Source organism: Pezoporus occidentalis, unplaced genomic scaffold (genome assembly GCF_034315485.1).
Source record: "Pezoporus occidentalis ecotype Australia unplaced genomic scaffold, CSIRO_AGI_Poc_V1 ctg13, whole genome shotgun sequence".
Lineage (NCBI taxonomy): Eukaryota > Metazoa > Chordata > Aves > Psittaciformes > Psittacidae > Pezoporus > Pezoporus occidentalis.
Genome location: NW_026913103.1, coordinates 5,637,385 through 5,781,563, shown reverse-complemented (window position 1 = coordinate 5,781,563; position 144,179 = coordinate 5,637,385). Strand labels below are relative to the sequence as shown.

General features: G+C 38.2%; 1 protein-coding gene across 3 annotated transcripts; it reads right to left on the bottom strand.

Moving 5' to 3' along the window:
• Window positions 1-45,832: 45,832 nt before the first annotated feature.
• Window positions 45,833-126,332, bottom strand: MEI4 (meiotic double-stranded break formation protein 4). 3 transcript variants are annotated; one of them, XM_062608236.1, is made up of 5 exons: window positions 125,885-126,332; window positions 116,712-116,960; window positions 104,389-104,948; window positions 87,440-87,571; window positions 45,833-47,260 (listed from the first exon to the last, which is right to left on the bottom strand). In XM_062608236.1, exons 1-5 carry the CDS (start codon window positions 125,928-125,930, stop codon window positions 47,009-47,011), a joined length of 1,239 nt encoding a protein of 412 aa, XP_062464220.1. In that variant the 5' UTR covers window positions 125,931-126,332; the 3' UTR covers window positions 45,833-47,008. The 3 variants fall into 3 exon arrangements, with proteins under 3 accessions (XP_062464220.1, XP_062464221.1, XP_062464222.1); XM_062608237.1 differs by having other exon boundaries at window positions 87,479-87,571; XM_062608238.1 differs by lacking the exon at window positions 87,440-87,571.
• Window positions 126,333-144,179: the final 17,847 nt, after the last annotated feature.

Here is a 144,179-nt window from a genome sequence, read left to right as displayed (position 1 = left end):
AAATATGTTGCTGAGGATGCAACTTGCATATGAAAATTGACACTTCAGTTGTGAGACAGAACTGGAAAATGGGAGATTAATTCAGTAATGGTCATGAACTTTCATCTTATTAAGCTGTTATTAAAAATACTGTTATTAAATTTTATGTAAATCATTATTAATTGTATCCAGCACTGAAAATACTGTTATGCAAATACTATCAAAATGACAATGATCACAGGAAAGACAAAATGATAGCTTTTCTGGCAATAGTTGCACTGGAAAAGGGGAACTTCAAAACCTTTTGGTGAGTAGAAAGTTCTTAAATCTGAGGGGGAAAGTCAGCTCTGGAAAAAAACAAAAGTGTTTTGATTCAGCAACTTGTAAAAGGCAATTTGCACTTGGTCTGACTCACATATTAAGTAAATAGACTATTAACTCAAACCCCAATTGCTTTTCAAAGTCTAATTTTTGAAAGAACTAACACTTCCAGAAATAAATTAAAATGCACTTTTAGAAATATGCAAGTTAAAAATGCCATTACCTTTAATATTTTAGGCCATGGCACCCTTGTTCCCTTATTTTTACCAAGATCCTTGCTTGAAGGTCCAGAGGAAAAGTTTATCCATATTGCTGGGACATTATTTTAGCCTTAATTCATAAATGCAGTTATGCACATGCTCAATTCTCATTTAAATCAATGGGGACTGAGTGCTTGGGTTTGGGGGTAGATCTATATGCACCTCCTTTCCTGAGTCACTCTCAGCATTTAATAGTGAAAGAACCCTAGAAGTAACTATTACATATTTTAGAAGAAATAGATAAAACTGGCTACAGCTGTATAACCACTTCTTCTTTTTCTCTGAAGATTTGGGGTGATTAGAGTTAGCAGTAGCTGAAACAGGTGTAAAACATTTGAGAGGGAGAGAGGGTTGCTCCTGTTCCTCATTGTTTGGTATGTGATACAAACAGGTGATGGAGGAACTGCTGCAGTAACATGCTTTATGAGATATTAGACATTGAGGACTGCAGGGCTGCGCAGTGCTATGCTGCAGCACCTGCAGGGCCTCTGCATCCATCTGGGTGGGAATCAACTACCAAACAAATACTGTCCCCAGAAAACAAACACTATCCTGAAATACTACACTACTCCTTCACTTAATACATCAAGAGGCAAAAACAATAAGGCATGACAAAGTGCAGCACTTTATGGAAAGCTGCAGTAGGAGGAGATACTGACAGTCAAGGTTAGGAAAGTAGAAGGAAAACTTATGAAGACACTTCACATATTCATTGAAGCTGGAAGGCTGAGGCTGCTCTACTTGCAGCTCTTGTCAAAGCTTACACCAACTGCAATGAGCTCAGAACTGGAGTTGAAGGCCTCAATGGAGGAGAGCTCTCAGTCAAATTGGTAAGTGTTTTGTTGACGAGGGCTAGGCTGAAGGATGTGCTCAATGTGCAGGTGCCATTGCTCATAGAAACTGAATTGAAAATGCACGTTCCACAAGGACTGCAGTGCAAAGTTTCAAATTTGCTTTCTGACAGCGGTTCTGCTGGTAGAACCTTCCTGCACATGATTTGCAAAAAGGCAAACAAGAAGCGGTGTGATGGTGACAGGAACAACAGTGCATCATTTAAATAAATGCATAAAGCTACTTATAATCTGCTGTGCCTGCAATCCCAATCAAGAGATATTCAATGGAATACTGGCATCATATGGCAAGATGAAAACTCTATAACTTGACACATCCGTTTTTATTCTTGGACTGATACAGAAGATGCTGGAAGGCAAGAAAGTAATCCTTGTCCTCAGTTTATAAGCAGCCTTTGATCATGAGAAACAGACAGTTAGAAAAGGTCCCAGCTGGTCATAAGAGACCTAGAAGAAAAATTGATGTAACTATACCTTAGAAGCACAAAAAGCACATGGAGCACACTTAGCGTATGTAAGACTGTTTCAGATTCCTTACCTTCTGTATGACACAAATTGACCCAAAGGTACAAAGGAGGACATGAGCCTTTAAGGTGCTTAATGTGCACAGACAACAAGAGTAAGCAGTGCCTGCCTCCTTAGAAACAAAACATTTAAATTAGGGCTTCTAAATAGTCAATTCTCAGTAGACATTGGCTAAAATCCAGGAAGGGTTCAGGGAGCTGCAGCCATGGGAACATCCCTATTTCTGTTTGAATACGTACATCACTGTGCTGCAGTCAGCCACCCTGCTGTCTCCTGTTTTCTCTTCCCTCTCTTGCACACACACATACAGAATGAATCTTGCTCTCAGCACCGGTCCAGCTTCACAAGAAGTGCTCTCACCCAAGAGCTGGTGCTGCTCAGGACATTAAGCCATGCTCCTCGAAAGAAGGGAACTGTCTAAAATGGAGAAAGTCAAATCAAATGGGGTCAGACCTTTTCCATGGTTAATTAGTTATACAAAATACTGGCATCACACTACACTTATTACAGCACCATGTATGAGAAGTCTGAAAAGAACTCTTGTAATACAAATATAAGATTAAGGGGCAATTTTTTTCCTCCCCATTTGCAATATGAAGCTTTTCCAAGTAAGTACCAGGATTACTGAGATCCTTGAAGAAATTACTTTCAAGAAAGCAGCTGCCATTAGAAGAAATCTAATCGGATAGTGCCTTAACTTGGAAGATACTTGATGCTTTTCTACACCTTAAGGGCAGCACAAGTGTTCTAAATTCATAATTTTGTACCCATTAATTTATATTAGATCAAAGTCAGCTAGTAATATGCCCTTTGGTGCTATGTAATCATTTCTGTATCTTTCTGCTATTAGATATGATGCGATACATATAAAAAATACATTACATACCCTATTGATGCCATAAACCTGGTGAATCCTGATAAGAAGTACTATTGTTTCTTTTTTTTTTGTCTTGGAAAGAATGAAAAGCTTTTTCATATTCTTTTCTTGAAGGAACACATTTACTTCAAACCTTGAAAATATCTAACGGTTCAGAAAGAAATACATTCACTTCTGGCTACCTTCTTTAGATCTGTGATGAGGTGATAAGGCAGAGACATGCAAGCAAATCTATTATTTGATTGCAATTAAGTCAGCATTAATTTTTTAGCACTCTCTTATAGCGAGGGTACAGCTTCAACCTTCACAACATGATGACAGTAAGGCAGTGATATAAACTCCCAGCAACTTATCTTTCAAGGATTACCTATGAAAAACTAAGCTGAGACACAAGATTTGTATATAGTTCCATATTTCATCTCTTCGCCTTCAAATTTGGGTTGAGCACATTTCTATTATTTCTACAACTAAGCACATCTTCACTGTAATCTCCAAAGAGCAAGCATGCCAAATTACACAGTACTACCTGGCAGTGCTGCTGAGCTAGAGATACATGAATAATAAATGTGCAGACTAGAGCTGCCAAAGAGATATGGACTTCCTAGTTGTCACCATGTTATCAGTCTCCTACATGACAAATACAAATTGACCTCAAAAAAGCATGTCCTAGTACCCCTTATGAGATGGGAGTATTTTTCATTCTGCATTCTGTGACCTAATGAGCAAAATTTGAGTCATCTGAATATAGTTAAAGCAGACATTGTTCTGTAGGGGCTTTTTCTTACATTCCTGGGAAAAGGTATCATCATAGTGTCCAATAGTGTCTGACCTCTTCCAAAGAAAAGGTTTTTGAGTTTTGCTTTTTAATGTAAAGACTTCCAGTTTCATGGAAAGGTTTTAAAAGCCTCAAATGAAAGAAAACCCATGTGTGAAACTTCAGAATTGAACTGCTCTGAGGAGGACCGCTGCCTGCAGTTACTCTTTTGAATCAATCTAGTCTCATCTGAGAAGATGCCAAGGAAAAAGAAATGTGAAATGTGCTTTAGCTGTTTGGGCCACATTTAAAAGTGATCCACATGGCTGGGGGGCTAGGTACAATAAAAAAGTGGTAAGGGTGGCTATGAAACACAGTTCAGAAGGATACATCTTCAACAACCTCAAGCACCTTCAAAAGAAGATATGAAAGACAGGAAATCAGATTAGATGCTTATTTTTGTCTTATTCTAGGTGTTTACAAGGCTGACTGAATAAGCGTGTCTCGGGTACTTCCGCAGTTGGTTCAGGTTTGCTCCAGCTGCTGTTATCACCAGCACTCTAATTACAGGGATGTTCCTTTAGCTCCAACTCAGCAAAAACCAAAATGAAGTGTAGTCTAAGATACATTTCTGTAACTGCAGTTGCTCATGTTTTGCTTCAGTGAAATAACAGTGTGCTTCAGCTGCTGCGAGCTGTAAGATCCCTTCACCACAATAAGCTTCTGATTAGGTGGTCATGCATGATTGGCAAGGGTAAAGTCTGAAATACTGGACAGGGAAAGCAGAGCAGACACTTCTTTGGGAGGTGCATTTGTGTCACTTTGCGTTAATAGTTATAACCTGAGTATTTACACACCTAGTTCATGTCTCCAGCTTTTGTAAAACCTTTCATCTAAGTACTATTCACTTTCCAGCCTAACTCATACTCCTTCTCCTCGGGAAGGCTGAATGAGGACAAGGACACTGTAGGACAACTACTTGATTTACTTATGGCAGTGTCCTCAAAGACATCATTTGAGAAACAGCCTAGTTCTTTATGTGCCTGAAGTATTTTTTGTCCCTGGTTTTTGGGCAATTTGGAGATGGGCCAAAGACTTGCAGCGATTCTGCTGTAAGGTGGGACAGCAGTGTGGGCTGCTATCGGTAGAGGAGCTTCTTGCTGCTACTAACACACTCATTTGTAATAGAAGATGTCCTTGCCAGTGGCTAAACCATACAGCATTGTATGCTGGAAGCAAAGACAAGCCGAAAAAACTTGCATAGAAGAAAAACAAGAAAGAAAAATGAAAGTATTCCTAGCGGGGGATTAAAATTGTTTTTCTTCCAAACACCAACAGAATAAGACAAATGTATCTTTTTGGTAGAGCTAGGTCAGAAGACAATTTGGACACTTCCCCGTGCTCAGCCTGCAGAACTCTGGGCCGAGTTAACCAGGGCTTCAGCCAGCGGCTGCAGGAGGTAGGGATGGAGTAAAGAAGTGGAAAAGGCGGCATGTCTGCTACAAAGCCAACAAAGGCCAAGAGGCAGACATGCTTTTCAGACATTAAACCCTCTAGTGAAACTTTGCTGGTAAGTTTTCCCATTTCCCACGAGGCTGAACTTCTGGGGAATGTAACCAGAATGCAAACTTGCACACAGCTCAGCTACAGAGAATTTTTTATCCGTTCCAGCTATAGCAGAAACATTTCAAAACACACCCACAAGGAAATGCCCTGAGCGGCAAGAACTGAGGCTGCCATTCAAAAAATTTCCCACAGCCCACTCTGCTGCGTATCTTCATGGAACGGGGTAAAAACACCACAGGAGCTGCTAAGGACAGAGTATTAGGAAAGACAAAGACCTTCACAAGAATATAGAGCAGATGGATGGACTTTTTAAAAGAGTCTTCCTCTATCACTGCTGAGAAATACTGCAATTTAAAAATCTCTGCTCTCTCCCTGCTGAAGGTTTTACATTTTTTTCCTACAGAATAAATAAATCTCACTGATTTTCTGCAGTTACTTGTTCATTTGTTTTTTTTTTTTCAGTAGGTTAAGGGGATCTCCCAGCTTTACTTTTCCCTGTCACATCTGTCTGACATCATCTGAGAACAGGAGTCTGTGAGGTCCAACACCTCTGTTTTGGACTGCAGCTGCAACAGACACATACAGTCATCTCTGTTCCTGCATTGCTTTGGTTATAATGCACACCAGGTATCCAAGGCTGGTCTGGACATTTGCATTGCTGTCCTGAAAAGGAAATTATTGTCATAAATAGTTTCATTGAAGACAAAAGGAGTGGCAGAGGTTCACTGGTGAAAAAATGCTAGGAGGGATATTTTGAATCCTGACAGCTCTCAGCTAGATAGAAAACTGCCAGCTCCTTCTGGGCAAATTAAAAAAATCATCGTAAAATGTTTCACATTAGAAGGGACCCTCAGAGGCATATAGTGTAACCCCCAGTTGAAAGCAAGCCTAACTTCAGTGTTAGATCAGGTTCTTCAAGACCTTGGTTGTTTGGAAAATTATAGGGGATGGAGGCTCAGTATCCCTAAGCAATGTGCTCCTGTTTTTAGTTAACGTCTCTGTGATTTTTTTTTTTTTCCTAATATTTAGTTGGAACTTGGCTATATTTTGTCCTTTCCTTGTGAATCTCTGAACCAGGAAGGACTAGATTGCCAGGCCCTTTTCTGCAGAGCTGGTCTGCAACAGACTAGTTCCCAGCCTGTACTTTTTCATGTGGTTGTTTGGTCCCAAGAGGAGGACATTGCTTTTGTCTTTGCTGAGCATCATGTTATCATTGGTCAGTTCCTTCTTCTTGTTCAGATCCCTCTGAATCATAGTTTTGTCCTTCAGCACATGGAACTCTGAGCTGCATATTCTGGTGCCATGCATCAAACAGATGAGGATGTACTCCTTGCTGTTGTCCAGGTCAATAGTAAAGAAGTTTAAGAGTGTAACTTCTAGGATTGATCCTTAAAGAATACTACTCCTATCAGCTATCCATTAATATTCTATCCCTTGACCACTATTCTTTCATACCAGTAGTCCAAGAAGTTTTTCACACAACTTGTAATCCACATGTCCAGTCCACATATTCTCAGTTTGGCTGCAAAGAAGCTATGGGAGACTACCAAAGTCTTGCTAAAGTACAATAAAATGACATTCACTGCTCTCTCCTCATCCACTATACTGGTCATTTCATGACTTATGGCAATAATGCTGGTTACATATAAATTGTCCTTGGTACATTTGATCCGACTGCTCCCAACTGTCCTGTCTTTCACTCACCTGGAAAGAACTTTCGGAAGGATTTGCTCTATAATATTCCCATGGACATTATGGACATTCCCATGAGGCTAAATGTTCTGTGGCTCCTTGGACTCAGACTTTCCATCTTTGAAAACAAACATTTGCCTTTTTCAAGGCACTGGGGACATCTTCTGATTACCATGATAGAAAGAGGTCTCTTGATGGCTGCTCCATCAGCCCCCATGGAGGCATCCCAATTGGTTGTCTTCTCTTGTCTAAGAGAAGTGATCTGGCTAAAAGTGCTGTTGCCACACTCATTACAGTTTACCCTGACTCCATTGAACTTTCATAGTAGTGTCCAGGATCTGATACAGAACTTTGCAAAATCTGTCACTATAGGAACAAGAAACATCCTGACTGGAATGTTAGATGCCGAACTGACAATTTATGCATTCAGAATAAGCTCAAGTATTAACATCGACTACTCCTGAAGAAATCTGAATCTCAGTCTTTAGTCTGTTGGTTTCCTGTCATGTGTCATAAATAACAAATTTAGGAAACCTAGCTTGTAGAAGTGGGACACAAATGACAATGAGACTTGTTTTAGAGACAAACAGCAAACACACAAGCTGGAAATGTAGGTCAGAAAGCATTTTGTGCTGAGCAAGGAACATGCGCTGGTGAAAAATAAACAAAAAGCCAAGTATCAGTAAAGAGCTACCAACTTGGAAAAAAATAGTTTGCTTCTACCTAGCCAGGCTGAATGCAAACATAAAGTGGAAAATCAGTACTGGCTGTACTTTAAGCCTTTCTTTCTTAACATATTTAATCTCTTCATTATATTTACAATTTTTTTCCAGGAAGCACACAGTAATTCTGAAGAAAATAGCAAGCAAAGTAAAGAAAAAAGCATTCTTATTTATTTTGTCAAGTGAAACTGAAACTTTGTCCAATATGCCATCTGAGAGGTTTTCAGGGCAGTGACGCTAATGTGAACTATAGTGGGAAATTTGTTTGAGCTATGCAGTCTCTGCACCTAATTTCCACTTTTGATGTTGTTTTGTTTTGTGCTTGGTTTTGTTTTGTTTGTATTTCCCTATTTAAAAAATAAGTGATTCATCTGGAGACTGATTTAACATTGTCATAGGTGATAGCTGAAGACCTAATTAGTAAAACATCTGCTTTCCTCATTACACACAGCAAGGGTTCATTTTCTTTGGGGGACTGTTGGAAGGGTTATGGAGGACTGCACCTCTTGTCAGCCATGGGAAATTCTCCCCTTTGCAATGGGGTTTTCCAAATACACTACAGTCTTGCAGGTCAAGAAAAGGCCTTCCCATTCCTGCACACAAGCCAATAAGACTGGTCCCAACACTTACAAGCTTTCTGAGAGCAAGCTTGGGAAGAGGTTGTCTTAGCAGAGCAGCCTGATGCACAAAGACACACACCCTCTGTTCAGGCACGGTGCCTGATAGGCAGCTATGAGGCACTGAAGAGCAATTTCAGACCTTCTGTTCCATGTTAGCCGAAGAACTTTCCTCAGTAACACAAGCCGATTCATGTGCTTGACCCTTACAGTCATCCAGATTTCCTTTTCTTTTTTAGCAGGATTATGTCAGCACAGTCCAAGTAAGTGAGTTCTTAATTTTTTCCTAGAACAGAAGAGGAATTCAGCCATTGTGGAGACAATAACTCATAAGTTAGAGAAGACAATGAACTTGATGGGAAGGAAGCCCAAATGAAAACAGCACTCAGTTCAGCCTTGTGAAAAGACAAATATGCCATTGAACTAAGATGATCTAAGGTTAACACATGCCAGTCTTCTGCCTCTGATGGGAACTGCATATTTACAGGTCTGACTTAAGTCTAGAGTGTCTGTCAAACATGGGTGCAACAAACATAGCAGGTACTGAATGACCAAGTCACAGAGCAGAGAGCTCAAAACACGTTGGTCACCTCAGGACATTGATGTCATGTACAAAAGGGCATTCAGTACTTTTTCCTGTCTTTTATGCTTTGCCACAGAATAATGAAGGTTACTTTATAACATAGCACCCTAAATAGCTCTGGATCTGATTAAATGCTTGAATACTGTCTCACCTGTTAATTTATCTCAGGGTTACCCATGGCTTTATATGTTTCAAATCAACAAGGATTATGTCTTAAATAACCTTTAAGGAGATGAGTGAGCAATGCAGCACTTAACTCAATGATGTACATAGATGTCCCAGAAAAGAGTTTTGTTCCTTATTAACCTAGCAAAATCAGGACAGGATTTCAACGTATGCAGGAGTGAGCTCGGTAAACCAGAAGAGGAACACTGATTATCCGACAGCATTTTATTATGAGGAACACAGTGATATCTAACATTACTCCAGTGACTTCAAGAAAGGACACAGAAACTCAACATCACAACAGCAAAGGTATCCCTTCTCCTTTTGCCCTTACCGTCCGGCATTTTTGCTCTGTACAGGGCCCTTCATGCCAAAGCAACCATAGAGGCCAGTCATGAAAATCTGGTGAAAGAAAAGGGACAAAGACCAAAGACAATTCTTGACTGGGTCCACACAGGATAAGGAAAAATTTCCAGAGAAATGGAAAGGAAGGAGGGGTTACAAGGATCTTTCCCAGTCTTGTAGCCTTTGCAGTGCCAGCACAGGGTATCTGAAAGTGTCACTCAGGTAACGAAAGAGTGTTGCAAGATCCATCAACTAATAATCAATCATCACAGTTCCTTCCCTTCTAAATAGCTTAGCTGTGGCTGTTTAAAAAAATCAAATAATTCTAAGGAGGAAATAAGCCAGACTAATTACTATGCTTTTATTACACTATATGTACTGTTCCAAAATATTCTGGGACTTCTCTTGTGCTCCCATGATGTTCGTGCTGCACAGCTTTACAAGAGAGTTGCAGGCAAGCAGCTATTTTAATACAATACTGTAGTGAGAGGACAAGGGGTAACGGGTTAAAACTTAAACAGGGGAAGTTTAGATTGGATATAAGGAGGAAATTCTTTCCTGTTAGGGTGGTGAGGCACTGGAATGGGTTGCCCAGGGAGGTTGTGAATGCTCCATCCCTGGCAGTGTTCAAGGCCAGGTTGGACAAGGCCTTGGGTGATATGGTTTAGTGTGAGGTGTCCCTGCCCACAGCAGGGGGGCTGGAACTAGATGATCTTAAGGTCCTTTCCAACCCTAACTATTCTGATTCTATGATTCTATGATTCTATAATACAATAATACACAAAAGAATTACGTCTTTTATAATAGTTACACGGGATCATAGTCACAAGTCCTGCTTTCTGGAAGGAAGAAAAAAATCAAATTAAAAAAAATCCACAGGAATCATAGAATCATAGAATAGTTAGGGTTGGAAAGGATCATCTAGTTTCAACCCCCCTGCCATGGACAGGGAACATGACTGTCAAGAAAAATATATGGGAAGGGAAGACCCTTACTATAGGAAAGAAGATGAAGGCAAGGCAGTTTTGAAGGTTGTGAAAGCACAAAGGAACTATTGGATGCCTCTGTCCATAGCAGCCAGACAAGAAGTAATGGCTTAATGTGCATCCGTAATGATTGGAGTCTAGTACTAGGATAAACTTTCAATTGCTAAGGAGAGTGAACCATTGTGGCAGATAACCTGCTGCTCCATCTCTGGGTGGCTTTAAGAGCAGAAATTAGAAAGGACTTCCTTTGGGCAATGGAATAGGCTGGGTAACCTGCCCCTGCTGGCCTGCCCCATTCCAGACCGCTTTTTTTGTCATGTCGGAGATGCCCTAACTACCTGAAAGGATAAATTTCTCCTTAGGAATACAGAAATGGAACTACTCAAAGTAGAACATGAAAAAAGACCCCCAGAAGGAATGTTCTGAGAGCATCAGTCAAGTGTTTGCATCACGAATAAAAAATCTAAATTCTTTACCTAAACAATTGCCAGGTTTGAGGGGTTACTGCTTCAAGAGCCAGTATTTCTGAAAGCAGTGTAGGAGCATATGTGTCATAACTGTGACTTCATCCACCACTTCTGTGGTCAGCAGTATAGGCCTTAAGGAAGAATCCCAAATCATTTTTGTTGTCATTGTTAAAGATCAATCAGACACATTCAGTTTTCCAAATTTCAAAGGCTGTTTATACCCCATTTGCCCACAAAGCCACACTATTAGAAGGAGCATGAGAGGAAGAGCAGCCTGAATAAATGAGTGAACGGACAAAAATCTCGGGAGTGACAATTTAGGTGTGTTCACTGAGAAGTATGTGGGACTGCAAGACTTAAGATGGCCTGTCCTCTGTGCATGCATGCATGAATGCATACACATGAAGGTGAGGCCCGAGATGTGAAGGGAAGGGCCTTCCTCTAACAATTTCTTTTTTTATTGTGTGTTAATATAATAGCTAAGACACTTGGATAGCAGCCTGTGAGTGATTCATCTTGTTTCTGGTTATTGATAACTTCAAATATTTTGCTGCTATTTAACATAATATTTGCTAATAGTTAGTGCTCAGTTCTTGCTTTGTTTTCTGAGCATGGGCAACATCATATACCTCAGCTCCGCAGCATACCAGAGCAGTCAGCCTGATGCTTTTCACCCCTCTGGCCCCTTATGAGTAACCTGTCATGCAAACAATGATGATGCCAGAGGACTGATGATACAACGCAAAGGACTCCGGGGGGGCAGCCTGCATACCACAGACTCTCCAGACTGACTTTCAGCTCTGGCGAGACTACAGAGCCTGTAATGAAGAACAAGAAGCATATGGATAGAGACAGTCGGCAGGGAAGGTGTTAGTGTGGTGTTGGTACCTGCTGCACTAGCAAGCTGGTGCTTGAGTAGGGTCATCAGCGAGTGTGTAGGTAAAGATGATATAGAAGATACCAGGATTCTTTAAAGCTCTCCAACAAGGTTCTTAAAAAAAAATTATTACAGGAACCAATAGGGCTGAAGGAAAAGTCCTTTTATGGATTTTATGTTCCTATTGTTTTAGCTTCCTACAAACCCTTGAAAACATACCCCCTCAAATCTGCTGAGGTAGTGCATTTCTACTGAGAAACTACCTGATCTTATGACTTCATTAATTCAGTTGTAGCATTAATTCAGTTGTAGCAACCTCTGTCATATAGCTGCTTAGTAGACAAATGCTCATTAGGACTCAACCCTGCTGCTGTCACCCACAGTTTTAACAAGCCTTACTCACCACATTGGGATCTTTTGAGAGTATTTAGCTCTAGAGATAACCCTTTAATTACGACCTTCAAAAACTCCTTGCAGAAGCACAGTGGGAAACTGAAGCACACAAGTGTCTTGAGCTTCTTTGTCAGCCCCTGAACCTGTATAGTTATAGTAGCTTCAAATGAATGGTAGAAAAAGACCCTAATAATCCTCATAATTTTGAATGCTCAGCAATAGATTGTTCCACAGAGCTCTTTCTATGCCCAGCATGGTCGAATCCAGTCCTACAGTGGCCTTCCTATGCCAAGAGCTATAAGAGGAGCTTACAGCAAAGAGGATGTGTAATTTCCTATCTCCTCCCAGAAACTCAGCACTGTTCACAGGGAGTTGGTGAGAATAAGAGGTGCAGGATCAGCCCTAGATCTCAGGCTTAGTTTCCTTCATTCACAGTCTGCCCATTAACAACAGCAGTTCTCCCTTTCTCTCACTCACTCTTTCCTCAGGCATTCTCAAGCTTAGTATGATAGATGGTGGCAGCCAGGGCAGAGGCTGGGGCTAAGGAAGCCACAGGAGAGCACAGGGCAGAGCTGGTTTGAGGAGTGGGAGGACAAAAAGACATGTGAGGGTCTGTCAGCGCTGACACAGCAGTTGCAGAGGTGGATTCATCACAGAGCAAGAGGACTGATAAGTGATAGTTATCTAGTATGCACAAATCTGTGACAGTGGAAGAGCCTGAACACCAAACAAGGTGAAGTACTGCAATGAAAATTTTCAGCAGGAGAGAAACAAAGAGCTATGTGCAGAAGGAGCTATTCCGCTTTTCCGTACTTATCTGAGAAATAAACTTGTGGAGTCCACTTCTGTTCCAGCATAAGAGCTCTGGCAGCCTTCCATACTTGAAAATTGTTTGGCAGTATGACTAATATTGACTTGCTTCTGCCTTTCACAAGCAAATACATGCTATTTTCCACTTACTACTCTCTCTTCATTGCTCTTCTGAAACCTGTTTTCAACTAAAAATGTGTCATTTTTTTTCTTAGTGAAGAACACAAACAGGCAAGTTATTTCAGCAAAAAGAAACCTAAAAGAGTTATAATTCTGAGATACTCACAGTGAATCTTGCCACATCAGATTTTTACGAGAAGTGAATGTTTAGTTATCACAAGACCATTGCAATGTGCCAGAAACCTACCAACAAATAAATCTCACAAATAAACACAACCTGAGTTCCCATCCACACAGGCACAGATCCCTTATGAATAACAAAAACTAGGCAAGCATTTCAGGTGGAATCTTTTTTACCTAACTTAGATATTCCAATTAGTAGTTATGTAGCAATTTGTAAGTTATGCAAGTAGTTATGCCAGCAGCTCCATCCTTTGCAGTCATTAGAAAGAAACAAGTGAAAACACATGTAAAACACACTATACAAACGGCCCTTTAGAGGTGCTCATTACATCCAGAAAAAACAGGTTGACCAGAAAACTAAATGTTTTTGTCTCAAGCTACGAATCCCAGCCATAAAGGAGAAGACAAACACTGAGCAGTGCACTCTAATTACAGAGATCTTCTGCCTATTTGTTTGATGCTTGAGACTGCTCTTCATCTTTGTATTTGTGAGAGATGAGCTGCAAAGGGAAGGAGGTTTTAAAATCCTCCATGTTTCAGATCTTGGGGCATGTATGGGACTGCAGTGGAAATGAAGATTATTTGAGACAATCAGAGATCTGTTCTGGAGCTAGCAGCACTCACTGTTATAATTTTTGAGGTGAATGGCAAAATTGGCCCTTCCCCTTGCCTACAGCCTGATTCTAGTAGTACATCTTTGTCAAGACATTAAAAAGAATTGTCCCCTGCAGACAATAAATTTGTGCCAGAAGACAAGAAATCTCACTTATAAAGCTATCTTTATTAGGTAGAGAAAGCAAAGAACATCTGAAACTCAAAAAGCTCTGGTGTGGACATTGCTCATACCAAGAGATGGCAGTCACCACTCCAGGGCAGAACCACGGTTAGGCTGAGCCCCATCAGAAACACATAGGGGACTTATCTTATGGGTACAACTTCTGACACAGGAGACAAGACACTTTCTAAACTAGCTCATTCCTCTTCATCTTCAAAAAGGTCTGGGCAAGATGATAAGCAAGATATCCTCTGAAGTAAGCCAGCCTCTAAAGTCCAGGGGGTTACAGCTCCCTCCAGGCTGGTGAGGGCTGACACTTAGGAGCAAATGCTTCCACACACCAGATAGCCTTAGAGGGTCAAAATATTCTTCAGACTGAGCCTTGAATAAGCGTTTAACTATCCCACAGGGAGACACAGGCTGTCTTTTCCACTGTAACTTAAACACTGGTAAGCACTGACAATTTTGTGCATTTGCCTTTATGTGCAGAATCCACCGACAGGTAAACTGCATCCCATCCCCAGAATTTACAAAAGAAACTACACTCAATCCCAGGGATGCTTCTAGAAATACTAAACAATCTTCCAGTCATACAGCAGCTTCAGCAGTCACCATTAGAGTATTCGCTTCCCTGAGGTTTGCAGTTTCCTCCTGCCTCTCCCCATTCCCCGCTTGCCCTGGCCATTATTTCCCTCTAAAGAAGGGTGATAAGCAGTAACAAGATTAGTGCTGTTTGATTAAAGTGTAACTGTACAAAGGATCATTTCACTCCTCAGTGGGCTGTAATTTAGAAACAAAGCTAGTAGCACAGCTCGTATCAAAAAAACCCCAACAAAGAAAAAACAATGCTCAATGGACAGTGCTAACATATTCTTTTCATAGACTCTATTGCTATTAAGCATATTAATTCATTATGAAATTACCATTTAAAAGCTGAGCTTTTATACTGATCAAATTAAATTCAAATTAAATAAATTAGCCTAGGAAAAAGATACCACACCCATTTATACCCAGATTATTGGTGTGATTTTTACAGCATCTAAGATACAAAATTAGTAATGAAAAGATAAGAAAATTAAATTTTTAAAGCATCAAATTAAATCCTTAATCTTTACACACACACGACGTCATAAGAACAGATCTTGCTATTAAATTTTGAATTTGAATAAGCCTAGATGAGACCAGCAAGATGTTTACAATACCTGATTTAAAATGGGTGTTTTAACTGGTATTTGGAATAGACAAAAAAAAACACCTCTTAAAGGTTGAGATTAAGTTTTCATCAGAAGTTATATGCCTTGATTGTTTTGCTCTGTTTTGCAGAAATCACATTCTCTTTTAATCTCTTGCTTCCAATTTAAATTTCCAATTAAAAATATTGACCATTTCCAGATTGTTACTTACTTATTTTTTAACAAAAATTGAAGAGATACACTGGTTCCACTACAAAACCAGCAGGAAACGGATTTCCCTGGTTGCTATAGGCAACACTCACTTAGATCAGAAGACCAAAGAAAAACTATCCAAGATTTTGAAGAATACCAAACTGATGCAGTTCTACGCAACATACAAATTATACTGGCCATTTAACACAACTTTGCCTCTGACGCAGAAGCTCAGCCAACAAGACCAGCTGGATGTAAATGTAATGCAATTTCAGGAACTATCAGGCAATTTCTCTCCAGCCAAGAAGCCCATCACATATCCCACCTCAAGCTGTGCTTTTGAGATCCCCACGAAGAGAATTTAGCCTGGGGTGTATCTGCATCCAAAGGGCATGCAGATACCTGAAATTTAGCTGAATCCCAGCGGGGTTCAGCTGTTTTAATGACTAAAATGGGGCTGTTGAATCTGTCTGTAATGTACAGTGAAATGACTACAGTACCACACAGGTATGTTGAGTGCCACAATTACGAGCGAGCACTCACTTATGTTACTTCTCAAGAATAGAGAACAGTCATAAGCAAAGATGACAGAATATAATTTTTATCTGATAATGCTAAAGTGAAAGGACTTAAACGTGTTTTTAAAGCTGAAATGACTACTAAAAAGTTCATAGTGAAAAAAAATCTTAGTAATTCAATGTAGCTTTTTTTGGTACACTACATTTATCTATTCATTTATGTATTTATTTACATGGGTCCACATAGCAAAGCTTGGAAGATTTTAAGAACAGGTTAGAGAAATATTCATCATAAGGCATCTGCTGAGCTTGCACCAGTGGGGTCAGATGAATAATGGGGAATCCTTTCAATGCTACATCTATCTATGAATGTAGTTCAGAATTTGGCACATTGTAAGAAATCCTTCTAGCTCTTATAAAGGACACAGTAAGATGACTATAATCGATAAGACTATATTAAAGCAACTTAGGCCCAAATATTACAAGAGAATGAAACCAAGAAACATGGTCTATTAAAAAAAAAATAATAATAATGGGACTGACAGCACAGAGAGACACTGGAGTTAATAAAATGATTTTGTTTTTTCTTCCAGTAAGAGTGGAATGATTGAGATGATATAAATTCCATAAATATGTCAGAAAGCAGGAGGGGAAAAAATAAGAGTAAATAAATCCCAAAGATTTTCTAGTAAGCTATTAAAACCTTCATAATTTAAATGTACATAGCTTGTCATACTACATTTCTTTTCAGTTATGCTTTAATTCACATACAATTTAATTTGTGGATGCATTCCTCCAAGAAGGACTCAGACTACCTTAGTGCATTTCCTTCTGTCCCCACCAGATCTTCTCAACCTCATCTCTGGTCTTCAGGTCAAAAACCTGCATATATCAGTAGTATTTCTGATCATGTCTGTAATACAAGTTTCAATTAGATGAATTATGAATTAATCTTTAGGCAGCTTCTTTTTGTTCAGGAATGACAGCTTTGATTTTGGACATTAGATAACTGAACCCAAAATATCCATTTCTGATTTCTTTACAGGTTTTTAGATGTTTGCATTGTTACTGGAAGAAAAATGTACTTCTTCAAAATGACACAATAGCGATGTCTTTCAGCAGGGACACAATATGTCTGGCTAATCTTCTCCATGCCAAGATGGTTCAGAATCACAAGTCTTAGGTCATGATTTTTAGAATTTTAGTTAGAGCTTCTTGATGAACAACTTGAAAGCTGATACAGTATCCACTAATCTGGTGACAAACAAAATCAGTCTTTATGTTTAGATACAGCTAGAAATGATGCATCCTCTGTAAGATATTTTCAATGCCATGCAACTGTTGAGCACAATTTGCAACATAAAAACACCTCTACATTGCCATTTAATCCTCCTGTATGTGTCAAATTAGAAGTAGTATGCTTTAAAATAGTTCCGTAATAACCAGATGACAAGGAATTAATGAAAGAGTCTGACTGTTCCTTTTGATCAAGATCAGAATAAAACACCTTATCTGTAAATTTAGATAAGAAACCTAGGACCAGAATGAGTAACTGACAATCATTAATAAAATAGTAAATAGGCTAACCAAGCTGACAGAAAATGATTATGAGGGAGGCAAAGTGGAACCATGTCTCAGAGACAGTCCTTCACACAAACAATAGCTAATTTGATCAAGACGCTCTGGGATGCTCTCTGCCATGTGTCAGGCCAATTATCCTTACAACACCCTAACCATTACTTCATTCCTCTTCATGTCAGAACACTGAATACTTGCGTAAGCCTCGTGTTCTTCAGATCTTGTGAGATGATTTTTAGTCCCCAGAATCCTTTGTAGCCTGTATAAACTCTGTATGCAAGAAAGCTTTAGCAGTCCCGATAACACCAGGAACTGTAGTCTACCTGCTGCTATACAGTATATGTTCATCTTTTTCCTTACAGTCAGAACTATCTGCATTTTGTACCATAGCTCCTTCAATGAATTTGAATGACAAACCCTAGCAAATGATGGATGCGATTCAATATTACATTGATTGCTTCATTTGAAAGGATACTGAATTGGCTCCTCACCTGGTGCAAGTAACAGTACCATCTGGCCCATGGATAACAAGCCTGAGGATATAATGTATGAATCTCCACAACAGTGTAAACAAACAGTGCATGTGTGCATATAAAGTACACACAATTAACTTTTTAATGTTCTGTTTTCAATAAGCCACATTCTTTTTTATTGGGTCACTCCAGCTGAAAACCATAACAATGAGAAAGCACTTCTAACACTTTTGTATGTATCTATGACAAGGGCTGACATATAGTATTAAACACATTCCTTCCTAATATTTTATTTTCTTCCCTTTTCCCTCTTGGTAAAATACATGCTAGGTTACATGGAGATTGAAGGTAAAAATAAACCAACAAACTTATCTATATCTCTGCTGCCCTGAAGTTATCATGGAATCATAGAATAGTTTAGGTTGGAAGGGATCCTCTTCCAACTATGTCTCTTTTTTTATGAAATATTCTTTCATTCCTCTCAAAAGATTTTAACTGCTGATACTATTCCAGCCTGATTATAATGAGCTGTCTGAAAACGCTGACTTGTATGTTAAAGATTGAGCTGTCAGAGATACCGTATACCTGGTGCTTCATTGTTTTAATCAAGGAGGTGTTTACTCCATTTCAAAAGCAAAGACTTATGTCCCCCAAAACTATGCATTTTTAATTAAAATTATGCAACATTTATATGATTATTCACAACATGATTGTTCTAAATGTATCAAGCAAATTAGTCTTTTTGCCTTTGTTCATTTCTGCCATATAAACATTTATACTTATTAGCTGATCTACTTTATTTTTTTTTAGAGAAATGGCATTGTACAAAAAATAGAATCATTTTCGTCTATCAACCCATATCTGCTAATGTGAATTACCAATGGCAACTGATTATACTCAGCACAGGAAACATGGATTGTATTTCATTTACCTAGACTCCTTGTAGCAGCACAGCTGTGGCTGTTACATAGTCAGGTGCTGCTTTTTCTGTATCATCAGTATTAACACACAGAGTTGCTATTCCTCCTATACTATAATGCAATTTTTTTGACGTACACCATATGCCAATTAACTTCTCATAAATTACCTTGTTATCATCAATCTGTATTTAACATTCTGACTTAATCTTTTAATATTACACATTCCCAGTAAAGAGGGTTTGGGTTGGCAGAGCTCCTCTGCTGTGATTGCAGCTGGTGGGCCATGCAGAACAGTACTGCTCCCAGAAAAGGATGGCTGCCTTGGTTAACGTGATAGCCATTGAGGTGTCAGACAATGAATTTCCTCCTTCAGTTTTAAAAAGGTTTTAAAGGTGCCCCTCTGCCCTGTCTATTGTAACCTTTAAGTTGGTGGTTAAGATAATCTTATGAAGGACTATAGCCAGGAATATGGGGGCTAAGAAGAATATTCAACCCACAACTTTTTTGAATGTTCAACTTTTCAAATGTGCCCAAGAAGCAAGCTATACCACCAAATAGCTATCCTTTCAAAGAGAAGGCTAAGCCTTGCCCGGCTGTTAATGAATAATCACAGGCACATGCCCTGAAGAGATGGCACAGGGTAACCAGACCAGAGAGAAGGGCCTCTGCAGAGGCATTTGTAAGAATGCCTCTGTATGTAAGATGTTCTCAAACATCAAGGCAAGATTTCAGCACACAGCTTCGTTCCCAGCCTTCTTGATGACCAGCTTTAAACAACTCATTGCATTCCTTGCTTAGTGCTTTAGCCATTTGGATCTCATTCTGACATGCCAGACAGGCCTCACACAGTGACTATTACAATTGTGTACCTAACTGGCCTTTGGGTTCCTTTCTCAGGAACAAACCCCAAATGACAGCATTACAGTATCCCAATATAGTACATGAATATTTAAGTCAAGTCCTTTATTGGGTCTGCTCCTAATTTAGAGACATTTGGCTTAAAGGGAGCTAATTCTGCTTCTGGTATAATGCTATCAGCTTCCACAGAGAGCAGCTGTTCCATTTTATTCCAGTCATCTCCAAAATTTTCCTAAATAGCTAATTCCTAGATCTTTTTGCCATCTTATCTCAGATGCTGGTGAATGAGGAAACAGCTGTGATAGCTCTGTGCCTCTGCATTTAGTATCTACCCCAGACACACAGAGCAAAGACTCTTTAACATGCAAGGCAAAAGATAATACAAATTACTAGTGCTGCTAAGGCTTCAGAAAACTCTTTAATGACTAGTACGCTGGAGAGTGATGGCAAAGGGGCTGCAGAAATTAAGCATCATGGGGGAAAAAATGGGATTCCTGTTCTGTTCCAATTATTCTGCATGAAATCTCAAAGAGAAGATAAAGAAACCCTCAAACTCCACAATTAATCCACAGAGGGTTACCTACTATGACAAAATGTGGCCTGGTGTAGAACAGCTGTCATGTACCAGAGCCATCCATTCCCACTCCTTTAAAAAACTCCTTTAAAAATGCGAATACAGGTCTAAGACAGAGTTCAAGGTGTGAATCCCAAAGTAATGAAAAAGTCAGGAGGGCCTGTCTTTCAGCTGTTTATCTGCACCATTTCCTTTTCATTTGATTCAACAGTGCTCTCTTCCAAATCTAGATGACTCCACACCCCACCTGCCTCAGATTTAAAACTACATTCCACTTGCAGTGCATATAAGATGTAGCTATCTAAATCTAGGTGTGTTTTGAGTGGTGAGAACTTACAGAAACAATTGTGGATTCATTTTAACTTTTACAGACTGATTTATTCTGTTGTATCTTCTTCTCCCTAAGCTTTGCTTTTGTTTATGTATCTCGGATAAATTAGAGGGCTAGTCAACAACAGGGTATTATTATTTTCTTCAGAGCACCTTGATTAGGCTCTGAATCTCAGACTCTGCCTTTGTTCTTAGAGCACAATTATTAGGAAAGCCTTGAGAGGCTTTCACAGTTAACAAATGATTTTTCTTCATATAATTTTTATTATGAGAAAGCCTACCCCCACTCTTGAAATCTCACTACAGTTCTTTCCTGCACTGCCATTGTTTGCTTTAACTGTCTCCTTGAATACTTTCAGACTTGAAGTCCTTCCCGACTATTATTCATCCTCTCTTAAAGCCTTCACAGTAAGTATACCGCGTGGCAAGTGGCATATATTCTGCTATCCAGAAGCTGTACCTCATCAATCACTTTTCTTGGCTTTTGTGGTACTTTAAAAAGCAAAATAAAACTTCTTAAGGATCCCTGGTAGACTCCTGACCTCTGTTATACATTCTCCTCCATGCTTATTCTAAACCTCCAAAACTTGCCCTCCCCTTCATCTCCTCTGTTCGCACCACATTGTATATTCAGAAGACTTTCTCCCTGTCTGAACCTCTAGTTTGTATCAGAAACCTGCTTTACAATTTAGCTTTTGGCACTGAAGCAGATTTTGCCTTTGTCTCTCATAATGCAAGTCTCCTCTCACTAGCTCATTCTTGAAAGTTTCCACTGCTAATTCAGAAGTTGTTAAATTCCATCCTATTATTCTGCTCCTTGCTGTATCTAGACCTTTTCTGCTGGCATCGGACTCCTGTGCAGCACACAAATGTATGATGCTGTATGCATACAATACATCGCGTGTTGTAAAACACATCTATAACTAAAGGTGTACTTTTTTCTTATTGCTCAGATAATTTTGTCTCATTTTCTCTTCTTCACTAGCCAGAGTGAAGATGAGACAGTATATTACTCTCCTAGCATGAGGCAGTAAATCCTCCTGCCATAGCTACCAGAATGATGTGAATAAATCACCCTGCTGGAACAGGTGACATTCACACAGCAAACCTGTATAAATACTATATACTTCTACAGGGGGAAAAAAAAAAAAAAAAAGGCAGCAAAAGCAGCTACAGAGCCTTCAGTCTGGGAAAATGAATTTCTCTGCAGCAAGCCTTCAAGTTTACAGAAATGCAGGCACTGTTTACTTTATTAGACTTCCATGGTACACCACATTGTGTAGCCAGTATTACCGTAAAACTCACCAGAGAGCCAATGCAAAAGCCCTTCGGGTCCAATAGTTATTTCTTAATCCATTTCCCCCTTTATCAAGAGTTTTAGTGAGAATCTGGGGCATGCAATAAACATTTAGTTGCTCTTCTAGAGCACAGTGATTTTGTACCTTAAAAATCTGACAGTGAACTCTTAAACGTAACTAGGTGAGCACTTGTGCATGTATATTTCACTGTAATTTGCATGCATGCTTTATGATTGAATCTCAGAGTTTTCACTACCACACAGGACAATACTTCTGTTATTAAACTGTATTCTATGATTTAGAATCCAAAATATACAATTTATGTATTTATTGGCTTCTGTGCAGACATAACTAGAATAAAAAGCATAGCAGGAAACTGAGTTGTAAAATAATCCTGTTGGGAAAGTATTCCAGTTTTAAGATCTGTATTTTAGAAGGACAAAGAAATTTTTAAACACAAAATTGTTTATCCTGTGAGAAAGGAAAATTCTTTCTTTTTGGTGTCTCCTTTGATTTTGTTCTCAGGATAAAATAGGACTTTTGAGAGATAATTACTGACCACTAGCTCTGCTTGCATTTCTTTTTCACTATTGTGTCAAGTAGGGACAAAATGCCTCAGCTCAGAGAAATACTGGACTTATTTAAGCCACATACAATTGAACTGCCTCCTGTAACTAAATCATGAGCTTTGGAGGTGCTTTCAAGAACAGTCTGTTCAGATCCATTGCAAAAACTGCACTATCGTTAATTAGAAAAATCAACATCCCCTTTCTTGCTAGTACCATGCAGGTGCTCCACATGCAGATACTATGTAGGGCACCTGAATTCAAAGGGCAGGGGCAGACAAGCTCTTGCTGACTCAGCAGCAGGGGCTCATGACAAAGCTGGCAGGCTGAGCTGCCTGATGCCCTCCATTGCCAGAGGCAGCTCAGTTCAGTAGCAGGAGCAGCAGAAGGGTGTGCACGTAGTCCGTCAAATTAGCGTACAAAAGACCTCTTATTTCTCCACCATTAATAAACAGATGGTTTGTCACATCTTTTTCTTGGCTCAGAAGATGGTAACTAGCTGCAATGATTTGCTGTGGCTTATGGTGCTTGACAAGGTGTGGATGGTGAGTTTGCAGTCAGATGCAAGAGCTGCTGCCTCCTCAAGTTCGCTCTACACCACAGCTACCTCCATTTTTCTTGTCCTACAAATTTGCCGCAGCACTACCATCTTCTCTATCTCCAAAGTCATCCTGTCTCCTTAAGTTTTAAACAACAACTTCCATGGAGGCATTAATGGTAACAGAGAAACAGAAAAGGAAATACGTACTGCCACATGGCACCAAGTCACTGACAAACACAGACTTAGCTAAATGGTAGTATTTAAAATTTGGGAATACAGTCACTAGAAAACTAAGACTATTAAATTAGAGTTTCAATAATTGTGAATTCTTAAAGAATCCTACTAAAAATTTTGAAACAAAAACATAATGCTTATTTGCTTTCTGTGTAAGGCTGAACATGTTTTATCTTTGCCATTTTATATTAGATATCTTTCATCAAAAAGGCAAAATGATACAGTTGCCTATGAGGAGTGAGAAAGGGTAAATGAAATTAAATGAATAAATGAGTTTCCCTATTGAAAATCCCATAACTAATGGAAATAATGAAGTAAATGGATTTTTATTGTTATCTTTTCAATTACAGCACTCTGTTGTAATGTAACAGATACACAAAGGAATAACACTGAGATTCTGCATTGTACGGAAATGTTTGAGGTTTGGGTATTTTTGCTGGTTTTGTTTATTTTTAATACTTCCCCTTATTTCCATGGTATTCAACCTATTTACTCAACAGCAAGACAGTTTTCCAAGTGACGTGTACTAGGTACACATTTATTGTAAGAGTGAGTTAGTATTGTCATTAGTTGTGAATTCCTTCTGAAGTAATAAAACTTATTAAGCTACTCATCAAATAGAAGTCTGTCCACTTCTGAAATCCTGGGTTACTGCAGTTTATCACATCAGTCAAAATCTATGTGGCTCTTGCAGGGGACATGAATAAAAGCTTTGTCAATATTTTTGGTTTGCAATGTTCTCTAATGTTCACATTTACACAAAGTGCTAATTAAGGTGTTTGTGCTTTTCATCTCTTGTTTCAATGCATTCACCAACAGAATGACTTCCCTGTAAAACGCTAAAACCAGTTTGGCAACCATTCTAACGCACTTCATGTGTAACATTGTATAGAACAATTAGTAAAGCCTATTTGTTCTACAAAATGTTTTTACTGCAGAAAGAAGGCAAATTGGTTAAGCTTTCAAGATCTCTGCCATTAAAATTGCTCCTGTCAAAGTCTGCTAAATAAAAAATGTCAGTCTTTCAATACAAGTAAGTTTTGCTCCAGTAATGACAATGCATCCCAGGTGGCACATGCTGGAAATATTTGAACCAAAAATTACTCAAAGCTTTTGAAGATTACAATTTTCCCCAGGTTTACTGCATAAAAGATTAGGAAGCAAGATGATGTTGATAGGTGTATTTTTCTAAGATTAGGAAGAAAAAAAATTTTGAGAGAAAAACTTTTCTTACTTCAGACTGTATTTTCTGAACCTATTTCAATACTATCAAGAAAAAAAAAGCCTACTGCTTAGCTAGTGCAGGATCTGTTCTTCAGCAATGACAAGAATTTAGAAATGAACACATGGGTTGATTCCCACTGCTACATCAATAATCTTTAAAACTGACATTATATTCTATTTTTAAATGTAAATGTAAGTTTGGGGACCTAAAGAGAAAAATTTAGGTTATCCTTGTTTTGTGAATTTAACTGCATAAAGTTATTTCAAACCCATTATAGTAGGAGCAAATTTATGAAATTTAAATACAGTTTAAACCTCATAATCTATTGCAAGCTTCTCAAGCAATATTGAATGTTTATATAAAAATTATTCCAAATCCCTCAACTATCACACTAATAGAGAAACTTAATGCCTTCCAATGTCTCCAGGAAACACATAATTATTCCCTCTGAGTAAATAACCATACTTATTTTACAGAATACCCTGCATCAGAACAATCTTTCCATTCCCAGGGCATGACTTTTGGTCTCAGCCTACTGGAGATCTTCGTCTTCAGTCAGATGGGCATCTATGGTCTTTACTATTGCTAATTTTTTGTATTTTCTGAGGCTGCCAAGGAGTTGCAGTGTTGTTTCCCCTGTAGGCACATCCCACTAACTGCTAGTGAGAAAGGCAGGGTTGCCACTTCTTAACATTAATGATCACAGCTCTGCTTAAAATAAGTCATCATCAGATGATGTTGAGGAGGTCAAGATGTACTTCTCATTTCCTATTTCACACAGAATATGAAATATGTTGTTCATACATTTTTAATTGCATGCCCTCCTATAACAAGTTTACAACCCACCAAATATAGCACCTATTAAAATCCCAGTACTTTACATTGCCATATTTTTTCACAAATACATTGGAGCATGATTGAAATATTTAACAAAAAAATAACAGGGCTGAAAAAGACTATACAACTGATAGAAGAGTAAAGGATCAAAGCACACATTAAGATAAAGTTGTGATCTCTCACTCACACCAAAATGCTATTGCATGCATAATTTCATGAAAATCCTATTTAATTTTGCTGCATTTTTATGCATCCAGTAAATCTACCATGAAAATGCAATAAATCAGAACATTTTACCTGAATGTTTCCAATAAACTTGTCACATAGAGTCAGGTATAATATGCCTAGAGAACATCATGGAATTGTTTCAATGCTCGATTTTGTGTCAGGCCAGGTCTCCAGATTTATTTATTTTCTCAGAGGAAGAAATATATGTAGATCAGGGTTTCTCAAAAAGCATAAACAAGCAAATGTGCTTGCATAATAATAAGACAAATGTAGTTCATGTATTAATCAATTTGGGATCCCATGACATTTCTTTAAAGTAAAACCACATCTACTGACACTTGCCCTTTCCAAATTTGTACTGTTGCAAAATGGTAACTAGGAACAGCATTATCTTTTCTGAATCACAGACAGCAAAAGAAGCATAGCTATGTACAATCTAAATATGTTATCAACAGTTGGGTAGAAAAAATTATAGCAGGTTGGACTAAAAGGATAGAGGAGGATTTTCACTGAAGCTTGTTTTCTGGACCACACTTCTTTGGGCACTGGACTACATGACTAGGTTCCTTCCAACCCAAACTATTCTATGATTGTTTAAGAATATTAATATTTTCCAAAGATAATGGAAGATAATAATGAAATCACTGGACAACAGACATAAAGTTAGGAAGAATTGTCAAAACAGAAGAAAAATCACAGAGAAGAGGTATATTAAAGGAGTTTGTATCCATCGTGGGATAAATGAACCAGGAATTGGATGCTGTTGTGAAATAGCAAATGTATCAGGGAAAGTTTTGCTAATAGAATATAGAAGTACAAATTTCCAAGAAGAACCTGGTGAAACAACATTTGGAATCCTGTGTACATACTGGACCATGATGTTCCAGAAAGATGAACTCCAGCTACATAAGTGAAAACAAAGTCTCTTATGGTGACAGGATGAAAGAGAGCTGTCCCACAAGAGCTCAATGTCTATGCTATTCTAGGTTTATCTTAACATACATTAAAAAAAAATAAGGCACATTTTGCATATGGAGCAAAGAATAGTGATGCTAGTGGTCACTAGCTCTGCTGAGTGAATTGCTCTTGAATTAACCTCCTAGAAAGCCCCATTTCTGGCTCACAGAGAGCTCCTTGCTGAGTCACAGGGTGGCTCAGAGGCTTAGTATAATGTTTAGAATGGTTGAGCCCAGGACATTCATAGATGGTAGCTTGCATGCTGAATTTGGAGGATAGTCCAAATGTTGAGTATTTAACATCCACAGCTTCCTCAAGATACCCCACACATTACCCCATACCACTCTGGGGGCACTGGAAGATCCTGACTGACAGAGCACCATGCTCTCTCTGCTTTGTATGTAATCGTGGTGTACCTTCCTCTCAAAGCACATGACTCTCATTTGCTTCTCATTAGTGACTTTATAGTTCATTTTAGGGGGACAAAACTAGTCATTTAGAAAAATGGCTTAAGTAACTGAAGATATTTGCTAAGTTACTGACAATCTTGGAGTCGATGTAATTTGAAAGATCAATTCTCTGTGTGAAGATTATGATTAGAGGAAGAAGTGAATAACAATAACAATGACTGGGGCTAAATTACTGTAAATTGTTCAGCTAATTAAACAATGAATATATCAAATCAAAGACTGTGTGATTCAACCACTGAATCAACAATAATTTGCTTCTGAATTTTGAAACCATCAAGTCATTGAATTAATACAGAGAATAAATTGTGAGACTGACATAAAAAAATGTCTTAGAAAAAAAACTCAACAAACAAAAGAACCTCCAAGTCATGCATAGAGATAGTGCTGGAAGACATACTGCATCACTTTAGAAAACATAAAAGCCAAAAAACTATCCATACCAATGCCCTATTTGCCACTATGGCCTTGATTTAACAGCTGTAAAATCTGAATACCCACACTTAATGTAGCTCTTTGACTTAGAGAGTTCACCCAAAAGGGCAGTGAAATAAATTTTGCTAAATGAAGAGAAATAATGAAGTTAAAGTAGTTTCCCTTCATTCAAATCCTAAATCTCACTGTGGCTAGAATGAGTTTTTCCTCTTACTTCTTTTGCAGAAATTAACAGATGACTTAAACACAGAGGTAAAGTACTGAAAGATTAACAACTCCAGCAACATTTCTTTCATCTTAACTGAACTTAATCAGATAATAGCCTAAATTAAAACAAAAAAAAATAAATCAGAAAACCCAAACAAAACAACCAACCAAAAAAAAAACCAACAACCAACCCAAAACCCAAAACCCAGCCAAAACCAAAACTCCCCAAAAACCTGAATCATCAAACCATGAACAGAGGAGCAGTTCAAGACAAGTGGACGTTTAAGGTCTGAGGTCTTGTTTGAACTGTGTAGTTCTTGGTGGGAGTTGTTAGGTCAAATGGGAGGAAGACTTTGAGGCCAAGACTAGAGTAGAACCAGAAGAGGCAGAGAACACAGGAGCTGCAAGATCAAGCACAAGCCAAGGCCAAGAAAGTGGGAAAAGAATGCACTAGCTTAAAGCCCAAGACAAGAGAGGATTCAGAGGCTGAGATGAAGATTGACCAACTTTATACCAGTCTATATGCTACTGGGGAAGAGGCTGGGTCGAAAGAATAGAAATGAATGCTAGAACAGGGATATACTGTCTAAATCAGCATCAGACAGCTTCATACATGTGGGTAGTAAATTTTGTGAGCAATTCAGTGTGATTATTGCTCTGGGACTGGCACTGCAAAATATAACTTCACTTAGGCTGTCTTCTGCTAGTCTATCAAAATAGTTACTCCCTTGAATCAAACTCAAGAAATATGTTACTAGTGGAGCAGTCCATAGAGGTGTGCCTGTGGTCCCCACCTGAATGCACTAATACTCACTCAAGTGCAATTCAGTTTTTAATTTTAAAGTGTCTGTAAGCAAAAGCACGGAAGATCATATAAACATGAATGTGTGAAATAACCTTTCTGTTATACTTTTGAGTCATCACCTGTGGGCACACACACACTGGATGACTCAAACCTTGTCCCTGACATACATGGCTTGGAGTCTAACCAAAAGAACAGCAGAAAGTACAGGCACAAATTAGCTAGTGCTTTTGGCTACTGTCCTGGGTTCAGCAGTAGCAGTCATGTTTTTTTTTTCCCTTTGTGGTAGCTGGTGCAGTGCTGTGTTTTGACTTCCAGCCTGAGAACAGTGTTGGTGAAGTCGATATTTTCGGTTGTTGCTAAGTGATGTTTACCCTGACCAAGGACTTTGTGAGGCTCATGCTCTGCCAGGGAGGAGGGGAAGCTGGGAGGAAGCAGAGACGGGGCACCTGACCCAGGCTAGCCAGGGAGGTATTCCATACCACAGCACGTCATGCCTGGGGTGGGGGGTGACTGGGAGTTACGCGGAAGGACATGGGTTTCCGGGTGGAACTCGTTCTCTTGGCCGGTGGTATCGTATTCTCTTCCCTTGTTATTTTCCCTATCATTGTTGTAGTTGATAGTAGCGGTGGTGATTTGTGTTGTACATTGGTTGCTGGACTGTTCTTGTCTCAACCCGTGGGAGTCGCACTTTTTTTTTTTGATCCTCCTCCCCGTTCCTCCGGGAGTGGGGGAGAACCCCGGTGGGGGGGGGGAGGGGGGGAACGGACCTCGATTGCTGTCAGCTCGGTACCACTCACTGGGAGTGAGTGAACAAGTTACCTGACTGAGTTTAAACCACAACAGCTACACAAGGCACCAAGAGATTATAATGCCTGATAAACTGCACTTGAGTGGAGGCAGCAGCTTGGTATGTGTCAGTAATGGAAACACTACTGACATCTCCTGTATCATAACCAGCTATAGCTATCACTTGATGGAGACAGAGGTAAGGATAGTCTCCATTCTGGTAGTCTCATATGGGACCTTGATAACTCATTTACCCAGTTTAAGAGTCTCAAGTAGGAGATAATCGTACATTTAACTTTCCCAATCCCCAGCAGAACCAACTTTGAGGACTGTTTCATGTAGTGAAAAGCAATACTCCCTTGACAAAGAAAGGATTGAAGAATAAGTTCACGTGACATTTCTTGGTAAACCACAGGTAGACTAGTCCTCTGAGTTAGGTAAATCTCAGAAACTGCAGGGAACCCATATATTCTGTGTCTTACAGACAGAGCAGGAATGATAGAACTTAAATTTATTCTCAATTCCTGGTAATGCCATCAAAAATAGAAAGATACCTAAAAATGTTGACATTGCCAAGGGCTTGAAAAACAGTCTCTCACACTCCCTTGTGTCTTGAAAAAAAATCTCCAAAAGGGGGAAGGCTGTGAGACAGCAAAAGCACTCTATGGGGGTGCTAGCAAGAAAAAAAAACAACGATACAAATGCATTGAACTTTTGAACAGCCTATCAAGTAAACAGAGAAGCCTCTTTTTCCTTCCTTCACTTTCTCCCTAAAACATGGGTATGTCTTATATGAATAAGTGGTTTGGACAGTTATTTCTTTGTTCTAATTCAGTTTTTATCTGTTCTCACACCAGTGGGTTAAACAGAATGAATACTTCAAACTAATTTGGGCTTTTTTCTCTTTCATTTCAGCTGAAAGCTCAAGTTTCTGTCAGAGAGCAAAGCATTACTTAGTTCTGTTTGCACTTTAAATCAGTCCTTTTTGAGCAGTAGTTCAGTTAGAGGATGCTCCCTCCAACAACTCTTTTCCACTCTGCTTATTACATGCCAGTAACCCTGTAAACTTCAGTGTTACATATGAATAAAAAATTGAGAATCAGATACAATATTTAAATACACCTTTTATGTACTTGAAAGCTGCTATTAATGGCTTCCCTATATCTTCCATTCATTAGCCTGAACAAGTCTAATTTTCCAGTGTTCCCCCAAATGTTATGTCTAATCATGAAGAAGTTTAAAACACAAACAACCCTACTACCAATTATCTGCTATTGGTCTTTATTTTTTCTTGTGACCTTATCAGTATGAGGATGCGGAGAACAATAATTTCATATTTTGAAAGCTCACGCCTCTTATGAGCTAAATGTTTACCAACTCTGCAACAGTGTAGCATGATGCTTAGCTCATTTTTCTGAAAAAGTGCTGAAATGGCCAACGGACTCAGTTTTACTTGGCACGTGTGTTACTTTCTGTATACTTACACTTTTTAAACATTTTTTAAAAAAGGATTACTCTTGGATTGGGGTAGAATTACTCTGGCGTATATGCTTAATGTTATGCATACATTTGTATACTTTATTCGGGCAGTTCCCTGATACATCTGTCAAAACATTATTTCACTTAAGAAGTAAAATGTAATTTTCTTGTGACAGTTGATCATGTGAATGGTCCACTGTTCAGAAGGACCTAGACAGAATAGAATAATATGCTAACAAAGACTTCTTGAAATTCAGCAAGGGGAAAGACAGTGTGCCGCACCTGGGAAAGAAGGACTCCTTGCAGCAGTACAGGCTGGGGCTGCCTGGCAGATGAGCTGAACATGAGCCTTCAGTGGACCTGGCAGCAAGGAGCACCAACAGCATCCTGGGCTGTGTCAGCAGTAAGGATAGCTGATAAAGTGAAGGGACAATTCTCCTCTGATCTGTACTCATTAATCTGTATCAATGCTGCTGCAGCCCATAATGCACCCTCTTCTCCCCCTCCAAGTGCAAGAAAAACTGATAAAATGGAACTGTGCAGGCACCAAGGATGGTCAGGGCTGGAGCACCTGCCTTGTAGGGGGGGAGTTGAGCCTGGAGGAATGATAGCTTCAGGGGGACCTAACAGCATCCCGTAGTGCCTGCAGGACCGGCTATCGAGGCTCCAGAGACAGGCTCTTCACAGCGATACATGGAAAGAAGTGAGATAGCAAGGATGATTGGCAACAAAAGAGATTAAGAATGGGTAAGGAGAAATGTTTTCACCATGAGGCCAAGCAAACAGCAGAACATGCTGCCCAGAGATGTTATGCAGCCTCCATCCTTGGAATTTTTCAGAATGCAAATAGATAAACCACTGACCAACCTTCTAGTTGATGCTGCTTTGAACAGGAGGTTGGACTAGAACTTTTGGAGTCCTTTCCAACCTGAATTTGCCTACAGTTCCAAACCCCATACCTTTTGGAGATTGACTAAAACTCTGAGAAAACCAGGAGAATGTCACATCAGAATATTGAATACACAAGTTCAGCATGTACTACTTTTTTACTTAACTACAACCTAGTACATTTACTACTTATGCATTTAAAACTGTCAGCCAACTATATGGGCTTTAGTGGGATTTCTGAGCTTTTATTCTCATTCCAGGCAAGGCTAGAAAAAGAAAGGCTGAGCACACAAAAAAGCCCTGATCATAAAGAACTCCTTGGACATCTTATTTGTCCCTTAATCTGCCCTTTATTGCTTGCCAGTCACATTCATTTTTCTTTACGTTTAACAAACTCTACTTGCAAGGGCAAACAAGTTTTCTCCTAATGATGTTCTGATGGAAGAAACATAATTGCACACCATAAAATCTTAGTAGCTATTTTAATTGCTCCACAAATTATCTTTAAGTGCTCTGCATGATTTCTAGTAGCAAACCACCCCTCCCACACCCAACCCCCCCCCCCCCCCCCCCAGCACCTAATAGGCTGACTGGGATCTTTCAAGAAAACGTTTTTTTTTTAGAAAAAATATCCTCCTGAAAGACAAGCCTTTTTTTCAGGGAAGTTTTAATTAAAAAAAAATAAAATTGCTGGGAAAGGTTTTACATTTGTGTAGAAGTTTTAATCAGGTTTAAAATACCAGGTTAATTAGATCTTAATCACAGCAAGAATACCTGAGTTGTGAGACAGGCAATCTGTAAACTAAGCCGACAAGGTGACAGGAACAGGTTCAAGATACTGCCTTATCCAGATTGCAGATGAGCAAAAGGCTTGATTTGAGGTCTAGGTAAGAGATCTATCTTGATTGAAGCTTTGTCTTTTCTGCTGTGCTGGAAGTAACTTAATGTAAAAAAAAATCAGTAAATTAAAATTTTGTTTGCTGATGAGCCCTATCTTTAAATAATATTTAGGCAGCTGTGAGACAGTAAGTAAACATATATTTCTACACCCCTCATCACCTCAGCATTTTGTAACATCAGACTAAATGGCAACTCTGATGTAGAGCAGCATGATTTTCAGATGGAATACTGCTGAAAGTAGAAAACTGAGAAGATTAACATTTTAGAAAATGAAAGCAGTTTCTCTACAACAAAGCTTCACACTAATTAGGCTATAATTTATTGAGTAGGAAATAGAAATCAGTGAGGCATTAGGAAAAGCTTTTAGAAAGAGACAAACTTTGTAGCTGTTCCATCAGAGGACTATATTCTGATATAATTAGAGTTTCTTTATTTAAAGAGTTGTATACCAGTGGGTTCCAACTCATTAATGAATAACATTTTTTCCTATAGAATTAATTGTTGACACATCTAAACAACTTTGAGCTGTACTTAATGGAATCTGATCTGCTGAATGAAATCCTTAATTATTAGTACTTTATTGAGGCACTTGTACTCTAAAGCTTTTTTGAATACAAAGTACTGAAGCAATCCTGCTCTATATTTAAGTTGGATATAATTATTTTCTGAATGTGACAAGTGGATGTAAAAAACAACTACAGAGTTTAAGTTGGAACTACATACAAAGGATAAACAAAAACAGGCTGTAGGAAGTCTAGTAATTCAAGTCGGATATGCAAACTTTGCAATTACATGAAATTATGGCCATCAGATTGGTAGTAAGTACTACTCAAAAATCAAACTTAAAGACATTTTTTTGCTGTTCTGTGCCACAGACTTTACTTAGGAGACGACGATTTTAAACACCCCTCATGTTTCAAACTTAAGGCACCAAAAATGAATTGACAACACATTTCAAGCAGAACTGAACAACACTTCCTTATAAGATTTAAAATAAAGTAACAATTCAAATAATGGAATCTTCAGTTGCTATGGCATATTAATAACAAATTATGTTTGCATAACTTATGTACCAAATTATGGCATGTAAAAGAAATAAGCCTAAAATAAAAGTAAATATACAAGTAAAATATAAATAAAATAAATGTATAATATATATACTATATATATTTAAAAACAGAAAAAAACCAAACATATGAAAGTGAAATTTTGAGGTAAGATTCCAGTAGGAAAAGCAAGAGAAACTGCAAAGTTGCAGAAATTATATTTAATGCAAAGTGTTATCAGAATTTCATTACAACTCTGGATGATAGCAAATTTTGATATGTCAGCACTTTCACTCCATATTAATCTTACGCTTTACATATTTTCTTTGAAATTATTCACAAGTTAAGTTAGTGTGTTCATACTTTTTGTCTTTATAAGTTACAGTTTCTGTGCTAGAGGATCGTCTCTTCAATGGGTAGAAGTTAGTAACTGGGTACAGCTGGCTTCGATTTTTAGAAATTAAAAAGTAACTTTCAAAATCTGCTTGTAAACATATTTACAGTTTCTATTTCCTTCAGGATGATAAACACCAGAGTAGATGTAAGGATAAGATCAGCAATGCTATCAAAGATAAAGAGGTGCTGGATATGGAATCTGACTATATAACAGGACCCCTACCATTTCTCCAAGCCTGGCTTATTCTCCTCTGCCTTGGGGGCCTTATGCTGACTGCCATTTGAATTTCACCTTGGAAGTTTCCCCTAGGCTCATACTTGCTACAACTTGAGTAAATTAAAAACTGACGAAAGCAGCATTCACAAAATGTAATGATAAATGTTGGCAAATTGACTGCAGATGGATATCCTGATGTGTATTTCAGAAGAAGGTGTTAAGACCCACAACGTTTGACATTGTCTTAAGTGATCTGCACGTGTTAGCAACATGTAAACATATGCAGGGCATAAGGACAGAACTTACAAATCACAAAAAAGTCAAGGAAATCAACAGGAAAGATTAATCATGGGAAAAAAATAAAGCACTTTTTTTTTTAATTTTCTTTTTCACTTAATAGAAAAAAATAGAATTAATGCCTTCAGGAAGAAAATAATCTTTAATATACTTGAGGTTTCAGCCCAGGATGATCTCTTCCTGCCTCCAACTGCTGATTTGTGATCTAGCTCTCACATGCCATACTTTGGAACCACAGGCACTAGATGTACTTTTCAGGAACCCTTTTACTTTAAATTCCCTTTATTCTCCTTCCTGGGAGTTCAGACATTGTGGATTGTCACCTGCCTAAAGCTCTGCTCCCTTGCTTCCTCTAGGACTTTCCCTGACACCCCTTCCAGACCTTCTGAGAACCTCTGGTGACACTTCCTTCTGGGTAGGATCATTTAAAGCAAAGGGCACAAACATTATGATGGAATTTGTAAACACACACATAACTAGATGTTAGGGAACTGCCAACACATATACCCAAATAGGCATGTCTGTGCAAAAACTTATTTCAACCTCTGCATGACCTTAGGAACATAAGGATTTTGCCTGTACCACTGAATTAGGGAGTGTCGGGGCAGAGCAGTTAACTCACCTATTGCTGAAATGCCAGAACTGTCCTTGGTGGCACGCTTCTAGCACTTGTCATCTAGCATTTCCCCCTGTGGTTTCCTACAGCTCAGCTCAGGTGCTTGCACAGGCCAAGAACCATCCCTCAACAGCTGCTTTGGACATGGCAACTATGATTAGAAGACTATGAGAATTTAAGTTGGGTTGATGGACAGAGGAAGGCCCTGGGCACTGGTGCTGTGGCTAGTAGAGCTGCTGCCTTTGAATCTTGGGTCTCACAAGGGTGGCACACATCTTGCACACCTCAGAACCGGAATCACAGCAGGAAGCACAGCAGGCAAGGAGCCATCTAAAGCCAATATGCTTAGTAAGGTCCTGCTCAGTATTAATCAGTGGGAGAGCGAGAAGAAGGATGTGTCTTAAATACAAAATGGTAGGAAAGTATTTGGGAGCCACAGATTATATCTCTTCTGGAAATACCTGTCCAGAAGCCTTTCTTTGAAAGACTGAACAGGGATCACTGATTTTCCACACTTTTCACGCTTGGACGGATGACACCCCCCCCAGATACTGTGTGAGAAGAGAGAATGAATATCCTTACTACTGCCTCCTGGTGTCACTTCTCAAAACAAGGTATATCCCCAAATATATTTTGTGAGAAGCTGAACAGATCGTATTGGCTTAGGGTAATTCTTTGCACCTATGTGGTAAGTAGAGGTATCTACTACAAGAAGAAAATGAGGAAGAAGGGAGGAAGACAGAAAGGAGTTAAGTGCATGAGAGGAGTCAGTAAGGTTGCAGACATTCTTATTTTTTCCTAAATGTAGCTGAACTGACTGATAAGGTCTCTTCTCAAAATTACTTCCACATGCTCATGATTGCAGTTGCCCGGGATCATAATGCCCAACTGAACTGTTCTTGTTCACACCCAAAACCCGTCCCAGTTGACATGAGCTACCATGACCCATTTTAGCTGAAACACCTATTTCAGTGTGATCAGAGACCAGTTAGAAGAGGTTAGTCACTTCTTGTACTGAAAATAAAAGGATGCACGTCTGAATCTTAATGCATGAAAACTCCCAGTAGCATTAGTGGTCTTAAGTGCCTAATGTATCCAGCACAATGTATGTGGTTTTGTACAAGCAGCTGCAACATGCACAGGGAAGGCCGCAATCATACAAATCAGAACAAGGTACAGTCACAGCTAAAATTACTACTCTCCAAGCATTATAATGTTATCAGACAGTTATTATTAAATCAGCTCACAGGATATCAACACAAATAATGCTGCCTGGAAAGTCTGAATCACAGGGGACAGTCAGATAAATGAAAGCAAACGAAGAATCTAAGATCTGATCAGGGACACAGAATATTAAACGGATCTATTCCTGTTTATCAACACTTGGTAGCACATTACCAAGACAACATGTAAAACAATCTGTTGTTCATCAATCTCAAAATTAGTAAGATATTTGTTCACTTATAATTTCTAATCTTCCTTCAAAGTGCTGCTGACATAAATTGTCACTGTGCCAAAAAGTGGATTTGATGGTTAGCTTATGATAAGCACTTTTCTTCAAAATGTTTTTGAAAACAATCTATCCAGAAGACATGCAGAAAAAAAAGGGGGAAACTTCACAGGCTTCTTCACCAGTGCAACTTCCAATTAGAAGTTGCTTAGAACTCATGCCTCTGTTTTCTGGCCAATTCCTGCATTATGTGTGTGTACTGAAGTTAAAATAACTTAATAAACCAGAAACAGGAAAAAAGCCCCCACCCAAAGTTACCCTGATTAAGGAATGTAAAAAAAAATGTCTGCATGCTTACAGCAACCAAAATAAAGGTGAAATATCAACTTTATTTTTTTCAATATCACCGACATAAGAAAACCTTGGTAATGTTTTATTTTGAAGGTAATCACACAATTTCAGCACTTCACTCTTCTTGTTAATTGCTAAACAGGTGCAGGTAAGCTCACACTGTATGGTCTGCCTAACCAAAGCTCAAGACATGAGGGAAAGCGTTCATAGTAATGGCAAATGTGTCATCTGTGCAGTCTAGTCACAGAACACATAAAGCCTTTCAGCCATCAACACTTTCCCCTGTTAAAAATGTAAATCCTTGGTTTATTTCAAAATAACCATAAGGGCACTTTGTGCAGAACAGGATCATTAACTTCACAGTGAAATAACTTCACAGTGAAATTACTTAAATGTAACCTGCCTCTAGGACCCCCTTCAACTTTACTAGAATGAGTGAAAAAATTTGAAAGTGCCAAAACTAATCCCAGTGATAGACACGACTGATATATATTTCTTTGTCTTATTTGTTTCAATTATTGCCTTAAGTGATTTTCATACTACAGCATAAATTATTTTAAACAGATTTTCTTTCTCATTTGGAGAAAAAATATAGAAATGCCAAAGAGAATCCTAAAGTTCATAGCCAGTTTACTTCCTTGTTTTGGATGGCAGTTTTAGTTTGCATAATCATTAGGAGGAAAAAGTTGAGTACACTGCTCAAGAACATATATTAATATTACACAGAAACGCTTGCAGCATTACCTTAGTGCAACAAGGAATTTGGAGTGAAGTGGTATCCATGCGGAACAGGCTTCCTTTGTGCTTCTATTAGCTTCTAATATATGAGTAGACTTTAAAAGGATCAAATAGAACAACCTGTTTTCTGAATAGTGGAAAAAATAGCTGCACCAAAAACATACAAAAGAATCTATTCTCTTATATTCTAATGGTGGCAGACTAACATTTAAAATGTTGCCTAATTTCTTATAAATTCTCCCTTCTCAAAAGAGCCTTTTATACAAAACCAAAAAGCGAAAAACAAGGTCTCCTTTGAAACAGAGTTTTCTTGTTTGCTTTAAAAACTGATCATTAACAGGAAAAAAGAACACCGAATGGGATTTTAGCAATCTCCACTGCCCAGTTATATGAGGTTCATATTTTTTACAAGAACATATGAAAACCTGCAACTGGCTCTGTATTTAGGAAGCAGATCATGCTTAGTTTTTTTTAAGAAGACCTGCAGAGAGAACTGCCCTGCTAAGTGTTGGGGTGCTTGCCCTGGCAATGCAAACCAGGTAGGGCTGCAGACCCCAGAAGTGCACAGTGCTTAGGAGACTGCACTAGGTTGTAGGAAATTTTTTCCTGCTGCCTGTGCTAGCTCCAGCCTAATGGCAAGGAACTAACACGGCACAATTTGGTCATGCCCCTCGAACCCTTAAAAGGATGACTTACTGCTGAAAGCTTTTAGAAAATTCCACTGGAGTTCACAGTTTCTGATATATCTCATCAAGGTTTGTCTTTTTGCTTCTTTGTTATTTTCATCTGTCTTTCTTTTAATCTTGTATTGTGAAGTCAGGAGAGCCTCACTCTAAGGTCAGTGTGGAATTACCTTGGTCCTTAGAGCTGTTTTTATGGATAGCTGCTAAAATAAATAGAAAGATTAGCTGAAAGATGCTTTGCTATCTCTAAGGCCTGAAAAACTTTGATCTTGGTAGGACTCATTACCATGAGTAATGAGTACCAGTGAGGTATCAGTGAGACATCCTGATATCCCACAAATTCAGAGTCCTGAGAACAGGTACTGAGAATTGCCCCATTAAAAGAGTTAGCCCTCTTCCCCCCACCTTCCCCTGCCAACCCCCCCCCCCCCCAAAAAAAAAAAGACAAACAAACAAACCAAACCCAAAACCCATAACAAACAAAAAAAAAGTCAAAAGAGTTCAAAGGAGTCAGTCCCTAAGAAAAATAGTAAGCTACAAGATCAGTCTCTCATTCTTTCTTTTTCTAGTTCAAGATATATTTCCTCATCTCTGGTACTAAATACAAAGCCCAGAATACCCAATGGCCAAAAGTAACAAATTTCCAGAAGACGATGCAGTGAAGGGCTGTGAAGGTAGAGATGCCCCAGTATCTTACTCAGGTAACAAAAGGAGTAGTATGTAAATCTGTTCAAAGCCTTCTGTGGATGAAAACTTACCTTGTTAATTCAATATGTCGCAAAAATAGAAAATTAGGCTGACACAGTTTTTACTTCATTCAGCAGAAAAATGAAGTAAATGCTTCACTAAATCATTGAAGCTCATTTATGTTAGATGAAAACAGATTAGGCTCTGTATTTCCCTTGTAATAATACCTTTGCTTTCAATGTCTTATCTTCTTTCAGTACATAACAGTAATTTACAGGAGTTCCAAGTTGTTTCCTCTGGAGTTTTTCCTTCATAATATTCCTCTGGCTGTACAAACTTGGCTGAATGTATCAGAGAGTATACTTAGGAAATCTGTAGGTACCATCATGCCAGAGTAAGGAGAGAACAGTTACAGAGAATAATTTCAGTCTCTATAGGCTGGAAAGGAGGTCTTCAAAGAACATAACTAAATTCACTAACGATAATCACAAAAAGCTATGCTTTGACAGCAGAAACACCAGAAACAGCAGCTGACAGGAGGAGGCAAGAAATCACCACAGCTTCCTGGAGGAGTAAGTGCTAAAATCTGCAGTGTATAGTTTCTCATGTTGTGATGGAGAAAATGCTGATGAATGCACATGTGCTGCTTTTTATACCTCACATGCCTAAGAGTTGAATTCTGTGAGGTGCTGGGTTGGCATTCATCAAGTCAGGTGAATCTCTGGCAACTACACAAATAAGAAAAGAAAGAAGACTGCCCTTTTGAACAACCCCAAAGATCGTGTCTTAAAACTATTTCTGTTCACTGGAGGATTTTCCTGGCTGGCAGAGACTGAGTGAGTTACCTCAAACATGAACTCAAGCCTGGTAAGCAGGTGATTTGCAAACATTGCTCTTCTCAGGAATGAGTCTCTCTCTCTTCAGTACAACTATATTAATAGTGGACAAAAAGAATTTGCGATAAATTTGAAATCAGCAAGTTTGGAAGAAATTATATTGAAGGAATGGCTTAAAACAAGAATGAAAACTAATGTTGCTTGTTTAATTAAAAAAGAAGGTGCAGACTAAGTGATTTTACTTATAAGGAAAAAGAGAAAACTAGAAACGTAGCTAAGGTGGGCAAAAAATTTCTATAAGAGGAGGTGACTTAAAGAAGGTTTTAAGTGAAGCACACTATCTGGATGAAGTTGCAGAAACTCTATCTCAATCAAGGCAATTAAGAGCTGCAAAACAGAAAAAGACTCCTTCTGGCATGTTATGGATGAAAAAGCAACAAGCCAGGAAAGTTACAAGGATATAGCTGGGCAAGACTTATCTCAGCAGTAAACGGGAAGGTACATATATGAACAACTGCTCAAGCACTGAAGGAAAACCTATAAAACTTCATCCTTTGCTTTTCCTGATTTTGTGCTTAGCATTATGAATTAAAACTATTTACAAATTTGACCTTTTTTTCACTATTAAATTGACACAGGGTAAGATGCTAATGTTAACATAGTCCTTTGGTTATTATCTTGACTGTAGTTCTTAATTACTCTTTCAGCCTGATCACTGAAATCTGTGAAGGCACACTAAGGCAGAGAGTTTTTTAAGGGTTAGAACTGATTACGCTGGACTCAGGTTTGTGGCTGTGAGGGAGTGAGGTAACAATGCTTTAGCTTAAAAGCAATCTAATTTTGCCTGTGTCTTTTCCCTCTTGTCTCTGAAATGAAGGTTAAATGATTTTTTACAGTACCAGTATCTTTGCACAGTATCTCACTTTGTCACGCAGTCATGTGATATTCCCACCTAGCACCTCAGCACTGTCAAAGGCTCCTGCTCATCTGTACTTCCTTCTTCATCTTCTCCCCAGTCTATTTTTTGGGCTGAGCTGCTTTTCCCCTTGTCAGAGAGGATATGCTGAGGATAGCTAAAAGAACTGCTACTGTGCAAGAGCTACAAGAGGTTCTGCATGCAAATACCGTATTTTTAATGGCCTCACTCAGAAATTACTGCTATTTTACCTCACAGACAAGAAGCACTGCAGTGTTTCCTTGCAGTCAGTTTTGGAAAATGCCTTGCACTTCTGTGGTGTAAAGGAAGTTATGAGTACAGCTTTCCACCTCTGAGAAGTAAATGTTGTTTTGTTCTATTTAGCTGTCCCTGTAGGCTACACATGTACATGTGTTGCTGTCATGGTTTAAGTGCAGCCAGTAACCCAGAACTACGCAGCCGCTCACTCACTCCCCCCTCCCCTTTCCTTCCTTCACTCCCAGAGGGATGGGGAGGAGAATTGAAAGAATGTAACTCCCATGGGTTGAGATAAGAACAGTCCAGTAACTAAGGTATAACACAAACCACTGCTGCTATCACCAATAATAATAATGATAAGGGAAATAACAAGGGAAGAGAATACAACTGCTCACCACCTGCTGACCAATACCCAGCCTGACTCAAGCAGTGATCTAGCCCTTCCAGGTAACTGCCCCCAGTTTATATAGTGGACATGACGTGCTGTGGTATGGAATACCTCTTTGGTTAGTTTGGGTCAGGTGTCCTGTCTCCGCTTCCTCCTGGCTTCCCCTCCTCCCTGGCAGAGCATGAGGCTCACAAAGTCCTTGGTCAGAGTAAACATGACTTAGCAACAACTAAGAACATCGGTGTTATCAGCATTGTTCCCAGGCTGAAAGTCAAAACCACAGCACTGCACCAGCTACTAAGGAGAAAAATGACTGCTACTGCTGAACCCAGGACAGTTGTGGAACTAATAAAAAAGCAGAAGCTGTAAGGCACTTTTTTTGTTTGATAAAATAGTCATTCTGATTCCTCTGTTCCCATACCAGCAAGAGATCTATATTCCCTTGTCTAGATCAATAAAATATGAACATATATTAATCAACCCCAACGTATAGCTTTTTAAAACAGGCTAAGCTAAACTGAATTTCAGATGAAATGATTTTATACAAATCTGATGTTACTTCTGAAATTTCAAAGCTAGATCTCTTGGAAATGCAAAGATAAACTTAATTACATTACTGATGACTTTCAGATTGATTTACATCACAGCATATCACAGATGGTTTTAAATCAAATTAAAGATTTATGAAGGATGAAACTTTTAGTGACAGCAGACACAGGTAAGGCTGATGAAGTTGATGCCTTTATCTTCAATGACAAATTCTCCGAGGCCTTTCTGCTTAGTGCAAGTGTTCAAGGAAAGGAACTATTAGGAGCAGCTGAAGATCAAGTTAGGGTATTTCTGTGTGAGACTGATGGAATCAGGTGGTGTACATTCACAGGTGCTGAGACAATTTTTCAGTGTCCTCACAAACCAGGTTAAACAGGTGGCTAAAACCTGTCGATGGCTGAAGAGGTTAAAAACCAGTGGCTAAAATAATATTTGATAAGCTCAGTGTAGCGCTTAAGGTTGTACTTTACCTGGCTGCCTGTCACTAACGGACGAACAAATGTCACACACGGAGCTACCCTGGGACGTGTCCTGTTTAACATCTTTATCAGTGACCTGAAGAGGAGGTCATGGAGTGCACCCTTATCAAATCTACATATGACACCAAATTGGGAGCCCCAGTTGATGTGCTTGAGAGGAAACTACTGGCTGCAAGAATGGGTTGACAGGGACTCCTAAATTCAGGAAGAACAAGTGCAAAGTATTCAGCCTGTGAAGTCATGCAGCATGGGAATGGCTGGCTGGGAAGCAGCTCAGTGGGCAAAGCCCTTGGTGGCCCTGGTGGGCAGTGAGCTGAGCTCACAACTGCAGTGTCCGTGGCAGCAACAAGGGCTGACAGCATCCTGGGCTTTGTCAGCAGGAACACAGATCAAGGGGAAGGATTACCCCCCTCATCAGCACTTGTGTTTCTCCATCTAGGCTAGTACTGCCTATTTTGGGCATCAAGTAAAAAGATATTGATAAACTGAAGCATATTCAAAGTCCACTAAGATCACTGAGGGTGGAGCATTTGCACTATGAGGTAAGGTTAAGGGAGCTGGGCTTGTTCGGCCTGGGAGAGAGATAATTTCAGGGGGACCTAAAAGCACCCTCCAGTGCCTATAGGGAAGGTATCAAAAGGACAGATCCAGGCTCTGGGTGGTGCGAAGACTAAGGACACTAAGCATAAAATGAAACAGATGTTCAGACTGTATATAAGGATTATTTTTTTTTTTGTTTTTCACCATGAAGACAGTAAAGCAGGAGGAGAGATTACCCAGAGAAGTTGTGCAGTCTGTGTCCTTGAAGGTTTTCAGTATCTTACTGAATACTGAACCATCAACAGACAACTTGCTTTGACAGCACAGCTACCCTTGCTTCGAGCATGTGGTTGGACTGGAGATCCTGAGGTTCCCTCCAACCCTAATTCTCCTATGATCACATGATGGTCAGCTGAATGTTGCACCACAGTAAGCTATAAAGTGTACTCTGTCAACTAGCAATGCACAGATAACTGAAAGAAAAAAATAATTATTATTACAGAATTAAAGGTATAATTTAATTTCCACATTACCAACATTACCAAAACCCAGTAAATCACAGACTACCAAATGATTCCAAATTAAGTTTACAAAAATATCCTGACAAAGTTCACTTCAAAATCCCACTCACTGCTGTCATTAGTAGGCATGTAGAATTCTTTAGAAAGTAGAACAGTTAATGGAGCTGTACGAGAATAAAAATTTATTTTCCTTGTCTCACAATTTTTCTACTCTCATAAAGAGAGACACTACCATAAAATTCTTTCTAAAACAGACCAAGATGAGTAAAAAACACAGCCACCTCGAAGCTAAGAATGTGGCAGGGTTAAAAATTACAAAATCACAGACTGCTATTAGGCCATTAACTAATAAGCACTGCTAATTCAACCATACAAATACATAATTCAACATATGTTTGTGTGTATATATGTATAAAAAGTCTGAACAATTTGCCTTTGCAGAGCATTTACCCAAATTCTCAAGTCCATATATTTACAAAAAAAAAAAAGAAAAAAAAAAAGAAATCAGCCAGACAAAATAAATATCCTTGTACTGTTAATTCTAAAACTAAGGGTCACCCAGGTGAAACACTTCAGGGAGTGATGACAGGTCAGACCAAGTACTTTTTTTCATGTTTCCTAGTCTTCTGGCCTATGACAGGATACACTTTGCACATGGGACTTTGAGATTGTTCTTTTGAGACACTGAATAGTCTCCACTCAGCAAAGACCATAGGTACTTTCTCTGAATTTGACAGTCCCCTCTGGAGGCCAGATATGTAAAAGCTGGATGTAGACATACCTATTTAAAGTACTTTAAGACAGTTACAGCCCAAGCTGCAGAAAGGTTTCTTCAAACCAGGTCGCAAATCCTCACCGTAACAGCCAAGTCCAGGGACTCAGTCATTCTATTTTATTTCTAAACTAAAGATAGTGATGTTTACTCCAGTTACATCTATCAGTCACTGAACAAAACCAGAACTCGTCTGAAGAGCATGAACTTAAATTTAGGATTTCCTACTGTTACAAACAGGTAAGATATCACACGGGCGGGATTAAGTTCTCACTAAGATACCTAAATGCATGTTTGTGTCAGTGAGCTATGTTTGAATGCTCATGCTATCATCACTGCTTGATTCAGTTGTCTAGACAGACACATTTAGTGATAGTGCCACTAAAGATGCTCCAAAGCACCTACATAAAGAGAGAAAATGTGACACAAGACTTACGGAAGATCTGCAGGCCTTTGAAGTAGTAGCTGGAGACTGCTAGGGTACACTGTGTTTCATAACTTAAGACATTCCAACTACACAGAAGCATCTAAATGCACATATTGTGCATCTTTATCTTGAGGTGAGTTTCATCTTGGTGAAAAATCTCTCTAAGAAACATAAGACAGCAATCTGTCTAATTACTATTCTGGTTGCAAAGGTTATTGCTCCCGCAAAAGCTGAGGTATGCTCATTAATCTGGTTCAACCGCACTATTTAGTTTTGCACTGAAACAGGTAAGGAGAGCCCAGGTGACCAGTTAACAGCACTTTTACAGAGAGTCTAATGTGTGCCTAAATTGCTCCAACGCCATTACGAGGGAAATTCTCACTGTGTCCCAATACTGTCAAAGCTGCGTAACAAACTGTCTCAAATCCCTGTCAGAGTGAAAGTGCCATGTAGTTATTCCATCTCTGGACACAAACCCCCCTCTCTCTGTATGTTGTGAAAAAGATTTTGAAAAACATATCTCATCAGCTGTTACTTCAAGATTTATCAAGGATGTGTGTATTTCCCAAAATATCCATTGTTCTTTTAGCAGCATAGAGACCTCACTGGTGAGAAAATGCTACAACCTATAAAGAAGAAAATATGTGTCCCTTTGTGCCTGAGTTCCTTTACTAATTACCAAAATATTTATTGCCAACAGATGAGCAAATATGCAGTGGTGTGCAATCTAGTGCTGAAACTGTTCTTTAGAATAGGAATATTGAAACAATACATGTTTCGCTATTACATAGATTCCAGTATCCTCCTGTGTTTTGTGTCTTTACAAAACACTTTTGAATGAAGCTTTTTTAAAAAATTAAAATGAAAATGATTTTATCAATTAGATACCAGTTCCTTTTGTTTATTCCCTTCCTTGCTCTTTTTGGAATCATGCTTTCAGCGCTGTGGAGGGAGGTGGAAGAACTGATCCTCTACCTTAATGAAACAAACAAAGAAGTAAAGCAGTAACAAAAAGGGCACAGTAGCTCCTGAATGACTACCAAATTTACATACTTATTTATTTTCTTTGGCTTAACTTATCCAATTTTCTAATGTGACTATTCAGGAACACTTGTTTTGCAAATCAAACATTCCTGTTGAAAGAAAGTTTGCTAAAAGAAAGCATTAAACAAATGTTACATTAATATACCAAATACATTAATATACCAAATACAAAGCCTAAGAAACAGAACAGTGGCCCGTGTCTAAACAAGTGTAAGAATCACTCTTTAGGGAGCCAATACAAGATCAAAGTAAGTATTTTTTAAAAATATTAATATATTTTACATACATAGAAAACAAGGGTTTATTATCTGAAATAAATGCATTCAAATTAACAAGATTAATTATTTATAATATTTTTAAAAGCCACGTTTCAGAGACTTTTGCTGACACAAAAACTGAGCTGATGAAACAAATGCAAGGGAAAGGACAAGATCTAATACTAAAAATGTTTTCTCTTTACAGTGAATATGCACTACTAACAGACATAGAGCTAAAATTTTGTTTACCTATTAGACAAAAAATGCTGTTCATCATGAACAGTTACCCTCTAAATTTATCACAGATGCTGGATCAGTTAAGGTATTGTTGAACTCAGATTTTAAAGGCCTTCATGTTTAAGATGATTTTGTTTAAATATGTCACAGTTATTATGAGGAATATAATTTTATTACACAGAAATAAAAATATAAAAATCAGATGATACATGAATATACAAAGGGGATTTTGTCAATATTCATTAATTTTGAACAGAAAAGTTCAAAGTAATCATTAAAAGAGTTAAATTCATTCAGATTAAGATCTTTGAAATCATTAATCAACTCTGAGTGAATTAGGCCTATGCTGCCTATGTTTGTGCATACACAGGTAAAGCCAAACAGTACACAATCAATGTAAGAAAGCTGTAAAACTGAGCACCAGATTTTATTTTGCCCAGGCAAGGACTCTTTCGATTAAATTAGAAACTAAGTCTGCCCTATAAGAATTTTTGGTGATAAGTTACCAAGTTTAAAAATAAACATTTTTATTTCTGCCAACCAACTATTGTCTCTAAAGCACAGAGAAGCTATACAACTCTTAAAAGACAGGCATTATTTTCCTAACTTTGAAGCTCTATACACCCTTTAAGTCTTAACTTTAAAATTCATAGTGCTTATTTTAAACATCACTTGAAACAACTTCCTTTGTTGCCATCTTTACTTTGTATGCAAACAGCAACATATTGTTTTCCAATATGAGAAACTATTTATTCGAAGCAGCATCTGGATTATTACATTTTTTCTGTATTTAAAATTGGAAATAAATTGCATTATCTCTGAAACTGCTGAATAGCACAGCAGTTTAAAGTAAATGTTTTCCAATAATGACAATTTTCCTGTCTGGCTCAAAAATTTCCAATGCAATCCTGTAACAAATGCACTGTTAAAAAGTAGGCTGCTTGTTTTAATCAATTTGAATTTGAGCAGAGTTCAAAAGAACATTCACTCTCCATAAAAACAAAGAAAACAAAGGGAATTCATCTGAGAGACAAAGAATAATTTGATCAAGGTTCTCCAGAAATTTGATTTTTTCTTCTCCATCATAGTCTGTGCTTGAAACATTACTTTCTTCTGTCTCATTTTGAAGAAGCTGTTCCAGAATCATGCACAAAGGAAAAATATTCTCATACTGGGTAATATCATACATGGTCTGGATCTGGGAATAAAGAAAAAGCAATAATAAGCACAGCGTGAAAACATTTCTGCAGCCCAGTATTCAGATGGAAGTTTAAGAAATAGTGGTAAAATGTGTGGTATATAATCAGAACAGCTATATGCTTAGCATAATTACTTCTAAGATTTTTTTTCCTTTTTGTGATAAGAGCCAAACAATTATCTCTCCATCATATTACAAAATGAAAAGTCAACATAATCTCCTGTTCATGTTTCCTGCTCATGAGTCACAGAGGGTTTTCTCTGCCTAATTATCCAGAGGTTGTGACATACAGTAATGACCTACACCACCACCAAACACTTTGGTTTAGGCATATAATTATAATTGGTGGATTTTAGTGTTCTGAGTAAGAAGTATTTTTCTTTTTACTTTCAAATTCAAGTGACACCTCTAGAAAGCAAATAAAAAGTCCAAACTTTCACTCTCCACAGAAAATACACAAGCAAGTACTACATATCTGGGACAAAGAGTCATTTTGTCAAATAAGCTCACTGATCAAACCATAAAGTCATTAAAAGTCTTTATTTAATATAAATTTATCTGTCCTGCATTTGGAACTGCAGTTTCAAACTGAAGCTTTCAGAATATCTGCTGTAGATAAAAAATTAAACCATGGGGAGATGTCTGGAATGAAACTCCGTGTCCTCCTTAACAGCAAATCAACCAATAATATTCGATGACCTTGTTCTGAAAAGGCTGCAGTTACAGTAGACAGATTATCAGAACCAAAAGGTAAAATCTTAGCTGCTAGAAAATTAATTATATTTTAAAAAATGGACAAACAACCGTTTAGGCCTCTGGTACAAAGGCAGGTGGTTCTAGGCTTCAACATGGGTTGAAGTAGTTGACTTAGTATCCATTTTATCAACCTAAACTGCATCCTGCTAGACTTTCCAAAGTATGAAATTTGTTATATAATAGTTGTTTTCACAAATAATATAAGTAATTTTTTATTCCAGTGCAGAATCTAACAAAAAGAAGGAACTCAACGCTCCTCAGGTAAAGCTGCTACTATCTTCCTCTGCAGTAGATAGTGGCTCAGGGATTACTTACTTTGTCTTTCTGAGGAGGTCTTAAACACAAAATCTGTGTTGAAGCTCCCGAAGGAAATGTCTTTCAGGTAAACTCTCTCCTCAGGGACACCACTAGGACACAACAGCAAACCTACTGCAAAGCCTCTAAGTAGCAAAGTAATTCTGCTCAGTTTTCAAGACATCTTGAAAATCAGCTTAATCACTGAAAAATATTATCCCTAGCCTTGCATGCTCCAGTTCTCTCTTTCTAGAAGCTGGTAAGAATTTGCAGTTCAAAAGCTGCTGTCAAGAATTTGATATTGACACTCGTATCACAACAAACAGCAACAAATATAAAAGGAAAAATATTTTAAGTATTTTCATACTTTTGAAGTTCAATTAAATCAAATTGTGTAATTAGGGAAAACCTTCTTCTAAAGCAGAGGTAATAAGAGAGTCTGTTTCTCCAAACACCAAGCATCTGACTCTAGAAATCTATGTCTATACACTATTTTGACCGTTAACTAATACTAGTGAAATAAATGTATTTATTTGTCTTATTAGACTAAATTACAGCTTTCTAAGTCAAAAAAATAACTGGTATTAGCAATTTCCTGAATTTCCAGGGAACAGATGTTTCTCAAGGCCTACAAAGGCTGCTCTTGAGACTTTCAGTGTAAGAATCATCTGACCAAACACAGGCATCAACAGGCTGAGACAGTTCCTGATTCAGTCAACACAGGTAAGCAGAGAGTGGGATTCAGTTGCTTGAATGCCAGTATCTATTGCCATTTTGGATGTCCAATGGTATCCAAGGCATGTGCACAAGCAGAGCTTTACATCAGAGTCAGCAGCTCTAAGCTAGGAGTACCCGTTAGAAATCTGAGTTTTGGCAACCAAGTAGTTCTCAGGGACCTTCAGGATATAAATCATCCGCTTCTAAACTAGATCCTCTGATGCACCATGTCCTGAAACTCTTTACAGTGATAAAATATGATTGTACCCAGAAAAATTACTATTTAGAACCTTAAAATTGCAGTTCTATCCTTCTAGTTCCTGTAATTTGGATATTAGAAGTACACTACAAGCAAAATCCTTTGATTCTAAAGTGTTCGCCTTGTAAACTCACTTAGATCTTCCTTTCACGAGGAATCAATAGAAAGTATTTTAGAAAGGCAAATTATGTCACTTCACTTATCCCCATAACCTCAGGCTCTTCCAAGCAGTTAAGCAATTGTGTTACTTTCAGTGGGTCTTAAAAACTGCAACTAATTGTAACTTCATAAACTATCTAATTGATTGTGGATAATAGAAGCCACAAGCTAACTAATTATCTTTCCTCTGCAAATACTACTGCACTAAAGGAAAATTATTTTAGTCACACAGAACTGACTTTGCAGAGATAGGGTAAGAAAGGAGGAAGTATTTTCTGAGGTAATTGCTTTTCAGGGGACAAATGCACTTTGAAATACTGTTTTATAAAACCAGGAAAAAAAAACCAAACCAACAGTCTAGAACATTCCCAGGCTCAAGGCTTATTAACCTTAGCAACCCATTTAATATAATCTGAACAAAACATGTCTTCATCTCTTCTTTAGATGTTTTTTGTAGTACTAACTGACCCAATTATTACCAAAGCAAATTTATGCCACACAATTTGTAGAGGCAATACCTTTATTGTGACCTAAGGGGGGCAATCAGGTAACAGTCCTATTAATCTCATCAATGTGTGTAAGTGGGTAGTGACATATGTACATGTATATACGCACACAGCTAGTCCATCCAGAAAATTCAGAAGGTATATCCGCAAAGCAAACCTTATATATAGACGATAATTCCAAAACACCTAGCACCAACATTAAAGAACTTTATATCTAACCCCATTTTTCAGAAAGAATTTTAATTTAATCAGTATTTTTACTGATCAGATGGGTATGCAATATGGATTTTGGACATTTTTATTTTTTTTTTGAGATCAGTCCTTGCCAAATTTTCCTAAGTATTTGGAAACGTGGTTTTTAGCAGTAAGATGCATTTTGCACACACCTCAGTTTTTAATTTTTCTGAAATTGTACTCAATCCAAACAAACTTTAAAGTTACATAATTTAAAAAAAAATGGAATGATTACATAAGATTAAGCTTTACATAAGATGGAAACAATGGGTGCAAGGACCTCCTGGCTGGATTTGATGGTCTGCCATTCAGAATTCATATATTTATATCACCAAGTTCAGAATGTAGAAGCATCAAAGCTTTCGGCTGAAATTCATTCTCCAAGCTTTTCCTGCATTACAGAGTGACCACCTGGAATAGCACACCTACTTACTACATAATTTGAAAGCAGGGAAGAAGTTCTCTAACCTGTCTTCTTTACAATGGCATCATAAAACCATGTACTAATATGTTAAAGGAAACTGCTCAAAATGTAGGAAGCATTGACAGTCATAATGCTAAAAAGCCATCTGTGTTCTAAGCCCCTGAGCCTTTATTATACTTTCTCTTTGCAAAGCAACAGATCAGATGGTCCTGGATTAAATTCCAAGCTACTGCTGTGTTACTGGACTGATTTATTTATATAGAATATATTAGCAAAATTTTTGACAAAAACTAGGTATTTGAAGGCACAGAATAAATTGAAATAACCTTCACAGAATGGCTGATGTAATTTCTGAAGGTTATTCAATCAGATTCAGAAAAAATCCCAAGTGATATTCTAAGCTCAAAACCAGCACTTAGAATATTTTTGTTTTTTTGGCTTAGTGGCTCATGCACATTTATATAATTTATTCAAGTGCCCTCAATAACAGCAATATAAAAAAAACAACAGGAGAATAAATATTAGCTTTGAAGAAATTCTGTACAAGTCTTAAGCCATTTACCAGCCACGACTCATTTCTAGTGATGAAATCTGTTAGGGCTCGAATTTTCACATGCAGAAGACTGATGCTGCCTTCTGAGTATAGGCAAATAAGTTTTACTCCTTTTACATCTCAAAGGACCTACAGAACAAAGACAATACTTTACCAGTGCAAACAAAGATGATATGAAAAGAAGGAGAGTATGTTCACGGCAGCTAGTATTTGCTTCCATGCCACTATATAGGCTATGGACAAATCTTCAGCAACACCTGCATACTTTCTGGAATAAGCCAAAACCAGCTCTAGCTCAGGAAAACTTCTTTTTGGTTTAGAATGCAATGTTGAAATGCTGATTTTTTTTACAAAATTAAAACCATTAAAATTCATTGAGAAGCATCATTATGTCCGATTAAGGACAAAACCCTTTCCTCTTTCTCTATCCCTGTAATTTATTAATATCTGTTTAGGCGTTTTTAGTCCCATGAAGATAGTAAGTTTAAACATATATTGCAAAAAATAATTATACACAATATAATGCTATATAAAATACTGGCATACTAATACAAATTTTAATTCAACTGGAAAGATAAGTGTTTATACAGCTCTGCTGTTTAGAAAGGGATAAAATTGACACTTCTTGAAGATGGTTATTTTAGCAGAGAAATGTTCTGCCCAAATCTCTCCCTCCTATTCTAACACCTTTGTTTCTTAAAAATTTTTTCTTGCAACTTTTGTCACTTCCATTTCTTGGCAAACTTTTCCTATTCATCAGAGAAGTAACTTTTTGCTAGCAAGGTGTCTTTTCTATGTCCCATGAAATTCTATTTCAAACTTCACTGAAATACCAAGTGTTAACAATTGGTATTTCTATTCTTTTACATGCATATTTTTCACAGAAGCATAAAGGGTAGACTGAAATAAACAACAGGAACTGCTAAAGCCTAGTTAATATTTCCTCTCAACGGAAGAAGAGGCAGTAGGAACTGCAGTAGCACCAGCTGCTGTGATCACTTAGTTAAGGATGGAGGATAGAACAGAACCAAATCTGCCATTCAGCTATTTTCAGCAAAAATCCCCCTCAGCCTGTCCCCTCCTTAGGGAAAAATTATTTCTGTGCTCACTATACCTCCATATAGGAGGGATGCTTCTCTGAAATTATTTTCTGTATTTTACCACTACAATTGTCCTAAAAGGAACGTAATTATAAAAACAAGTCCCTTAATGAAGACATATTTGACATCATCACTTTTTAGGAAAAAAGTTTCTAAATCATCATAATGAAAAGTAAGAAAGAAGTGACTGGCTGGAAACATTATCAACAAGTGATAAGCATTTAGTAAATTTTTGTTTGCTAAGGTAATCCTGACAAACCTAAGCTTTCAGTAAAACCAACACTGTTTTACCTTACCCATCCCATCCAAGTAAGTGGTTAGTGGAAATACATTTCAAGAATGACTGAACTGTTTTCTCAAGTTGCAATACATTCTCACTTTATAAACAAAGAAGATTAATTCTCACACAGAATTCTGTTCTTGACCCTTTGTTTTTCCTTGGAGAAATCCCTATTTAGGCTACTCATTGTTGTGCTCAAGTCTAAAACACAAGACAAACATTTTTCAGAGTGTGGCATGTACGTTTGGGTAATAGGTATTTTACTTCAAAACAACAGAGCAAGTCTTTTAACTGGATGATCTACAAGCATGTAAGTAAGCTCTACATGGATCATTAAAATTTACAAAACCATCAACATCCATGGAATAAGAAAGCACACAGCAGGATAAAAGAAGTTATCTCTAATTGCTGTTCAGTTTTTAAATAACATGCTGATAAGCATCTCTAAAATATTTTAAGGCAGGCATGCATGAAAGACTTTACTAGAAATATTTGTTCTGATTTTAATAGTGTCATATTTGATTAAAAGGTAATTACCTTGCAAACTGCCACAACTGAGGATTCTGTTTTTAGTTGATTAGCATTTCTCTTTAATTGCTTTTTGTTTCATGATTTGAAATGTGTATTTCCCTAATATCCCCCACCAGTAATCATAATTGTCATTAACCATGGCAATATTCATCTGCCAAGCAAATTCAAACTGATTTATACCCTCTTACCATATCTAAAGCAAAATTCACATCACCTACAATTCCTTACTTAAATTTATACCCCCACCCCCAACTTTCAAAGTATTTTCATCTTTTATTCAATGAGCCACTAAGAAATCACATTTAGAGAAAGAACAATCAAAACACTGAAACCTTCTTGGGATAATGGAACTTTATAAATCTATTTTACTCCAATCTACAAGGCATAAATTTGACCTGTCACTTCTTTCATAGATGTCATTTTGAAAAAATTATTCTAGAATAAAAAAATGTCAATTCTTCACAAACTTCAGCAAACTGGGGGGGGGGTTCTTGGTTTGCTTTTTTTTTTCTAGAAAAGAATCTGAAATAGACTTTGTAAGTATCTATCATATCCAAAACAAATGGGCTACTTAAGCATACTTCTAATTAAAAAAGAACACACACAAAAAAAAAAGTTCTAGACCCGACAGTTGCATGCAAGTCACTATCAGGATGAAAAAAAAAACAATAAAAATAATTTAATGTAATTTCTCAGTTATGAACCCTTAAAGAAAGGTTTTTCTTTCAGCTTTTCTCCTGTCAGAGGAGGAGGGATTGCCTCTATTCCTGTAAACTCATAGCAAAATAGAACTGTGGGAAAGCGGAGGAAAGAGGCTGGTCAATTCAACTATAAAGCAAAAACCCCCTGGTTTTAGCTCCCTCTGATGTATACTTCCCTCTAAAAAGGAGCCTTAATACAATTTACATTGACTTTCAACTGCAGCGGGTCACAAAAAAACCTGACAACAGACTTTACTACATGTTTTGTTCTACCTCAGCTCCTACCCCATCTTGAAAGTCCTATTTCTCTATGAGTGTTCTGTTTAGCTTTCAGGGAGCCCAAGGATGGAAGACAGATGATTTTGATGTGGTTATGAATAAGATGCTAATTACAAATGGAAACTGAGATAATGACAATGACAAAGATGGAGAACTTAGCACATAAGCATCCAGATTTTATAACCAGAAGGTCAAGTGTCGTATCAAGTTATTCTAACATATCAGAAAAAAAAACAACCTAGAAAAGCAGAAAGAATACAAGCTGTCAACCCATCAGTGTCCCCATTTAGTAGCTACTTCCCATTAGAAAAGCATGAAGTAGGACAGAAAAGAGCTCTCGTATTCTTTCTTGTTCTCAACTGTTCTTAAAAGAGCTAAGGAAGCTCTCCCAGACAAGAAACCTTATGGTACTTTGATGGCAACTGATGCTTGAAAGGGCCTCCCTAGACAGAACTCTTCTGTTCACAGACTTGCCTGTCCTTCAAGATTTCCACTCAGTGCCCTAGGTTAGCCTTATACATATCATGCTTCTGCTTTTAGCAAAAAGGTGAGAGGTTACAAATCCCTAGCATCACTGTTTGAAGTGCAATTCTTTAACACAAGCAAGTGTAGGAATACCATATGCAATAACCATATAATTAATATAATAGATGTTTTTTCATAGACATAAGAAATTCTCATCCTACAGGAAATCTCAAAGTTACAGCAGTGCTAATAATCTAAGCAAGTCTTGAAAATAAACAAACATACAACATTTTTATAGGTAAAGAATGACACTAAGGTAATAAAATTAAGTTTTGAATAACAACAATAAAAAATTCTCAATTAAACTCATCAGAAAACAATGGATTGCTGAAAATACATAGCTGTATTAGTTCCAGAAGATTTACTGGTAGAAGTTTACATATCGTTAGAAAAGACACTGAAAATAAACACTAACAACTTTGCTTTAGTGGCTCTAACACAGAGAATCCTGACAGTAATGCAAGATACACACTTATTATTTCATAATACTTAGTAATTGTTCATAATTCATTCTTTTTTGAAAAGAAGCTTTTGAACATGCTTTTCATGTCATAAGACTTTTCTGTTTTTTTTCTAAAAGCATAATAACCTTGCCTCACATTCAGCTTGACTTAGGAAAATTGTCTTTTCAAATATTAGGGATGGAAAATATCAAATAAAACAAGTTGTCTCACACTTTCAAGTCATTATCTGATGCAGAAAAAAAGAGGAGCACCAAGAAAAACAAGACAAAACAAAACCCCTGACAAAAAGCAAGAGAAGAGATTCTAGGCACTGCCCTGTGTGAGGAAAAAGACAAACCTGGCTGGAACACAAACCTAAGATTTGTAAGAGAAAAAGTGACATCTCCTTTCTGAATCACTTCCATAGAATGGTTAGAGTTGGAAGGGACCTTAAAGATCTTCCAAAGTCTCTGTATACTTTTCATAAATAATAAAAAAAAAAAAAGACAATGCTAAAGTAGCCAGATTTCCTTCTAATTATGCAGTTATTTTTCTGTTTTCATAGTTAGAGGCTGGATATTGTATAACTGTTCAGGGATATATTCAACTAAATCAACCTCTGGTTTAGGAAGAAATGTTTTACTTATCTACTTTCTCTTGTTTTGGAAAAAAATCTTACAGTTTATTGTACAGAAAAAATCTTTAAGAAAATATTTGTATTTCATATAATGTATTCACAAACTAGTTGCCAAAAATGGATGAATAATTCCCTTAGATATTATCTTGAAACAAGACAACAAAATAATGATGCTTCAACGATCCTAGCATTTGCCTAAATCACCAGCTTTCCACTACAATTATGTCACCAAATCCCATAACCTCCCCTCAGTTTTCAAAGAATACCATCAGTCTTACAAATTTTAACTGGCAGACTCAAGAGGTGTGGTAGGATATTGTAATTTCATGAAAATTAGACAGGATACACAAGCAGTGCTACTTTCTTATTTAATGTATTTAAAACTGTGGAATATATATATGTAGAAAATAAATCTTGAATGGATTAATAGCATTTAGCAATATAAAACTGATGTTGGTTATTCAGCTTAAGTATGTGAGAAATTAGAGAAGCAAAAATATTTAACTGAAAATCATACAATATCTAAAGTATCATGAAATCATGAGTACACCAAAGTACATCTAAAAGTTTATCTACATGCTTAATTTTAGAAGTAATTACTCCTTTGACTAAAACATGACAAAACAGAAAATGGAACAGATTGCTTCCTACAATCTTTTTAGGCTTTACAGCAACTAAATAACTGTGAGCAAATATGGTTCCTCTTTCAAATTTTAGTTTTCAATTAATTTTCCATCATACTCTTGTGGAAAGCCTCAAACCGGTAGTTTTCCTGACATTTTCACAGTTTTAATACGTGCTTCTTTTTTCTTTTCAAATGCTACAGTAGTGTTAAAAGACAGGTTTTTAAGAGCTTTAGAGCAGCAGTTTAGAACTTGTGAGTGTCACAGTGAAACTGGTGCTGGAAAGCAGTGATATGCAGTTCAAGATTGGCCCTCTGAAACTCAGCATGCCAGGAGTAACTCTAAAGAAAGTTACATTTAGAAAGATCCTTTTGAAACGTGAAATTTTCTGCAGCTTGTGTGGAAATTGAGGCATCCTGACAGAACACAAGAAAGCAAAATAAACTTGAAGGGGGATTAAACTATAAATTGACTGTCAGAAACCAATTAGTTTTTCTTTCAATTTTTGAAGCAGAAAGGAATGTAGAAAAAAATACAGGAAGGATTATGTATAGGAAATGCTTAAAATTTAAAATTCTAAAAGTTATTGTATCATCTGAATCAGATCATGGAAGAATTACTGAAGAAAGATCTGTGGTCTGAGCATCATCATCAATATTGATATTATTACCGTATTATTAAGTTAAATACACTAGGTTATACCAAGCCAGCCCAAGTCCAAGGGCTTTCTACACTTTGATCTGGAATAGGTGGACTTCCATTCAGGGATTTTGGGGAAAGTTCTCTTGTTGTGTAAGTCACAGCTTGCACATGGCCGAACCTGTCATCTGTATTGTTCTGTAAATCAAAAATGTGTCAGCTGGCAATGGCGCAACTGGCCTTAACTAAACAAAAAGATGCTGGTGGGTTCAAAATTAAATGAAAATCTGGATGTATAGCACCACCATTTTCAGCAAGTACATACAGAGTCACGTAGAGCAGGCCTCATTCCTTGTCCTAACAGGATGCTATCAAGAAATGACAAACCTGGGAATACCAGGATTTGAAATGACCTAGAAGAAAGCTGAATAAAATTTAGAAATATTTATATATGGCAACAGAAGCATATGATTTTTCTCTCTTCCATATCATTTTTTTATGTGAAAGCTTCTCACAGTTCAGTAAGACTACCTAGAACTGACAAGAAGTGAGGTGGTACAGGCTCATTTACCCCTTTCTAGGATCTGTTTGAAGGTTATGTTCTGCAGTTGAAATGGCTGTCTAAGAGCTGATTACCCTAGCAAAAGTACAGATGATTTTATCACATGGGTGTGCTAAGCCAAAGACCTAAGAAGAATAAAGCTAAAAATTATCAGAAGTCTCCTAAAAGGAGAGATATAAAACAATTATGTTTGAAGCAGAACCATCGATTCCAGAAATAATTAGAAACAGAAGCCCAACTGGGGCTCAGAGTATGTTCAAAGTCAAAAAGATCTGAACAAAGCCCAGTGAAACAGCATCTGCATTGAGAAACCTAAAAGGTAGTGTTTTAGGCAAATGCCTGAGATGTTTGACAGACCTGTTACAGAATGCTGACATAAATGTACCTGTAGAGGCTCATATGCTACTCTGGTAATACCCAGTAAGCTGAAGTTTCCAGAAACAGATTTTAATTCATGTGAATACAGTGTGATAGCTGCATAAAAGAATGTCATAGTATCAAACAAACCCACCAGAGAATAACATAAACAGCAGCAGCACAACGATGTGTCAGTCTGATGCCACTGGAAACCAAGAACATACTTGCATCTGGTAGAAGTAAATTTTGTAGACTTCAAATCCACCTTCCAGCTAAGGGTGTGATATCCCCTAATGGCCTGAACCAGCCATAACATTAGGTGAATTATGTATGAAAAGCTCTCCTGTTATCCTTACCAGTTACAACCTGGCCTGCCATTCCTTTTCCTGTTGTATTCCCACCTCCATTCTTTTGGCTCTTCTTTATTTTTTCCCCTCCCCCATCTCAGGAAAACAGAAGGTAAGAAAAAATGTGGCACTGGCATGACCATGTTCTGAGCCATCAGCGGGGCCACGTGAATTTGAAATACACAGGAGGTATTTCAAATTGTACTTCATCGATCACCAGAAATTCTTCTGCTCTTAAGATCTCTGAATTCTGAATCTGTACAAAATACATTTTTTATTTAATTTGAACTTCCCACAGGAACATAGCCTTGGGGAAAATAAATAAATAAATAAATAAGCAAATAAATAAATAAATGAGCAGAAAATAAGCTGCCATAATTTAAACCTAGCTGACAGCTGAGCTCCACACAGCTGCTTGCTCACTTCCCCCGCATCAGGATGGGGGAGAGAATCAGAAGGGTAAAAGTGAGAAAACTCATGGGTTAAGATAAAGGCAGTTTAACAGGTAAATCAAAAGCCATGCACACAGGCAAACCAAAACAAGGAATTCATTCACCACTTCCCTCTTGCAGGCAGGTGTTCAGGCATCTCCAGGAAAGCAGGGCTCCATCATGTGTAATGGTTACTTGGCAAGACAAACACCATCACTCTGAACATCCTCCCCACCTCCTTCTTCTTCCCCAGCTTTATATGCTGAGGATGATGCCATATGGTCTGGAATATCCCTCTGGTCAGTCAGGGTCAGCCGTCCCAGCTGTGTTCCCTCCCAGCTTCACGTGCATCCCCAGCCTACACATTAGTAGGGTGAGAGGCAGAAAAGTCCTTGACTCCCTTTTAACCACTGCTCAGTAGCAACTGAAACAAACACCCCTGCATTATTGACACAGGTTTCCAGCACAAATCCAAAACACAGTCCATACTATCTATTAAGAAGAAAATTACCCCAGCTAAAACCAGCACATAAGAAAATCTACGAACTGAAGAAAAAAAGATACATATCTCTTCATGTTCCCTTCAAAACTATGGATGTTTTGAATTTAAAAATGAAATCAGAGTTTAAAAATGCAATTATTTCATTTACCTAAATAATTTCAGAGCTTAATACAGTTTCAAGAAAGTTACAGACAACAGTTCCTAATCATCACCACCATTAAGAGATCACGATCTTTTGTGTAAAACAACATCTGGCATTGCTCTAGCAGGATTACAGGTAACTGACATTCAGAACAGATTCTCAGAGATCATTCTGTTCTTTCTGCAAGTGCCATAATACTTGCCAATTATTAAATGAGCACACAGTAGGCGAAATGCAATTCTAATGTCAGATTTACTGTGCAATCAGAATGCAATGTTAGATATAGCATGGTATTTACTAAAAATTTGTCCTGATGAGATTAAAAAAATTCCAACACTTCAGAGGATTACTAGCCTTTCAAAAGGATAGCTACACTTCAGATTGAGGCAGATTTATTTTGTTTTTATTAAACGGTCTGGAACAAGAAATAAAGCATCTTCCTAAGTGTGGAGCAGATGTAGCAATTCAAATACCTGCTACTTCATTTTACACACAAAGCTATTTACAATCAACTCATTCTATTTAATGATTACTAGTAGGCAATATATACAAGAATGTAGCAATGCTTCTTTAAGTGCTATTAGTAACACAATAGCATTCCTCTTTTTTTCTTTACTACTTCATACAGATAAAATGCTGTCAATTTAACAAAATTTAACATAATTGCTTAATTTATTTAGGCAGGAATAAAACCACTGTGAAAGATATTAAAAGATCATATTAAGAAATCATACTAAATACACAGGTGACCTAGCTCTTCAAAATTATTTCAGATGACTGCAGGAATTACATTTACAAAAATGTGATAAAAAAGTCATTACAGATTGACTAATTAAAAGAAACAAAATCAAACCCCATTAAAATTAAGGTGCACTGATCATGTTTCTTATGCTGCAACCGACTCCTAGGAAATTTCTAGTTGTTGGAAGGTCTAGGCTACCTGGCATAGTAATTTTAACATTCCTGTTGAGTGAAAGACATCAGCTGCAACATAAAGAAAGCCTCCTATTGTAATGCTCCAACTTACATTACTAGAAGAAAGTCACTATCCTGAATATGAGCTTTTATACATTCCATTGCTATCACTGCTCTTGCAAAGAATATGTATGCCATAGTAGAGGGGAACACTTCTGGGATAATACAGCAATTTGCAAACTGTGAACAAATAAGAAATAGACTACTGCTACATTTTAATGGCTTTAAGGTAGCCATGTAACACATTCCTTGCAAGTTTTCCTGGTGACAGCAAATTAGCCAATAAGAAACTCATGCTGCAACTGTTTCTGCTACCAAACTTAACTCATGTAGATCAAATTCAGGTTCACCCATGCTATACCGGCATACAGCCATTCCTTCAGAAAAGTTTTTAAGCTTTCCAGTCTACAAACTCTTGAGAACGTCATTTTGTCACACATCCATCTCTCTTCCGTAATGCTGTGTATGTTATATTCCCTACTGGAGATGGGATTATCATCACGTAGAACTATGGTTCCTTTAATGTTCTTTTTAGTTCTCTGGCCAGTAATAATTGACAGACTCTGACTTCCTCAATCCTAAAGGCTTCTTCCACCTACTGTTTCCTCTGTGAGATCTCACTCTAGCATTCAGAACTGTACAAGGTCAGCCTTGGGCCATTACCACTCTGTATGTTGTCTCACCTTCCCATGAACCTTTACTGATAGCTATAATCTCTTTCCAAAATAAAATATGCCACATGATTTGTTCCAAACCCTTTTGCCCCAGGCGACACAGGGATTTAGCAACATGCAGGAAATCTGTTGTTTGTTTTTTCCCTTTCCCAACTCTTGAATGTCTGAGATTTGTATCAGAGGGAACTCAAATGCTTATGTACAGATGAGGGAACTTAGTACCTGGGTTCTAGACTGATTTTAATTCCACTCCTTTTTGGAAAAAAAAAAAAAAAGAAAAAAAGAAAAAAAAGAAAAAAAAGAAAAAGAAAAAAAAGGCAATAAGAACCTATGCGCTGCAGAGATTGCTTTCCTTTTACAGGAAGCTGCTCTTGTTTTCAGGATCAGAAGAAAACCTGTTTTGAAAGATCTTCATGAGCACCATCCTTGAAAAGGGACACAGTTAACAGTGGTTCAAGATGAAAGAAAGTAAGGAAAACTACACGGAGCAGCTTCTGGCTGTATACACATTTGTACTGCAACACAGAGTAAATGTTAAAGCAGGGGTTATAGTCAAAACTGAAACAAAAGAAAAGGTGATAAATTGCAGGAGGAATGTATCAGGCCTCTTGGGTATATCTACAGTGGGAGGGTAGCAATCTCAAACTTTCTCAAACTAGGCCCTCATCTGGGTGACACTAATGCCATTATTTCAGTGTATCCAACTCAGGCTGTACCTGTGGAATGGCCCAGAAGCATTGTTTCTCTAAGTATGAGCCACACAATGGGATTCTTCTGAAAAGTGATTGTCATTAAGCCAAGGGATCTTACTATGGTTTTAAAATATTCAGTAAAAAGAAAGATCTCACCCACTCTGTCATTAGAAAGAATGAAGTTACTGATAGGTAGATGATCATAGAGAAAGACATTTCTCTAGGTAAGCATAGAGACTCAAACTAGCAGGTGATCCTCAGGAAAACGGTACATCTTGCTTGACAGGTGTCCTGGTTTCAGTTGGGATAGAGTTATTTTTCTTCCTAGCAGCTGGCTTTGTTTTGAGAACAATGCTGTAACACACCCATGTTTTAGCTGTTGCTAAGTAGCGCTTACTCTGATCAAGCACTTTTCACTCTCATGCTTTGCCAGTGAGGAGAGGCACAAGAAGCTGGGAGGAAGCACAGACAGGGCACCTGACCCAAACTAGCCAAAGGGGTATTCTGTACCACAGCACGGTATGTCCAGTATATAAACTGGGGGCAGTTACCTGAAGGGCTCAAATTGCTGCTTGGGTCAGGCTGGGCATCAGTCAGTGGGTGCTGAGCTTGTGTTTACTGAGTTCTATTGCTTTTTCTTTGTTCCCCTGTTATTAATGGCATTATTACTTCTATTATTACTATATTTTACTTTTATTTATTAACACAGGTTTACATTCTTTCGATTTTCCTCCCCATCCCACCAGGGGGAGGAGAAAGATTGAGTGAGTGGCTGTATGGTACTGAGTTGCTGGCTGGGGTTAAACCATGACAACAGGGAGTATCAGCACAACCACTGCTGTGTCTAACAAACTCGTGAAGAATGGATAACCCTTGGGCGGAAAATTCTCTCTGAAGTCAGTACAAAAACACTGGTGAAGAAGGGCAGTTTATGCATAACTTTGCATTTGTATAGACAGCTTGATAATTAGCTGGAGAAGCTGATGATGCAAATAAGTGCAACTTCTTCCCAAATCCACTGTCATGCTCCTAAGGCTTATCTCTACACTTAACATTTACACTCATCAACTAGTTCTCATGCGGCCACGGAAGTAACAACAACCCCCCACCACCCAAACAAAATGAAAAGTCACCCAACCTATGTTGTTATTTATTTTTTTAAATCTATCTATTCATCACATAGCTTAAAAGTGGAGATATATTATTAATGACTTTGCCAGATATAAAATGGCTTTGTTAACAGAAATATTCTAGCCAACAAAGGATGCATTCTTCAAAAGGAAGTACAGGGATCATATGATCAAACTACAGTGAATGACTGGCTGAAATGCTTCAGGGATCAAAATGGGAAAAAAAGTGCAGGCTCATCCCAGCATACAGAATATGCTGAACTGTGAAATACTTCTCGTACGACTTTCACGCAGATGACATCTAGCTTTTCTAGAAACCACTCAAAATTACTAAAAGCAGTAATGGTACAGAGGTTTGTGAATTTCTTCTTAATGCTGGAAAAAGGTAGAAGAAACTGAAAACTCAGCTTTCTGCCTTCTTCACGCATCAACTGGAAAACACCATTGCTTGGGACAAACATCTTTCATCTCACAGCTCTATTTGAATACTAAATTCATACTGCCTGACTTAAGACACAGCCTTATTGTCAAACAAAAGTGCACAACAGCAAAATAGAAGAAATACATGTGACTATTAGTAGGGCTGTAATAACACCAAGAGTAGACGGTCAGTAGAATATTCTTCCTGAACCAGTACGCTTTCTTACCACATTTGTACCAGAAAAACAGCTGAACAAATCAGGTGGGTAACACTTAAAATATTTTATGGAAGTAATCCACATGCACTGTTACTAACAACAAGCACTATTTGAAGGTGAGAGACTACTGTAACAAGGAAATAATTATTCCACTCATATCTAGTCTTCCCATCCTTGCCACCATGTGCCCCATTCTCCTTCTGAAAAATTGATACAGCTTTGAAACATTCAGAACCACTGAGTGGGGTTTTTCGAGGAAACATCAAAGTTTTGGAATTCTTTAGCACATTTAAGACTACTTATATAAATTGCAGCATCTTTTAATGACATTTTCCGAGAAGATAAAGGTTAGAATCACAGTAAATCTACTCTTCTTACTCACCCTTTAGAACCCATTAGATGTGGATCATCAGAGAAGCACAAAGTATTGTATGTACTGCCTTAGTGAGAAACACAACTGCAGTGATATCAACAGTCCAAAGGGAAAAGGTAAAGCAGAAAAGAAAAACCATTACAGAGAATAAACTCATATGACAAGAATTTTCATGGAATATCATCCACACAGAAAAGTAGCTAGAAAGTTCCTGTGCAGGATCTGGAAATCAGAAAAGAAAATAGTTTAGATATTACCTTTGAACAAAGGTGTCTCTCAGATGCAAAGTTTTTTTTTACCTTCAAATTTCAATGCCATCTAGCTCTTGCATAATGAAAAGTAACAGAAAAAACCTCAGTTTATCTTCTTTATACCACACACTGGTTTATATGCTGTTTCCTCTTTAAATCACAACCTCTCGTTCTCTCAGAATAGATGACTGTACAAACCTTGCAAGTCTGTTGGTTTTATCCAAACCCTTTCTAGTCTGTTACACATTTTCTGAGAAGACATTACCACATGACCAAGTCTGCTACAACTTATCATCTGTATCTTCACCAGTTTGCCTCATAATCCTAATAATGCTTTAGAACAGTTGCTCTTCAAGGAAATAATAGATAAGAACCTATCTCCTGTACTCGGTAAATGACACCAAATTTAAAGAACTCACTCTTAAAGGTTAAAAATTTTATCATTACATTTATGAGTAAAAATTAAAATAACCCATCTTCAAAACTTAAATCTACAATAGCTAGCACCACCTTGCTACACTAACTGATGAAAAAGAATGACAAAATACTTAGAGCAATTTTTAATTTGCTCTTGCAGTGGGCAGCATGATTTATCTTAGGATTTAAAACTCTGCTTAATTGCATATTAAGAGATAGAAATATGTGCAACGAGACTTTATTAATACCACTGTCATATTTCATCCTGAAAACAATATACACTGGCTCACCTATAAAATGAACTCATAACAAAGGCATACTTTATGCAAAGTAGCACATTAATATTCTAAACAGACTGTAATTGCTATTCTGCTAGTTTTACAATATTGATGTTTGTAAGCAGTTTTGAACAGCAGTCGAGGACTTGTTCTTTCGTAATGCTTCCTCTGCATTTATATTAAAAGCCTTGGAGAAAACAGTCCCTGACTGGTGGGAATAATTTTGCAGGAACATAGGTACATTTTTTTTTAGGTTTGTGAAAGTGTAAAAGTATTTATTTGTTTTTTGTTTTTTTTAAAAAGTTAACTCATTCAAGTACAGTGATTACTCCAGTAGCTGCTGTATTCCCTAAAGGGACAATCGAGTTCTGAATTGCAGCATGATAGTAACACCATTAGAACATATTGACAGAGACGTTTAAAAGACTGACGCAAATTTGATAATCTCTTATGAGAACGAACTCCAAATGTTATTGGGGTGTGTAAGTAAATAAAAGGAAAAAGGAGTAAATGCAATACAAATATGAACGACCTCTAATAAAATTAGCATGACATAATGCTTAGGAATAGTTTTTATGTGAAACCATGAGAAAGCAAGACAGGAAAAATGTAATCATAGAATCACTAGGGTTGGAAAGGACCTTAAGATCGTCTAGTTCCAACCCCCCTGCCATGGGCAGGGACACCTTATGCTAAATCATATCATCCAAGGCCTTGTCCAACCTGGTCTTGAATGTATCTGACTAGAGCCATCCTGCGCTGGTAATCCTTCTATGCTGTCCACGTGTTGTGGAAAGTACACAAGTAAGTCCCAGACTGGTTTTGCTGTGCTTGTTAAGGAAATGTGAGTATTATGTAAGTGGTATTTCAAGTAGTATGGTAGAGAACTTAGCAGCTGCAAAGAACAGTGCAATCTGTTAGTCTACATCACTGATCAGAATGTATAAATCTCTCTCTTCCTAAGAAAGTAATTCTCTGTAAAAACATGGGACATTAGAAGCCCTCTTATGTACTGACTTAATTTAGAAGGACATACGCAAATCTCCTTCCCATTTCCAACTTGAAATGAAAGACTGAGGTGCCTCAACTAAGAAAATCACTTAGGGTTTGTAAACTCTAATACTACAGGCAAGTTGCATGGAAAACCAAAATTTAAGAAACACCCATTTCTGTAACTTCTTCTACTTAATAGAATAGCTGTCTCCACTTGTATCTACTCCTGACAAGCCTATTCTGAAATATTCATCTCTTTCCCAGCACTATACCAGGAGCTTACTGAAAGATTTCACACTGGGAACTAGTTACAAATGAAAGCACAGTTTTATTTTTTCAATTACGTGATCTAACAGTCTTAAGAGTCCACAGAATGTCTATTGTTTTTAAAAATCAAGAAACATACAAGACAAAAATATGAATATTTACTAAAAATAAGATGATAGCAGTTTAGCTTCTAAATGTAGTCAACTGAAACAAAGAAGTTCTGAAACTGGGAAAAGCGACAGCCTTAGAGCAAACTGCAGAGTGAAATAACAGGGAACAATTATTAAAAATGCAGAGTTGACAGAGCTGCAGAAAGACGTAAAAAAGGCAGCAAAAAACGGCTGACAGCAAACAGCTAAACGGACACGGAATGACTCATTAGCCCACTTTGAGATGTATACCCTAACTAGGAAATCACATCCACTGCTCAGTCTCAAATATTAGCCGCAAGCAGGCATACAAATTAAGAACCAGAAAAAATGGTAAGATGTTAAGAAATCAGTTATTTCATAATTTACACCTATACAGCCCTTGTTTATATATTGTTTGTAGCATTTCCTTAAGTTTGTGACAATCTATTTTGTGTGTGTATATCAGGCTGCAGGAGGCTGAAATTCTAAACACTCCACGAAACTGAACAAATAAAGCCCTCCTTTGCGGCTGCTTTGATTACTTAGAAATCAACTCTCAAACATTCTTCTTTGAAAGTTGAACTGCTGTTGTTCTCACATCTTATGACACAGTCCTACCTTTCCTAATTCCAAATTCATATCCATTCACTCGCATTTCTAGAGAGCCACTGCTCTTGAAAGAGCATGTAGAAACAAACTAAATAAAAAAGCTCTAATTTTCAGAACAAATAGTTTGACTTAAAATTTCTTACAGCAAACACAGACAAAGCCAGAGTAGTAATTCCAAATTTTTACTGATTGTGTATCTGAAAGTATTAAATCATGTATTATGATGTTTTTACACAGCCTTCAATCTTAAATCTATAAGGGATCATAAAGACCACACTGCTTGATCTGAAAATTGAAGGGGAAAAAAATCACAACTTTTTTCCCAGAAAATTAATTTAAAATTATCTTTCAGAAAGATATATAGTTTTATCTTAAAGATGATAAAACTATAGAAGTCACTATTTTTCCTTGTAAGCTGTCAGTATGTCAGCTGAATTTTCCATGTATCAACATTGCAAATGAGGACATATGTTGATGCAAAAGTGAACCCATTAAAACAAAAAGTGAAAGCACTGATAAAACATTAAATACTCTATACATAGGGAATAGAAATGAAGGCAATTAATGCCACTGAAGGCAGGGTGAACATTTATAATGCAAGTAACTGATAAGAAAAGTTAAAAAGATCACAGAACATCAATAAATTGTAAAGTAAAAAAAAAGAAAAAAACACAACATACAAACCAAAACAAGAAGTAAGAAATTGAAAGTGTATTAGGAATATAAGTAAAACCACAGATAAAGCCAATGATACCCTACTAAATATTGGTAGGAAAATGAAAAGGAGTTATGCAAGAAAACCGCAAACAAATAGTCAAGAGTGGTTTCTCCTCCAAATCTGAAATGGAAGAAAAGGCATTTCTGTTCCATATGATATTGTGGACAGAACTGAAGAAGTGGGGATATGAAACATCATCTGCAACAGCCTAACACTTTACTAAAAGATGCTCTCAAGTTCTTTCCAGAACTTTGTAGTATTTCTCACAATTAATGCATGTCAAGACCCACATTAAAACATCAAACATACGTGTACATCAAGCCCAAGATCACTGTTTGGAAGATCTATTTCGACAAGGTAATGTATTTGTCCAGCAGGCTGTGGGGTCTGTCTGTTAGGGAATTTTCTTTATGCTACTACAGTTATGAATTAACTGGAGCACAGACCTGTCCTCTGCATTCATACTGATTATTACAAAACCACAGTTCCCTGTGCAAAAAGTGTTACGTACAATACAAACATATTTCCTGGTTTGCTAAAAATGAGTATCAAAGGAAGCAGACCTTTCTTCTACCCAGAAAGATCTTGGCATTAACAGATATTTGATTAAAGCACAAAATCATAGTTTACTTTTACATAGCTAATTAATTCTAAAATACCATGAAGAGGTGAAAAAGTAAAATTTATTATTATGGTTAACCATTTCAGGGACCACAGTTATTTCTCAAATAGTATTTGTAAGATGACAATTTAAGTACTACATTTCACTGTTTGTGTTCCTGGATACAACTAGCAACTAATAAAACCCATCTATGTTTCATTTAATAACCTCAGGCAGACATGTGCTTACTAGGTTTCACATTAATTACTAGTATTTCCCCACAGCAACAAAGCCCTGAAAGTCTTTTTAGAATTACGTCAACTGCAACTGCCTATATCTGAGTTTGTTTTTCAGATGCAATGATTTACACTTAACTACTCAGGCTTCTGGAAAAAACAATAAACAAATAAATGAGTTTTTCATTTGCCAATCATAGAAACGGGTATAATCTGACAAAGATAATTATTCATTGCTGCTCCTGCAGACCCTTAATATGCCTCAATGCCAATTAAATCAATATGCCTCAATTTCGATGTAATTATTTAAAAAACACAGACTGCACTGTCAACCGAGTTTTATAATTACATTAACAGCTAAAAATTCCTGAAATTCTTGCTGTTTCACAGGATGCATTTGACTGCACATCCTGACTCGCTTTAAACTTCCTACTGCAGGAAACAGGTTCCTTAGAAATAAGTTGTTCTTTTACATCCCTTTAGAATTATTTTATTTTTTAAAGTTTCTTTGGAATTTTGAATTTGGAACACTGACGACTTTCAAATGTAAGACATTATGGATCAAATGGCTACACATGCCCAACTTTGTGAAATTCTAGAAATCTTGTCTGCCGCCAAGTCAAATGCAGTAAAGAAAGTGTCAGTGCCTTGTGCACAGATTACAATAACATTTGCCATGTTTGTGTTACACCAGTTCCTGTGTGTGCATAAATTCATTGAGAGCCATTACTTCTGCACACATAAACCACCCTCAGTTGCTCACAAATTCAGATTTGTACACTGACACTGACTGAGAAGAACCAAAAAGTCATCTTCTTTCCTAATACTGCTTATTAAAAGAGTAAGTGGGTATGAGGAACACTTCTTTACAGACAACAACAAATGAAAATCAGACAACAGACAGCAACAAATGAAAATCTGAGAGCTTCTGGGTGGTGATGTACATAGAGTTAAAAGCCATGTTGTATGTTATCTGCTATTCTAATAGAATTTCTCATACATGCACCAGTGACAGTAAAGTGTCTTTAAGGTTGTCGTCAAGGATATTTAAAACGCCCCGCTTTGGTTCCTCTGCCCTCATTTTTCAGGCAGGAGAATCAATCAAGAAGCACCTCAGGATGACAAAAGATGCGCCAATGTGCCAAGTCAGCAAATGCTCCTTTGGCTGTAATGAGAGAACTGCTGCTTGCAGGCTTGGTGGCAGGCTGTCTGGGGTGCTGTCACACAGGACCTGAGACTGATGGGGTACCAGGGTCACACGGAAAAGCAAGACCCCTCCCAGTTGCCTCCCCTGTCACCAGAAAGAAGAAAAGCTTTGCCATGGCAACACCACTATGTATTTTTCATCTCTGCTATCTTTAGTACAGCTTATTTTGGCTGTATTTTTTAGGGGTTTGCATTACAAACATAACATTTCTTCCCCATTCCAACACTAAAAAGGAGTAAGACTGAATTGCTGGAGCAATCTCAAACACCTAATTTTTTGTATCCTGATAATCCCTCAAAAATCTCCATTCAATTTTTTCTTTGACTATATTACGCTACAATTTAAGACTATTCTAACAAGAGGAAGATGACAAAGAAAATATGGATGACATGAAAAATCACAAAATAGTACAGACATCTGAGACTATTAAGGTTTGTTCTTCTCTCTTTAAATCAGATGTCCGCATTTGCTACTGAATATATGTTACTGTAGCTGTTGCTTTCTTAGAGGAATCATAACAGAAGTGGCTGATAAGAAGTTTCAAAATGCAAATAGTGTACAGGTTTGCTAAATGTGCTACACGTTGTGAATATGGAAACGTATATAGAGAATCCTGTTTCAGAGCATAAGGTAGGAAAAGACAACTAAGGCAGATACCACTGATCAAGTGCAGGTAGCATTACATAACAGTTTGTTTCATATGGAACAAAAACTTACAAAATCATGTCTTACATAGGGGCATAATAGAAAGTACTGATAAAAGTAAGGGTTATGTGAAGTAGAAGAAATATAATTATAAATCCCCAGATAAAAGGAAACTCAATTATATTTACATAAATTCTCAGTTCTTGTTCTAAATCATTATTCTATTATTTTAAAAGTATCTGAACTCAGCAACTGTATAATACTATCATATTATAAATCCAAACGCTTAATCCAGTTTGACTGGAAAATTGAGTCCTCTAGAGATTTCAACAAGCTCTGGATCTGGTCTTTAGCTTTTTAATTAACTAGACTAGCATCATACAGAATGCAATTAGACCACAACAAAGCCAGGACTATTTCATTCCCAACTATTTTAACTGATACTAAAACTGCTGGCACATTCTAAGCATTTTTAATGCTTCTTTCAAATGAATTCTAGTAAAAATTTTGTTCCCACCAGCTGGATTTCTTCCTCAAATAAATATTTTAACAAGTAACAAAACAAATCAGTATTTAGTTAATACTACTGATTCACGTTGAATCAACATAAAACTAATTGTGTAGACAACTGCTTATACTCCATTCATAACTTATCTACTTACTTATCTACTTACCATATAACTTTATATATAAACACTTTTTCCAGCTGTAAACTATTTCAACATATTCTAACAATGTAGATCAGGGCTCTTTTTTTTTTTTTGTTTTTGTTAATTATTACTTAATTCTAGGCAATAAAACTCAGACTGAGAAAGCCAAAACTCCGAAGTTATTACTTAAGATTGAAGAGAATAATAATTGTAAACAATAAACAGAATCAGTAACAGTTTTCTGATTAGATGCATAAATAACACAGTCTTAAATTCAGCTTCTGGAAAAATTTATCATCTGTATAGGAAGGAATTTGGACTAAATGACTCCTTCTGACCTCAGAATCCATGAATCAGTAATATAATTTAACTTCCAAATGCATTTTAAATTGTTTGCAAGGAAGCTAAGAAGTGTGTTCTGAAACTGAAATGTATGCTAAAACCCATTCTGGAGAACAGCTCTTATTATAAATAGGAGTATTTAAAAATGAGCAAAAAGGCTCTTGATTATTATTAATTTTGTCATTAGCATAAAATAACCCAGAATGGTACATATTATCTGAAATGCTATTCAGGTGAACACAGTTGGAAGCTACTTATTATTCAGATCCTTACATGTACATATGACACTACTGTAACTGAGCACAACTCTTGTAAGGGCTCGATCAATGGTGCAGTCCAACTCATCAGGCACATTTTTCTTCCAGTTCCCAAGAGCTCTCTTATATTACTGTTTTCTCCATCTTTATAGATAAAATATATTATACACAGGTGTTACAGTGAATACTGAATATAAATGGGGACATCAAAAGTAATCTGCCTGAGAAATACAGAATTCACAGGATACCAAACGTGAAACCCCCAAGAGGATTTCTCTGATGCAAACCAGTCATTCCTGCACAAAACTGATCTGCTTAAAATCCCTGCCAGGTCATATCTAATCTACATCCTGATTTTTTATAACTGCCTGAAGAAGGGTTTTAGCCTCCCTCACTTTGAAATCCTGATTGTGGGATGTGTTAGTAATTTTCTAAAATGAGTCAAATTTTGTAAATTTTCTGTAAAACCTCTTTCCTGACTTACTAGCATTATTAAATCCTCATTATACCATTTCCCCCAAAATTACCATCCACATATTTCATTCGAGTAGTACTTCAGTTTCTTCCAATAGTCAGGACAGAGGACATCTGCAGTGGAGTTTTGCCTCCTTCCCCCTTCCCTGCAACTGATTTAAATTTTGATGACAATTATCAATGTCAATATAATATATAAATAGGAGTGGAGATTTATGGCTGAAAGGGTCTCCAAGTATTTTAATCCCGACCCTCACTCTGAGATAGGTTCAAGTATACTTTGAGCACCCTCAAAAGATGCTCATCATGAACGTACTTGAAGACGTTCAGTAAAAGTAGTTTGGTATCTAACCTTAACCACCAAGTAGGTTTCTTCTTGTTCACTCCAGAAGTCATAAGGACTACTCCTTGTACAGAAACTTTTAACAGTCTGGAAGACTATTACAACTCCTCTTCCCCCTCAGTCCTCTCTATATTATTTTATGGAAACTTATATTTTGTCAACAATATCTTAAAGCAGATTAAATATGCACACAAAGAATCCCATGCAGACGATCTATAAAATGTACAAATAAGCTATTCCATGATTTACTGTATTTTTAAATAGACTGAAAACTTTAAAAACAATACCAAAATACAAATCACCAATAATTATTATTTTGAGTAAATATAACATATTCTTGACATTTTCATCATAGAATGGTTAGGTTTAGAAAGGACCCTAAGATCATCTATTTCCAACCTTCCTGCCACACTATCTGGTTCTTTATAACACAACTTGCTTAGTTGTGCTACAGAATACTAGCACAATTCTAATAAATATTGGGCAACATTCCACGCTCCTCATCATAAAGCACCTTTTACAGTTTGGCCTATTTAGTACACTATCTATGGAAAACAGATGAATTTTGAGCAAAGTATTAGCAAGTCTTCAATAATTTCAAAAATAACACTTTAAAGGTGACTAGTAATGCTGTATACCAAATAACAAAATTGTATGACATAAAGAGAATTCTGCAGGCAGTTTAATTTGCATGACTCCTCTAAAACCTCTATGGGAGTAGAAACACTCTTCCTTTCATTGGCCTTAAATCATGCCTAAGGAAAGTCTCATCAGCTTTATATCTTCCCTGAAAGTTAACTTCTGCTTCTTTCTACAGTGGTTCTACACTTCAAGAGACAGGCACAGTTTAGAAGGAGCTGTCTATCATATGATCATTAGTTAATCTTAAGAATCCAAGAAAATTGTACCAAAGAAAACTGTACTTTAACAAAAACACAAACTGGAATTAGCTCCTATGTTACAGACAAAATATGTAGGTATAAACTGCTAATTCATTAAACTCAGACACTAGTCAAAGCATACCTTCATCTAAGCTAAGTAGAGCTGAGTGATTCTTGAGCAACCACCGTGTAGAATGAACTAGAGGGGGTTATTCCAAAGCTTGGTCAAAGGATTCATTAGAAGAATTGTAAAACAGTGAGGTAATTAAGATCTGTGATTCAGACAGTGTTCTTTAATATTGCACATTAATTCTCTCATTTATTTTACATTGTTTCTTAATGTACTGCTAGTTACCTGCTTTTTATTAGGAATGGCAAGTCTAAATCAATACAATGACACTGCAAGCCTAATTTAACTCTCTTATGTCTACATCTTTAATTATGTGATCACTTACTGTTTGGTTACGGGGTGTTTTTTTTCCTTTTTTTTTTTCAGGGATACCGGTTTCTGTTACTATAGAGGGTGGATAATGTTCAATTAGAAGAAATACTATTCAGTACTTTTTCTGTCCTTGTTATAGCATGGGCATGAAATGTGTAGCATTCAGTCTCTGCCCTAAAGAAAGAATTATTATTTTTTTATTTTAAATTACAATCATTGGTATAATTCCACACATACCACAAATACTACTTTAACTTCGTAAGTGCTTTTACAGAGGAAGGTAATACTTTAGTCCTTTTACAAAAGAATCTTTTAAATACTCAAATTCATCACTGATACCAACCTTGGCTGACTAAGACATGATTTTACAATGCCTGCCATTACACAGAACTGCATGAATTCAAAACAAAGTTTTGTTTTGGCTTCTAAGAAAGCTGTGAACACTTACGCCTTCGTCTGTAAACCTGGACACATGCACTCAGAGAAACTAAAATTTAAAAAAAAGCAAATACAAAAAATGGCCTGAGGCAGGCATCTTTAGAAAAATTTTCAGCCTGAATGATTGACATTTGCCAAAATTTACAAAATAAAAACAAGCTCTTATGATTAAAAACACTATCATGTATCTGATCTACAATGTGGCTGAATTCTGCTGTGTGAGAGTTGTGTCAACTGTGTCCTGGGCTGCGTGATGGGAAGCATTGCCAGCAAGTTGAGGGAAGTAATCCCTCCCATCTGCTCAGCACTGGTGAGATACACCTGGAGTGCTGGGTCCAGTTCTGGTCTCCTCAGCAGGAGACCTGGATATATTGGAGTGGGACCAGTGAAGAGTCACAAAAAATAATGAAGGGATGAGAACATACAGGGGGAGGCTGAGAGAGCTGGAAGTGTTTCTCCTGGAGAAAGGAAGTCTCAGGAGGAATCTCATCAATGTCTATAAATACCTGGTGGGGGAGGGAGTAAGGAAGACAAAGCCAGACTCTTCTCAATGGTTTCCAGTAACAGGACACATTAGGCAATACTGAAATACAGGAAATTCCATTTAAACACAAAATGTATTATTTTCTTTTTCTAGGATAAAGATGATCAACACTGGAACAGGCTGCCTAGAGAGGCTGTCTAGTCTCCATTCCCAGAAAAATTCAAACTTGGTTAGATACAGACCCAAGAAGCCTGTCCTAGTTAAGCCTGATTTTAGTGGGGTTGTACTAGATAATCTCCAGAGGTCATTTCCAACCTTATCCACTCCTTAATTCTATGATTCATTCAATGAATTCACTCTAAGTTAGTCAACAGGACTGAATTACAGTTCACATAATAAAAATGTGTAGGAAGAACTCAAAATGAGTGACTGAAGAAATTAACCTAAACTAAGCTCTGTTTATAATTCATTCCTATAGGCAGAACTACTACTCAGATTTTTATCTATTACCACACTCTCTCTCGGATTTGTCATACACAGTTCCCTATAGTATTCTATATTAAACGTAGTAGCTAAGCCTAGCTACTACAAAAAAAAAAAACCACTTTGATTAAATGATAAGGCTACACAAAACAGAGTTCTTTAAAACAGCAATCCCAGCTAGAAGTTTAGTACTCTGAGAACTTGGAGAGACTAGGAGTAACTTCTAATAAAAGAATTAATTATAAGAATGAAATAGAGGCAAAACAATCTTGTTTCAACCTAGAGGCTTAATTGTGTTTTGCCAACTCAGTTCAGGGATTGACAGATACCAGGAAATTCAAAACATGCAAGCTAAAACTTCAAAGGCTGCATTGTAATCATGCAACCTAGGATGCCATCATTCACAAAAAGAAACCAAACAAACAACAATACACGCATTTTTTTGCTTGTTTTCCCTATTTTCTTGCTCTATGCGTTTTACTCAATTTATTTCTCCCTATGTGAATTGCTATTGGAATCAAGCGAAAATAAATCATTTTTGTATATTAGGAAGTTAAACTGGAGTGGATTCAAGAACGTTATTTCCTAAAATGAGTTTTAATTCTGTAATGTCAGTGCTACATGCATTTCAAATGTATACTCCAGAAGGAAAGAAATCATTCTAGAAGATATACATACAGATTGTGCTGCCATAAATTATTCTGTGACTGTGTGTGCGTGCGTGTGCATACACAATTGTGGTTCAGCCCAGCAAAGGCATCCAGTTGCCTGTATTTCATCCAAGTCCAAGACTGCAACCAACAGTATCTTAATCCTAAATCTAATCAAGCCATATAAATCATATCCTGACCAAGCATACTTTACCACCAACTTTAAGAGAGCATTTTCTGCTGCACCAATCCAAGCATCTAAGCCTTGCTCTCTACCTTAACACCAACCCAGCAACTAATGTCACTAACACTCAAATCTAAACACATTCAGCTGCTGTCCCCTTTCTCCTTCTCCACAAACCTAGCCTAGCATGCTATTCCTGTATCTCCAAACCCCTGTGAGTCCCAGGCTCACTTCTCATTCCTACACTTATCTAAACTCACCAGTATATTACCTCCAGTGAATTAGCTGTAGATTGAGAAGGCTACATCATCAGTGCCTATCTAAAACCAACGACCTTGACTCCTAAACCCTAAACAAGACAACCCCAAGTCTAGTTCTCTGGCATCTTCTGTAAACATGTTCAGCTGTAGCTCATCATATTTTATCTCCCTAAATTAAACTTATACTAGAAATCCTGTCAATCTAACAATGAATAGGAGTTGCTAATGATACCAGTCCTGAAACATACTTCCTCCTCTGGGCATAGCAGTAGTTTGCTGGCCTACTAGATCAAGCTTTAACCAGGCAGGTGGAGTACTGTTACTCAAAATCTAGACTAAGTTTATGATAAACTACAGAACTGGATTTCACCACATGCACACCTCAGCCATGCAAACTATAATTCCAACTTTAGCTACAAAACAAATACCAGGTAGCCAATCCCTTTCACCCCAGGCATAAACCTCTTCTATTAATGACTTGTACATCAGTTAAAACCCAGCATGATGAAAACTCTGCTTGTTTTGGAGCCAAACTAGGGACAGCAGCTCCCACTCAGTTCAGTTCATAGGCATATGCACCCAAAACCCTTCCACCACCACAACTGCAGCCTGCCATAGTTTCAAATTGAGCACATAACCAGCGAGCTTGCTCTAACACCAAATCTATCTAACCTGCTTAACAGCAAGCTAGCAGAACAAGTGTAGTCTGGCTGGTCATGGTAAACACTCCAAAGTACAGCCTCTCAAACATTTTGCCATCCTAAACCTACATCCTGTTCTAACCATAAACCTAACTCTAAATGCACTACGGCCATCCTTCCCCAATTTACAATCTAAGCTAATCTATGTGGTCCCTTGAAAATCCAGAGTTCAATCCAAGCACAAGCAGAATCAAATCAAACTCATTGCTGATCAAAAAAAAAGAACATGCAAAGAACAGAAGCAGCTGTTCTATGCTTGACAGCACACCACAGCAGATTGCAGAAGCTGTCAGTCTGCACATTCTTCATTGTTATAATGTCTCACAGTGAGCTATATAATGAGTTTTAAAAGCACTTTAACATTTTATGGAAAGCACTGAACAAACATTAGTTAATCTTCCTGGCATTGTGATTTAAAGTACTGATGGTTATGCATAAACTCTATAGGTAGATAAATACAGCTTCAAAGGTATTTTTACCAAAAAACCCCAAACCAATAAATGAGGTCCCAATGGGGCAAGCTGATGATCTAAATCATTATGTACAGGTCTGTTCCACATGTTTGAAGAGAGGCAAGAGTGTGAAAGCTAAGTAACTCAAAGATCTCGATGTGTCCTATAAAATGAAAATAATGATTTGAAAGAAAAATGAAGTGATGATTTTATTACTACCCTCTACAAATTCATAGTTTCCATTTACATTGTCCTATATTTAACTAATTTAAAGACAGTTTTAATTTTTGACTGTAATTAGTCTTCCAAACAAAAATCCATTTTATCAGTAATTTCTATGGCTATAACTCTTTTCCACTCTATGAAGATATGAAACACTAAGGCAGCACTACAAAGTGACTGACACAGAAACTGTGCATTCAGTGATAATGAAAACTTTAAACAATCCTCCAGAAGAAGAAAGAAAATCAAAGGTAAATCTGCAACAAAATGTTACTTTGCCTGTAAATTGAAACTTTAAGAGCACTTACGGTATAAACACTAATTCACATACACAACTCCGATACCCAAAAGCATTAAGGAAGTGGTGCTTAATTTTCCATAACATCACTCCATTTTGCAAATCACTGTCAGTAAGCAAGAATGCTCCATGAAGAGAGGAGGTTATCAGGAGCATTAAAACTACCTATTTGGAGACACAGATTAAGTAATAATCAAATGGTCTTCCAGACTTAGCAGATATACCACATATGCCACAAAAAATCAGATGCTGCTTCTTATTCACATTCTGCTTTCAAGCATGTAAGAGGATTAACTGAGCTGTAAAGAAAGACATAGGAAAAGAAGTTACACTGAGAATAATGAAGTAAAAGCATCAGCCCAGATAAGATTTCACTGCACTTTTTTCTTTTTTTTTTTTTTCTTTTTTTTTTAATCTGTATCAAATTGGGGGGGGGGGGGGGAGGGGGGGTTGGTGGGGTTGGTTTTTTTCTCTCTTTTGTTTGGTTGGCAGGGTTTTTTTGTGTTTTGTTTAGTTTGGTTCTTTTTAAAGCCTGGATTTTGTGCATGATTTGAAACAATGAGATTTCCAGGAATATTACTTATTTACTCATTGAGGTATAATATATTCTGATATCTGTAATTAAGCATTTTTCCTTTTCCAATATTATGTTTTCATGAATGAGATGATTCACCAGTAGTAAGAGTAATAATTCTCTACTCGACAATAATACAGGGTTCTCCTCATGGAATTGATATTTGTTGCTTCTGTTCCCAAACACACCTGAGGTTTTCTGATTACATGTCATCTTCAATTTGCCAAGCACATAAGTGCAGTCAAAGCCCTGCTACTTTTTAGTACTTCAAAACTCCTTTCTCCTTAGTGTTATCATTTTATGAAAGTATGATAGGGAAGAGAGAAACTGCATGAACCATTTGTCATTGTCCAGTTCTGTCTGGCACACATGAATCTTAAAATCTAATCTGTAATAGGGGATGACATATGCAGCAAAAGCCGATATACACTTCAAAGGTGTATGGCACTCTTCTGACAGATACCGAGTTTAGACTGATTCTTTCACTCCTGTCTTTCAGGGGAGAGATTTATGTTTTTGCAAGTACTTATCTCTAAACTAGCTGCATATCTATGAGACAAAATGCAGATCCACTGATTATTCTATCCAGCCATTATTTCACTTGTTACCAGTAGCATAAACAGTCACATGGAATGGAAAATAATCCTACATTTACCCAGAGCACTATTTTGCAGCATCTTTAACCATTCACAATGTGAAATATGTTGCAACCTGTGCTCACCAACATAAAGAAGGAAATGAAATCTAAAAAAGGATGAGCAGGTGTCCAGACGCAAGTTTAATTATTTTAATGAAGCTTACACGGCATCGATCTCTTTTGTTTTACCTGGGTGAAGTATTAATAATCTGACGTGCCAGTAGAATTCAACAGTACAAAATATAAAAAGCCAAATATGCTGGATAGCCATTTTAGTACCTTGAACAGTGGACTGCAAAATGCATTTAGCTTTTCTAGCTGCATGATAGTGTCAGCTATTTTTTCTAATTAATGATTTTAGCCATATCTACCATATCTGGGAAAAACAGTATAGCTTTTTTCCTAACCCATAAAAAAGCTGTATTACAACATAAATAAACTTATGGTTGAATTGCATAAACAAAGGAGACTTCTTAGAAAGAGAAGCTTATCTGATGAATTTTCAACATCACATCAGGTATGCTCTCATTCAGAATAAAGCATGTGGTGGGTACTATACCTGCCTAGAGCATCCAGTGGATACAGAATGACTGCATGGAGAAAGGATTACGAAGACAAGCCCTGACATTAATAGCTCTGTCCTTAGCACTTTAAACCTTCTCTTATCTAGCTGAACACAGCTCCAGGCAAACTGCATTTCCCCTAATGGATTGATTACCAACTGAGCTAGTCCATCTTGACATTCTCAATGTCTCTAATTTGCAGGCATGCTAGAAAAAATAATGGCTCTCCAGCCACAGGAATAGTTCATCCCTTCATTTGCTTGCACATAGAGCTGTTGCCACGTAGTTTGACATTTCAGTGACATGACTGCTATACAGCGCTGAATGGCAACAAAAATCTCAGAAAATGCTCAATAATCATACTGCATTCATGCTCCTCCTTATTCATTTTCTTCCCAAATACATTGCCTGCAAGCACGGTTAGTTTAACAGAGCTTCCTATTTAAAGGCATATGTATCAGACACACCACAGCTTCATGCATGTTACAAAAATCTCAGATACACATATCCTGCACTCTAGTTCATCATCGGTCTCTTCCAACATGTACACTTCAAGAAGCAGAATACCTGAGAACTAAGTTAACTTATTAACTACACTATCTGAAACATAGCTTGTTACAAACATCTAATAAGTTTACTTGCGTGATTTTGTCAGTGTTCAGACAGAAGTACACTTTGCATTACTATCTATTACAACTGTTCTGTAGGATTAGGCCCTTCCTGGCATAACAACTCTGGCCCAGATCACCCAAAAGCAATCTTCAGAGATACAATGGGATTTTCTTCTCTTAATTTTAGATGTCTACAACATAAATATCTATATTTCAGCTAATCAACTTAAGTTTCATTTCTCATAGCCAGAGAGAAGCAGACAACTCTATGGCCAACTATTATAATTATGTACATCCGATATAGATGGGACAAGAAATGCCTTTCCCTCCCTTGGCTATAAAGGAAAACAGAAGTAAGCAAATCAGATGCAAGCATCACAGAAATCCAAAGTTAAGTGAAACAAATCCCACCATATGCCTAACTCCTTTGGCTTATTTGAGACAAAGCTATTCTACTGTAATAAGACCAACTCTCAAGAACTTATGTAATATACAACAAAGCCTTGTACGACTATCCGTCTTCACATTGGCAAATGTTTTAGTTGACCTTAGCTGCTTGGCTGAGATCTTTAAGAAGTAGACAGTACTGTCTACTACATACATCTAAACTAAATAGGAAGAATCCCACCATATATCTTGTGTGGAAGTGTAACTGCACCATTAATTTCAGGGGAAAAGTTAGCGCTCACATTTGGATTGGGACTTAACACTTACAGTTATTATTAAGAATTACATATAAATTGGTGTTTTGATTTAAAAAACACCACCTATTCAGTGTATAGGTTTTGTGACAGAAATACTGTAAAGTTTTAAAAATGGAAAAATAGCATTCAGGGGGTAATGGGATATAAAAACGTAATGCTAGACAAGCTATGTATCAGCAAATGCTAAAGAAGAAGGCTTTCCAGAGCCTCGCAGTTATGTCTTCCTTTTTCTATTTTCAAATCTATTTTCTGGGTTTTAATTTTCTTTTTCAGACCCCTTGGAATTAACACCTGGGGTGGGGTGGGGATAGAAATGGGCACTGAACCAGTATGTGTTATTTCTGGTCTTGTCTTTGAAACAGTTATCATGTAGGAAGATCTGTTATCATGGTGAGAAGCTCAACATTTGAAAAATAATCCATCTTTCACAGTATCATTCAGCACTCTTAGTATCTCAAAATCATATCTGCTTTGCAGTACGAATCCAATTGGGGATCAGATGATTTCTATTCCATGGTAAGATAAGGTTCAGTTACTGTATTCTTATAAACTGTATTTATGAAAAATGAAAGGATCCTACTAGAGATAAAAATTAAATATATATATCAAACATAAATAAAATTAAAAGAACGAAGGGATCCAACTGAGTTTATATTAATATGCTTTTGCCTAGAAATCAGTGTCTTGGTGTCACCCAAGCAGTGAAGTAGGAGTTTCACTTTAAGTACATGATGAAGTGCTTCAATGAATTAAAACAAAATACTAACTTGCTTGAGAGTTTACTACCAAAAAACTCATCCTAACTGCGTAAAAAAAAAATCAGGGTAACTACACAGTTTTACGGGCTTCTTAGTTACTTTTATTTCCCATACTAATATCAGGATATTGATCCAAAATACTAAAAAGAAATTCTATTATTCGCATAGTTCGCATTGTCATATCCTAATATTAATTGATATGTTTGGCATATTCTAATTGTCCTGGGTTCAGCAGTAGCAGTCATTTTTCTTCTTCTTAGTAGCTGGGGCATTGCTGTGGTTTTGACTTTTGGCCTGGGAACAGTGCTGATAACACCGATGTTTTTAGTTACTGCTCAAATGTTTAGACTGATCAAGGACTTTGTGAGGCTCATGCTCTGCCAGGGAGGAGGGAAAGCCGGGAGGAAGCAGAGACAGGACACCTGACCCAGGCTAGCCAAAAAGGTATTCCATACCACAGCACATCATGCCCAGGATGTAACTGAGAGTTACCTGGAAGGGTTAGTGGACTTGGTATCGGTCGGTGCCCAGTCAGGCTGGGGGGGGGGGGGGGGGGGGGGGGAGTTATCGGTGGGTGGTGAGGTGTTGTATTCTCTTCCCTTGTTATTTCCATTATCATTATTGTTATTGGTGGTAGCAGTAGTGATTTGTGTTATACCTTAGTTACTAAGCTTTTCTTATCTCAACCTGCGGGAGTTGCATTCTTTTGATTCTCCTCCCCATCCCTCTGGGAGCAGGGGGAGGGCAAGAAGGGCGGGAATGAGTGAATGAGCTGTGTGGCTGGGTTTAAACCACAACAGTTTCTTTTGGCGCCCAAAGTGGGGCATGAAGGGTTGAGATAATGACAGATCTGACTGGATTAATAGTCACTTGTCACAATGCTGGTTTATTGGCTCTCAGAGTTGTTCCTCTTGATCTCACAGTTTCAGAATGTTGTAACTTACTTAGAGCCGGTATTTGCTGTGTTAGTGTTTATCCAGTGTGGGGCTTGGGCTAAGGTTCTTGTCTCACTGTGCTTTATGGCAATGACTTGTAATACGGGTGGGCTCCGGCAACAGAACGAGATGGATGTGGCCGTGGACTTGTGCCCGGCCGTCCCATTGCTCTTCACAGCCCTGGCCCTCGTCCTCACCTCCATCTTCATGAGGCTGCGGGGAGCCGAGGGGGATATATTAACAGATATATTCAATTAGGGGACTATAAAAATATGCAGGGCGATCTGCATAGTATGTAGTTCATTAGATAGATACACTCTCCTACATTCAACCTGTATTTTTAAGTTGTAAAACTAAGGGCATAGATAGCTCTTTAAAACTGTGGGTCCCAGACAGATAACCAGGGCCATAGACAGGAAGATGAAGATACAAACTCAGTAAAATCAGTCAAAATTTTAAAGTAAAAAATTTTCAGTAAGTATCAAAATACACACCCACAAACCACGTAACCTGAGCTGAATATACTTCCTATTGAAGAAATGACTGAATATAAAATTGCCTATACCATAATGCAAATATTTTACAAACTATAACTTAGCTCAAGTCTTAACGGGGAAGTTAAAACAAAAATGTTAAGATACCTAGATGATTCCTTTAGAAAAAAATAAAAGGAATTTTGGTTTTAATCCAAGTCAGTGTTGGAAAACAACTTCAACTTTAAAAAAAATTATGATTAGTCAAAAAAAAAAAAAAAACACAGAAATTTTCTTGGATGAATAAGCTCATTTTTTAATTTCTATATTTCACCAAATGTTCGTAGGTTGATTAAGTGAAGTTAATACATGTCCCAGATGATTTGTTTCTCCTATCTGCCAACAACAACAAAAAAACCCCAAACAACAAAAAACAAAACTGGTAAACACCTCTAATCATAGCTAAAGTTCAGAGTCCCTAATTTGATTATCTTACTTGGAAATCATCAAATGCCTTTTCAATTAATGGAAGTTTTGCTTAAGCAACAAAAGACGATTAGGATACTTGGCAGCTACTGAAGTTTGATTATGTAAGGTATTATCCTTCTGCAAATTCTATTTTCAGTATTTATGAAGATTATTTTTAAAGCTGTCACTTGATATGTTTCAAACTGATACTGTATTGTTAGTTTTGATTATAAAACAAGAAAAAAAAAGTATTTTTAAGAATCATGACTACCATAAGTAATCCTACATGAAGTCAGAAAGATTCAGAAGCAGGCCCATAAATTAGGCTGTCAGAATTACTACAGTTTAGTGCCCTATTGTGTTAAGTAGAAAGGTTTTTGTTAAGCACTATTTTCAGACATAATTATCACATACAGAATGTATAAGGGCTTGCAAATGAGCACAATACAAGAATGCACAAGCTTTAAAACCTTTACCATCGCAGCATGCTAAGCAAATCATAACTTCAGCTACTTTTCCTATGTGAACTGCAGCTTTTCAAATCCTACAATGAGTCAGCTACAGAGAGATGCATAGCTCCTGCTTCAAATTCAGAACCTTGAACCTTCCGCTCTCCGCAGATGACCAACACTGTGTTTGCAGATGAACATTTCAGAACTACTTTATCGTTCTAGATCTATTAACTGGCATCTCTACCTAAGTGCCTGAAGCTCATTTACTCTTCTGATGGTTACTTAAATGCAAAGTGTTTTCAAAGGACTCAAAAGAAAGCCCCATAAGCTTTGGTAAAATTATATGAAAGTCCTATTCCAGACCAGCATTTGTGTTTGGCTGGTCAAATCGCATTAATCTTCCAAGAAGCACTTGTAATGCTGGATGACGAAAATATAAATAAATAAATAATGTTATCAATTCCCTCCCCCCTAAAAAGGGTAAAAAGCCAACAAACAAACAAAAAATAAAGGAGGAAAACTGAAAAAGGAAAAGAGACAGTCTACTGCATTTCAGTACCAGAAGAATGCAGACTGACAACCTAGTGGGAGGAAGCAAAAGCAGAGCAGGTAACTCTCTTTATGTAAATGTGGCTCTAAATTCTTGAATACGAAAGAATTAGATTATTTCTCTGGGTGAACAGAAAGGGCTATTTAACCAAAAAAAAAAAAAAAAATTAAAAAAAATGTTCTGTGGACTGATAATGGCTAAGATTTGCATCAAGCACAAATACAAGGTAATTAAAATGAGAGAGATGGAGGGCTGCAGGTAATGAAGCCTTAACCTGAAAAAGGACTTGGTCCTTGTTGTGGTTTAAACCTAGCCAGACAGCTTGTTCACTCACTCCCAGTGAGTCGTGCCGGGCTGGAAGCAATCGAGGCCCACCCCCTACCCCCGCCACCCCCACCCCAGGGTCTCTCCCCTTCCTCACTCCAGGAGGGATGGGGAGGAGAATTGAAAGAGTGCAACTCCCACGGGTTGAGACAAGAACAGTCCAGCAACCAATGTACAACACAAATCACCACCGCTACCACCAAAAACAACGATAAGAGAAAATAACAAGGGAAGAGAATACAATACCACCTGCTGAGAAACAAGTCCGACCCAGAAGACCCGTGTCCTTCCAGGTAACACCCAGTTACCACCCCAGGCATGACATGCTGTGGTATGGAATACCTCTTTGGCTAGGCTGGGTCAGGCGCCCCGTCTCTGCTTCCTCACGGCTTCCCCTCCTCCCTGGCAGAGCATGAGCCTCACAAAGTCCTTGGTCAGGGCAAACATTACTTAGCAACAACTGAAAACATCAGTATTATCACCTCTGTTCCCAGGCTGAAGGTCAAAACACAGCGCTGCAATAGCTACCAAGACGGAGAAAAATTGACTGCGACTGCTAAACCCAGGACAGTCCTGCAGCTGAAAAGGTCAAGTAACAAATGCATTTTACCATCTCAAATTTCATTCCACATATACAAAGTATAAAGAAACAGAATAAATTTAAAAGATAAAAAAATTTCTTTTTTGTTTTCTTTTTGTTTTCCCCTCGTCCATAAATGAATACAAGTCTCTGTCTCTCTGGAAATTGTCACCCACTAGACTGACATCTTCCCTTCAGTGCTAGATACAACTTTCTTCAATTGCTCTAGAAGTACCATCAAAGGTTTCCATTTCTTGACAGTGGGGGAAAGAAGAAATAGCGGCAATACCAACCAACAAACCAACAACAATATAAACTAGGGGTATCAAGCCATCCTAGACAAACTGGCATTTAAGCAATTTATTATACCAGCTATGGTATACAAATCGTTCAGGGATTAAATTATCAACTGCTCCATATTTACATATGAATCAAATGTTCTAATATTTTCTTGTAAATAAACAAATTACACTGCTGGTAATAAAGTAATTTGCCAGTTCAAACATTCCAAATCAGTTCTGTAGTTAAAGAGAATCTTTTACATTTAAAAACAAAGGATACTGATTTACTTCCAGCATCTCAGCTGCAAGTTATACAGTTCTGTAACCTAATTATAAACTTAAAATCAAATATATGGTTCTTTCTAACATAAAGCAGAGCCAAAGAGGCATCAGACTTACTTTAAAAATTTTTAGAAATAAATTTTAGGTACCAAATACAAAAGCAATACTTAATTACAGTATAGCAAGGTTAACTAGTACTGTAGTAACTTAGCCAAGTGGAATGCTCAATGTAAACTTTTAATTAGTGTGGAGCAGTGGAGCATTCAGTTTTTGCCACTGGCAATAACTCTGCTGAAAGAAGGGATGACTAATTCTGTTAAACAGGTGAGATTTAATAAGCAACTTGTTTAAACTTAAAAAAGAGATTTTTTTTTTTTTTTTAAGTACATACTTTCCTACCCTTCCATTTGTTTAAAGTCTGTTCTCTTTTGGCTACCATCAATAACTCTGGTATGCTACTAGTGACTTCAGAATATAATTCAAACATACTAGAAATTTGGGTTGGAAGTTACATGTTCCCTTGCCAGCAGTCAGAATTTACTCCCATATCATAAACTACAGATTAAAAGAATAAAGTTTAGACTGTTTGAGCAACACTTAAAGCATTAAACTAGATATACCTATGACTAATGTTTTTTATATATATATATATATATATATATCAGCAGCTTTATTTGCCACTGAAGAAAAAGCTGCAGGCTTTCTTTTTATTGACCCTTCGAGGACAAATCATAATCCCTGGTGAAACTGAACAGTTTGCATTAAATACATGAAAATATCTATGAAAACCCAATTTATTTTGAACACCTCTTCTCCAAATATTAAACATCTATTTACCTTTTTTAAAACAAAAAACAGAAAAAAAAAAAAAATCAGAAAAAAAACCAAACGCCAACAAACCCCCAAACAAAACACACACACACAACACACACACACACACACAAAAACACCACAAAAAAACAAACAAACAAAATCAAAGCCCCCAAAATCTCTGTGGTTTACAGGAAAAAAAAGATTTAACCCAAGAATAACTTTCATCAAAAATATTATCCCCATTCTATTCTGCTCTTCATCTCCTACTCAATGCAAGAAATTAAATAGAATTCTAAGTGTTGGATAACTTTTGCATCATGAAAATTAATGTTATAATGTGAAACATAAAATCTAATTCTGAAATAATGTAACTCTCTTTCCAGTTTTACATGAGGTAGAGACAGACATACTTCTTTGTGGGTTCAGCTGGATACCTACATTGTATTACGGCCTGCATAGACAACAATTTACATGTTGCAATAACTGTTTTAACTAATTATTTCAAAGCCTTTTCCAAATTATATAGCATGATCTTAAAACCTATACGTTCTATATATTACACAGTCTGATAATTTTATCTTTGGCCATAAGGAAATTTTCTTTTACTTGGTATCTCTTTTTTTGAACCTGCTAAAGGTAGATGCTAACATTTTCTGGGTTCCTAAACCTGCATATTCCGTAGAAGGATCCATTTATTACCTTTTATGAAACAGGTACATACAAAACACTTCCAAACACCACTCTTTAGCTCTTCTCCAAAAGAAAAGATGACAATACCTGTTGAGCCTGCAACAGCTGCTCAGCAAACTTACGTACTTCTGATAGTAGAAGAGATATTAAAGAATTCCTTAGTATGTTGTTCCTTCCTAGCAAAACCAGTGTGTGTGATACAGCATGCAGTGCCTGAAACTAAAGAAAAATAACAATATATGTAATCCTTTTTACCCCCAAAAATGACTTTAAATAAAAAAGTGATTTACATACTAAATAAAAAAGTAAAATTCAGAATTTTAATGTTTAAAACTCTATTAATTACACACGTTACAAGATCTATGAGAAACCACATCCATTGCCCAGAAACTTTATTTTCTTGAAACATTAGCACTACAGGAAACCATCATATGGACAAACTCATGCAAGACTGTGAAATCCCCAGCTGGTAGCTTTTCAGCATTAGCTGTCATCTTGCCCATCTGCTGTCGTAGAAAACTGGTAACTGCCCTGCACATACGGTAATTCTGTTCATCACAGGTAGACAAATGAACAAAGGAATTCTTTGAAATTCAAACAACTATATGAGCAAGTTAAGAGCTCTACTGAGTTCTCTGTCAATAGAGTTATCAGGAACAAACTTGATTAAATGCTAACTAACACAAGACACCATATTTTCAAATTCAAACAGTTCATTATCAGATTGTTGCTTAACAAGCTGTAACCAAAGCATTTCTCCTGAACCACAGGAGAAGAGATACGAACTTATATGAGAATTATATTAGCAATTTTTTCCCCACAGTCTTTTATTTATATATATAACAAAAACCACAACAAAAAAAAAAAACAAAAAACAAGACCACAAAAAAAAACAACAAACAACCCAAAATAAACAAACAAACAAAAAACCCAAACCAACTCTCTTGTTTTCTGCACTGGAAATGTATAGCTATTATGCAACAAAACCTACTATTCTCCTAAAGTAAACACTAGTAGAAGAAATTGTCATTTCTATATATAAAAGTATTGCAGTTCTTTCAAAGAAAAAATACACATTAACTTACACATTAAATATAAGTGTAATCTATATTTTTATATAATGTATACCCCTATGACATTAACATTCAGTATCTTTTTGTAAATGAGTCTTTTTGACTGACAAAAGGATATATGACCCAAATTTGTATGTGTAAGAATAACTACATCTTAACCACATGAAAGCAGACCACTGCATCCTATTAACAGTCGTGTTTAGTTCACTAGCCAGCTGATGTATGTATACACACGCACGCGCACACACACACACACACATATATATATATATATATACAAACATAAAGATACTTGCTCCCCCTTCACAAGTTTGCACTGGATGAATCGTCTTGGAAATTACTGAAAACAATGAACATTTTTAATTTTTTTGTAGTTATTAATGCTAGCAGCTGAGATTTAACTAAAATAGGATTTTTCACAATATTTCGGTATCCTTTCTGGTTTAGAAAAGTCATCATTTTCTAGCTGGAATTCTGTAGGACTAGATATTCAAATTTAAAGCCTGAGCCTCTACTAAAGAAGTAAAAGGGATTTTGTACTGACTGTACTTACGATACTTGAGATATGGGTATCAATGCCACTGAAAAATCCCACCTGTTAACTGGTTAATTAAAGAGTATGGATTTAATATTCTATTTTGGTGGAACCTTATTTTAAGGGGAAAAAAAGGGAACAACAAAAAAATAAGGTTAAAAATAACACTCTCAGGCTATATGCATTAAAATCAAATAGAAAAATGTATAGCATATAAGCAATGAACCTGTAAATAGTGAACAGAAGTAAGTCTTTGTGTTTCCGAGCAATGTTCATGTATTACTAATTAAACTCTGGAAACATTCAAACGGATACTAGTTCAAATAGTATGCAAATTCATTAAAGATAAAAGCATATCTTTAGCTCCCCAGTCTATGAAATGTTACAAAAGGAACTGAAATCTTTTAATCCCTTGGGCTTGCTTAATGGTATAGATGAAATAAAACCTCTGCTCTTCAGGGATTCTCAGGTAAAAGCAGTCAGAAAATTAGATTGTCAAAAACATACAATCAGAAGCAAGAAAATAATGGAGCTCAGTTCACTATTCAGGAGCTGCATCATCTGTCCCCAACTCTCCTCTAACACCTGGGCTTCTGCTCTCTTCCCATGTTCCTCAGGATGTAGAGCAAGAGAGAGCAATGCTATACCAGAAGCTGGGAAGGACATGTGGATTATTGGCCTGCTGCTGCCAAAATGAATATATAATGCTCTGCTTGCCTCAAGCATAATGATTTGGTCTCTCCTCCACCCAGCCACTGATTTTAAAGCCTACTGGAAGGTATTTTTTGACTTTCTACTTCTTCCCATGTGATTTCGAACTCACTATCCGTTTCAGAAATTGATGGCTTGGCTTCGCGAGCAAAGCTTTGTGAAGGGCTTTAACCATGCTTACTACAAGCACGATGACCAAGGGCAAGTGGGATATCCAAATCTGGTTGGAAAAAAGGCTGCTTAGGCAACCAGGAAGTGTCCGACCACGACTGTCAACTCCTGAGCTAACTCTAGCTATCCATGCGCTGGTCCGCCCACATGCAGCGTTGGATCTGCAGCTTCCCATGCACCTTGTCACCTACCATTTAGGCCCTTGCCCATCCATACAGGCAAGTCAGAGCAAAAGATTGATAAGCAAAACAAACAGCACACTCCTATGAGTCTTGTTTCCTCAGAAAATTGGGATAAAAATCTTTACTTACGAATTATTTGTTTAGAATTCATTTATCAGAATGTGTTACACTTTTCTTCAGTTACAGCTATCCAGAACTTCTGAGTTCAGCTGCTTCATGAGCTGCCATGATATACTACACCCCACAACTGTAAGAACATTGCACCACAGTTTGTTTCACTCGTTTACAGCTTTCATGCCCCAAGTGACTAGCATATTTGGCAATACAGGACAAAGGCAAAAAATTATTACAGGTATCCTCAAATTGTGAGGTGTTAAAAAAACCACAGTATTTTTGCCTTTGAATTCACATCACCCTTGCCCTTTGCTGACTGAAGTCCAACCTCTTCTCTAACTCATCAATGTCAACTGAGAGCTTCACTTTTGGACAGAGAACCTTAGTAGCCCTTTTTTAATCTTACTGTGATGTTGCTTCCTTTGTTAATTTGACAGCTGTCATTCTGTCTCTCTTCCTGTTTATGCTGCACTGTTTCTCCTATCTTCAAGCCTTGGGATTTGATGCATTATTCCAATTCTTTCCTCTGTAAACCTCATCTCAAGCCCTTGCTTTGCCCTTTGTCTTTCATAATCTTTTTCACTCTTTTAAACCTGATGTTCTCTGCTAGGACCCTCAGTTAGCTTGGCTGCTGCAAGCTGCCTTTTATATTACAGTGTTTCAGGACTTTATTGCAGAGCTTTAGCTGAAAACATTCTGGCAGACAGTGTGACATATGACAGAGGCAGGTCTCTTTACCACGTTTGACTGCATGCACCAAAAATATTACAAAACCCAAGGAAAAATGCAAAAGGGGTGAACAATTATTTTGGTTTTTTTTGGGTTTTTTTGTTTGTTTGTTTAAGAAAAGGTTCAAAAAAGGTGCAAAAAATTAAGAAAATTAAAATATTTCAGTATCTGCAAAAGAATTACTGCAATACAGCACCTGCATGCTGTGCAGAGGATGGAGATGGAGAAATAAGTAACCTACAGTCTGTCTACTAAATCTTCTGAAAATCAGAACACTCTGGTGAATTATACTGGAAAAGCCAGAAATGCCAGCAGTACATATTATGATACTCACTGAAGTAAACATGCAACCTACTGGCTTAGGTGCAGCTTTGCTGAATTTGTGGAGTGAAGAAGGAAGATCTCCAAGGAAGTGAACTACATGAACTCCTACCAGTTGTCTTTGCTGACCAGGAAGCTTGTATGTCAGACTGGGAGTGTGAAAGTGCACTCACAGACTGAAAGTATCTTTTTCAGGTTTATTTCTTCATGGCTGCCTAAAACCTACTCTCTGATTCACTGATCAGCAGGGTGCCTCTGGTTCCCTACATGTTTTTATACAATCCAATACCAATTCACTAGCAAAAGAGTCAGCAATTAGTGCATCTGTAGCTCCTGTCCACAGGCTAAAATAAGCCAAGTCGGCTGCTGCCGCTACATTGTGAAGGAGGAGAGAGAGAGACCAAAGAAATTGCTGTGGAGACACTTGCAGCCACCTCCCCATTTCCCCCCCATCCCCTTATTGCTTCTTCACACCACCAAGACCTCTGGCAGAAGCAGATTTCCTAGGTCTTTATCCTCTCCTTCCCTGCATAAGGGAAGGGTTTTACTGCTTAAGTAACAAGGATAGACTCAGACCAGAACCAGCGCACCTGCAGAGACTGGACTACCCTTAAGTAGTATGTCCTCTGACTGACATACACAAACCTTTCCCCTTCTATTCCTGACAGTTGTAAACATTTGGTACACAGCACAACTTCTTGCTACTTCTCTAGCTGTTTTCCTAACCAATTACAAAAGAATAAAGCACTAAAGAATATCATCTTCAGTTTCATTATTCTTCTAGTATGTGTTCCATAACAAATACTTTCTTGAACACCAGAGAGATAAAAGCTACCAAATCTTCCATCTGTAAACACAGTTTATTTTACAAAGAATGCTCTTACATTGCTCTGCTACAGTTTACCTCTGGTAAACTCATGTTGCATTTTATATAATTTATCTTTAAATCTTTAATTATTCTTTCATTTTAAATTTGTTTTAAAGTGTTTCACGTTATTGAGATACACTGCTACCCAGGTAACTTCTCTAACTGTCACTTTCAAACACAAAGCGTGCTGCATTAGAAATTCTACAGTTACAATAATACCATCTCTTTGATTCTAAACTTACTTCACTTTTTCTCTCAGTTTCACAGAATCACAGAATCCCAAGCGTTGGAAGGGACCTCAAAAGATCATCTAGTCCAACCCTCCTGCAAGAGCAAGGTAACCTAGAGTACATCACACAGGAACTTGTCCAGGCGGGCCTTGAATATCTCCAATGTAGGAGACTACACAACCCCCCGGGCAACCTGTTCCAGTGCTCTGTCACTCTCACAGTAAACAATTTTTTCCTGATGTTCACATGAAACCTCCTATGCTCCAGTTTACACCCATCGCCCCTTGTCCTATCACTGGACATCACTGAAAAAAACCTAGCTCCATCATCCTGACACTCACCCTTTACATGTTTGTAAATATTGATGAGGTCACCCCTCAGCCTCCTCTTCTCCAAGCTAAAGTGTCCCAGCTCCCTCAGCCTCTCCTCATAAGAGAGATGTTCCACTCCCTTAATCATCTTTGTGGTTCTGCGCTGAACTCTTTCAAGCAATTCCCTGTCCTTCTTGAACTGTGGGGCCCAGAACTGGACACAATATTCCAGATGCGGCCTCACCAAGGCAGAGTAGAGGGGGAGGAGAACCTCTCTTGACCTACTAACCACACCCTTTCTAATGCACCCTAGGATGCCATTGGCCTTCTTGGCCACAAGGGCACATTGCTGGCTCATGGTCATCCTCCTATCCACCAGGACCCCCAGGTCCCTTTCCCCTTACTACTGTCCAGCAGGTTAGCCCCCAACCTGTACTGGTACATGGGGTTGTTCTTCCCCAGATGCAAGACTCTACACTTGCCCTTGTTGAATTTCATCAAGTTCCTCTCCACCCAACTCTCCAGCCTGTCCAGGTCTCGCTGAATGGCAACACAGCCTTCTGGTGTGTCAGCCACTCCTCCCAGTTTAGTATCATCAGCAAACTTGCTGAGGGCACACTCAGTTCCCTCATCCAGGTCGTTGATGAAAATATTAAACAGCACTGGTCCCAGCACCGACCTCTGAGGGACTCCACTAGTCACAGACCTCCAGCTAGATTCTGCCCCATTAACCACAACTCTCTGCCTTCTTCCTTTCAACCAGTTCTTGATCCACCTCACTACCTGATCATCAAGCCCACACTTCCTTAGCTTATCTATGAAGATGCTGTGGGAGGCAGTATCAAATGCCTTACTGAAATCAAGAAAAAACACATCTACCGCTCTACCATCATCCAGCCACCTAGTTACTTGCTCATAGAAGGCTATAAGGTTGGTCAAACATGACTTCCCCTTGGTAAAACCATGTTGGCTGCTCTTAATGACCCCCTCATCCTTGATATGTCTAGAGATGGTGTCTAGAATAAGTTGTTCCATCACCTTTCCAGGGATGAAGGTAAGGCTGACCAATCTATAATTACCCGGGTCCTCCTTCTTGCCCTTCTTATAAACAGGCGTGACATTTACCATCCTCCAATCCTCAGGCATCTCACCTGTTTCCCACGACTTACCAAAGATAATGGAGAGTGGCCCAGCAATGACCTCCGCCAGCTCCCTCAGCACCCGCAGGTGTATTCCATCTGGACCCATGGATATATAGATGTCCAGATTGCTTTACTGATCCCTAACCCAATCCTCATCCACCAAAGCAAACTCCTCCTTTATCCTGACTCCTTCTGAGGCTATAGGAATCTGGGTCCCCTGGGGAGAGTCTGCAGGAGTAAAGACAGAGGCAAAGAAGGCATTCAGCACCTCTGCCTTCTTTATATCCTCTGTCTCCAGGGCACCCACTTCATTCAGCAGTGGGCCTATATTGCCTCTTGTGTTAGCTTTATCCGCTGTGTATTTGAAGAAGCCCTTTCTATTGTCCTTAACCCGACTTGCAAGATTTAAGTTCCAAGGAGGCCTTAGCTGCCCTAATTGCCTCCCTACATTCTCTAACAACTGTCCTATATTCCCGTCAAGTGGCCAGCCCCTCTTTCCATAATCCACAGGTTCTCTTTTTCCACATGAGTTTGCCCAGCAGTTCCTTGTTTAACCATGCTGGTCTCATGGCTCCCCTATTTGACTTCCTACCCACTGGGATACTCTGATCCTGAGCCTGGAAGAAGTGATCCTTGAATGCTGACTAACTATCTTGAGCCCCTTTACCACCAAGTATCCTTTGCCATGATACTTCCCTTAGCAATTGACTGAAGAGGCCAAAGTTGGCCCTTTGGAAATCCAGAATTGTGGCCTTGCTAGGTATTCTATTCCTCCCACACAGGATCCTAAACTCCACCATCTCATGGTCACTGCAGCCAAGGCTGCCATTGACCATCACCGTTTCAACCAGACCCTCTTGTTGGTTAGCACTAGATCCAGCAGCGCTCCTCTCTTAGCTGGTTTGTCCACCATTTTCATTAAGAAGTTATCATCGATGCACTGGAGGAACCTCCTAGACTGTGAATGATTGGCTGTGTAAGTCTTCCAGCAAATATCTGGGTAGTTAAAATCCCCCATGAGGACCAAGGCATGTAGTCGTGAGGCTGCTTTCAGTTGCCTGTAGAAAGCCTCATCAATTCCTTCGTCCTGATCAGGAGGTCTATAATAGACCCCCACAACTGTATCACCTGTACCAGCCTGTCCCTTAATTCGTACCCACAGACTTTCCACTTGCTCCTCATCTGCCCCTGGACAGAACTCAATACATTCTAGTCTCTCTCTCTCACATAAAGAACAACTCCACCACCTCGCTTTGCTGACCTATCTTTCCTAAAAAGGACATAGCCACCCATGACCACATTCCAGTCCTGTGAGCTGTCCCACCATGTCTCTGTAATTGCCACCAGATCATAACCTTTAGACCGCACACAGACTTCTAACTCCTCCTGTTTATTCCCCATGCTGCGTGCATTGGTGTACAGGCATTTCAGGGAGTGAGCAGAGCACGCTAGTGGCACCCTTGGGAGGTGGGAGGCCTTCTGGTCTTCCTTAATACTAGAACAATGGCCCACTAGTTCAAACCCAGCTACAACCCCCTCGCACTTTGAATCTAACCTAAAGCTCGGTGAGTGAGCAACCTAAAGCTCGGTGAGTGAGCTCTGCTAACTCTTGCCCTGGTACCCTTTTTCCCCTGCGGGACAGGGTCTAAACAACTATCCTTTCCCTCAAATGAAATAATAGATTGAGAGTCCTCCCTAGTCTGCCATTCTTCAAGCCCTAGCATGTTTCTCTTGGGGCTTGTCCCTAACAGGCCCAGTTATCTCCCTTTCCCCCTTCATATCTAGTTTAAACCCCTGTCAATGAGCCCTGCTAACTCCTGCCCCAAAAACATTTTCCCCCTCTGGGACTGGTGTACCCCACCTGCCACCAGCAAAACAGGTGTCTCATATAGCAGCCCATGACTGAAAAACCCAAAACCCTGCCTTTCACAGGATAAAGACTTGTCTTTTTCATTTTGAGCACACTACATACTCCTGAGTTGGATAATAAATAAAAAACAATGACACTTAGTTGATGGGATAAAATACATGTAACAGACGCTGTTGTGAGTTTCTGTGCTTGTTTTTTGGTCTTTTTTAAACAACAAAAAAAGGCAAACCAACCAACCAAAAATCCCTAACTCCAAACTAAAGCACAACCTGGATGTCCTTAGAATTCGGGGCTGCAAATCACTGCCATGTTTAATTTAGTTTCTACCTTAAAAATGGTAACACCCACTTCCACACACTAAAACCAAGTACCTTGCGTATATCATCTCACCCCAATCACCTTTACAGGAAAGGCAACACTTTCCTTGAGGACATGCAAACACAAGTTATCAGTTAATCTGAAGACTGTAAGAATCTGATGTGTAAAGAAATCCAGCTAACTCCTAAAGACGTTAGGGATCCTGCTGGCATCAGTTTTCATCAACAAATTTACTTTAAACAATGCTATCTTGGCAGAGAACAAGGACGTCTGCATCTTCTTGGGATTCATGAGTTAAGCATCTAAATACCTAATTCATCCAAGAGGCTGGATCCAGTAAATATTGTCAACAGGACGCCATTATTAATCCCAGGTAAACAAGCAGCATTCACATCAGCTGCCACTCAGAGAACTCTGATGTTACTGCTGCCCATTTTTTTAATACCTAGTGTAAATATTCTACTGACAACGAAGAAGCAACTCTAGATACAAAATTTTCCCTCCCTAAGAGATGAGAATTTATATTACTTTTTATTCCTCCTTCTTAACTAGTCCTGGTCAGAAGCCTAGAGGAGTGAAAAACTGCCTACCTGCCTGGTGATGCTGAGTTGCCAAGCCATGTTAATAGATGTAGGAGATACTAAGCAGTAAGTGTAAGCTCACTGAGAGCAAGAGATTTACGGATTAAAATCTTTTATCTGAGGACTGCTTAGAAAAAGTCACTGGATAAATTACAGAAAACAGGTATTCTTCAGCTTTTAGATTTTTAAACTAAGCAATGAGCTGGTCATACTTAAATTCAGGGACCTAAATTGATGTCTCATTTAAGTATCTAAGATTTATAGACACTTCCAGCAAATGAAAATGGATTTCAGACATTTATTTCCCAATCTTGCACTCTTCTTCTCTCTGCCCACAGTGTGAGAGCTACTTGGAGTACCACTTAAAGATGCCAGGTACCTGGCATGCATACCTAAGAAGAACAGAGGTACCTTGTTTAGGGTTGTAGATTTCACTGCAGTTGAGCACTAAGAAGTTAGGCAAAGAATACTTAACTGTCTTTGCAACTGGCTGCAGATAACAGGCTCTACAGAGGTGACTTTTAATTTCTGTCCTATCACCAGAACATCCCCTCCATTTGGACACACAAAAGTATTTCCTAGGGAAGCATAATAAATTTAAGCTATGAGAAAACGTGCATTAGTAAACAGGCAAAAAAAAAACAACCAAAAGAAACCCTACGATTCTTATTATTAAAGTATGTACACATGTTTTAAGAAATGGTTGAGGTCTACTACCAAAAACCCCTTGGGATATACAGCCACCTTCAAAAACTAGAAGATGTAATTTTCCACCAAGACAAAATAAATAAATAAATAAAATTTTATCTGTTTAAAAGCAACAAACTGAACTTTTCCATGAAAAGACAATCCTTACAGCAGGAACAACCCTAGGCCTCTATCTGGAAGTGACCCTAATGGAACTAAAGTACTGGGGTAAGTAATGCTGTGATGGAGCTATGGTGGTCCTATAACCCCTTTGACTAATCACCTTATTATGGTACCCCTGAGACAAAAAAAAAAAACAACCAAAAACTATTCCTTTTGTTCAATAATACAGCTAGAATAACAGAAGACAAGACCTAGATAGAATTCAAGTGCTTCTGCACAACCATGCTAAGTGAAGGACTGAGGGGTATGCTCTGATGCTAGTGTTGTTCCACATGGACTCAGCTGCAAATATCACAGAGATGCCAAAGAAGCAAACTGACACTGCCAATGCAATGCTGCAGAAAGTTAGGAGAGCTTTCACAGAAAGCATTCACTGGACAGAGACTGAGGGCAGAGGTAAAAAAAATAAGCAGCTTTTGATATATATTTCGTATCCTATTCAACAAAATCAAGAACTTTCTGCATTACTTCATTAAGGGCCTTCATACATTTAATTTGTAAATCAAGCAAAGGCCCATCCCATCCCTTTTTTCTCCTCCTAGTGGAAATAATCTATTATACCCTGAATACTAATTAATTACGTGGTTAAAATCAGGAAATTACATTATTTGTTACTAGGAAAAGAGTTGTCCTGACAAAAAGCTTTACAGTGAGGTTGGAAACCATAAAAAAAATTTGCCCTTATGGTTAAAAAAAAATAAATCTTGCTAACTTCATTCTGTAACGGCAATAATTGTAGCTTTAGTACATGATGTGTATCAGCTGAGGTTGCCTGAGGAGGCAAAGGGGACAAAAGTCTAAGAGTCAGACAAAGTTTCTTTCACTCATTCATTCATTCACTCATTCATTCATTCATTCATTCATTCCTGTCTAGTTAGTTACTCTGATCCACTTTACTGAAGTAAATGAAAGTCAGTCTTTTGGTGATTGCTTTAGACTATAGTGATTTACAAGACAACGGATTTTGATTACCATTTGACTCAAACAGCTCTCTACATAGGACAACAGATTGCTGAGAAAATCTAATTCAACAATCAAGAGATTAAAACATTGACTCTTACTAGACCATAAAATCCTGGCAACACATTTTAATATTCATACAAATGAACTGCTCTTCCACTATGCAAGCAAAATTCTTTGGCCAATGAAAACACACCATGGCACAAGAACCACAGTATTCCCCTTGGGACTCAATTTAGGAAAACTGAAGGCCACTAGTTTTATACTTGGGAACCACCAATGCCATGAATGACTATTTTTATTTTTTATCTGGCGCTGAGAAGGAAAGACTCTTGTAAACAGTTATGTACTGTCCTGGCAGTTACTAACAAAAGATACTGCAAATTATACATGGATGGGGAAATTTACTGTCACCCACAACTAGTTGGAACATGTATCAAATATATACTGCTGCACATATTAAAGCCATCAAAGTTTATGATTACTCTCTTCCAAGCAAGTTCAATCGTTAATGAATCATACAAATTGTATCCAAGATAAGATTCAAAACCATTGTTCTAACTGATGTCTACTTCTTCAATTGCAGAAGCACACTTCCATATATTTAATTATATAATTGCCAATAAGATTAAAATATTTTTCTGCTTTTCACTGTACTAGCTTTCAACTTGTTATTTTAATGAAGATTTGTGAACCTTTTCTCACACAAACATCAGTAAAGGCATTAAGTTACTACCCAGAATGCATGTTTAGCAACAACTAAAACATCAGTGCGTTAGCACTCTTCTCAGGCTAAAGTTGAAACACAGCACTGCACCAGCTGCTAGAAAGCAGAATAATAACTGTTGCAGCTGAAACCAGGACACTAAGGAACACATAGAGAGAAAAATGGAAACAGGCCACGAAGTCCCAAACGGTAAGAAAAGTTCCTAGACACTGTGCTCATGTCTCAGTATCCACGAAGATACTGTTAAACCAACTTCAAAACTACCTTGAACACAGAGTAGACAATTTCCAAAGGGGCTTAAAAAAAAAAAAAAAGAGAAGAAAATAGCACATAACAATAAGGATTTTTTTTTTTCATTATTTGAATGCAGCAAGCAATTCATGACTCTTGATAAAATTTTCTAAGTCAGTATTGATGTTTTAAACATAGCATGAGAAGAAGCAACTGACGAGAGTTCACTGAAACACATCTCTCTTCCTTCTGGGTCTTGTTTGAAAGAGATTATGAGTGAGGTGGGACAGACGGTTGAACAAGAACAAGGCACAAGAAAGCAGTCTCTTCTGACAGCCCTATACAGTTTGACATTAAGAATCTTGAAGGAAATGTACCACTGTCTTCTATTCTAGCGCTTTGATTAATTCCTTAAAACAAAAGGTCCAAGAAAACAGTCACAGATCTCTATACAGAACCCGGGGTGAAGGCCAGGATCTTCTGGCACATAGCTGATCCATTAGCCATGCTCCAAATTACAGTATCAGCTGCACCTAGAAGAAGTACAAGCAGCGAACTGAACTTCTCTCAACAATGCTAAGAAACTATGGTGACACAACTAGGGATCATATCGCATAAATCTTATGTAATGCAGCACCCTGTGACTGTATTTGTCCATGACAGCTCTGAATACAGCTGAAATGCCCTGAAAGAAGACAGATATAGAAGTATTTTTATTCTACTTCCAAAGCAACAAACAAGAATCTAAATTCAGATTAACAATAACTGTTTTGACATTTTACACAGCTCTATATCCAAGAGATGTAAATAAGACATGTATGAAGTACCTCAATTTCTGTTACAGGGATTTGACTTCTAAAGCTGATTCCATATACTATAAAACTACAGCCAGCCCAAGTTCACCACAGAAGGTTTCCAGGTAGGGCTTCAGGATGCTGTGCAAAACCTTCACCAGAAACATAAACCACACATGCTATTCTGAACAGCATAGGGAGTTGGCAATCCCCAGTGCTTCGGACTGTTGCATTTTTCTGATATAGGAGAAATAACCCTTTTTTCCAAAACACCTTGGACAACAGAGACAAACCTTAAGGGAACAGGCACATCTCAGTGCCAGTGAGCAAGTAATGCATCTAGGAGCACGAGAAATGCACATTCATTATGTCCCTGTGGATACATATAGGGATAGATGTTGTCAAATCCAAAACGGGTAGATTAAAGAAAAAAAACGTTCCTGTGATTTCTTTCTGCAGAAGAAACAAAGTTTCTACTCCACTGGAACTGTAATCACACACCATAGCTTTTACAGAAGTTTTCCATGGGAAATGATTTCCCATGTTTTGTCAGGCAGTAGAGAACAGTCCATTTGAAAAGCAGTCAGTGGCTCAGCAAACTGAATACAGTCTTGCAGAGCTTTTCTTGTAATACACTTCCGTCTGTTTGAAAGCAGGACTTACAAAGAACCTGCACAAATAGGACAGTGGCTCTGCTGATAGCGGAGTGACTCAACATGAATGAACGATTTGCACTTCAAAAGGCAATGCACCAGTAACACACAGCCACAACAAACTTCTAAGGGTCTCAGAAACCGGTGACAACCAAAGCGCTTGCTCCAGAGATCAGCAGTGACCATAGCAGATTTTATAACAGCCGACTGCAGAGAGCAACAGCTCATCTGTACCAGAATTACACAGGATCCTCACAAGCTCTTCTGTAGCAGCCATACAGGGATGTCAGCAGAAGGTGCAGAGGCAGGCCTTTCAGCAGATGATTGAGAGCTTTCATGATCTTTAGATGATTTAGAGCACCCATGCTTCACCCTCAACAGGAGTGACTTGAAAATCCTTCTAGGTATTTCTAAAAGGCTTCTTCCAAAAGACCGTGTGTCTGACAGCTGTGTGCATACTTCTGAGCTGCTCTCCAAACATGAAGAGAGAAAAAGAATTAAAAAGCAACATTTGAGAGGCTACTTTCATTTGCAGTTCTTTGATTTGTATGTTTGGGTTTGGGGTTTTGGGGGAGGTTTTTTAAGTAATATTTTATTTTACCTCTCCTAAATGATAGATTTTATTCTTTTTTTCCCTCTCATACTTGTGATGGTTTGGCATTTCAGGTCAAAATACTATCCAAAATGCACAGCTTTATGCAACTGAATCCATGCAGAAAAGCAGGAGTGTATGTCTGCTGGTTCCTACAGCTTCTAGTGCTTTATAATTAGAAACATCTCAAACAATAGGGCTCGACAGCTACAGCAAGTAATTCTGCTCCTGTTTTTCTTCCTTTGCATCTAATGTAGGTATAATTATTTCTTTTCCAATTCTCAAAGGTTTTTAACAATTTTTAATTTGCTCTGCAAAACACTGAGACTACTTTTGAAGATAAGCATAATCCACAGCCAGTTCTCTCTTTGTTCACTTTTTGAAGGTGTTTCTGCAGCCCTTTGTGCTCCTTGACAGTCCATAACAGTTTTATAGGTGAGGATGGCAATGGGAAAGTTGTGTCAAATACTATAGCTGCACTGGCGGCTCTCAAAAGCTTTTTGACAGTTTGTAAGGTTAGCTACAACAAAATTCCTAACGTTTTTATGCTGAAGGGATTTAAGCATCCTTCTGGAACCCAAATTTATAGTTTGCCACTCTTTCCAGATGACAGCCTTGTAATTAATGGTAATTTTATTTTAAACCTATAATCTTGATATTTCAATCACTGCTTGAGTAAACAGTGATGATTAAAATTGAAGCATAAAGTGTCCCTAGGAGATATCTGGTACACAGCACATGAAGAATTAGTTATACAGTCTCCACTACTGATTCTGATTTCTACATATTTATTTCCATATTCAATTCAGTTTAAAGAAAACCAAACCTCTAAAAAGGATTTTTTAATAAATCTTTATAAATAATGAAATTACCACATACATGTTTCCTTTTTCTCTAGAAATCTGCTAACTACCAGCGTTATCCCTTAATAATTGGTCTATATCATTTTTAAACTCTTTGAATCTGTTTGATTGAAGTAGTGGCTGTCAATAGGAACGACTGTCAAGTCAATCTTTTTGTGGAAGCAAGATATAAAACATCTTATAAAAGCCATGTGTTTAGTGAAGTTATTCAGAGAAAAGATGCCACCTGCAAATTGAGTGGACATATTCCACCCTTCTGGAATGACTTATAAAGGCACTTTGCAGACTTGAAACATCCTGATCTATCAGAATATTTTCTCTCATTTAAGATGTGACACCTCTCACTTTAGGCTTTGCCAGGTTCCTGCAATCGACAAGCAGTCCATTTCTGGAAAACCTTTTGGTTGCTCTCCTAGAATTAACATTATTTTAATTATTTATTATCTTCCTCTTTGGGTAGAGGAGAAGAACAGGTGGAAACGCTGGACACAATCAACTATGAAGAAGTCCTTAATGAATCCCTGCTCAAGTTTGCTGTGTTCTTTATCCTGTAATCACACACACACACACACACACACACACACACACACAAAAAAAAAAAAAAAAGAGTCACACCTGCATGATTCTATTCCTGATGCCACACAAATGGTATGTATACTCACATTCTTTCAAAACACTGGCCATGGATACCTCTAATTAAAAGCTAAGTATCACACCATGGCAACACTGAAATAAAAAAACACCCTGGTATTAGAGACACAAGGCTCTAGTCCTGGAAAAGCTTCAGTATATGAAGATTTCTTTCTGAACACTTTCTAACCAAAATACAGGCACATCCTCTTCCCATCCTCCAAGTCTAGCAGTAATATTTGCCAGATATTTACATTCTGGGTAAATACTTAATACACAATAAATGGGATTAACCTGCAATCGAGACAAATTTCTTTTCCTACCTAAATGAATCAGTGAACACAATTTCAATAAAGATTTTGAAGAATAGTGAAAGGCTGCTTCTTCTTCCTTAAAAACAGGTTTTGGACAGAGAAAGATTAACCTCACTGTACTGAAAAACTTTCTCAAAATAATTTTCATTTAAGTATAGGAACAATAGCAAAACACAAAGGTAACTGGCGGAAAATGACTATGTCTAATACATGCAACCAGTGCTGTTTGACATGTCATGTCAGGCCAGGATGGGTGGGGCTTTGAGCAACCTGGTCTAGCAGAAGTGGGGCTGAAACTGGATGATCTTTGAGATCCCTTCCAACTCAAACCATTCTATGATTCTATCTGTCCACAGGTGTAGCAGATGTCTCGGTTCTCATTTTGCTAAAGGCAACTTCGAGCTCATCCTAAAGTAGGGACCTAGTACCTGGTCAGCATTCATTAGGCTTCATGGATTACTGGGATACGATCTTCATTTACTATAATGGTAGTGTAGTTTACATACATGTGGACACTATATTGGTACATCTAAGTCCAAAACAATTCCACCATGTCTTGTCCAAGTTACTCTAAAAGACAACGAAAACCAAAAAGCCTAAGACAGACATGGGATTCAGTACTTATGAGAAGCCTTGTGAAGACAGACTAGGGATATTTCAGTTGAATGAGGGAACTAACAAGATGATGCATGGAACAGTGCAGAATAATGAATGCAGACAAAATGCAATTCAGTCCTGTTGCTGTCGGTGCTGGGGACATGCTAGTTCTGAATTCCTCACTCATCTGCTGACTTACTTTTAAAACACAAATTTGCAAATGTATAGAGAGTGTCAGAAGTTATCTGAAGCAAACCAACTTATTTAATCTAGGTGCACAAGAAAGAATAAAGAAATCATATAGTCATTACTTTATGAATATTTACAATATATTTTCATATAGCAGGTGGAACAATGTGGTTTTCGCTCGTATTTTCTATAAAGTTGTTTTCATCTGCCATTTTAACAGTTTTAAAAAGTCCCATACTTAGGAGCAGAACAGAAGAACTCGCATGCTTGAGCAATAACTTTTTCAAAAGCTTTAGAGCAAAAAGAGTCAATATTACAAAAAAATAACAATCACAAAAATCTCAAAGTACCCTTCAAATTATAATAAGGCAAATTAATATTTTAAAAGTGCATAAAATACAGGAGAATACTGCAGTATACTGAAATGGCATAGGAAAGATGGAAGATGTTTTAAACTTACCCTATTGACACTGCTGTTTCTTAAAATAATCTGCACTAGATTTTTCTTAAATTCTTCCAGCTTCTTGAAGCACTTCTTCAAAACATGACTAGATAATTTATTATTAGTTATGAAACTGATCAAAACAGAAACTGCTTCAGTAAGAAAATCTGAAACTGGAAATTTAGGACTGTTGTAAAAAACAGTCAGTCCATCAAGCAACTGAGACACTGAATTGCGTATGGTGAAAGAATCATTCTCAAGCTCTGTGAAGTCTGCTTGAAGGATTCCTTCTTCTGACAGTTTTCTTATTTCAAGCAGATGTTGCAAAAACTGCACTGGAGCAGTCAAAGACTTCTCCTTGCTAGTACTGCACAGACTCAGTGGGGGAACTCTTTCCAACAAGCACTTAGAAGTGTCAACGTTATGTTCAGATTGGTGAAAATCAGAAGCTATGCCTAAAGAATCGAATGCATAGTCATTAGAGACATCACATCCAGAGTCTTCTAGCTGGCTTGAGTAACTCACAGGGTTTATGCATTCCTGATCCAGAAGAGTTTCAGCAGAGGCATCTGGTTTTCCTGAAACACAAATGTGAAAATTACAATACATGCTTATGGAAGGTGACATATATCCTTTTTCCTCTTGCTTCCATGCAAAATTCACATAGCATACATGTTTGCTCCCCAAGAACTTCCCATGACTAGAATTTAGCTGTGGAAGAAAGTGACATAAACTTTCAGAAGGTAGTGTGTATTTGACAGCAAGATGTTTTATGCTCATAGCAAGATGAATAGTAATTTTGAGTTTAAAATTCCTTATGGCTTTGAATTTTCACACATGTAATTTAAGTGGACATCACACAAACAATTTAACTGGTCATTTTTTCTCCCATTAATTCCCTGGGGAGGAAATGCATGTAAATTTCTGGTCCCCCAACATTTTCATTACTTTTATTCTCAAGAACTCAGACTGCTTTTAAAAGACAGTGAAGGTCTATTACTATAACCGTGTCAAATGAGATCTCTCTTATTTGTACTCTTCCTCCCCATGTCAGGTAAGGAATTCTAACAAAGTCAAAGTTGAAAAGAACATTATACTTGCGATTTTATTATTTAACAGAGGAAAACATTCAGAATAAAAAAATATCTTCAGTTACCATCTATCTTATACCATCTTCTTCAAAGGCACACAAACTTTATTACAGAAGGTATGCATAGCATTCACACTACTAAATTATTTTCATACACCCTTGTAGAATCTCTTTCATTCTATTTCACACATTAGATACATTTGAGTCAGTGCCTCTGGGCATAAACTCAGTACTAGATGATAACAGACTCCCTCTCTGCTATATGCTACCTGTGCCAAAAGATTACAGTCAAAACAAGCATAAGACATTAGAGCAGTGAATTGGAAGGCCAATACACAAACATCTCAGTGCCACAAGGCAAGGCTCCATCTGACTAGCTCTTATTTGTGCCCTGCTTACTGGATCACAGCCACAAACTGCTTCTCCTCTCACTCTTAAAAAAAATGCATATACTGTTCTTATTTTCCACAAGGGTCCATAGCAATACCTCTGTGTTTATATTCTTAAGTGAATAAAAAGATCTTATAGATGGTTTGGCCGGATGGGAAATAAATGTTTTATTTCATGGCAAGTTAAAAAGAAGCATTTTAACGCAGAAAACATCAGTAGGCAGCAAACTACAGTATTCTGTACACTAACAAAACATTACTGAAAAAAGTTTATACAGACTTCATTAAATAAACAATTTCAAATTGAATTCTTACCATTACTTTAGTTTCAGAAAACAGACCAGATCATCCAATGAGGGTACTACTACTGAGATGAAAACTGGAAATGCGGTTTGTTTATTTATTGTTGAGTTTCATGCCTTGTAATGTTCAAGCATACTCAAAACTGAACACAATTGGTACTGACTCACTGAAAATAAAAGGGCTAACTATAGGGAAATCAAACGACATTTGCAGGAGATAGCAAAAGCAGGGCTTGTAAGGCCAGCCTAGCATTTTATATATTAACACTTTTCCCAAATGCCCTGCATACTCGAACTCTGAAAAGCAAGCAAAGCACACTTCCCATGGCCTGACTAACAAAAACAGGCATCAATCTTTCATGTCTTCTCTCTCTAAGGTTTTGAGCAAAAGACATTCCAGAAGAAAAAAAACTGAAAGCTGTTTTTGGTGCTGTTTACAGAAAATAAGCCCTTCTAGGGAATCCATCTATTATGAGTTTCACTGTGTGGGTATTTTGTTCTTGTTCTTAAACCCATGGGGCAACATGAAAATTGCTAAGAAGATGTAATGCCAGGAGTCAAGAAGCAAAGCAAGAAATATGTGCAAAAAAAGTATGTGTGTTCACTGCTTCTCCTGTTGAAAGGGGAGGAAGAGGGGAAGAAATAGCAGTGGTAGAAGAAAGGAGAAGAAAAGAGAAGAAAAAAGGGAAGTAAAGAATAATACAGAAATAATACAGAAATCAGTAGGAACCAAACTTCAGGCTGTCCCCAAATAAAAGAGGTAGTATATTCAGTGAAACCTTCCTACCAGTAGTAAACATTGCATTTATGCTTAAGGTTCCTACTCACTGACATATCAAACTCCTGTGCCATTATGAGTTTCCTGAAAACCCTGTTACAGTACATCCCCAATAGCAGCATATTTCCAGTCCAACAAGTAATACAAAATGCTTTAAAAATGTTCAGTTATTTATATGTTCTAGTCATCTGGGAGCAGGTGGAAGTTATTTAAAAAAATAAAAAATAAATCACCTACCAGAAATCACTCACGATTTCCCTCAAAATGTCTAGAAACAACTTATTATTTATTCTTGAAAGAAGGTAAACTAATCACTTTGTACTTACCCACACATGAGAAAGTAGCCTTGATAATCACACCATGTGGTTATCAAGTACAAGAAAAAAACAAACAAAAAAAAACGAAACAGCATTTAGCCTGCCTCACACTAACAATAATCTTTAAACAGTAATTTCAAGAATATTTGACTATAAATACAGTGGAACAAGAAATATGAAAATTTAGTGCGCATGATAAACTCACCACAAAATTTTACAATGCTTTTACACAGGTAATGAAATATCTGGACATGAGCAATTTTACAGCGGCCTTAAATATGTCACATCAGATTCAGGAAATATTTAAACTCTGAATTCTATTTAGGTCTTTAGCTCCTTACTACCTTAAGATCTGGAGCTAAAAATCAGAACTGTGTGCTCCCCAAAGCAAGACAAGGTCACAAGAACAGCTTTGGGGTGCAAAGGCTGAAGCACTCTACATATTCACCACTGCAGAAAGTATCTGTCATGAAAACCAGCAGTCATCCAAAGGACAAAGGAGTGACATGCATACAGCGTATAGCATGTAACCAACTTTTGTAGGCATTTCTGTGAAGCTCAAGAACTCAAATGCACATACTGCTTTGGGACCACAGAACAGAGTGAGATGTCCATCAGTCTTACGATTAGAGAGAAAGGAGTCTTCAGCTAGTCCTGACAAAGCAGAGCTCTTGCATACACCAAAGTCCATCCATCTCCCAAATATGTTCTGTCACTTCTGAATAGCCACCTTAATACAGACACCAAGACTCAGTTCAGGGATAAGAAAGGGAAAAGGAAGATCCAATTGCTTTATCAGGGTAGGAAAACACCTTTTGTCTCCCAAATGCCTGTTGCTAGCAGTCAGATCATAAGGATTCTCGAGCTGTGATGAGACAAGGGAATGACCCAGCTCATGGTACTAACACAACACAGTATAAGAAATGCAGCATCTGTAATGTAGCAGGAGCAGGGGTGGTAAAAAATGCTTTCTCAATGCGCTACTGACTGCTACAGACGGCACAGTGTTTGAATGAGGAAGGCCACATCCTATACGTAGTTAAAAATTTAAAAACTGAGGAAGAGTCCCCAGCTGATGAAACTGCAGTGAAATCATAAAATGGCCTTCAAGTCTTTTGAAAAGCTTAATATACCTGCAGTTACACCAAAACCAGGGATTGTAGAAGAGAAAACGGGCTTGAAGTTGGCAGATATAAGAAAAAAAAGGGAAGACATGGTTTGAATTCTGTAAAGGAAAAAATTACTACTGTTTCAAGCATTAGGCATTGTTTATATTCTCTCATTTTGAGAGAACACACATTGATTATCACTTGAAAATAAAAAACAATGATGTTAGACATATAAAGCTCTCTTAAAACTCAGTTACAATTTATAGGATGTCTTTGATGATACTGCATTCTGCTCTCCAAGTAGGTGTTCAGTCAATAACTAGTAAAAGAATATGAAAACATATGTGAACTTATTTCCACTTTTTCCTATTGTATTCACTTTTCCACATCTACATTTTTCAGGAGACTCTGTTATTCTTCATTTAATCTTCACTGATTGGTTTTTGCAAGTGCATTTTCCATGAATGATGAATCAAGTTTATTCTCTTCTTAAAAAAAAAAAAAAAAAAAGAATCTCCTCACACATATTGACTGTTTTCTTTATCTTTTCTTCATGTGTAAGCCTGTCTCTATTCTGCTGTTTTCGTGACTAAACAAGCTAACTGGCTGAAGAAAAACAGCGCTCTCTCCTCCACATGAACTCTAAGCCAAACTTCTGTATATATCAAAGCAAAAAATATTGTCTCACATACTTGAGCATTTTGAAATAATTATGAAAAAACAATTGAAAGCTTCCAGGATTCTCTAAACGAAGAAATTTTAGAAGCCATGTATACCACACTTTGCTTCTGCATTTCCCTGTTGTTTTGGTTGGTTGGTTTTTATAACCAGCTTGGACAAGAAAGCTCTTCTCTTTAAAGCTAAGGTATTTCATGGTGACATACTTTATACCATTTCACAATAATTTCTCTGAAATGAATGAATATAGGACTGAGTATCTAAAATTCTAAAATTAACTGCTTGGCGCCAGGATTTAAATGCTTCTTGGAAGGCTTAGAAACATATACTTAAATTTGTCAGGGATTTTGCTGACATAAAGCATCTAAACATTTATAATTCAGTACAAAATGAAAAGGATTTTGAGGATATAAACAGTCATTTTCAGGGGATTTCTGTAGAAGACAGCACAAACCTTTGTAGTTCAAATCAAATAATGAATACTTGCAGTACAGATATGGAAGGATTGATAATCAGGTGACAAACATACAGATTTGTACCAGTTACTGCTCACAAAGCAGCTTTCACACCAAATGATCTACTGCATGCTTTACAATACTGACCATCTCAATGAGATGACTGAAATTTGAGTTTTTAGCTCGATAAGAGATATTTCAAGATACTAAGGGAATTAATGTTACCTATGAAGACTACCTGACTGAACTATGTCTTATTAAAAACGCTCTGCATTGTTGTCCTGGGTTCAGCAGTAGCAGTCATTTTTCCCCTTCTTGGTAGCTGGTGCAGTGCAGTGTTTTGACTTTCAGCTTGGGAACAGAGCTGATAGGTGATGTTTTGGTTTGGCCAAGGACTTTGTGAGCCTCATGCTCTGCCAGGGAGGAGGGAAAGCCAGGAGGAAGCAGAGACAGGACACCTGACCCAAACTGACCAAAGAGGTATTCCATACCACAGCACGTCATGCCCAGGATGTAACTGGGAGTTAGCCGGAAGGGCTGAGAGACTGCAGGGTTGGAGGAGGTATCGGTCAGAACTTGGTCGGGCTGGGGGGGCGAGTTATTGGTCGGCTGGTGGTGAGATGATGTATTCTCTTCCCTTGTTATTTCCTTTATCATTATTATCATTGATGGTAGCAGTAGTGATTTGTGTTATACCTTAGTTACTAAACTGTTCTTATCTCAACCCGTGGGAGTTGCATTCTTTTCGATTCTCCTCTCCGTCCCTCCGAGAGCAGGGGGAGGGCAAGAAAGGGGGGGAAGTGAGTGAACGAATTACCTGACTGGGTTGAAACCACGACAATTGTCAAACAAACTGAGCTCCACTAAGACGCAAGAAGTACTGTCCAATGCAGACAGCAATGACTAAGGTGCAGCTGTAACTACCTGAAGGCTGAAATTAGGTGGACTCACTAAGAAATCAACTTGGGTGTGCATTACTAAAAATATCTTTCTTGAATGCAACATGGTATACGTATTCGGCTTTTTTTGTTTTATATATCCAGAGGCCCACAAAGATCTGCTTGAGAAACTCTAATCTATGTTCGAGTTAGGTTAAGGATGTCCAAAGAGGTTGCAGAATCTCCATTCTTAGAGATACTCAGAAGCTGTCTGCGCATGGTCCTGCACAACTGGCTCTGTGTGGTCCTGCCTGACAAGGGGGTTGGACAAGATGACCTCCAGTGGTCCCTTCCAAGCTCAACCATTCTGTAGTTCTGTGTTTCCAAAGAAAAAAATTGTCTGATCCTTAGCTCCCCACAACAGACTTATAGGCAACAGGATTCTAACTGCCATGGCCATAATTCTTAATGTGCTTTTACCATATACATTCAGTTTTCACCAAACTTATTAACTGTTACCCAGGAGAAAGGAGATGAATCTACAATAAATTATGAATTCTACTTGCTTTTATGAACCTTATTCCTAAACATAGCTATGCATCTTACCTATACAGGGAATTTATAAAATAATAATGTCTTTTCTCTTGCTGAGACAATTGGGTTGGTTTTGCCTCTGAATGGGTTCCTTACACAGAAATCTGTAAAGAAAAGGATGCTTACTGGGTCCCTTTGCCCCAAGTATGTGCTTAGAACAGCTGTAGCAATGCCATCTGATAAGATAGACAGCATCTGCTTTCAAAGGGAGAAACCAAAACAGACCTGTTATCCATGGAAGGAGCAGTACTGAGATTTCAGTGAATCATTACACTCCAGCTGGTGCTTTTTCCAGATTGCAAATTAACTTATTTAATTATCCTGAAAAGGCCTCAGCTTTCATAAAGTTCCCCATTGTGTCACTACAATTATAGGGAACAGATTTATCTCATCATCATATTCCAAGAGCCATAGTCCCATAAATCAGAGCTAAACACATTTTAACTTCATTTTTGTCATCTCATGTATCTGTTCTCAATTTCCTCCTACAAAAAATAATCTTTAGGTTGTGAGACATTACTTGCAATGCTGCTGATGTGCATTAGTACCACTGGTAGAAGCATGGGAGTACAGTAGTACACTTAAGATGACAAATGACAGTTCAGTTTTGAAGGACTGTCTGTCTGACACCATCATGCCTTAGACAAAAAAGGCTGAGATGGCTCTTTGTTAGACTGGGCTGCCCTTATGGATGTGTAAGGAGAGAAGGCCGCCTTTGGGATGTGGGGAGCACAGGGAGGAAGGAAAAATCTCTTTATGCAGAAACATCACATTCCTAAGCACGAGATGAAAATTCTAGTCTATATTCCTCTACCTTACTACCATGTTATAGAAAATAAAATCTTTGCTAAGTGCTATTCAGGGCAGTTTTAAACATTTCACACCATTTCATCTTCTTTCTGGTGAGAGAAGTAATTTCTCCTAGAATAGACTGTTTTTATTATTATTAGTCTGATTTGGACTTCTGGTTCCCCCACTATTGAGGAAGATTCCTTTACAAGCCTACAGAGAACATATGCACTAAAGAATTGCATACATTTTGGTTTGATCTTTATGAATTCATCTCATGGGTATCTCTTTGAAAACGAGCTTAAAAAAATAAAAATCTATTATCAATTAGATTCTCTCACTGCTCCTTTTAATGTAAGCAGGCAGAGGAAACATCACAAGGTAGGTTATTTAAGTCATAGTGGAGAGTTCTGTCCTTTCAGAGGCTTGAAATCAAATTATTCTGAAAAACATTTAACTGGCTATCACTCTTCCTGCTCTCAAAGCAGGACTTACCTGGTGTCTTCTTTGCCTACTGAGGAAATGCTGGCTCTTTAAGGTTAGTACCCAGAGTTTATGCCTGTTCCTACTGGGCAAGAAACACACAAGCTATGACTTACAGGGAAGTACAAAAGGAAGCAGCAGGTGAATTCTGTGGCCCAAAACAAGGCTGCTGGTAAACTGGAGCTGTGTATCGTCCATAATCAGTTTTACTTCAGCTGATGAGCTAGCTGGTTCCAATTCTATATGCTTCTGCTTTTGCAGCAAGTCTGAGCTTCAGCAAGAAGGAGACTGAAGTGTCTTCATTTATACTTATCTACAAAGGAAGTCGCTCCCTTTTTCCCCATGTACAACTAATTGCCTTGAGAAACACACCAAGTTAAGGAGTGAAGCAGAAGATACAAAAATACTTTTGTCTCTGGCTCTTATTTCCTGAAGTTGCTCCATATGTCTTGACACAGGAAGCAGAAGTTCGGGGACAGTATCCTGAGAAATCAAACACAGCCTTAAGACACAGCTGAAAATCAGACATTCATGTTAATCACATTCTGACTCAGAGTTCAGCATTTCCCTAAACACAGGCACACTATGGTAGGGTGGGCTGGCAACCATATGCTACTGTGAAGGTTAAGAACACAGGAGGGGACTTCGGGCATGACGGATTAAGTTCTACTCTAACTGATCTGTATAAGGAAGAATAATTCAAAAAAGGAGGCGGGGGGGAGGAAAGAATCTGAATTTTTTTTTTTCCTTTTTAATTAGAGGAGCAAACAGTTCAGTAAATTCCTACCCACAGCATAAGAAGGAAATAACATGAACCAAGACTGAAGGTGAAGCTGAAGAAGAGATAATACATACTCAATACAAGTTTTGCTAAACATATACCCTGGATAACTGATTTGGAAACCCTCATGAGTATCAGCCTAAAAGCAACCACAGCAATAAACATATATCCTCTGAACTGTCATTGCTAAAATACATGCTTGGCAAAAAAGGGTAGAGTACTGCATTTCTGCCTTCTCAGGATGGAGTAACAGCTGCAGGCTTTTCAGATCTCTTGAACAGAAGCTGTCAAGAAACAATATGACTGTTGATTTGATGAGCTGATAGCAGCTAAGGAATTTGTCTTAGCGGACAGGTGCTTCAATCCATAAATCCATCAATTCATCAATGCTTTGCCTTTTCATGTAGCTCCAAAGCAAAGTGACAACAGAATGCTCAAAATATTTTATATTCTTCCGTTTGGAATAACACCAACAAGCTTCTCTCCTCCTTTCTGTGAAATTTCAATCTGAACCAAAATAAGGTAAGAAACTTTGCTTAATGTGACTTTTTTTTTCTTCTCAGAGAGACAGTTTCCAAGACAATGCTGGCAAGATGAAGAATAATGAAATGACAATTACAAAAAGATTTGCTTCTCCTCCTCCTTGGATAGCTGACATGCAACCAAAAGCACCATTATGTAAAATGAGTACTAGTGTCCTCATATTCAGAAAGACAGCTGCTGACTTAGTCAAATAAGGAACTTCCAGACACAGCACAGTGAGTGAATATATACCACGGTGATTTTATGAACAGCACATTAAACTACAGCAACTCATGCTACCTAATCATGTAGCAAAGCATGTTTCTCCCCCCCAGTGAGGAACCCCAAACTTTTCTAGGGTCTTTTAGGACAAAGAAGTACTCACATGGGTCAAAAATAATTCAGACAACATAACTCTAAAAATGGGATACTTTGTTCTTTCTACTTGATATGCTTGTGCATCCATACTGTGTGCAGCTATGGAGAAGGAAAACAGGCATCACAGCTTCAAAGAGCTCACAAATTTCTCACGTCAGGGCAATGAAACTCCATGGGCAGTCTAATCATTCCAGAAGCCTCTGAAAGATCTACTATTATTATTACAAACAGCAGGTGGGAAAGTCAGAATGCAGAAAAGGAAGATACAGCTGCAAAGTGAACCTTGACTGAAGGACTCAAATTCTCCAGCTCACAACAGGCAGCAGCAGATGCAAATGCAGTATCTGATCCTTACTGTGTAAGATTTTCCAGTGGTGGATTTTGTGAAACTCTAGTATTTTTGCATCTATGGAGTTGTTAGAGAATACAAAACAGCCAAAGAAAATATGAGGGTTTGAATTCTTTTAAAAGGTTGCATTGCTGTTAGCAGAACATCAACTCCAAAAATGAGGCTGGAGAAATGAGTGCAGGAAGAAAAGGATCCAAGGTATCTGTGGATTACCTGACCACAAGAACAAGCACAGCTATCCTCTGCCTTAAAGACAACTTCTCCAGTGTGATATCAGGTAAACTTGGGCACTATACCATCAACAACAAACTAGAACAATGGCTTGATGAATTTGTATTAGCCTTCACGTGAACAGGACAGAACACCACTTAGACCACCTCTCCTCTCAACTTAGGTTCAAGCTCCTCATGTCTTCCTATCTCAGCAGTGGCTAGCCTTTAGCTTCTATTCTCCATGGGCTCAAAAACTCTCAAAACTGGCACAACACACAAGAGAGGATTTTTTTTCCCACCAGAGCAGATGATGCCAGTGGTGAAATGGCCCCTGTTACAGGCAGGCTTCGCAACAACCTTTAAATGTCAACCACAGATGTTCTGCTATTAATATACATCATGAACTTTATCACCACCAGAGTGCACAGACCTCACTAATAGATAATACTATCAGTTATCAGTAACAAACACTCTTTACTCCAAAGCAAGAGATTGAGCATTTGTCTCCAGTGTAACTGTAAACATGAATGCTCATTCAGCACTTATATCTGTCTGATGAAGAACATATTCTTTCCAAAATAACATGTGGCTCAAATCCGTTATCAGAAGGGTTCATATGTCATACCAAGGTTTAAAGAGGGAGGGGAAGTGGGGGGAGGGGGAAGAAAAAAAACAAAACCAAAAGAAACAGTCAAAAGGAAGACAGAGAAGAAAACACAGAAAATGGCAGTCTCAAAACTAGACTCCAAGAACTCAAAAGTGCCCTTTCAATATTAAGAGAAATCTGTATGAAGAGACAGAAATTATGATACAGTTCTGATTTTCCACACATTCTTACTATTCTCTTACACCCAACTGTTCAAGAGAAACTGAAGGGAAAGACTGTGCCCTACTCCTCTTGGACAGCAGGTGGGGCTGATGTGAACTCCCATAGGTATTTCAAATGTCAAAAGGTTTTCTGTCTAACAGATTTATCAACACAGTAATCATAAATATAAACAAACATTTGAAGTGAAAAGCAGCTATACGCCAATCCTTCAAATTAGTGGAGCATTGGTTTTGTACCTACGGGAAACTGAAGCAATATAGAAGGATTATAAATACCATAGATGCATCTTTACTATTTGTGATTCCATTAGGTAAACAGAGACTGAAACAAAAGTTCGTCTTGACTGAAAAATGAGACTTGGTCAGCTACCCAAGGTATGTTTGAACAGGCTGTTGAGACCATAAAAAAATAAAAAGACATATCTACAAAGAGCACTTCCTGAACTGATTTGTGAAGCATGGGACTTTTTCAAAGCCAGCCAGCCTGTTGGTAGCAGAGATATACTGGAAAAGAATGTCTTTTGTGGACAATTCACCATACCCATATTAGTGAACATCACAATGGGTCAAATGAACAACAAAGTGTAGAGTAAGCATGCTACTTCCCTGTACAGATAATGAAGAAAGTGCAAAAAATTTGTGCAGCTGTAGACATCGAATATTACATAAGATTTATCATACTTTAGGTCTATGAACAACTTCACTGTGACTAGGGCAATGAAAATTAGCATTTTTTGGTCTTTCAAAGGTATTATCCACTAGGGATAGCTGCTTTTCTCCACCTGTCTTGCAACCAGGAGAGCTTACTTTGCGAAAAGAGATAGTATTATTCAGTTCAGCAGCTTAGGGTAAAGAATCTTTAAGAAGTTAGCCTTGGAACACTGAAATTTCAGCTGAATTGATTTAGTTTCTAGTGTTCTGCTCAATCCACAAAAAAAATCTCTCCTAATCATATGCATCAAATGCAGTCAGTTCTTCACAACATTAAGACACCTGATGCAAACAGCAGCTTGAAAGTTACTTTTATTCTTAAATAAAGATCATGTTTGTAACAGGGTTGCAGAGAACACACAGAAACAATAACACAAACAGTAACTAAGTATGAACAATCACTGAATCACTTCCCTAGAGAGAAAGGCCTATTACTAAGAAACAAACAAACAAAAACCCCAAAACAAAACCAAACCACCAAACAAACAAAACCCCAAAACAAAACATTAGAGCTTCTTGCCAAAGTCTAATATATTCCCCCTCTCAAAGTTAGAATTCAGAAATCTTTTCACAAGGCAATAAAGCAGCTACCATTTCAGTATGAAAGCATTGCAGTAAAGCTGCATCAACTTTTCTATCAGGGAACCTACTAAAAATCTCAACGCATAAACTTGTCAGAAACTATTTCAGAAACTTACCATTTTCCAAGCAGAACCTGGGACAGATCTTGTTCAAAAGAAGCTCCTGACGTAATCTAAGAACTTCAGCTTCCAGCACTTCAACTTTCGATTTCCATCCAAAATCTCGTTTAGACACAGTTTTGGCAAGATGCTCAGTGTATTCTTTGCAACTCTTCCCTGGTGGTTTTGAGTGGATAATTGCAAAAGCCAATGCTAGTTTTGATATTTTCAAATACCAAACTTCGTTTTCTCTTCTGCCTTTGATTTCTATCACATTAGAAAAACAGAAAATAAAAAGGTAACTTCACTATGAGGCTGTGCTAAAAGGAAATTACGCACGGTATTTTTTTGGCTTTGAAAACTGTTCAACAGTGAGACCAATTATCTTATTGCTAGTGCATTTCTAAATCATCATGGAAAAGAGAAGAAATGTAAGCATCTGTGCACAACGTGAGAATAAAACATACATGAACTGCACTCTAGCTGTAAAAATAAAATTCAGGCAGTGTCTGAGAATAATTGTGGAAACAGAAAGCACTTCAAATAGGTTTATCCTAGTGAAATATTAAATGCAAATGTTATCTCCACTAAAAGATGAAAGCACTAAAGATACAAACCTAAAAAAGCCCCTGACCCTTTCCCCCAGAAAAAGAATGCATTTGCACTTCTTTATACTTAGCTTAAGCACAATACATACAATTTCTTGAAAGTATATCAAAAAGTCCCCATACTCAAAAGATAACACTTCTGAGGTTGTTGTTAGTTTCTGATTTTGGACACCTGGTATTGCACACTTGCAGTTCTAACATTAAGCCTCAAACCTGCAGAGAGGTCTATGCAGACATCTTCAAAGTAATGCAAGTGGCTAGTAAAGTAAGTGATGAAGATGGTTTCATCAGCTATGTTGCAAACAGTCAGGATGGGGTAAAGGGCACTGTAGGACTCAGAGCTACCTTGTGAATATTTCTTTCACCTTTCAAATGCTTCTGAAACACACAAACAATTCCTGTGCATCCCTTGCATACTGTCCATTTAGACACGCCAGTCAGTTACACTTTGAAACATACAGAGCACAAGGAATAAGACTGCAAATATTCGTTGGGATCTATCTACCTATAGCTATGTTTTAATCTGTTCTCCAATTGAAACTGTGTCAGGGCAAAAAACACCTAGTCTATTCCACCAGTGTACTCTGAAAGCTAATGGGAGAGTAAGCCTTTACAAACTGAACTCTACTATCTATACCTACTGTTTAAAGCAGTTATGCATGAAATAAACGGTATGTTTTGCAACATTTCTTACTTGTAAAAAATCTCTTTCACACAACCTTTCCACTCATATCTGAGAATACCAGTGAAAAGCTGAAGTTAATTCTCAGCCTCAAAGGATCAGCACCTCTGTGGGACAACAAACTGATATAAGACTCTTGTTTGCCTTATACATCAAAGGAAACGTTTGACAAATACAGAACCATGAAAGTAATTGAACTGTAAATAAAGCAAAATACATAGAATCACACTGAAAGAAGAATAAGTAAGTAACAGTAATGCATCCAAAATCTTTGGCTTTGAACCTGAAAGGCGCTCCCCAGATTATCTTCTTAATAGAAATTTCACCCAGGTATTACTCAGTGTCTCTTGAGCTCCATTCTTACGAAGCTCCTTACAGAGCAGAGCCACAAATTAAGGCAGGCAGAAAGATGCCTTACAAATGGATTTCACTGCTGGTTTATCATTTTGACGTCTCCAGAGACTACTTTGCAAAAGCTTTCTGATTCACCTTAGTTTTGAAAAAGGACAAATAAGAGTTGCTTTGTGCTTTGTAGTAGCATCTTCCTTTAAATTACATTAGGGGAAGCTGCAGAAGGACCAACGTTCCAGTGTGGGTCAGGGGATGGTATTTACTTTCAGCATTTCAAGAATGGTCAGATGCCTTTTACGATTAGAGTTACCATCAACACCTTCTTTTCTATCATGCTCTGTTTGTTTCTACTCACATGACATAGTACCACAAAGAAAAGTCACAGCTGTTTGACCACTGATACTTCACCACTATGCACTTTACAAATCTCAGCCCACAAATCTAAATCCACAAATCACAATCACTGTAACCTTAAATAGCATTCCACCTTAATAGTTAGGACATACAGTTAAGTAATAAGATTTGTTTTTTGATGGAGGCCTTTTCCTTTTAGCATTTTATACAGACCCATTTCTATAGTAGAAGTGCCTTACACCAAACGAATTTACTGAGGTACCTTCACTCTGGGGGAAAAAAAAAAAAAAGAATAATCACTCATTTTCTGGAATAATTACTTGTAAACATGCCTTTAAAAAAGAAAAAAAAGAAAAAGTAGCACATCACAAAGTTGGTTCTTCTTAGAACAAGATACAATCAAAGAAGTTTTTGGAGAATTCTGCTGTAAACTCAAAATCTCTAGTTTAAAAACAGGTAATTATTAAAAATAGTGGCATACCTATTTCCACAAACAGTGGATTTTGTAAAGATTTTCTAGAAAACATACAGCTCTTCTGAAAAGAGAAGTTTGTGGAATGAAAAGCAGGAGTTTTAAGAATTGATTCAAGTTTTTCACACTTTCCTAAAGGGACAAGTGCTCTCTCAAAAACCATTGGAAAAATCTTTTAGAAAATAACACTGGATGATGCTGCTAGAAGTATAGGGATGCAGGCCAACTGTGCATTAGCAAAAATTGCACAGCCTCTGTTCCTTTCAGGAAGTGCTGCACCAAAGACCACCAAATGCAAATGCACTCCACTAAAAGCATACTGGCAGCTACAGAGTTTTCTCAATAACATTTTTGCTCATATCAGCACAGAAATGACACCAGTATTTAGACAGAAAAAAGATTTACAACCAAACCAGAAATCTGGGAATAGAACTAGGCCAAGAGCAGAAAGAAGTCACCAGTCTAATCCTAGCCCCTAATGCCAAAATATGTCCAACAGGAAGTGACAGGATCAAGAATTATCCACCAAGATACATCTGGTATCCAAGTTACTCAGGGATAATAACTACTTACTAACAAAGCTCCACTTGATCCTTTACTCAGTGCTAGGGAGGGAACCAGTAACCCCTTGAAAACTCTGCTAGGAGCCTAAGAACAGATAGTGCCCAGTGACAAGTTTCCTATGCAAACCTCTCAACCCACAAGCTGATACTGTGAGCGCACTCAGAGGATAGGCACAACTAACATCACTGTCAAACAGGACTGGGTCTCCAGATTTCCTACACAAGAGACACCTCCCTCTCTCTCCAGCCTTCTAACCCTCATGCAGGGAGAGCACACTGAGGACCCATTGCCCTGCTGAGGTCCTAGCCACGGAAGGCTGCTGAGTAGCTAGTTAGTCAGCTGCAGAAATAATTACATGAAGTCAGGAACTGTCCTGTACAGCTCTGTGTTACATAACCAAGGGAAACTAAGAGGTGATGTAAGATCCTTTCAGGACCACAGATATAAACAGTAAACAGGATAACACAGGGAACCAGGATAAATCTGATTCATAAGCACCACCCTACTCTGTCAACCTGCTAGTCCCAGCATTCTGCAACTGCATTCAACGAAGCAGCTCATATTACACCATTAACTACAGCAAGATACCTTTCTGGCAAGTCTCACCTTGGTTTTGACTCTCTCTGCAACATGTGAAGAAACACTTCCCACTAATTAGAAAAAAAAAAAAAAAAAAAATCAGCAAAAAACAAAACAGTAGTTTCAGATGACCACCTTTTCAGTTTTCATCTCAGTTGGAAGCTTCATATTCAGCTCCATTCCAAGTGTCAAAGGTTACACATTATTGTTTAAAGCTTTAAAAGATTCATTGTTATTAAAAAATTGAAAACATCAATTAAAGCCATGAAACTTGCATCTAAACTTAAACCATTCATTAAAGAAATTTTAACAAGTGATAAAAATATCCTATTTCAAAAAACCTTGCAACTCCACAAAAGGGTTGTTTATGTACTTTGCTAGTAGACCCCACTTTCATATGGATAACATGCTGTCAAAGTCTGGAAGCTGAGGTCAAACATGTGACATCTTCAAGAAACAAATACAATTTCTGAGCCTATACTGGTACAAAAACATGCCTTCCTCTCCTAGAAATCTCTCACAGCTGTCAGAAGATCCTCTCCTCTCTTACCTCGTTTCTTTTTTCACTGTTAACTACACACAGCTGAACAGCCCAGCCCCTGAATTCACAGCAGTTGCTTTCACTGCTACCAAATTAAGTCTCAAGAGGGAAAAAAAAAAAGTACCCTGGATGCTCTTTGGGTTTTCTTGCCTCATGCCAGAAATCCACCAATGTCAACAACAGGTTCACAGGGTTAACAATAATTTTCTGTCTTTAAAAGAAGTGCAGGCATGATTGCTTCATTATTCTTTGCATTAGCACCCCTGAACTAGACAAATCAGCTTCCCAGACAGGCGTAATCTAGAAAGGGGTACAGTTAAGTCCGCAGTCAGATCAAAATGGTCTGCTCCCTGAGGAAAAAGCCAGTGAGCTTGGGATAAGCCTTCCCCAGCTCCTGGGCCCATGCTCATTGGTCTTTCCCAGCCAGCTCTTGGTTCTTCCACCCAGAGGAAGAGCAGCATGTACTGCACCCACCCAACAAGGAATGAGCAACTCACTTTGCACATGTGAATCCTCAGCTCTAGAGTGTTTAAGAAGTCTTTCAGGGGCTTTTATGGGTAAGGGAGGTGGGTAATTTTAGGTAATTTACCTTTCCGAGTGCTACAGTTTTCTGTCTGACCTTGGAAACAGGGAAGCCACAGAGCAACTGGGGAAACTGGGCTAAGTTATATTGCAATTTAAGGCACCTCAGAATAAAACCACTCTTGTTTGAAGTAATTCAACATTTGAGTAATATTCATTTATGCCACAGAATCGCACACCTTAGGCATGGTCTCTAAGTTTCCCCATGAAATTTATGGTTAACAATGGAAGAAACTTCTGCAAATCTCATAGACAAAACCTAATTGCTTACAATGGGACATTTACTTTTTATTCAGATCATATAGAATACTTTAAAATTTAGCACAGTAAGGCACAAAGTATATTGTAACTAATTTAACTTCCAAGCCATTGAACAACTCAGTTTTCTTCACATTTGAAACAGACAGGATATCTATTGTCAGAACAGAAACAATTGTCATTCATCACTACTACATGGCTAAAAAACCTTTATCAACCCTAAAAAATAGTATGTAACAGCCAAAAAATTGTTTTCCTAAATTTAAATATATGGTGTGTCTTTAAAGGCACAAACATAATAGGAAAAACTGATTCTTTGCCACCATTTTTACTTGAACTAGTCTATCAATTACACGCTGCAGAAAAAGGTGAAAAAATTACCCACGTCTTTGTAACCTCATTCTGCATTATACAATAGCAACCAAGATACTGACACATTATAATAGAGCACAAAATGCTGTGAGTGCTATAGTGGAACTGGGCTGAGCTGCAGACCCATCAGGCCATAACATTAAGAAACAATAAAATAAACTTAATTTAATTGGCATGCCTAACATAATACTTTCGTATAGACAGTAAATAATGATAATGGGACAGCTGCATAATCAAGATGAACTAAAGTATGCCTTGTGTTCCAATTAAGCAGTTTTTATTGTAAAAACATATATTAAACCAAGGCTACTCCACAGTGTCAATTTTAAACAACCTACACTCACAATACACAAAGATATCTGATGTGGACATACTCACTGAGGGAAAAACTCGCTTTTAGTACCACACGCCTATTGCTTTCAGTTGCTTTTAGTTCCACAAGCAATGAGCCTGTGGTACTAAGCCAGCATTTATATTTTTTATGGAGTCAAGATGCTAAAGTGATACTGAAAACAATAAATATTTAAAATACACTATGTCAAAAGCACAAGGAAAGTTGATTAAAATGTAACAGAATTCATTTCTTCAAACCATTTAACCTTTAAATAACTTTTGCTTCTAAAAATCAACTCATATAAATTCTCCAAAACCAAATAACATAAAAAAAAATTTTAGACTTTTTTAAAGATCCTCAATTATAAGCATTTCATAGCACTTAAAGACATACGCAAGCATAATCACTCAGTATTTCAGTAACTTTTTAGAGGTATGATTTTTCTCCTCTTAACAACATAAATCCTCAGTTTAGAAGGCTATAGCTGAGCTTGCTGTCTAGACTTCCTTTATGATCAATGGGCAGAAACAGGTATTTTAAATGTTGAAAATATGCCAAGTGATTTGTGCATCTACTTTGTGATGAAATTAAGTCATGGCCAATGAACACACTCATTTTCCTCCCAGGATTATACAGATAGTTAAGATAACTAGATCAGCTCCGCATACATGTATTGTGGACAGCTAACTTCAGTGAGACAAGTTGGTGCATCTCAGGCACCTAAAGCTGAGACATTCAAAAAACTATTTAAGTGACTAACTAATAAGAGAAATTTTGCAAGCTTAAAATAAGCACCTTCTTTTAAAAGAAATTTGTAATCCTAGCTGTTTTTAATATCTTGGGGGTGGGTGGGGGGGGAGGTGGTGGTAGAAATAAGGGGGGGGGAAGCTTTCTAGAAGAAAACCCCCAAAATCATGGAAAAATCTTGTGAGAATAACCTTGTGAACATTTAAACACTGTCTGGGCACAAACAAAATAGCATACAAATGCAAAGTAAAACACACAGGAAGCATCAAGTATGCCCAGAATTAAAAGAGAATAAACCAATCAGTTTGGCCCCTCATAAAGTTACTGTGCATCACTCTTCAGTGAGATCACACGAGGAAACTATTTCCTCCCACGTGAAACTGTGTAAACTCCCAACTTAAGATACTACAAGTATATTGATACTCCCATAACTATATGCTTAGACTATCTCCAGGTTTGGACTAGTCTGGCACTTTGGTTTCTGAACAGAATCATCTGACAGGTTTTTTTTAACTGTCTTTTTTCTAACATGTTGTTGTGCTGGCCCATCTAGAGGAGAAATACCATATCAGATTTAACATACAATAATCCCAAATCACTCAGAAGGTCAACTCTGGCAATTTTCTTGAAAAAGCATTACAAAGTACTGACAGCAAGGACAGCTTATGCACCACAGAAGTCCTAAAGGATTCACCTCTGCTCTACTAGCATTAGAATAGGCCAAGTGAAAAACGCTAATGTAAGCCTGAGATTTCTTGTTTTAAATTATGTGTATGTTCTCTGTACAAGCTGTAAGTTCTTCCTTTTGCACTCTTTCTTCTCTTCAAACAGGCCTTTTTTGCTGTATCACTTCCAATGATATCTAACAAATCTAGCATAGAGTACCATGTTTCCCTTTACTATTCTTACTTCTTGAAGACATGCAGAAAAAGGAATTTATTCTATAAAGCCTACAGTTCAGAAATCAAAGTACAACTCAGTGGTGTCAATTTATCTGTTCTTATGCCAGCACAGGTTTCTTTCTGTACCAAAACTGTGATCACTTAAGCGGCTGGATATAAATCCATTTAGTTTGCAAATTGAGGATATACTTTTCATTACAGCTTTATGAGATTGTAAATGACTGCCTGAATTTCATAGTCTAAGTTTCATATGTGCTAATAATAATTACAGAAAATGTATATTTACAGTTGGCATTTTCGACTGTGGAACATATTCAAATTGCAACAAGAAAGCAGCTGTTATCTCTGAAGTTCCACATATCCCAAAGACTGTATAAGCCCTCAAATGAAGAATTTCAAAGCAGAATTAATTAAAAAAAAAAAAAAAGGCAATCATGAAGTCTGGAGCATTATACAGGGATTATTTCGCACCTTTCCTCTTCCCACATTGAAGTATATTGACTAAAATATCACCACAATTTCCTTTTCAACTGCACACTTCCAGCCTTTACCTGAACTGGATAATTTCCACAGTTTTTCTAATCTGCAAGATTGGCATCTTTCAGTGAGCAAGTTTCCTTCAGGTTAAGTTACTAAACAGCATCTGCTGCGTTTTAAAAGCCTTGTTCTTGGCTTTCTTATACAAATTGTATATGGGCAGAATGAAAGATAAAATTGTTCAAAAGAAAGCAAATCTTTGCAAGACAACAAGGAGGAGAGAACAGCTGGAACAGTAAAAATCTAGTACTTCAAAAAGCATGCAGTATGCAATGAAGAATGAAGTCTTACATACACTATAAATACTAACATAACTATAACCACATTTAAATACTTAGTGTCTGAATATTAGTTTATGAAGCACTGAAAGCTGGAAAAGAGTGAAGCACATAAGTGACTTGCCAAGCATTTGCAGCCAAGTCCATAGACAAGTAATTTTTTACATTTTAATTCCGCCCAATTACTAGTTTATCCAAATTAAGAAAACAACCAGGAAATAAGACAAAATTACTTGTTTTCTCCATCAGTCGTTGAGAAAAATATACGAGACTGAGCACTATCATTTCTAAATTCCTGAGGACAGTGATCAGAAACAGTAACTTCAGTTCACTAACAACAGAAATAATCAGTTTCAGGTAAAAACACTGATAACTCTTTTCCAGTAACTCTTTTATAACTCTTTTCCGTTGTACTTGCATAATTAATGCAACCTTATTCTAACAAGCAGAGCACTAAGAATGTTAATCAAATTCGAACATCGACCCTATATAACTTTGTGACAATACAGTGTTCTTACTTGTGACTCGGCTGAAACGAGTGGGAAAAAAAGATCAGAATTGTCAGATAACAGAAAATTAAGAATCTGAGTACATGCAGACAGAAGAAATTCATGGCTTCTTCATTAATAACAAAGAAGTGGTGCAGCTTTCATGTGAAGGCTGGCACTTCCTTCCAATCAAACCAAATAAACAACATTCAGGAAAGCAATCCCTGAACTCCCAAGCCTGCCCATCCGAGGCTCCCCACTCGCTGCCCTCAAGCAGAGGCAGCCCGACCGCCCTCATCCAGCCTGACCCGCCTCTGCTGTCTCGGCAGACCCCCGACCTCCACCAAAAGACGCGGGGTTTACACGACGATGTCTCCAGACGCCGCAAGAGCCGCGGCCGAGGCGAGCAGCCCACGACACCGAGCAGCGGGCAGGCTGGGGGGCACCTCCCCAGAGGTCTGCCTCCCGCCCGGAGCCCTCGCCCAGCCGCAGGGAGGCCGCTGCCACCCGGAAAGCCCTGACGGCTCCGGGCCACAACCCACCTGCTGCAGCGGCAGCCACGCCGCCGGGGCCGCTGCCCGGCTCCATGGAGATGAGCAAGCAGAGGCTGGCAATGGCCTTTCCGGGCGCCCAGAGCTAAGGGGCCGCTCCGGGGGGCGGGACACGAGTTCACTGCCCCTGCTGGGCCCCGTCAGCCCCTCGCCTAGGCCCGGTCCTGGGGTACTTCGGTGGCAGCCGTTGAGTACGGGCAGTCCTCTGTCTACTTGTGTTCATCTCATGATGTGGGCCTAACTTCCTGCTCGCAAAGCACGGACGAGATGAGGGACAAAGGCCACCTTGATGCAAAGGCAAAAACTGCCTCTAATCGAGAAGGTGAGGGAAAGAGAAACAGGGGAGCCCTGTAGGAGACCTCTGAAGGCCCCTTGGGCTTCCCCCGGGGAGGGTGGGGAGCGTAGCTGCTGGCAGGGGCTGGGCAAGCCTGGCTCTGTGGAGCAGGTGCAGCCTCCGGCCCCACGCTTGTTTTTCACCGTCAGGCTGCTAATGGTCGAGGTGCCTGAGCTCACCTCAGTCACCTGAAAGGGCCCCTCATGATTTTACTTAAAGCAGTAGTGGCATCTTTACTGCTATAAATTGCATGAAGGTCTCTTGAACTGTTTTGTTGATTAACGTCATGGAATCACAGAATGGTTTGGGTTAGCAGGGACCTTAAAGATCATCCAGTACCAACCCCCCTGCTACAGGCAGGGACACCTTCCACTAGACAGAGCTGCACAAAGCCCTGTCCAGCCTGGCCTTGACACTTTCTAAATCTGGATATTTTAAGAGCAAATAAGATAATAAAATTTCAAACAGTATTTCTTTAACAGTACATTGGAAATAGAAGCTGCCTCTTAGATGAAACACTGATCAAAGCTCACCAGTTAACTTAAGAAATTGTGTATGTGAAATTACATTCTTTACCTGGTCTGTGCTGAAAAGGCTGTGTTAAGACTTGTTGGCCAGAGATGGAGTCTTTTCAGTTGAAAACGGTGAGGATGGAGGATAGGAGGAAAGATAAGAAATAAGTAATGAAGTCAGATGCATTAGGTGCAGTTAGGCTTGTCACAATACATCAAGTTCTTAAGTGGGGGGGATTGATCTTTCTAAAGACAGAAGTATTCAGATGTGACAAACGATGTACTTTTAAAATTCTCATCCCCCTTTTTTTTGTTCTTGGGAAATCTAACTTTATTTTTAATAACTTTATTCAAAAAGCTAACTTTTTATCAATATATACAGTGGTAGACTTCTGAAGTAATGTACTTATTTGTTTTTAATTGGAAAAATAAATTTACCATCCAAAGTACAGAAAACTCTTAACACATTAGAACTTTCATTTTAGACTTCAAATGACAAAAATAAATTACGCTTAATAATTTAGAGACTATTTTCATTCTGGCAGCACTACTTTCTCAGTGAAACCCAGGAGAAAAAAATATAAAACATTCTCCAGCCTTTTATTATGATGACATAATCAGCAGCTACAATTTATCACTATTTGTGCATCTTTTGCGCACGTAAGTGGTGCAGATGCTTTGCAAAGTGGACAGCTATTACATAGATTGGAACATCCACGTTTTCAGGTCTTCAACTGTGACTGAAATAAAAGAGGCAGGGACGTCAATGCTTTTGCTACAAATCTGGGCTTTATATACAGAGAGCTGAACCTCAAAAGCAGAGCTGGGCAAAGGCAACATTGTTAGTGTTCTAAAAAAGAAGGTGTCTCTGCTATTTGTTAGAGTACCAGTCCTATTTGCAGTTGTAGGCTTACTGAGAGGCACGTAACAATCCTGAGAACTTCTGCCGTTACACAGCTAGAGGGATGTTTTTTGCATGATTATCCTGTACTTAAACATCTAAGAGCTAGATAAATTTTAGATTAACACCCTCCCCTATACATACCTTATTTTATATGGGGCTAGTAGTAGTTAAAACAAACGTGTCTTGAAGTTATGAAATCATGGCATCCAACTTTCAGAATACCAATCAATGTATACATTTTTACAGTTTTTACAGTTTTTAGGTTTGCCTTTAAAATAAATTGAAGCATCCCAATATTTTCAAAACGGAAAAAAGCCGATTTATCTGAAAGCAGCAAATATGGGAACTATCAGCCACAGGTTCACTGAGATGTGTGATCCTGTTCTATTGAAGAGCACTTTACAAAAATTATTTATAGAACTTGTATTAACTCTGTGCACTAAATATTCCCAGTGATTGCATAATCTAATAGTACTTTTTCATAAATGAGCAATGTGTGTGTCTGCACATGCATTTGTGCACACGTGCAAATTGATGTTAAAGCCAATAAATAAACGCAGTTCTCATTCTGGTATCAAAACATGGGATGATTAGCACTGTATGTAATCTCAAGTGAACCAACAGTTAAATCAAGCTTTGAAATAAACAGTCTGTAGATCATGAAGGAAGCTGACTCTACTAGTTGCAGATAAATTTTTTTGATCTCTCTTTCTGAAGGTGTTTTTGATCTCCAGAACAGTCAAAGGATATATTAATGGTAAAAGGTCATACAAAATAATTAGCTGCCTGTATTAATAACTATACATAAAAGCAGTGCAGGTGTTTAATCACATTAGAAGTCATGAATTCTCAGTATTTAACCAATCCATGTGCTGAATAATTGCAAACAAGTTAGTGGTCAACTGAGAAAAAGCTCCAAAACACAGGCTTCAATCAGTTATTGAAAGTAAGTGGATTGGATTACTGTCAGACATGCAGGCCCTGCTCTTGCTTGATGCCTGCAGTATCAACAACAATTTGTGTTTGGAGAGCTGCAATCTTTCAGAATTCATCAGACATCTTTATATTTTTTATGCATCTGAATTTACCCAAGAGCTAGAAGTGTCTGAAAACAGATATGAAATATGCTGTCTCAACTGCTGTAGTTTGCAGTTTTGTTCAGCAGATGTGGGGCAAGAGATACACCATCTTGAGAAAAGCATGTGAAAATCATGAGCAGGAACTTCAGTGTCTTCTCAGTTGAGCTTTCATTCTTCTGTGTTACAGTGCCATATTTATTTAAAAATAAAAATTTTGACATCAGAGTTCTTCATTACTCAGCATCATGCTCTTTTCAAGATAGATTATGTTTGTGATGACTATTCTGTATGTAATTCTGATGACAGAAATACGGCTCAAGTAGTCCTTTTGATCATAATCTGCAATTCTAAACAAATCATCTGATTTAGGATGTTCAGGGAGTTATGCAATGACTTCTTTGTTACTGTTCAGAAATAAAACATTGCCATCAGGAAAAAAGATAACACTTCAGCTTCTGATGCAATGAAAGCCTCATTCTATAAAAGCACCATAAAAAAGTTAGACATAATGTGAGAACAACAAAACAAACAAAAACTTGCTACCATTAAGAGGCAACGTGCCATCAGTTCTGACAGTATGCTCTGTTATGAATAGATACTTCACAGTGCTTTATTTAAATGTTATCACTTACATAAAAGTAATGACAGCAGATTCCATTCTCTTCTATACAATATGTACTAAAGAAGGAGAAAAACTTTCCCTCAAAGGATTTCACTGTCTGGAAATCAATGCTAAAAGTTTCCCACCAGGTAAGAAAAAGGGTAAAATCATGTTAGTGAGGAATCAGAATGATGGTCATACGTTAGTGTAGAGATGTTTAAAAATAAATGTGATTGATAGTATAGCCGAGTTTTCTGCATTTGCATTTCACCATCTATCAATGACTAGCAAAATACTGGTGTGAAAGCTTTTTTTCCTTTTTGCCTGTATAGGACAGCAAACACTTGGAAAGAAAGAAAGAAAAATTAAAGTAAGGACATATAAAAAGAGTTTCCACTTAATTTAGTACTTTTTATTGTAATTCCACAGGGTTTTCTTTATGAAGTCTGTAAAGCAGAGAGAGGAAGAGGTAATTGCTATCAAATAGCTATCCTAGGGTATACAAAATTCAGATTACAGTTCCACACACAAGGCTGGGATCCAAGAGCATCTGAGCAGTCCTCCCTAACTGCCTAACAATGCAGGAAATGGAGTGCATTAAAATATCCACATTATTCTGGTTTAAACCTGAGTCATTTTGATTGGCATTCCTCTGTGCAAATATTGGGTGTGAGTTGGGCCATGGGTTACAACATCCATGTCTTTCTGTTGACTAGAATGGGTCTTGTATAAGTTTTGATAAAATGCGTTTCACTTCTTGGAATATACTCACTTAATTACACTTCATGCACAAAAATTGCCAGATGCTAGCCTGCTTAAGACAAGAGTAGTGGTGCTAGTGTTCAAGGTAGCTACCATCTGCATTTTGTGAGAATTTTCTATTCCACACCTAAAATCAGGAGATGTTTATAGGAGGCTGTGCACTGTATATGGACATACCTGCTCTGATCTACACTGGAGGAAGTTGCATACAGCCTGGCAGTCTTGTATGTGGGTAAGAATTTTGATTCCCTCAAGAAGCTCCTCTCTCGGCACTTACCTTTGTCAGTGTCATTTTTCCCAGGAGACTTGTAGGCAGTGCTGAGAAGTCTTCTGCTAAAAAGTATCCAGAGTCTTTGTACTGCACAGCAGCACGGAGGTGGTTTTCTGGATTGGACAGCATACCTGTGCGCTATCACAGTGCTATCCAGGTCATGCAGTGTGCAATATCAGGCTGGTTGTGCCACACAGCTGACTTACAACACAACTAAAACCCTTGTTAGAGGGAAGGATGCTTTATTTAAATCTATGAAAACCTCTGTATAAGTATAGTTCATAAAATGAGCTAAATTCAGTTCTAATTAAATTCTACTAAGTTTAGTTCCAACTACATTCTAAATTTTTGTTGAAATAATTCAGTTTGATTTTTCAGTGACGGTATGTAAAATCAATGCACAGTTTTTCATTTCAACTGTAAAATTTGGTTGCTTTTTACTGTAAGCTCTATTGATTGTATAACTCTAGGATTTGAAGAACAATGACAGAAAAAGCAGCAAGTCAGCAGAGTGAAATTCTTATGTAGGTTACTTGGATAATTCATATCTCAGTAAAAAGAAATCTTGAGTTCTGTGGAGTACATGTGATACTTGATAAATGTGCTATACATATAATTCCTTAGAGTCTGTAGGAAAGTTAAACTGAAGTTTAATCAAAAGTTTTGCTCTGCACTTATTTGTGAGAACCTAAGGTGCAATTGGACCAAGAAATGTATTTATGGAGATAATCCTCTTGTATTCCCATGCACTTTGCCTTTGGAGGGGAGTTATTTTCCAATAGCTTTCATCATTTTAATTCCTTCTTCAACTCTACTATTTTATTTATGCTTTATCGCTGTGTTCTACACAGAGATATGTGTGTGAGTTCATTGAGAGTCATGCATATACACACAAATTTTTCACAAGGGAAAATGTGGCCTTTAATAAATATGCAATGTGGCACAGTTGTGATTGAGGTAGGCAGTTTTAAGATGCATAATTTGCTTATTTCAGAACCAGATTTTGTCAAATGTGCCAAAGGCAGGTATATGTCAAAGTAAGTTACATGAATTGGAGCGTAAAAGGGGAATCTAAACATTTTTCAAATTATGCAGAAGTCTGGTTGCTCATATTCCGTAACTCAGAACCAGCCAGACTAGATTTTTACTACACTTTCATAATAATTCATAGTTGTATAGTGAACAGACATGAACAATATTAACACAACAGATCATGTTCTTAAACCTTTAAATGTCATAACAAAAATATCTTCTCAACCACAATTATGGCCGTTGAAAGTGAGATGCTATAACAAGTAAGAAACAGACATTCTCATCATTTGAAGTGTTTAGTAGCCCTCTGAAAACTATTCCTTGCTATTAAATGTCTTTCCAGGAATAATACTTTAAGTGCTCCAGACTGCTCAAAGTTTTGAAGTTTTGTCAAAGTTCAAAGAAACGTATTATCTTGCCACTGGTGTTTCTTTGTATGCTAGAATCCCTCTCTTCCTCAGAAGTAATTACTTCTACATTTGTTTTCAGAGCTAGGAATTGCTCTGTCAGTATTCATGAAGACCGGCCTGTTCTCACTACTTTTATTTTATTTGTGGAAAACAAATCAGATAGACTGTCTGAATGCTCTGGGAGTTAGTTCAGTTTAACATCGATACCAAGCCAAAGAGATGATCTCAGTGTCCCACAGCTCGTTCCTTAAGCTGTCAATGAATACAATTTCACCCAGGTCTCCCTATCTGTTGAGTCCATTACTGAGTAACACCAAGGATGGACGCACACATAAGTTGAAAACATAAGAAATGCTACAGTAGGTGAGTCCAGAGTCTATCTCGCCCAGTTTTGTCTCTCATACAGCAGCAGAGGGAAGGGCTGATAGAAGATGATGGCGGGAAGGAATGCCATCCAGAGGGATCTCAACATGCTTGTGAGGTTGGCACATGCCAACCTTATGAAGTTTAACCATGCCAAGTGCAAGGTCCTACACCTGGGTCGGAGCAATCCCAGGTACAGCTACAGGTTGGGCAGAGAAGAGATTCAGAGCAGCCCTGTGGAGAAGGACTTGGGGGTGTTGGTCGATGAGAAAATGAACATGAGCCGGCTTCAGTGTGCGCTTGCAGCCCAGAAAGCCAACCGTAATCCTGGGCTGCATCAAAAGGAGCGTGACCAGCAGGTTGAAGGAGGTGATGCTGCCCCTCTACTCTGCTCTTGTGAGACCTCACCTGGAGTATTGTGTGCAGTTCTGGTGTCCTCAACATAAAAAGGACATGGAACTGTTGGAACAAGTCCAGAGGAGGGCCACGAGGATGATCAGGGGGCTGGAGCACCTCCTGTATGAAGACAGGGTGAGAAAGTTGGGGCTGTTCAGCCTGGAGAAGAGAAGGCTGAGTGGAGACCTCATAGCAGCCTTCCAGTATCTGAAGGGGGGTTATAGGGATGCTGGGGAGGGACTCTTCATTAGGGACTGTAGTGATAGGACAAGGGGTAACAGGTTAAAACTTAAACAGGGGAAGTTTAGATTGGATATAAGGAGGAAATTCTTTCCTGTTAGGGTGGTGAGGCACTGGAATGGGTTGCCCAGGGAGGTTGTGAATGCTCCATCCCTGGCAGTGTTCAAGACCAGGTTGGACAAGGCCTTGGGTGATATGGTTTAGTGTGAGGTGTCCCTGTCCATGGCAGGGGGGTTGGAACTTGATGATCTTAAGGTCCTTTCCAACCCTAACTATTCTATGATTCTATGATTCTGTATTCAAGATGGCTTCAGCTTATCTTCCGTAGGAAATAGGTCACTTCTTAGTCATTAGACACTCCATTAGGAGTTGAAATAGGTCAATGAGCAAAGATAGCAAACTCCTTTAAATGTAGAAAGATGAAAAAACTTGTCTTCAGTAAAGCATAAGGGAAGGGGTTAGCAAAGCTGACAGAGAACATGAAGCAACAAAAAATTTGGGGGTATCAAGGGAAAGTTTATTTCCATTAATTTGCCTTTCTCTCTCAAAAGTGGCTGCTTTCCATTTACATTGCCCTCAAAACTCATTGCCTGTAAATTTCACAGGGCCTTAGTTACCTTCTTTTCTGAAGGACTTATTTCAATGGGTTGAAATTATGCAGTGTTTTTTTTCTCCTTCTGTGGTGAAATGAAGGGCCATACACAACGCTACTATTTATATTTTCCAAAAACACTTGAGGCACTGATGTTAATTCAGTTTTCAAAAACTGGATAATTAGAGAAAATTGATTATAAATTAGAGTAGGTTTTAGCATGTGTCCAAACCATTGTTCCACAATTCTAAATTCTCTGCGCATTTGCAGGATAGAGTGCTTACGTTTTTCTAAAAGAACTTCCAAATAACTGAAAAAATTGCTCTGGAGTACTGTGTGAAATGCCATCCCATACTGATTTTCTATGCTTAAATTATAGTTCCGTGAGTTATATGCAGTAAGCTTGCACCACAGGGCTAAGAAAGCCCCTGTGAAATATCGAAGTGGCTCACAGAAACCTTGAAAAATCCCATCAAATATAGGAAACTTTAAAAGGATTATTCAGATGTCCCTGAATGTATTCAAAGATGATGTACATGTCCTTGAAAATAAAATTTTATAACTGAAAATCTGACAGGTCCTTCACTATCATAAGTGCAACTCAAATCAGACTTTTACAAAGGCTTAGTTTTCAAAGCAAGTCCTTGAAAAGAAATGTTGAGTTACTAGTATCAGAAAATTGTGAACAATGGATTGTTAGATGACTAAAACAGTTCAAGCTAAAAAGAAAAAGATAGTAAAATGTGGATTTGTATTTTCAGTTTAAAACAATGAAATAAGAAGTTCTTAAAATAGTTCTAAGCCTCCACAAAACTCACAGGGAAAACCTGTACATAGGAAATATTTCTATCTTTGTTATTTTTCCTTGTATGATAAAGGTAGTGTTGATTTTTGATTTCTGGAATCACTGAGAAGCTAAAGTATCCTGCATGATGATTAGATGTTGCTTTTTGGTGACAGTACATGGAATGATCCTCTAACAGTTTCAAAAAGAAAAAAACAAAACCAAAAGCAATCTTCTGCGTAGTAGCCAATTCTCCAATGTCCCAGTTGCAAATACCTCAAGAACTATCTTGTTACAAAATTTATAAAGGTAAATCCACTTTTGATTCTGAAGTTGCTAAGAATATGTTGAAAATGTTAAGATGTTAAAAATATTTGGCAGCTGTGGTGGGTTGACCTTGGCTGGGTGTCAGGTGCCCAATAAGCCACTGTATTACTTACCTCCTGGGGATGGGGAGTGGAGAGATGGGGTGGGGGAAAAAATAAGATGGGAAAAACTTTGTATGTCAAGATAAAAGCAGTTTAATAAAGCAAAAGCAAAGGTGGCACTGTAAGCAAAGGAAAGACAAAAAATTTATTCTCTGCTTCCCATCAGCAACCACTTCTGGGGAAGTAGGGCTTAAGTATATGTAGCAGTTGCTCTGGAAGATAAACTTTGTAATAGTGAATGTCATCTTCCCCCCTCACTTTCTCCTGTTATTGTTGAGCAGGCATCATGGAATATCCCTTTTGTCAGTTTGGGTCAGCTGTCCTGGCTACATCCCTTTCCAGGATTCCCTCACTCCCAGTCTATTGGGTGAAGTGAGGCAATGTTGGTGAGACATGTTGTTGATGCTGTGTGAGCACTGATCAGCAGTAGCCAGAACACTGATGTGTTATCAACATCTTTCTTCCTACCTATACAAAGCACAGCACTAGGAGGGCAACTGTGGAGAAATTTAACTCCACCTCAGCCAAACCAAATGCTATAGTATCTCATTTTGAAGTATGTTTTTAAATCTCTTCAAAAGGTTGTCATCTTCTGATGTCTAACATGAAAAAAAAACCCACTGCTGCATAAAAAAGTTTCTTCTTATTTAAATAGACATGAATAACAACTGAAATTAACATCAAGACACAGAAACTGTATAAAAAGAACTGTGAAAACTTTCTGCACAGAAACTGGAAGCAAGAACCAAGAATTATTACAGTTACTTCTATTGCTTTTCTTCATGCAGGTCTCTGCACAAATATATGCTGCTCAGGTATGATTGAGCTGATTAAAAAAATATGGATATAAATTTTTAAGATGAAAGTGAGGGTCCTTTCTGTCCAAAAGCAAAAGCACTGTTGCAAAGACATACACCTAAATAACCAGTGAGGTGAAAATCAGCTGAACCTGCTTTTTTGATACGATTTTCTAGGAGGGTAATCTTCAATCACTTCAATCATGGGTCAGTGAATAAAAAGGAAGTAAGTAATTTCACTGTTGATCAGTACCTGCCATCTTTACTTGTTTGTCCTAGTGTGCTGCCAGTCTCAGTGAGACAAATGTAATCCTGAGGGAACACAAGTGACACAGTGGTTTTGACATGGAGATACAACACTATATAAGGTACTTAGATTTTCTGAAGTCTGTAGATTGTGTGTCTCTTGCAGTAAATGTTTTGGAGGTCAAGGTGTTACTTCCAGTAGTGGTAGATGGGCAGAATAGACTCTTTTTTCAAGAAAGATTGCATATCAATTTCATTCTTCTCTTTCCTTATATCATTTAGAATGGTGGGCCTTTGGGTCAGGGCCCAGGAAACTGTTATGTTTCCTTCTGAGGTCAACAGAAGGAGCTGATGCTTTTCAGCTTTTAGCAGGACTCTACCAGGCTTCCATGCAGTTGCTGGGCCAGGCAAGTAGATAACCTAGGCAAATGGACTCTATGTGCAAACTGCCTCATGCAGTTTTGCATGTACAGCATGTCTCAAGCATCAGGCATGGGTTTGAACCCACAAATGTTGATAGGTGGGGAACAAGCTGTAGGTCTCCTCAGTTACTCTGTAGTCATTGTGAGTTGTTACTAGCCATCTTCATAAAACTCCCCTTAAAAATATTCCTTGCAAAATTTTTATGACAAGTAATGATCAGTAAGGAATCTCCTGTGAAATTAACAGAGAAGGGGAGGAGGAAGGATACAGAAATTTCAAAAGTAATATGAAAATAGGCATATTTTTACAGATATTTTGAAGGCAAGCCAAGCTTTTAATTTGGATTGTTATTTGAACAGTTTAGTTTGTCAGTCTTCCTTTTACATCCTGTAAAATAAGAGGAAAAGCCAAGGACACAGAGCAGGATTATAAAGTGCTTAAACTGACAATCCAAGTGTCATACAGGTGGAATCCCCCAGGCAATAACTCCGTGCTCCTGCAGTGGTCAAGCCTCTCTGCTTCCAAAAAGCTGGAAGAGAGGCATAGGGTATTTTGGACCCAGCAGGATCCTTTTCATAGGTTTCTCTGCTAGAAGAGAGCAGTAATGTTCATTAAAGGTGATCTTTGTTGGTGGATTGGACAAACTTTACTACTGAAATAAACAATTTAGATGTACAAATAAATAATGTACTTCTGTTTTATAAGTGGAGGTAAGAGCTTCACAGCTAAACACAGAAGGCCAAATTCCTGAAATACTAAAGCTTCTGCAAGGTTTGATTAGAGTTTTGTATAAGTTGTAAAACACAAACAAAAAAAAGTCTTCAAGATTTGATTCATTGTACCTGCTAATATCCCATACTCTTTCCTTTTGCATTTCTCTCCCTATGAATAAAAACTTGCAAGTTGAAATCAAGTTTTCTGGCAATTAACCTTTCTAAGGACAAACAAAAAAAAAACCAAGAAAAAGAACCATCAACAGTCCATACAGAGGCTTTTGGGAAGTCATTTAGGAGCTTTAAATTCTGCCTGAAAGGAGTTTCCCCTTTCTCACTGATTTTGTTGCTTCCTCCTTTGATATCTCTTCCTCTGCCTGCAGATGAAACATTCAGTCGTGTCTTGCTGGAGAGAGCTGATGGATGGAACAGTTTCATACTGGAAATGATCTCTACACTGCTAGTCAAACTCTTTTTGTCCCAAATGGATTCTGCATATGGCTGATTTTCCCCATATAGAGTTAAGAAGTAAACAGAGAGTGATAGATACTGGCTTTCCATCATCTGAACTGTCAGCTGATGTACATTAAAAAGTTATCTATGTCTTTAATTGTGAGTAGGAGAGGGATTTAGAGCTTGCAGGAGCATAATTGTTTCACAGTAAATCTCCATATAAGTCCCTCTTCCTTACTGCCCACACACAGTTCCACTGACTTAAAAATGTTAAATTGCCCCTTTCCCTTCAAATGCTGGTGCCTAAAGCAAGATCTATTATCCTGAAGCTTTCTTTGTAGCTTAGACTAAAGAGATGCCGATATTGCAAACCAAGAACCAAAATGAGGAAATATTAAAATTAAAGAATAAAGCTGCCTTTATTACTGCCATATTTCTTTACTATATTAATTTTGAGATGTTTCTGTCTAATGCTAGTCTTGTGTTAAATGTTTTGGTAATTGACAAGTTTCTTTCTCATGTAGTGTGTTTCTGGAGACAAGGTGTTAGCATGTGGGGGAGGGGAAGGGAAGGGAGAATTTTATCTTTTAATGTGCCAGAGACTGTGAAATTTCTTTCAATTTACTCAATCAGCTAAAACACACTTGTTTTGATGTCTAAATCTCAAAGTTTGGTGACTTGTGTATTCCTTGTTATAGGTGAGTTTAAATTGAAGTGAACAAATAGCTTAAGAAAATCAGGTAAATGGTCGTAGGATTAAATAAATATCTGCAGTCCCTCTGGGCTTGTCTTTTGTTTCTTTTGAGCTCCAGCAATCTTATCTTGTTCATGCAGGAGGATACAAGAATATGTGCATATTTAGCAAGAAGTACTTGTGTAAATGAGCTAATGAACGGTTGCAGTTGCTTGTATTCCCCAGCCTGCCTAAGAAGACAAGTGGTTTTGCATATTGATATTATTAATGAGGAATGCACACCAGAAAATTACCTCTATTTATCCATCCCCTGTTCACTGACAGTAATTTATACTACAACAGCATTGCTCATGGATGTAACATAAAGGGATTTCTCATTTAGGGTGAGTCTAATTGCATTCTTTGAATCAGTGAGTGATGCAAGGGAATCATGATATAAAAGAGATAAACACTGCTTGCACCAGCACCATGTAAGACATGCTGTTCCTGTCTTACCTCTCCAGACAAGCAGGACTGGTCACATTATGCTGGTCACAACATCAGAGATTTTACATAACAAGAGTGACCAGAGCAGGGGACACAAAGATGTGGCTACTGCAGGTCATCTCTAGGTGGGCTTCCTGCTGCTACCTGGTAAGCCTGGGAATCACCAATGAATGCTGATACATCTTCTGAGTGAGGAATGCCTCCTCTATACCCTTTTTCACTCAAAGCAGCCAATTATCCCCGTGTCAAGGATACTTGGCATTTTTACAGATACACGTGACTATAGTTTATTTTTGCCTTGACTTTCATTTTTCATTCCTACTGCCCTCTTTCCATTCATTTCATGAAAACATATCTCTCAACATATACAAAGAGGCATACTGAAAAATAAAATTTCAGATAAATTATAGGAATAAAACATTTTGATATTGTGCAACTTCTTCTAAAATGAGAGAAGGCAGTAATAGCATTTGGCTTGGAATTTCCTCCAACAAAGAGGTGATCTACATTCACAGTTTCCATAAAGGACAGGATGATATGAAAGGAATATTTAATAATTTGTGGGATTTTTTTTGTGCTTGACATCTGTATTTCCATTTTAATCAAGTTAATAGAATTTTCCTGTGTGTTCTTTGTGTATTTCAATAACCATTTAGTGCTAAATTTTTCAGATAGAACTTCAGATAGCTCTGAGTAACATTCTGTGTGCTAAGCAATGATGAACAGAAAACACAATTCTCTTTCTTTTCCCTTCTTATTTTTCTAAGATGACGGAGTGTATACTGTTACAAAGCCAACAGAAACTACAAAGTCAGGATGTGATCCCAGTATTCTTTATGAATGATGCAATCATATGACTGAATGAATATGCAAGCCTAAGTGGAAAAACGATAAGACTTTTACAATAGCCTCTGAGATAGACTTGATTCCATATTTACTGGCCTGTGAATCTGATTTTTACGTGCTTAAGTATTCATAATGACACTACATTTTAAAGAGAATAGTATTCATGTTATTCTGTGGGTACTTGGCTATAGGGAATGGAAATATATCTACATAGTAACAAACCTGGCAAGTGGAGATTCAACAAGGCATTAGGTGATATAGCTAATCACAACCACAAAGTAAGGTAGTGGAAAAAGAAGGGAACTGACCACTGACTTTGTTCAACAACCCATAACAGTATTGTATTAATCCTGAAACACTGACTTGTGGACTAGCCAGTAAATTTTGTAAATTACTTGAGGACCTTTAAGGGTTTAATGATTTATGACTGTCCTGGGTTCAGCAGTAGCAGTCATTTTTCTCCTTCTTGGTAGCTGGTGCAGTGCTGTGTTTTGACTTTCAGCCTGGGAGCAGAGCTGATAACAATGATGTTTTGGTTTGGCCAAGGACTTTGTGAGCCTCGTGCTCTGCCAGGGAGGAGGGAAAGCCAGGAGGAAGCAGAGACAGGACACCTGACCCAAACTGACCAAAGAGGTATTGCATATCACAGCACATCATGCCCAGGATGTAACTCAGAGTTACCCGGAAGGGCTGGGACTGCAGGGTTGGAGGAGGTATCGGTCAGTGCTTGGTCAGGCTGGGGGGGGGCGAGTTATCTGTTGGCTGGTGGTGAGGTGATGTATTCTCTTCCCTTGTTATTTCCTTTATCATTATTATCATTGGTGGTAGCAGTAGTGATCTGTGTTATACCTTAGTTACTAAGCTGTTCTTATCTCAACCCGCGGGAGTTGCATTCTTTTCGATTCCCCTCTCCATCCCTCTGGGAGTAGGGGGAGGGAAAGAAGGGGGGGAAGTGAGTGAACGAGCTGTCTGGCTGGGTTTAAACCACCACAATGACATTTACAGCACGCAGCACAGAATCATAGAATAGTGTTATATAGCATGTCACATCCTACTGCAATACTCAATACATTATGTGTAACCATCTATCCAGGCTGTTGCTAAATTTTTGTAGTTCCTCTTAATATATGAGAGGATAAAATTCCATCTCCTTATATAGTTAAAGGAAACAAATGGAAATTTAAAGCTACATGGAAACCATTTCTTACTTTGGTGTTGAAATGTCTACTGTAAGAAGCTATTATGAGGCAGGAGTATTCCCAGTAAGACACCAGGGTTCTTGGTTACAACTGATTGAGAAGAAGCTGACTAACAAAAAAGCAGACAGTTTCTGATAGTTATTAACTTTATTCACTTAGCTTATTATTAACTTAACTTAGTAGCTTTTCAGTTTTATTGAGCACGGACAAGTTAGTTAATTGAGAAAAGAGTCTTTTAGAAGAAATCCAGTCTTCTAAGAATTTGGGGACTTACAGACATTTCAGTGATTTTCTTCACTGATGCTTAATTTGTAAGTATCAATCAGTAATGTTACTGTACCTTGATTTTTTGCAGTGGATCTCAAAATGTTTATAAGCAGATCAAACAAAATCTTAGATTCTTTATTTTTTTTTCTCATGATTAAATGAAATCTGAATGGGTGAAGCTGGCTGTTTACTGAAGTGGTAGGTAACCATGAAACTTAACACCTCCAAGACTTGGGTTTAAATCTAGCTTTCACCTACAGCAATTAAAAAAAGAATAACCATATGAGCTATGTCAGTTATGTCAGTGGCTGACAACAAAGATTTAACTCATACAAATTGATAATACATACTCTGCAATCTGTCAGTTGATCCCTTTTGCAGCAATAACCTTCTTGCAACAGGAATCAGCAAACATGTTGTCTCAGAAGACAGTATTGATTAACTACTGAAAAAAGCCAAGGGTATGGAAGTATTTGACCTGAAGAGTTACTTTTCCTCATTTCAGTAAATGATCCTGTCCTGGGTTCAGCAGTAGCAGTCATGTTTCTCCTTCTTGGTAGCTGGTGCAGTGCAGTGTTTTGACTTTCGGCCTGGGAACAGAGCTGATAGCGATGTTTTGGTATGGCCAAGGACTTTGTGAGTCTCATGCTCCGCCAGGGAGGAGGGGAAGCTGGGAGGAAGCAGAGACAGGACACCTGACCCAAGCTAGCCAAAGAGGTATTCCATACCACAGCACGTCATGCCTTGGGGGGTAACTGGGAGTTAGCCGGAAGGGCTGGGAGATGGCAGGGTTGGAGGAGGCATCGGTCAGAGCTTGGTCGGGCTGGGGGGGGGCGAGTTATTGCTCGGCTGGTGGTGAGATGTTGTATTCTCTTCCCTTCTTATTTCCTTTATCATTATTATTACTGGTGGTAGCAGTAGTGATTTGTGTTATACCTTAGTTACTAAACTGTTCTTATCTCAACCTGTGGGAGTTGCATTCTTTTCGATTCTCCTCTCCGTCCCTCCGGGAGTAGGGGTAGGGAAAGAAGGGGGGGAAGTGAGTGAACGAGTTACCTGACTGGGTTTAAACCACGAGTTCTTTTTGGCGCCCAACGTGGGGCACGAAGGGTTGAGACAACGACAGATCTGACCGGATTAATAGTCACTCGTCACAATGCTGATTTATTGGCTCTCAGAGTTGTTCCTCTTGATCTCACAGTTTCAGAATGTTGTAACTTACTTAGAGCCGGTATTTGCTGTGTTAGTGTTCATCAAGTGTGGGGCTTGGGCTAAGGTTCTTGTCTCACTGTGCTTTATGGCAATGGCTTGTAATACTGGCGGGCTCCAGCAGCAGGGCGGGACGGACGTGGCCTTGGACTTGTACCTGGCCGTCCGGCTGCTCTTCACCGTCCTGGCCCTCGCTCTCGCCTCCGTCTTCGTGAGGCCGCGGGGAGCCGAGGGGGAGCGGCCCCGGGAGCCGGCGGCAGCCGAAGCGGCCCGGGAGAGTGGCCCCGGGGACCAAGTGGCGGCGGGAGCGGGCCGGGAAGCCGTGAGAGGAAGGCTGCCGGTGGAGGAGGCTGGGGCGGTCGAGGAGCGGAAGGAGGCGGCTGCCGAGCAGAGGGAGAAGGCGGAGGAGGAGCCGAGCCCCGAGGAGGAGCCGAGCCTCGAGGAGGAGCCCAGCCCTGCGACGGCCGAGAGCATCCCCTGGAAGCCGCCCGCCGAGCCCCAGGAGGATGCAGGAGACCACGCAGCATTTCCCAGCAAGGCAGAGGAGGAAGAGCTGGACTCAAAAAAAGGGAAGCTGGCGGTGGGAGAGCCGGCAAGCACAGCAGCTACACCAGCCCCAGTGACAAGCACAGCAGCTACACCAGGCCCAGTGACAAGTACAGCAGCATCGTTTGAGAGTTCTGAAGGTTTTGAATGGCCTTTGGGTACCCTTGGGACCTGCCTGCTGACTGTGATGGGGATCAGCATGTTGGCACACACACAGACTGTGTTTTACCCACCACCATTTTGTCTGATCTCAGAAGTTAAGCAGAGTCAGGTTTGGTTCTTGTCTGGGGTTAGACAGCTATATAGGAGGACCAGGAGATTTTCCCCAAAGCTGGACAGTCATGAGTGGCAGGGTGTGTGGGACAGTATGGGCAAGTATCTAGTCCACTGGGCCCCTCCAGTGCTTTGGAAGCATTGGAGATGGAAGGCAGCTGTATGGAGTCCCCAGCAGCAAGCTGCAGAAACTGCTTAAGGGGACAGTGAATTATTTTTAAGCCTAGTGGGCCCATGGCACTTCAGGCCATCAGGGCAGAAATGCAACATAGAGATGGACTCATGATCGAGGGGCGGACTTAGCAATGGACACTATTGCCCAGGTTATTCACGAGCGTGACCACTGCACACAGTCTCTCCTGCTCTGGAAGACTGTTTCAAGAGATGGAGCCTGACATCATGGACCAGATGGACGCAGCAGCTTTATAGCTACTGGTCCATGCACTAAGATAAGAGTGATGGTATACTGAAAATGTGGGATCTGAGCATGACGTGAATGGTATGGAATAAGGGGTGGATAATGTCCTGGGTTCAGCAGTAGCAGTCATGTTTCTCCTTCTTGGTAGCTGGTGCAGTGCAGTGTTTTGACTTTCGGCCTGGGAACAGAGCTGATAGCGATGTTTTGGTATGGCCAAGGACTTTGTGAGTCTCATGCTCCGCCAGGGAGGAGGGGAAGCTGGGAGGAAGCAGAGACAGGACACCTGACCCAAACTGACCAAAGAGGTGTTCCATACCACAGCACGTCATGCCTGGGGGTAACTGGGAGTTAGCCGGAAGGGCTGGGAGACGGCAGGGTTGGAGGAGGCATCGGTCAGAGCTTGGTCGGGCTGGGGGGGCGAGTTATCAGTTGGCTGGTGGTGAGATGTCGTATTCTCTTCCCTTCTTATTTCCTTTATCATTGGTGGTAGCAGTAGTGATTTGTGTCATACCTTAGTTACTAAGCTGTTCTTATCTCAACCTGTGGGAGTTGCATTCTTTTTGATTCTCCTCTCCGTCCCTCCGGGAGTAGGGGGAGGGAAAGAAAGGGGGAGTGAGTGAACGAGTTGCCTGACTGGGTTTAAACCATGACAGATCCTTATGCTAACCAACCTCCGCCAGCTCAAAACCCTCCATCCATAAATCACAAAGGGGGAGGCAGAGTTGGTCTTCTAAGGATTTTAAGGAGAAACTATGAAGGTTTTATTGTTTTCTCTTGTCCCAGAGAAAGTCATCTTCCTCCACACCTTAGTTCTTTGTTCATGAGCAGAAGAAAAGGTTGATGTAAATGTGCTGAGTTGCATGCCTCTATACTTATTTCAGCTTTAAGAAGAAAAAACAATGCCTGATCAAGGCTTCCACTTCAGTGAAACAGAGCTTTTTCACTGTCTTTTAAAACTTTGAGATCAGTCAAAACAACTCCATCACAAAAAAAAAAAAAAAAAGAAAA

Bases quoted from the DNA above. Each gene is read 5' to 3' on its own strand.
- MEI4 (XM_062608236.1), bottom strand. From the start codon at position 125,930: ATGGAGCCGGGCAGCGGCCCCGGCGGCGTGGCTGCCGCTGCAGCAG. The intron at 116,961-125,884 runs GTGGGTTGTGGC...CTAATGTGATAG, and splicing joins CGTGGCTGCCGCTGCAGCAG to AAATCAAAGGCAGAAGAGAA. The intron at 47,261-87,439 runs GTATTGTCATCT...CTTTATTCCCAG, and splicing joins AGCTGTTGCAGGCTCAACAG to ATCCAGACCATGTATGATAT.